Here is a 144,179-nt window from a genome sequence, read left to right as displayed (position 1 = left end):
ATTTCTTATTCAAAATATGGCTTTTCAACAATTCCGTTCACTAATATGTCAGCTTGCACTATGAACTCCGAACCTAATAAACAGCTGCAGCCCATTGCTGTCTGACTGAGAGGCAAGAGTGTTATTAACTGAGACAAACTGACACTCTGCTATAAGAACTGTGACACTGTGAATGTGATACCACTGCAGCTAATGAGAAATAAATGCAATATGGTATGAAATTTCTATTAGCTGTAGATGTTGAGCATAGAAGCAGAGCCAGAATTGGGTATTGTTAACAACAATCATATTCTTTAGCTGGCATTACATGACATATGGCAACATATTGGCAGTACATCAGTGCAATTCACTGATTTATAATACTTCCTAAAATTATGACAATTTCACAGCTACAAATTATTTCCAGCAGCGAATGGGGTACTGTCTATATGTGTTGTTCCTTTTACTTCTCCTAGAACTTTCAATATACCAATTTAATGGAAAAGGCAAAAGGTTCATCATAATTGTTTACAAGATCACAATATTGGTTTGGATGTAGAAGACCCTTTGGGCCATCCGATCACATCGTTCCAGAAGACACACCGTAGCCCCTCAGCTCCTATCTCTGTCTCAGGTGCCAAGCCAGATTGTCAAGAACTTTGGGACCTCCTCCTGATGTGAAAGGTGCTATAAAAATCAATTTTTTATAGCGCCTTTCGCTATAAAATTTGTATTTGTATTGGTGCTACATTAAATGTAAGGACACTTATTATGGAAGCTAGACTTGAGATTTATTATACAATACAAATTTACATATATACACATGTTTATGTACAATGCAATTGACTTTTCTGTTCACGGTTCCTGTGATGATATTCTGACATGGGGGTGAATTTTCCCTGTTTAGCAAGTGTTCCAATGTACTTTCACATTCATCTGTTACCGTAGGTTTCACTATTGTCACTGCATAGCATACACACTGCTGTGATATTGTAAATTGGGAGCAATAAAACATACAAAGAAACAATTTGCACTTCTGAAATTGTGAGCGCTCTTGCGGAAAACAAATTATATAACAGTGTTTGCCAAGCCAAATCAACGAACTGGAGCAAGCTTACAGAAATAACCTTCTTGGTCAATTTAATTTCATGAAAAGTTTAAGTGCATGCAAAGCACAAATCTAAATTCAACCCAGATTTCCCATTGAATTGTCACACTATGGATCAAAGCCTTTGAGGCATATTTTAAAGATTTTTGGTCTTTAATTGGTTGCTTGTGCATAAGTACAATGCAGTTGACGTTTATGTTCAGGGTTCCTGTGATAATATTGTGATATGGGTGAATAGTACTTTGACAAAGTGTTAATAATTATCATTGGTCATACATGCAATTGAGGTAGGTTGATATCCGGTGAAGTGACATTAAAATGCCACACTCAATAGCAACGGCCGGCTTCATTGTTCCAAATGGGAGCGAAATATTCACACCTGAAACTGAAAACAATCTATAAAATGAGAGGCAGCAGAGCTCAGGAAGTGAAAATTCTCTCCGACCAACCTCAGAGACATTTTTGAAGAGGTGAAATCCCAATTTAATTGTAGGAAACCAAACAGTGTTTGGCAAAGTACCACGTGAGAAAGTCCTGTGTATCACATACGAGACATAGGAATTGGATTAGAAACTGGATAAAGGAAAAGAATCAAATGTTGTTGGGGGAGCTAGTTGAACTGGGGATGGTATAAACATCTGTGCTGAGACTCAAACTGTTTCTTGTATACAATGATGGTCTGGATTCAGAATCAGTGAAAAGTAATTGAATTTGCAGATTACACCCAGTTAAGGAAAAGCATTGATCAGAGGAGGCGACTAAGAAATCACAAAGAGAGCTTGATGGGGTATACCTGTATGGTGATCACTGGCAAATGAAGTTCAATACAGATAATGGAAAGCACCATGTATAGGAAATAAAGCATAGGAGATGTGTACTCTATGAGTGAATAGAACTTTCCAAGGGCACGTTGGTTGACTCATCATTTATCATGCCAAAACAAGGCAAACGAGATGCCTGGCTGTATTGCAAAATGAGTCGAGTTCAGATCCCCCAGAAGTCATACTCAAGCCATACTTGGAAACCTGCGTAAATTCTGATCACTACTGCATGATTAGATTGTCAGGCCCTAGCAGAGCAGAGCAACAAATCTGATCCTCAGTCTTTAGATGGATCAGTTATGAGGAATAACCTGAGAGGTTAAAATACACCTGTTATAGTTAACAGCTTTGTCATGGTAAGTATTATTCAGCTTTAAATCGACTCTTTGCTTATTTCATATAGCTACTAGATTTAACCATGAGGTCTTGAAACCAATTAATTTCACATTAAAATTGCCTAGAACATTTGCTAATTGGGTTTTCAGTTAAAATTCTATTCTTGTGCAAAAGTACATAGCGCTGTTCTAATTGAACTTTCATTGTGTCCCTAGCTGTCCCAGTTTGCTTAAGATGGTGTTTGACAAAGTTGAAATAAAATGTTTAAGTGTAACATGGCAATAATAGAAGCACAAGTTAGCTAGAGGTTGATGAAGATAAATGTCATCGGACCAGGTTTAAAACAAGTGTATAGGCAACTTTCTGAAGATCACAAGATTAGAAGGGATGAAGAAGACTCTTCGGCCCATTTGATCCTATCCTTCCAGAATATCTATCCTATCATCTTCCTATCACAGCATCAAACTGTGTTTTTAATGAATCCAGTCTCTTGGTCTCAACTACCCTTCCTAGTGACAACCACACTTCCACAAACTACAGCGTCACAGAGGGATTACAGCCTGCTCAAAGAGATCATCCATTTTTATTAACAAGAGATTGATTGAGATTTTAAATCACACAAAGGCTGGTTTCCTATAGAGACTGCACAGGCTAACCTTGCCAAGCAAATATTGAAAAGTGAATTGTGCCGCTCTGTTGTGCTGAGTTGAACCCAGCAAATAGTGTGCTGCTGCTATCGTAATGTGTGCCAATTATGGTACAATTGTAGTATCCTTGCATAAATAAAGTAAATGTTATGGATGCATTGAAACCCTGCCTTGTCCTTGATACCTCTAAGGTGAACTAAAGTTAAATGGTATCCTTGCCAATGCTGCATTTGTCTCCTGCTGACAAACCGGCTGTAGCTGAGTTCGTTTGGGCAGAATGAGCCTGGAGCATCACAACATAGACATCCACACAAAGCTAAATCGTGATCATATTCTCTTTAGCCACATTAGAGGGATAGGATAAGATGAAATCAAAACTAAAGTCAGCTAATAATAGCAGAGATAAACTAGGATTTAAAAAAAAGTGATATTAAAGACTTTGTAATTTTCATCCATTAATTACTGAATGAATGTTTAGCTTTCCAAAGAAAAACACACACTGGTTGTGTTGTAGCATATTTAATAACATGCCTGGAATTCAATACAAAAAACATCTTGTTATCCAATATGTGGTGAAATGTAACTGCACTCCTCCGTGGTTTAACCAATGTACTCTTAGCAGGATTCGACTGCAATTAAAAACCATGGCAACTGAATTTTAGAGCTGCTCTTTCACACAATCCTGCTTCTTACATTACATTAAAATTAGTCTCTCTCCTACACCTAGTCACTACACTCTACAGTAAACCCTGTTAAGCTCTTTGAGATGTTTTGATGATGTGATAAGGTACTATGAATGAAATGCAAGGATTACAACTGGTCTTATTCATACAGCCAGATACCATTCATCTGAACTGTCCTAATTGACTCCATCAGCACCTCCACACCTCAGGCACTGACAGCATCACCATCCATGGATGCACATGCCACCTCACTGAGCCAGTCCGGAACCTTGGTGTCTTGTTTGACCATCAATTATCCTTTCTACCCCACATCCATGCCATGATCCACTCTGGCTTCCCCCACCTCCGATACATCGCCTGGCTCCACCACTGTCTCACACAGCAGGCTGCCAAGACCATCATATACGTATTCACATCATTCAGGCTCGACTACGCAAATTCCCTGCTTGTCGGCCTCCCCAACTCCTCCCTCCATAGGATGCAGATCATCCAGAACTGGTGTCCTCTCCTGCACCAGGCTCTACAACTCTATCAGCCCCATCCTCATCTGACTCCACTGGCTTCCCATCAGACAGAGCATACAGTTCAAGATCGTGATCCTCACTTTCAAAGCTCTCCATGGCCTTGCTCCTCCCTACCTTTGCGAGCTCCTAAACCTCTACCAACCTGCCCGCCCTCCGCTCAGCAGGTTCTGGCCTGCTTCATATCCCCCGCCTCGCCCACCCCACCATAGGCGGGTGGGCCTTCAGCCACTCTGCCCCCACCCTCTGGAACTCCATCCCACAGTCCCTCCACCTCGCCTCCTCCTGTGCCTCCTTCAGGACCCATCTCAAGACCCTCCTCTTTGATCATGCCTTCGATCAACCTCCTTCGACCCCTGCCCTCCGCCCTCCCTGATCCCAACCCCCAGCTCATTTCTGAAATACTAATTGGCCAGTGTCTTGGGACGTCCTCCCAACATGAAAGATGCTGTACAAATGTAATTTTGTTGTTGTTGTTCTAAAAACCTGCAGATGATATTGTGCTGTTGGCAGACTAACTTGGGCACCTGTACACTGGGTCACCTGGTAGGATATTAGTGGTGGGTGCCCCCACAACGTGGAATCATGGTTCTGCATAACAGGAAGATGGTGGCATTGCTCTCATGTAGTTCAGCTGCTGAGCCAGGTGGGTCTGCAGTATTCCAGGGCACTGCTGATGACAGCACAGCCAGCCTGGTTTATTGGTAGGACCTGGAAGGGCAGACCAGTCATGGGGACAGGGAGTCATCTCTCTCAGATCCTGATAACCCTGCAACCCAAAGCCCTAACGGGCAGGTTGGTCCTAGCTGATCAAGCAACTGGAAAACTTGCCAGGCAGTGCTTTTAATGACGAGCTAGGTGGTTGTAGCTGGTTAGATTCAGCAGTATCCGTACACACTCTATAATCCCTAAACCTTGGCTCCTGCCAACCTGCGCCTAATACTTTCTGGAATTAGGTAAGCAAGATGCATCCCTCCAGGGAGAGAATATGATTCCATTCCAATAAACATCACTGGAATTTTCATGCGTGGGATAGATGGAATTCTCAATTTGGTATGGATAGTCTTTAGCATGGTGACTGGTTTCCACGTTTCTGACCAAAAAAACCCTTTGTGATATCGGAAGAGGTTAGATAATTAATCCAATATTGTAATGTATTAAACGATATTTTTCAGAGTAGAAACTGACACAAAGTCAAATGAAATCTAGGCACCCTGGAAGGGAAAGCTAATTTAATGAGCCAGTTTGGGAATGTGGTATTTAGGTAAATGGATGTGAGCTGCATATTGAGAATTCTGTTACATTTGTTCCCTGCTGTGTGTTGTCACTATGTTTGGAGTGGAGCAATGACAGCCTTCAGATACATAGGCTATAGGGCTGGGGAAATTGGATGGGACAGTGGGTTAGCATGCTAACCTGCTAACATGTGGTCAATTCTCTACAGATTTAGGTTAGCAGAGTGTATCCCTCTGGAGAGACGATGCATTCCATTTGAAATACAGGGAAATTTCCATGTGTAGGTAGGATATATATATATGTGGAATTCTCAATCTGGTTTGAATACTCTTAAGCATGATGATGGGTTTCCATATGTGACACACACCTGGCTGATCAACAGCATTTTTTCCCGGAGCATGCTAATTGAGGTGGCCACCTTTAGCAGAGTTCCTGCAGGTCATGCAGCACCTTGGGAACTCTGTTCCACAAATCAATCCTGCCAGAGTATAAAAAGATAGTGGATGCTGTGATGACATATCTGTTGATGGTCATTTGCTGAAAACTATCTTCCCCCAATGATCTTCAGCACTTTACACGTGAGAGAATTTAGAGATTATCCCTTAAATAAATAATAATAATCCTTGCATTTGATATAGAGCTTTTTCATGTCTTCTAGACGTCTCAAAGCGCTTCACAGAATAGAGTGTAAAGTAAATTGACTGTATATTTGCTGGCGAAACGCGGCAGCCAATTGCTCACAGCACAAACAGTCGTGGATTGAAGTGGCTGTATAAATTAACGTGAATATTTTGGACGGGACTATAGGAGGCCTTTTGGAAAGATCTATTACACAAGTAGAAGTTTGGATAATTATTGGATTATTCAGATACAGAAATAGAAATCACAAAACACAGGTGCTTTTTATCCCATAATAAAAATGTTTCTATTTTTTGTCAAGCAGCCTTTGATGAATGTTTACATATGGCTATATGACGATGAGCTTCAGTGAGCTAAATTACCTTTTTATCTTTGAAGTACCTTGTGTGTTTAGAGTATAATTCAAATTTGGACACTCCATCTAGTGGACAACGGTATTATAAAATAGCCATAAATCAGCACTAATAAGGCAAAAATCTCCAGTTCACTGAATTCCCCAAATATATCCCTCAACTCCTTGTTCCTTGTGATTTTTAATTTTCCATTTAGCTTAACTTGTTAAACTAGTCAACAACAAATTGCATTTATATAGTGTCGTTTACATAGCGTGTCAGTCTGGTAGCACTCTCACTTCTGAGTCAGAACATTGTGGGTTCAAGCCCCACGTCAGGACTTGGAATTTCATTCCAATACAATACAATGTAGTGATGGGATGTGTTGCATTGTCGAAGGTGCTGTCCTTAGGATGAAACATTAAATTGAGGCCTCATCTGCTGTTCAGGTGGGCATTAAAGATTCTGTGGCACTAAAATTGGTCACTCACCCTCCATGGCTGTTTGTGGGACATTGCTGTGCACAACTGGCGGCTGCATTTCACCCACAAAATATCCGCTCAATCCTCTTTAGACTATATCCCGTGAAGCACTAACGGACAATGACAATGTATCAGTATGCTTCACGAAGACACCTGATCAATGATTACTTTAATGAACATTGAGATGTTTCAATATGATACGGCACTGTAAACATTGCATGTTCTTTCTTCTCTCCCACGAGCAGCTTTTTGCTGATTTTCCTCCCACACCATTAGTTTTCCACCCACTCTGTTACATCCTTTAATCTTACACCTGGGACGCAACACACCAATAAAGACTTCAAGTTGAAGATAGAAAAAGAGCTGCCTGTTCCTCTAATTATTGGATCCCTGACAACTGGGACTTTAATTATTAAAGTTGTTCTGTTGCTGGGATAAATGCTAACTGTTGATTTTTACCCTAGCTACAATAAACATATTAAGGATTCGTTGCATTTTGCTATTGAGAAATTACGCATTGTAAAAATTAAGAATTCACTGGCCCAGAGAGCTGTAAAAATAAATTGGGATGTTTAAAAGAGATAGATATGTGCGAAGTAGATATGGGGAAAAAGCATGTAAATAGGATTAAAACATCTATCACGATGTTTTTAAAAAATCAGAACTGGTGTGATGATCTGAATAGTCTTCTACTGTTAACATGTTTGTATTAATGTTAAAATATATTAAAGAGTAATATTAAACAAGAATTTTAATTTCCAGAAAATATTCTCATCCTGTCGCAAAGGGACACAATTTGGTTTAATACCTTCCCCACCAGTAAGGTTGGTTGACCTATTTCGGGAGTTTTCATCACATGACGTGACATAATGGTCAACAACAACTTGCATTTATATAGCGCCCTTCACAGGGGACAACATCTCGGAGTGCTTAACATGATTATATGACATGACGCTTAAACATTATCATATGACATGATGTTTAACATGATCACATGACATGAAGTACGGTATAATAATAATAATAATAATCCTTGCATTTGATATAGCGCTTTTCACGTCAGGAGGACGTCCCAAAGCGCTTCACAGAACACACTGTAAAGTGAATTGACTGTATATTTGTGGGCGAACGCGGCAGCCAATTGCGGACAGCAATGTCCCACAAACAGTCGTGGATTGAAAATGACCAATTTATTATTGTTTTGGGTTTTGGAGGGATTATTATTAGGCGTGTGGAGTAAGGAAACTTGCCCAAGGTTTCGCCCTGCCTTGTATGAGGCAGTGTGGTGAGCAATGGGAAGAGAGATGGAGCAGGAGGTAAAGATGCCATACATAAACCTAAAGATCGCCAGGAGGGAGGGGCAGTCACACCCTCCTCAGCCCCAACCACTATTACCTCCACAACTGCCTTCGTGGCCACTATGTTTTGAAGAGCCCCCACTGCTGAAATCATCCATCTTGATTTTTCCGCCTACCAGCCAGCCTTTGAGCGGACAGTTCCTCCCAGCAAAGAAGTTAGGCGAGTCAACCAATAGTCAGCTTGTGGCTTGTTTTAAACGTATGGTAAGAAGGCATCTCGCAGGAGGTGGGTGAATTTCCAGGATAGACTTTGGAGCTTATAAGTATGTTTATAATGGAAAGCCCCCAAAGATCAGCTATGTTGCTTTACCAGTTGATGTTCTCAACCCTAAGAGAATCTGAGAAAAAAAAGGACAGGCATGTTGGGCCTCATGGTCTTTTGTTATTCTGAAGATTCTTACATTCCTGTTCTTTCAGCTGAGAAATGAATTGTGACCTGGGGGAAGAAAGGCCAGGGAGAGAAAATAAAATGTCAAGAAAAATAGGAGGTATCTAAAATAGGTATCTAAAATAGGAGTCCTTTTAATATTGAAGGTCTATTTTAGAGAGTATTTGACTGAAGCAATCAAAGTTTAGAGTAAGTTAGTGAACGCACATGATATTTTGCTTACAGTTTCATTAATATCTTTTGTATGTATGTTGTGGAATGTTATTTATGAAATGCATTAGTGGGAGAAGACCATTAATTCACCAAGCTTTTATCACATGGGTAGGATGTCCAGTGGGCTGCTGAACCTCTGATTCATTCTATAATATTTAATTGAAAAGTAAACCACAAATTGTATGCCTGAAATCTGTAACTGGCATTGAATTTGCAGGTGCAATATACATTTATACAGATGAATAAATGCCATTCATAAACTGGTACGACCTATATGAAACCCATATGGGTTGACCGATATGAAACCCACCACCTGCTCCCTTGACCCCATTCTTACACCTCTCCTTACCTCCCAGCTCTACCTCCTTGCCCTCACAGACATCATCAATCTCTCCCTGTCGACTGGCACCGTTCCCACCCCGTTAAAAAAGCTGTCATCACTCCTATCAAAAAACCTTCCCTGGACCCATCTTTTTCCTTTCCAAGGTCTTGGAACATGTCATTGCTTCCCAGCTTCACTCTTTCCTCTTCCATCACTCCCTCTATGAATCCCTCCAATCGGGTTTCCATGCTGCCTACAGTCTGTGGGAGAGCCCGGGCAGGCTAAGGAGTTCAAACCCACAGGAGTGAAGACGTTGACGGAAGCTAAAGAATATGGCTTCCATCTTGTCAACATTCAGCTGCAGGAAATTTGCGCTCATCCAGGCCTTGATGTACTGTGGAGTCCTGTAGCTCAGTGATTAGAGCATTCGTCTTGCAAGCGAGACCCCTGGGTTCAATTCCAGGCAGAGCGAAACCTTGGGCAAGTTTCCTTACTCCACATGCCTGATAATAACTGGTAGTTGGAGGCGAAGTAAATTTGAGTGTTATCCAAATGTGGAGTGTGGTTGTCATTGCTGAAAGGGAGCATGTAGATAAGGAAAAGAAGGGGGACAAGGATGAAACCTTGGTGTACCCCAAGATGACCGGGTGGGGGTGGGAGGAAAACCCATTTGCTGAAATGCTTTGTTGGCAGTTTGTTAGGTAGGACTCGAGTATGTTTCCACTAAAGTGGATGAGGGAGTAGAGGTGGTGGAGGAGGATGGCGTCATTGACTGTGCTGAACGCGTGGAGAAGTCCAGGAGAACGAGGAGGCAGAGGGAGTCCTGGTCACAGAGAGAGAGGACATAATTTGTTATTTTGACAAGTGCTGTGCCTGTACTGTGGGCTGGGTGAAAACTGCACTTGAGGGGTTGAAGTAGGGAATGGAGGGATAGGTGTTAGTGCAGTTGATTTGCAATGACACGTTCCAAAACTTTGCCCAGGAAGAGCAGGTTTGAGATGGGTCTGAAGTTTGTGAGGTTGGAGGGATCGAGGGTATGTTTTTTAAGGAGAGGAGTTTTTGACAGCGGTTTTGAGGGGGAGTGGGACAAAGCCTGAGACGAGGGACTGGTTGATTGTTTCAGCCTGCAGTGAGCAGAGGCGGCCCGTCCTACCTTTGCCGGTAGCTGGGTGGGGAGGGGATTGAGGCAGCAGGTGGTGGGCTTGAGAGGGGGTGTGGAGAAACTGCTGGGTAGTGATCAGTCTTGGTCAAAGTGACAAATGATATTTTGTTCATCTGTGATCAGGGCTCCCTCTGTTCCCTCCTCCTCCTTGACCTCTCTGTTGCCTTTGACACTATCCTCCTGCACTGTCTCTCCTCTCACCTCAACCTTTACGGTTCTGTCCTTGACTGCTTCAAATCTTGCCTTTCACAACATCTCCCCATTTCTCCTCTACCCCCTGCATTGTCTCGTGTGCCATTCCTCAGGGCTCTGTTCTTGGTCCCCTCCTCTTCAACTTGTACATGATCCCTCTTGGTGACATCATCGGCAGACATGGGGTCAACTTCCACATATATGCACGTGACACCCAATTCTATCTCACTGCCTCTACCCTTGACTCCAGGACCACCGCTGTCCTGACCAAATGTCTGTCAGGCATCAAGTCCTGGATGAGAGCAAACTTTCTCCCGTTGAATATAATAATAATAATAATAATAATAATCCTTGCATTTGATATAGCGCTTTTCACGTCGGGAGGACGTCCCAAAGCGCTTCACAGAACACACTGTAAAGTGAATTGACTGTATATTTGTGGGCGAACGCGGCAGCCAATTGCGCACAGCAATGTCCCACAAACAGTCGTAGATTGAAAATGATCAATTTAATTATCGTTTTTGGTTTTTTGGAGGGATTATTATTAGGCGTGTGGAGTAAGGAAACTTGCCCAAGGTTTCGCCCCGCCTGGAATTGAACTCAGGTCTCTCACTTGCAAAGCGAGTGCTCTAACCACTGAGCTACAGGAATCCACAACATGACAACAAGGCTCTCCTGACTGGCTCCCATCAGCACCTCCACACCTCAGGCACTGGCAGCATCACCATCCATGGATGCACACTCCACCTCACTGAGCCAGTCGAGGACCATCACATCTTGTTTGACCCTCAACTGTCCTTTCTACCTCACATCTGTGCCATGACCCGCTCTGCCTTCCCCCACCTCTGCAACATCGCCCGGCTCCACCACTGCCTCTTGCCTCTGATTACCAAAACCCTCATCCACGCATTTATCACTTTGAGGTTCAACTGCACCAACTCCCTGCTTGTCTGCCTCCCCAAAATTCCCTCCACAAGCTGCATTTCATTCAGGACTCTGTAGCTAGTGTGCTCTCCCGCACCAGGCTCCGTGACCCTACCAACCCCACCCTCGCCCGGATCCACTGGCTCCCCATTCCCCAGAGGATCGAGTTCAAAATTCTCATTCTCACCATCATGGCCCTCCATGGCCTTGCACCCTCCTACTTCTCTGACCTGCTAACCCCTTATCAACTGTCTGCTCCCTCCGCGCAGCAGCCTCTGTCCTGCTCCATGTCCCCCGCCCAGCCTGTCCTATCTTTGCCGGTCAGGCCTTCAGCCTCTCTGCCCCCCCCCCCCCCCTTTGGAACTCTATCCCACAGTTAGTTTACCTTGTTCCGTCCCTTGCCTCCTTCAAGGCACGTCTCAAGAACCTTCTCTTCAACTCCGACTTTGGCCACCCTCCTACCCTCCCTGCCCTCCAACCCCCTGATCCCAAACCCCTGCTCAGGTCCAAATCCCTGACTGTCCAGCGCCTTGGGACGTCCTCCCGACATTAAAGGTGCTACACAAAATGTAATTTGTTGTTGTTATTATTGTTGTCATGATGCAACATCTTAACAAGGACATGTCATGGTGCACCTACTTCCAGGCAGAAATGGTTGTTCTGTTCAACCTGAGAACTCCCATTCAAAGGGAGAAAATTCATGTGACAGCCAGCACTGGTTCTCAATCCCGTCAATTTGTGGTGGGGAAAAAAGACTCATTAGTGCTTCCAAGTCACTGAGATGTAGATAGATTTGTAGGTACAAAGTCACTGAAATGTGTTGGTTTCTCTATAAATCCTGATCAAATCCAAGTTGGAGTTGAATGATGTACCTTATCAGAATATGACAACTTATTAGAATGGCGACATTAACTCCTTATGCTGACAGGCATAAAACCTTTCATTTCGCGGCTCTCATTTTGAACTTTATTGCTTAAATTATTCACGTAGACTTTTCAATGCAACGGAGCTCAGATTCATTTGGAATAAGCTGCTCCATTGAGATTTCAGAGACTACAATGATAAATTATTCAGACTCAGATGTAGAATAAGTCATTTTAAAAAAATTTGGATCATCATTGTATATATCGATTGTCTGCCAAGTTCAGAGACTGGTTCAAGGCCTGAGCTCCAGTATGAATACTGAGTTGATTCATATATTTTCCACTGAATCCCTTCTGAAAACCTAACGATTGATTCAAGGGCACTTTTGGAGGTTATAGCTGTGCGTATCTTTTCATAGTGGCTATTAAAGTTAAGATCAAAAGAACATTTATTGAATGAGTGTTTTTAAAGAGAGACCGTATCAAATGGTAAAGCGAAAGAGCAGAGAAATGGAACTGACGTGTATAAAATAAGTCCAATGAGGAGATAACGACAGTATGGAGTCAATAAGCCAAATGGCCTCCTTCTGTCCTTTGATTTCCTCGAATCTGTGATTTCCCTCAGTGAAACAAATCTTGAGGTTGCAAAATGCAGAATAAATCAATCTTTTGATATAACATTTATATTTTATATAATATAGATATTGCAGTTGTAGTCCACTTGAGCTTTAACATCTCCAAGGTCTTGTCTTTAGGAACTGTACTGGTTAAATAGAACAACAGGAGACACAGTTGAATACAATCACTTGATTGTTTCACCTCAGGCGCCTAATGGTATCACTATTCATGGATGCACTCTGCACCTCACTGAGCCAGTACAGAATCTTGGTATCTTGTTCAACCCTCAAGTGGCTTTTAAAGTTCACATCTGTGCCATAATCCATTCTGCCTTCCCCCACCTCCACAATATTTCCCATCTCCGCCATTACCTCTCCCCTCGGGCTGCTGAAACCCTCATCCACACTCTCATGTGTCTAGTTTAACTACACTAACTCCCTGTTCACCAGCCTTCCCAACTCTTTCCTCCATAAAGTGTGGATTATTCAGAAATTTTGTATCTCATGTCCTCAGCAGCTTGTGTCTTCTCCTGCACTAAGCTTTGTGAGACAATCACCCCCATCCTTGCCTGGCTTTAATGGCTCCCCAACTCCCAGATGCTCGAGTTCAAGATCCTTATCTTGCTCCTCAGTTTTGCTCCTCCCTACGCCTGTGACCTATTAAAACTTCTCCACTCTGCAGGCATTGGCCTGCTCCACATCCCGCGCCCTGCTTACTCCACTATCCACTGTCGGGCCTCCAGCCTTTCTGCTCACGCTCTCTGAAACTCCATCCCAGAGCCCTTCTACCTCTCCTCCTTCCTTGCCTCCTTCAAGGCCCATCTCAAGACCTTCCTTTTCAACTGTGCCTTGGGTCATCTTCCCTCCTCCTTGCCCTCCACCCGTCTCTGATCCCAACCCACAGATCAGGTACAAACCCTTCATTGTGCAGCATCTTGGGACTTCCTCCCGACATGAAAGGCGCTCTATAAATGCAATTTATTGTTGTTTCCATACAACAAGATCTTCAACAACAACTTGCACTTATATAGCACCCTCCACACAGTGTAGGGTCTCAGAGAGCTTGAAATGGATCAAGTTCTTGGACATGTTCTTGATGGTAAAGCCAAGTTCAAAACATGGTTTGGTTAGCTAAAATGCAAACATTGTAGATAGAATGTGCCAGTTTGTCTCTATATCCCATGGGCTCAGAAGGGCAAATGCAGGATTTGTGTTTCTGATACTGATCCAGTACAACTGTGGACATAGAGTGATGCAGCTTGGCTTTGATGCTTCTCACAGTCGAATAACCTTTCGACACTCACTATTCAAGATCACAAATAATGAATAGTTACCACAGGCTAGGTAGTGGAAGCCTGCCAGGTCTGATGAAACTATGCTTCAGAGCTACCATTTGAAAAATCTATCAACGTATTTTTAGTATTAAGGCGTGCATGCAGTTGGCATAACCAGATGGTTATCATCTGTGTACTAAAACTGTCTTTGTAATGTCCATCTTTTCCACTATATTCTCTGAAGCGCTTTGAGATGTCTAGAAGACTTGAAAAGCGCTGTATCAAATGCAAGGATTATTATTATTATTATTATTATTATTATTATTATTATTATTATTATTATTATTATTATTATTATTATTATTATTATTATTATTATTATTATTATTATTATTATTATATCCCCTTCCAGCCAATGACCAACCTTCTATTTTTGATATATTCTATCTCCAGCTAGTCTCGTGAGGGTAAAATTTATGGTGGTTTCTTAACCCATTCCTTATGTTAATTAGCACAAGAAATGGATTGAGGAATATCTGCAATTATCTTCCTGTTATTGAATCAGCCCCAGTGTTCCACAATGGAAGGTTTGCCTGCAATGTTTGATGTCATGTCAGATAGGAAACCAACTTTATATAGCCAGGTTTTTGGTACTAAATAACTGTTGGGTGGGGTGGGGGGGCGGGGGAAATGGGGAGGGGGCAGCTTATTCCTCCCAGAAACTGCTTATTCCTCCCCATCTGATTTGTGCATAGATTTAAGGTAATCACCAAAAGAATAATGAGAGATTGGAAATTTTTTTTGGTAGAATGTTGTTAGATCCACAAGATTGGTTTCAGACCATCCAATCTCATCCTTCCAGAATACCTATCCTACCGTCCCCATCACAGCAACAAACCTCTTTTTAAATGAATCCAGTGCCCTGGCTTCTATCACCTTTCCTGGCCACCTGTTCCAGTCCTTGGTTACCATCTGAGTAAAGAAAAGCCTTTCTGATATATGTCCTGAAATTGCCCTTTACAACTCTAAACCTATGTCCTCTTGTTTTACTATCTTCCTAGTTCCTAAAGTTTTCCTTTTCAATCCCCTTTAAAATGTTATCCACCCCTATGAGGTCTCCACTGAGTTGTCTTCTCTCAAAACTGAAAAACCTTAGCTTGGTTATAGCTTATTCCTCTACCACTGAGGATCATTGTATGAAATGCTCTTACTGGAACTGTGTTTGAGACTGCATTCATATTAGCTTTTAAGAAGAAAATTAGAGGAATATCTGAAAAGGAGAAACATCAAAGGGTATGGGTGAAAAGGCAAGAAAATAGGACTAAACAGATAGTTCTTTTAGAGTGCCAGAACAGGCATTAGGGGCCAATGGCCTCCTTCTGTGCTGTAAATTTCCATGGTTCAGTGGTGGGTTGATTGAAGCTCATTGCTTTGTTTGTGTGCTGCCGATGCAACAGTGTTTAGTGACATTGCCAAGGGAACAAATGTGGCCTGTAGCTTTTTGAAGGAATTACAATGAACAGTCAGTGCACTCCAATTGTGCAAAGTTCACATCTAATTGTTGCCAGGGACACAGTGGTACAATTAAATGCCAGTGGGGTGCCCCAGGCTAAAAGAGCTTCTAATAGTGGTTGCCTGAGGGTCACAGTCATTTTGAATCACAACAGTGCAGCAGATTCTATAAATGAACTTCTCAAACAATGCAATGTGCAGTTCAGGAAATTATATTTTCATGGTCAATTCATGATGTTCCCTAGTGCCTGAAGTTGCATGACAGGAAGCGTTGAGTAATGGAAACAGAAATGAAAGCTACCAGCGGTTTGTATATAAACCAAAAGTTCAAAGGTACCATGTTCAAGGATGTGTTCAAAAGTACCACTGATCCACATCAGGGATCTGAAATTCCACTTAGATTTAGCTCATAAGACCGTCTTGTTTTAAAATTTAAGATCAGACATTATCTATTTCGAAGCTTGTTTTCCACGGTTCTCAGAAAGAATTGACTAAATTGAAGAATTTTCCATGGTTCGGCACAATCTTAAATTTCTAAGACAAAATAGTCTCACAAAAATAGGGTGGAATTTCAGTCTTTGATACCCACTATTGAAATAGAAGGGGATCGAATATATCATTAATCCTGTTTGTTCCAATTGAGCGCCTTATGTAGATCTGAGATAAATTGCATTTGCCATGTCCTTCACTGTTCCTGTTTGATAAATTCAACCTTTCTCTTTTTTAACCTCATTCAATCAGCATCCTGTGAAGCAACACTCAAATACTGTCTCCAGGATTTAAAACTTACTTCCCAACTTCAAATTCAAGATCCTCGTCCTTACTTTCAAGGCCATCCATGGCCTTGCCCCATCTTACCTCTCTGACCTGCTGACTCCCTACCAACCTGCCCGCTCCCTCCGTTCAGCGGGCTCCAGCCTGCTCCATGTCTTCCGCCCAACTCGCCCTGCTATCGGTGGCCGGGATTTCAGCCTCTCTGCCCCCACACTCTGGAACTCCATTCCACAGTCCCTTTGCTTTGCTTTCTCCCTGCCTCCTTCAAGGCCGGTCTCAAGACCCTCCTCTTCAATCATGCCTTCAGTCGCCCTCCCACCTCTCTGCCTTCCCTCACTCCTACCCCACCCTTCCCCCATGCTTGGGTCCTGACCCCCTGACTGTCCAAATATATTCAATTATTGAAAGCAGTTGGTCATCAAATTGGTTTATTAACCAGTCAGCACTGTGATGTTTTAAATTGCCAAGTTCTTCCCTTCCTTTCCTGAAGAGGGTGACATACTGGGGTAAAGTTCACAGTCCTGTAGCTCAGTGATTAGAGCGCTCACCTCACAAGTGAGAGACCTGGGTTAAGCGTTGTGAGACACTGCCCTGTGTGGAGGGTGCCATATAAGTGCAAGTTGTTGTTGTTCGATACCCAGCAAGTTGAAACATTGTGCAAGTTTCCTTACTCCATGCGCCTCTGTTTACCTAGCAGTAAGTAGGAACCCAGTTATTAGTCGATTGTGGGATGGATTTTCTGGGGGTAATAATTCCTTAAGAAAAATACTAAATTGGTTACTCAATCCATGATTGCTTGTGGACACTGTTGTGTGCAATTAGTTGCAGCATTTCGCCCACAAAATATACAGTTAATTCACTTTACGATATATCCTGTGAAGCGCTTTGAGACGTCTTGGAGATGTGATAAGATGCTATATCAAATGCAAGGATTATTATTATTACATTTACCAGTCGCCTTCTGGTCCCTCACAGTTAACAGTTTTCGACTTTGGAGTCCAGGCAGTGCCTCAACAGACTACTTGACCGTGAATGGCATCACAGCTGAATCCAATTGTGTTCTCATCCAACCCCCACAGATGTATTCATCCACAGGGATCACTGGCACAGGATCGCGAGTAGGGAAAATTTTCCACTTCTGAACCTTATCTGCCACCTAACTGTGTCAAAATATCTGATTACCACCCGCCTTTGTAAAGATGTCAAAATGTGATTAAAACTAGACACACTGTAAGACATGCTGTCAGTGTAAAAGAGTAATGATCTCCTTTAGCATATACCAGACTTCAGGGAACTTAACTCAAGGATAATGCAGATGAACAAGAAGTACAAATTGAAGGCCGTCAAGTACTGAACAGTGCCAACATATTTTTTTCTTCATTTACTTGCATTTGTTAACCGAAAGTTGATTTTTATTTGCCATTCAATCAAAAAGCAACATACAAAATCTTCCATCTTTTTGACCCCACCATCCGATTTTAGGACCTTTTTTTTTATCGTAGCAATCTTACTTTGTAACCTCGCTGGTGTGCTGCACTGTGGCCCTCGAGCCCTTATCCAGTTTCTTTTAAAAAAGAAAGTTTTGTTTTGAAATTTTTGAAATCCTCTTTGATGTGTTTGAACGAATGACTGCCTTGTGGCTGGAAAGGCATCAGTCTCTTGGGATTGAGAATACCAACAGCCATGCCTGAAATCAATATTACATTAGCATTCCCTGTCCCACTGCACTTTTGTTTCCGAAAAAAATGAGTATTTGGGCAGTAAATCATTTTCCTCCCATCTCGAGCAGGATACTTAGTTCAGCAGGGTTCTGATTTTCCCCTATCCCTGTGTACTACTTTCTGTGCTCATAATTCAGGAGAGGAGATCAGGCCGGGCAAGAGAAGGGGAGAACAGAAGAGAGAAGAAAGAAGGGATGGAGACAGGAAGGATAAACTTGAGGAGAGGGAGTAGTTCAAGGAAAGCAGAGTGTGAGCCAGAAGACCAAAAAAAGAAGGGATGAAGGCAAAAGTAACTGAAATAAAGGGGCCAAGAGTTGGGTCACATTGTCTTAAAATGTACAATTGTGCAAGGTGGAAAATTCTTAAAAAATCATTCACTGCCCTTAAGATCTTGGTCATTGCAGGAATTATTTGAGAAGCGCTTTTGAACAATCTCAGTGTGCCGAGGGGCCATATAATTGCAAGCTCTTTCTGACAAACCCGTGATATAATATTCAAATAATTTAAATCGTGCCTTTAGAAAATTATTTTTGATAGATACCTACCAAGTGGTATAACCAAATGGCTTATAACACAAATAGTAACATGCTTTCCTCTCTCCATAGATGCTGCCTGACCTGTTGAGTGTTGCCAGCGACTTCTGTTTTTATTTCAGATTTCCAGCAGCTGCAGTATTTTGCCTTTTGTTTAATCCACTTATGATGTTGCCCATGACTCATTGTGCATGTAACAAGTGAGTTTTCAGACCAGGGTGCTTGCAGCACAGGGTATGAATCATATCCAAGCGATTCTTATTGTGGAGTCCTCTATAAATACAATCTATTGAACAAGAGTTTCATGCACATAATAGTTTGGATATGAAATGCCCTTCCGGGAGTGCTGGTTAAGATAGAATCCATATTAGCTTTCAAGAGGGAATTAGATATGTACCTGAAAAGGAATAAGCTACAGGAGTATGGAGAAAGGCCAAATAAATGGGACTAAAAAGATGTTTAATTTTTTTAATAATTGAAGCAAATTGGATCAGAGACAATTCAGTTCATAATGAAATAGAAAACAAATTGATCTAAATGTTGTGGTTTCTTTTTTCTGGAGAAAAAAATTAACTGTTTGGCATTACAATATAAGGCAAATAATCCTTGTATTTGATATATTGCTTTATCTCTTAGTTGAATTGCTTCACAGGATTTACTGTAATGTGCAGTGATTGTGTATTTATGGACAAACGCAGCCGATAATTTGCAATTTGTCAGTGTTGTCTCTGCCACATCACACCACTTACCATGACATGAAACTTCAACACCACTACTTCAAACAACCACCAACACTAAGACATGGCAATTTATCATGGGAAAGTCTTAATAATCACTCCAAGTAACTGACGTATGTCATATCCTGGGCCAATAGAAAAGTGCCACTGCAATTTTTTTGCGGAATCCGCTACAAAGACCTCCTCTGCTATAAACACTCTCCTACGCTCAGGGCCCTGCGCCTCTGTGCTGCTGCTGGCTATTCACAACACAGCTACTGTGGGTGGAGCAGCTCCAGAGGTGCATGCGCGGTGCAGCATGAGCGGGAAATGGGCTTCGTTCACCCCGAGGCTCCGCTGTTCAGATAGTCTGTGTATCTCTCTCCTCTGTATGTGTATGCATGTGTGTGTGTGTCTCTGTGTCTGTGAGTGTCCCTCTCTTTCTGTGAGTGGTGTGTCTCTGTGCCTGTGAGTATATGTGTCTCTATGTCTGTAACTGTGTGTATCTCTCTCTGTGTCTGTGAGTCTGTGTCTCTCTCGCTGTGTCTGTAACTGTGTTTCTCTCTCTGTGTCTGTGAGTGTGTGTGTCTCTGTGTCTGTAACTGTGTGTATCTCTCTCTGTGTCTGTGAGTCTGTGTGTCTCTGTGTCTGTAACTGTGTGTATCTCTCTGTGTGTCTGTGAGTCTGTGTGTCTCTGTGTCTGCAATTGTGTGTATCTCTCTCTGTGTCTGTGAGTCTGTGTGTCTCTGTGTCTGTAACCGTGGTGTATCTCTCTGTGTGTCTGTGAGTGTGTGTGTCTCTGTGTCTGTGAGTGTGTGTGTCTCTCTCTGAATCTGTGAGTCTGTGTATGAGGGTGGAGTGGCGGCTTTGAGAGGGAGAAGGTGGTGAAATTGGGTGTTTGGCAGATCTCCAGGTGGATCTCCTCGCTTTGCGGGTTGGGAATGGACCATTTGCAGGTGTTCTACCCCCGCCCCACGAGTGGGCCACACAGTTTTTTTTAAAGAAAGCATTCATAATTTTTTCTGCAACAATCTAATATGTGTTCTCAGCTTGGTTAAGCATGATGATGGATTTCTGCATGTGTCAGACACCTGGCTGACCAAAGAAAATATATATTTCTTCATATTTCTATCAATAAAGTGAAAAAACGTAGGCTGGCAATAAAATGTACCTCAATAGCACCAACCAACCCCCTGCAATTTCCCACAAAATTGCCCAAATTTTCGTGCAATGTTTGGGCAAATAGTTCCACAATTTTTGATTGGCCCGATCAAATCAACCTATGGTAGGTCCAGCTGTCCTGTTGGGTTATTGCCTCTGCTTGAGAGCTCACTAAATGCTAGTTTAGCTGTTCACTGAGTGATTGTAAATCCTCTTATTAATAGCTAATAGGGCAAAGATGAGGGAATGAAAGAACGCAAGACCTGAACTCTCTAGCTCAGTGGTTAGAGCACTCGCCTCGCATGAGACCCGGGTTTGATTCCCGGCAGGGCGAAACCTTAGGCAAGATTCATTACTCCACACGCCTGATAATAATCTCTCAAGAAAAAACAATGATAAATCGGTCACTTCAATCCACGACTGTTTGTGGGACACTGCTCTGTGCAATTGGCTGCCGCGTTTCGCTCACAAATATACAGTCAATTCACTTTACAGTGTGTTCTGTGAAGCGCTTTAGGATGTCCTCCCAATGTGAAAAGCGCTATATCAAATGCAAGGATTATTATTATTATTTATCTAGAAGGCGTGAAAAGCGTTATACCAAAGCAAGGATTATTATTTATTATTATAACTCCTGCAGTTGCACTTAAACACTCTTGACCCTTCAGAAGGCATTTCTTTTAAAAACTGGTAGAAATCAACAGTGTGGAATTACACATATTGCAAAGCTGTACTGAAGCTAAGTCAAAGTCCATGTCCCTTGCCACTGTTGGCCAACAAGCATGATGAGGCAGGGGCATGCACTAGGAGTGTGGGTTGGCAGGAGTCTATACTTGTGCAGGCCCACAGAATGTTTTTTAACTTTGCTATTTCAGGCCTGATCTGGCTGGGCATAAATTCCAGATATCTGGCGATGACACTTTACCGTACACTGAAAACACAAAACAACCAATGAATTAGCAGAGAATGTGACTAGATGATGAACTTCCTGGCACTTAGTGAATTACAGTAAAGAGCCCAATGTCTACACTAATTAGGATCAACTCAATTGTAACAGTGAAGACATATGGTCATTACATGGAGTAGAGTACCAACCAAAACCTTCTTCCATCGTGATTTATTCTATAGTCACTATAGTACACACAGACTTAGCCCATTTGTCTCTCTCGATCCTTTTCTCCTAAGTCTCCCATGAAGTGCCACCTCTTTCCTTCCCTTGCACAATGACTCTCCACATCTCTGTGTAGTTTTTTGTTTCTGTCTCTGCTTCTCTTCTCTGACTCTGCTCCTCACTTCCCGCCTGTCTCTCTCTCTCTCTGGCTTTCTGCTCCACACCCCCCGCCCTAACCGCCCTACTATCGGTGGCCGAGCTTTCAGCCTCTCAGTCCCTAGGTTCTGGAACTCCATCCCCCAGTGCCTTCGCCTTGCCTCCTCCCTTTTCTCCTTCAAGGCTGGTCTCAAGACCTTTCTCTTCAATCGTGCCTTCACCTCCCCTCTTGACTCTCTACCCCCTCCTCGCTCCCTCCCTTCCCTCCCCTCACCCTGACCATTCCCCCCCTGCTCGGTTCCCGACCCAACTGTCCAGCGCCTTGGGACGTCCTCCCGACGTGAAAGGCGCTCTATAAATGCAATCTTGTTGTTGTTGTTGTTGTGAATGTTGAGGGACTGGCAGCTGAACGTGAAGCAACAGAAGCAAAGTTAGCATTTTGTTTTGGTCATCTAATAGGAAGATAATGGCAATGGTGTTGTGGGAATTCAGCAGAACAGGACATGAATGTATCTCCCTCTCAAATGCTGCAGTATTGCATCTTCAAACCCAAGTCTTGAAGATGAGCGCCACTTTCTGTAATTGAACATGGACAAGACAGAACCACTCTCCTTGACTCTAATTAATATTTTCTCACCTGTGGTTTTGAATTCCTTAACCTTCCTGCCTATCCCTCAGAGTCACTGAACCTGTACCCAACCTTGGTATCAAATTCAATCTACACTTATCCTTCCCACCTCACACCTAGTCCTTGACCAGGACTGCCTTCCTCTTTGCCCCTATGTTACTTCAAACAGTGATATTATTCACTTTTTTGTCACCTCCCACCTCAATTTTTCCAATGCACTCATCATCATGTTTCCCAACTGCACTATTTACAAGGTCCAAATGATTCAAAACTGTCAACTTGCTTGTATCTGGCTCTGCTCCCCGATCACCCCAGTTTGTGCAAGTTGTTGTTGTTGAAAGTCATGTTTTTGCCATTATTCAGTTTTCTGAACAGATCTGCTGAGCTGTTTAATGTAGACAAGATTCTAACCTCCTTCACAGTTAACATTCCTGTCAAAAAAAAACACTGATCTCTGCTGCCGAGTACACTTGGTCAACACCGCTTCAAGGTCCCAAAACTACTGCTTCAAACCTCTGCTGCAAAACATGTCAAAATTCTGCAGTCTGCGTAGGAGACGTCACATTATATCAGCAAATACCTTACATGTTTGAGCAGTCAAAGTATTCCATATATTTGGGTCAGCAGTACAGTGTGAATCAGCATATTAATAAATAAAGTCATTCAACTGGAAGTTTCAGTCAAGCATGACCAAGGAGCATTTGGAGACAGCAATCTAGTGTACAGTCAAACTGAAACTGAAGCAGACCTAGTGGGGCTCCTAGAGCAGAACAGCCCTTAGACTGACTTTAAGTGACCCTTTGAGTTAATGACTGAATGACAAGACTTTAATGAAAAACAAGTTTGATTCTATCCCCTAAAGTTTTCTGACTATTTGTTATTATAAAGTGCCAGGTTTTAATTTGTTAGAAGTTGAATGACTATAAACTGATTTCTTGTAAATCAAATAAACTCCTGTGTGCAAATATTTGATGATTTTCCCTTGAACCATATGCAATCAAAATGACAAGAACGATCAAGGTGAAGAGCTGACTGAACACAACATTTTACGATTGTTAAAATCTTTATTTCAGTTCCTTGAGAAAGAACATGAGTTACTAAAGATAGTGAGTGCCATAATCCCTGACTGTTCAGCACCTTGGGACGTCCTCCCGACATGAAGGGCGAAATCAAAATGTAATTTTGTGTTGTATTGTATTGTATAATGTGAGTAGATCATGCTTGGAGAGCAAAGAAATAGCCAGGATGCTTTGCTTCTGATCGCAATCTACTGATCCTTGCTCAGTGTCTGACTTTGTACAACATTCTGAGACATTACACGACATGAAGGGTCACTTTGTTGTGTGGACATTGAGTGAAGACAGGAATGGCTAATAATAATAATCCTTGCATGTGATATATGTGGCACCTATAATAGCTAAAAGAACTTTACCTTTACACTAAATGCTCTCAAGGGTAATGATTGTGTATTTGTAGGTCAATTTGCACACATCAGTATCTCACAAACTGCAAAGAACTGAATGACTGATTTATGATCTGGAGGATTGTTGGCTGACAACGCAAAATCAATGTATGCAATATGTTGAAGAGAATTTTTTCCCTTCGGCTTCAGAATTAGATGGTTTTGGAGTGAAATTCCCATGAACTGTTGTAACACACTTCCAGTTACCGTAAAGCATCCCAGTTTGCACAACTTGGATTTCTTATCAAAGTGATAAGTGTTACAAAATGATGCTGAACAGTGGTGTAGCTTAACCCCAACACCTACCCAAAGCTTGAAATGGATGATATGCATTGTTGTTTTTTCGTTGTTGTGGCTATGACACGCACTGAATAATAACAGTTAGAAGTCAGCCATTCGATCCAGTGGACTCTGACATGCCTCACTTTACTATAGCTCTGGAGGATGTTTCTTGCAATATCTAAAATTTGTTTGAATGTTTTTAAACTATTTTTATCCTGGAAGGACCTGCAGAGGCAGATCTGTGCTGTTCCGCTGATGTGGTTACCGCCACTATGTGTGTGCGGGAGTACGGTTGCCATGGTACTGGGGGGGTGGGGGGGGTGCATTGCTGCATGGTATATGCTGTAGTGGAGTGACTCACTGGCTATTAATATATGTCATTATATTACCGCCACACTGAAATGCCCATATATAGAATTCAGATAATTCTAATAAAAATCATAGCGAATGGATGGTACATACTGGAACCAGGGACCGGAACCACAGCACAAAACAGAACACATATTTTCCTGTGACAATCTTTTTATATTGAAGTACATACCCAGTGTGCGGCTCGTGAATCAATTTACAAGTCTCAGGGAACAGTAGTTTATAATAATATTAATTCTTGCATTTCATTTCAGGTGGATATCTCAAAGTGCTGCACAGGATTTACTACAGTACTGTAGTAACTGCGTAATTTGTAGGTGAACACAGCAGACATTTTATGCACAACACCACCCTACAAATAGCCTTGAAGTGAATCTGGGTGATTGTGGCCATGACACCAGGAAAAACTCCCTTCTCTTTTCGAATAGTGCCCATGAAATCTTTAACATTCAACTGAACAGGCACACTGTCCTTGGTTTAAAAATGTATTTGAAGGAAGTTACCTCCAACAATACAGCACACCCCTCAGCACTGTAATGGAGTGTCAGCCTCATCTGCATTTAGGGGCTTGAACCCACAACTTTGGACTCAAAGGCCAAGAATGCTACCAACTAGTTTGGGAAAAAGAATTAGTACTAATGGGTAATCAAGGAAATGTCACCTATGGAAAGTAGCCTGGATTTGATAATACAATTGCTAACTTTTTAGAGATTTGCTCAATTACTTTTGGAGGTTTGAGAAAAGGATAAGTTCATTGCACAGATGTGACAGAGTGCATTGCAACACAGTCTGTTCAAGGTTTATGATCATATATTTCTATTAGTTCCTCCCCCAACCCCTCCAATTTTCCCTGTGGTCTACTGTACCTAGATTTCTGTCCTCTGAACAAATAGGTCCCATGGCATAACAACAGATATAATCCATTAACTGCAGTCAAGGGTTGCTTGCATTGTGTTTCAAAAGTAAAGCGAATATTTCTCGACAACATCATTCATTAAAAATAATGCTGAAAATTTCAGGTTTCCCAAGGGTCATTAGTGGCATCCACAGAGTAAATTGCTGGCAGTTTATGTTGAGTTGCTTGACGGTTGCAATGTCTATTCCTTTTGAACACAATTTTACAAAATGTAAAATTGGATTTAAAATATCATCCTTTGGAATGTGGTACATAATAAAGATCAGCATTTTTTTAAAAAAAGTTGCTAACGCATCTATTTTAAAATTGATCATTCACTTTTTTTGTGTTTGTGGGACATTTCTTGCACAAATTGGGCTGCTACATTCACCTAAAAAAATCAGTCAATACACTTTATGGAACAAGTCTTGAAAAGAGTTTTGAAACATCTCGTCGTTGTGATAAAACCCTACATCAAACGCAAGGATTATTACTATTTTCTCACCAGAGGACCAAAATTCCATCCAGTCTTAGCCTGAAGGAAGGAGGAATCATGGGAAATGGAGGTGAAGACACGAGGAGAAACCTCCTTCCTCTTGTAAAATAGTATCATTGGATCTTCAACAGCTACCTGATGGGATCTCGGTTTAATTTCTCATCCAAAACATGATACTTGAACATACTTAGAATTACATAGACTGTACAGCAGCCAAACAGGTCATTCAGCCTAACTACTCCATGCTGGTGTTTGTACTCCAAACGAGCCTCCAGCCCTCCTAATCCCCTCTCACTGCCCCCTCCCATCCCTCTATTCACTTCTCCTTCATGTGTGTAGTGCTCATGCAGAATGGCAGTGGAGTGCCAACCAAGACTATTAGATCAACTCCAGATCTGGCCTTGAACCCACAACCTTTGACCTAGTAACAGTGTCACTTCTGGATCAGAAGATGGTGAGGAAAGAAACGTCCGTAGAATTTACTCTCAAGCCCCAAATAAACTACCTGATGCTGAGGAGGGGATAGGAGTGCTCCTTATGGGTGAAAGCTTTTTTATTGATGCTATATTGCCTGTGAACTGTTTTTCTTTTTAAAAACTATTTCTATTAACCTAAATAGGCACTTAAATATAAAAGAGAGTCCTGAAAGGTTTAAAAATAACCCCTGTGACAACTCAATTTATTTACATTCTCCCAAACAGAAGTTCTCACCGGAGATGCCACCCACCTGCAGAGATCACAGTTTGACAGCCAACATCCAACCTGTGATCTGCAGGCTCTCTTTGCTCTTGTAACATACATGGAGCTCAATGACAGGAGGCGGGCTGTGAGTAGCAGAGAAATGAAAAAAAGGTTTGATTTTCTTCAGTCGACCTTCATTTTAAATGTCAAAAAATTAAATCAGTTCAATCCCTGATTTATCCACTAATTAACTTTTCAATCTTGGACAGAATTCACTACAATATGCAAAGTAACCTGTACATGCCAGTAAATCCCAGGATAACCTTACATTGTGCTTGAGCTGGCACACTGGGACCATTTCCTTTCTTCCGTTTGTTCCACTTTCTTCTTTTAGCTGTTCAGCTCCTGTGTGCAAGCCAGAGCATATCCCAAATCTAGACAGTGGGGAACTAAATCTGTATCTGCAGCAACTGTTTGTCAGGCTGGCATACTTGGAAGCACTCTTACTTCTAAGCCAGAAGGTTGTGGGTTCAAGCCCCATGGCAGGACTTGCAACGCATATAATATCTAAGCTAAATGCTCCAGTGCAGTGGTTGGGGCGTGCTGCATTGTCAGAGTGCTGTCCTGCCAATGAGACATTAACCCTAGGCCCCTCGGGTGATCTGCCTGTTCAGGTGGAAGTTAAAAGACATTAAAGATCTAGCTTTTTATTATGCAAATATGAAAGTTTAGTTTCAACTCTTCTAGTTATAAAATCTATGTGATAAATAAAGTTTAATTTTTAATATTGTTAATTTGATCATAAAGTTAACCAGAAGTGTTTACTTAAGATTTGAGCTACATTTTAATTTATTCAAGAAGAAACTCATCAGTGGACATTGCAGTTTTGTGAAGAAATGCTGCCTTTCACCACGAGAGGGAGAGCTTCACCTTTCTGCAGTGCATTCTTGGCCAGGTAACAATACCATTGATGGTTTTTTCTTTTATGCAAGATCCTGTGGAAGCTGGGACCACATAATATGAAGCACAACTAAGCTACACTCCTGTCAACTTGCTTAGAATCCAAAAACAAAATGAAAGGCAACCTCAATAGCACAGGAACAGATTCAGTGTATAACATGGTGCAATCCTTGGTGCCATTACGTAGTAATTTTAACCATATGTGCTTGCTTATAATAAATAGGATTTTATCTTTGTGTAACCTTTTCAGCATTGCTTCTCTGGATTTTGTTTCTGTTGAGTATATTTTTCTGTTGAAAATTGGAAGCCATTTAGTGTTGTTCTATGTGTGTATACATCTGGTGTATATGTTTCATGATGTATATTTTGTCCACAAAATATACATACAATAGTGTGGCTCTGTGTGTGTGCATGTGCGTGCATATATTTTGCATTTGTGTCCTTATATTGTTCGTGTGTGTGCTCTGTGGAAGGTGTTAGATCTCAGCTGCTTTGAAACATCTCAAGATGCCGAACTGTTCGATTTATAGAAAAAAAATACCAACTCTGAAGATAAGGCCAGAATAATTTTACATTAGAAGATTGAAAATATTTTGGTTAAAGTTCAGTTACAGTAATCTTTGATCTTGTGGAGCCAAATTAAGCCTGAACCCCGCATTGAATCTATTTGTTTAATTGCAATATAATCTTAAATTAATTTAATTTTCTCTTTGTATTTGTAGTGGTTAATTGTTCTTTCAGAGCACTTATGAGATACATGTGTTTGTATAGAGGCTGCCAGGAGAAGAATGAGCATCTGTTTATTTCTGTTGTTAATGAGTAACAAAATTGTACTCCAACATGTGAAGCAAAACAATTTATCATTCAAGATTATGCTACAAAACTGATCTATCTTCTATCATAAAAGCTTTATTCAAAACCACTGCTAAAGCCTTTTAGCTTCCATGATGCTAAACTTTTTAATAAAGAATAAAATCATTATCACCCACACAAACCGATGCCTGTCTCATTAGGATGAACTCTTTGCAGCAAATAATAATTAAAAGTGAACAGAGACACGTTTCTCATTACAATGCTGCTAGTTGTTTTGCAGCCCCTCTTCTCAGTATGTAATTATTGCCATTGTTTTAAAAGGAGAATGCTCTATGATCTAACACTGAAAGATGCACATTGTTTTGAATAATGGTACATCATAGTAGGCCCTTGGGATTGGTTTATATTCTCGGGATTTGCTGGACAGATTGTTCAGAAGCCCAAATATCTCATGATCGTAGACCATGATCCTAAATTTAAAATGGTGTAATATTTAGGAAAATTCTTAAATTCAATCTTGCAGTAAAACGGCTTGCAAAATTAAGACAGAATTTTCCAAAATTGTGCACAATCTTAATTTTGCAAGCCATAAAATGTTTTATCGCCTGTCAATGGTTAATTGAGAGTCGTGCTGATTTCTAAGGGTAAAGTGGGAGATAGATGAAGTGATAAAGAAGTTATTATAATGGAAAGGAAATGCTAGTAACAGGTCACGAGTTTGCGGGGTTTTTAGTTTTAAGACCCGTGCTTTAAACCATTCAGTAGATTGACATTACAGTAAATTGAGCTAGTTACTGGAAGAAACAGCTTTGATGCTGATGGATATTAATTGAGCTAAATTTCCTCAGGTAAAATGTGTACAGACATCTGTGATTTGCCCTAGTCTATTCATAGTACCATTAATCTGCACTTCACCCCATGATGTGATAGTATCCTCCTGTGGGAGTGGTAAGCAGCATCTCCTGGAGCTAAGCTGGTTCAAGTCATCCCTCTGTGGCAGTTTTAGTAGTCCGGTTCCTGAATCAGTACAGTAAGTGACAGACCACTCAGTCTGGATCATCGGCAGGACTTGGAAGGACAGAACAGTCACTGGGGACAGGTTTCTTCCTACTCGGCTCTATTAACCTTGCAGTAGGAAGCATGGCAAACAGTACTCCCGATGACAAACTATATTACTTTAGCTTGTTAAACTCCAGCAGAACCCCAAGGCACACTCTGGGGACATCCAAGCTTTGGCTCTTGCCACACTGTGCCTAATACTTTCTGGAATTAGGTAATCAGGGGTGCATTCCTATTCCACAAAAAGGGAATTCTCCATGTCCAGGTGATGTGCACATGTGGAACTTTAAGTTTGATATGGATACTCTTAGGTATGGCGATGAGTTTCTGCCTGTGTCAGATACCTGACTATCCAAAAAAAAAGGCTTTGTAATGCACCCACTAAAAAATGCAAAGGGAGAAAGTTCAAACTTTGCATTTAATTAGTTGTACAGTGACTGGAGGCATTCAGTGAATAATGAATGGTGCTTTGGGCATTGGTTCTGGAAAAACTCAAAAATAAGATTGCACAATAAAGATGGAAGCAAATTTATCAACAACACGTATACAATATTAAGATAGATGGAAGTAGCCTCTCAGAAATGGGCAGAGTGTGTCATGTGTAAAGGTCTCTGGGACTGCCTCTACTCTGCAGCCCGAGGAGAGAAGAAAGTTCCTTGTCTGTTGAGATTTCTATTTGGAATCCTGTTCCTCTGACAGTGTGGTGGGGGAGCGGGGAGTGTTTTGCTTTGAGTTCTCACTTTGTGATGGAGTTCAGGCGGTTCATGTGCCTTTGCTTTGTTGGCTCGGATTTGTCCCACATAGTGACTGGATCTGCTTCTTTCAGCTTCCGTTTACACAAAGTTGCAGTGCATACAATGAAAGATTAAAGAATGTTTTCCAAAACTTTTTTAAAATTTGTTCCACGACAGCAACACACCAACCTGAATTGTTTTGAAGTCCAACATTGAATCGCTCCTGCGTGACGTCCTTGTGACAGAAGTGACACAAGTCTCTGCACCTCCTCTTGGCACAGACAAAACAAGTCAGACATGCACTCTTTCAGGAGAACAATTCCTTTTAAGGAGGGGAGCCAGTCCTAAGTTTAGGGAGAAAGCCAGGATATGATAAACAAGAGCCCAGTTACTGGGGGAAATTATGCTGATTTAGAAACTGATGAAAATATAACTCTTTCAAATTGCATAACACCCAAGTGAATAAAAAACATCTGTTCACATTTATCACAAAAAACGTTGAATCTATTACAAATAGTATCTTGCCAATATGGTCTGAAGGTTGCAAGTGGGATCTGTCACTCACAATGCTTTACAGCACTTATCGTTTGTGCTGAACTCAGACGATTTCTCCTGGCAAAGTAGTTGAAGTAGATTAATTTGGCAGTTTATATGTCACTGAGTCAGATTACTCGCTCATACTTGACGTGAGATATCAATCTATGGGCTTGATTTTACTCTCTTCACTTTAATTTATGAGACTTTTATTAAAACTCAAGCATTAGAATCCGTTCTTGCGATGCTCCTAAGTGCTGGGTCCAGATTAGCTTAGTACAAACGCTCATGTTGCATTAAACGATTTAATAAGCACCAGTGTGTAGGCTGCATGTTGCTGTAAAACATGGCACTTCATCCTTTTCCTATCTCTCTACTTACTGGTATATGCATTGTCCTTGACAAAATGCACTGTGCTTTTTCCTCCTTCTGTTTTCCCATTGTAAGCACACACCACCAAGGTCAGTGCATATGATGGCAAGCAGGGTAATCTTCACTGTGTTATAAGTTATAATATATTCCAGGCCAAATAGGACATTGTATCAATTCTATATTGCAAGGAACAATGTTCCTCTGAACAATATGGAAACAGTACAGGTGTGCCAACCTGGCTCAGTGGTAGGACTCTCGCCCCTGAGTCAGAATGTTGTGGGTTCAGCAATGCTACGTTTACGGAGATGATATTACAGCACTACCAAGTGCACAATACAATACAAGTTACATTTTGCCCACAAAATATAGTCAACTCACTTTACAGTATATTCCGTGAAACGCTTTGAGACATCTTGAAGACATGATAAGTTGTTATATCAAATACAAGGATTAATATTATTGCCACATTGCCCATCTCTGACAATGCCTCACTCTACAAGCTGCCGAAATCCTTGTCTATGCCTTGGTCATCTCTCGGCTGGACAACTCAAAACTTCCTCCTTGCCGGTCTCCCCTCCTCCACTATTCACAAAATTCAACTCATCCAAAACTCCACCACCCACATTCTCCCCTGCACTAAACCCTGTACCCCGATTACTCCTGTCGTTGCCAAACTCCACTAGCTCCCTGCCACAGAGCGGATTGACTTCAAGATTGTCGCTCTGGTGTGTAAACCCTCCATTCCTTGGAATCCCCCTATCGCCCTAAACTCCTCTCTCCCCACAGCTGTACCCGCTGCCTCCACTCTATTGGGTCTGGCCTCCTCTGTGTCCCCCGAATCCTCCTCTCTGCCATTGGCGGCCATGCCTTCAGCCACTATGCCCTGAAGCTATGGAACTCCCTCCCTCAATCCTTTTGCCTTGTCCCTTCTTTCCCCATTTTGGAGGATTCTTCTTTTTGAATAGTGCCATGGGATCTTTAACGTTCACTCATTCCCTGGTGTCTGATGTTGGTTAACCATCTAATACCCAATGAAGGCTTCACATGTGCTACTGATGAGTGTACACATAATTCTCTGGTATTTAGTGACAGACATACGGGTTTCCTTGGTATATAGTGATGGGCATGTGTGATTCTCTGGTATATAATGACAGACATGTGTGATGTCTGGTTGTGTAGCTATAATAATAATCCCTCCAAAAAAACAAAAATAATAATAAATTGGTAATTTTCAATTCATGACTGTTTGTGGGACACTGCTGTGCGCAATTGGCTGCCGCTTTTCGCCCACAAATATACAGTCAATTTACTTTATGGCGTATTCTGTGAAGTGCTTTGAGACGTCTAGAAGGCGTGAAAAGTGCTATAGCAAATGCAAGGATTATTATTATTATTATTATTTTCAGGTTGCACCTGAAGACCTTCCTCTTCGACCGCGCCTACAGTCACCTTCCCCCTGTCCTGGCTCGGCCTTGGGCTCCATCATTGTTAAATGCTCTGGGACTCCACCCGGTGTGGATGGTGCTATATGAATGCAAATTGTTGTTGTTGTTGTTGTTGTCAATCACACCTTTCACATCAGAATGACATCTCCAAATGCTTAATAAATTGTTCAGACTGCTAATTATTACAGCACTGCCATGTATACAGTGCTTCTAGTTCTTACTGCTTGTCAGTAATTTTATGTGGAATGACTTTGCTACAGAGGCTGATGAGCGAACAAAGAGCAATATGCTGTTACAGCCAAGGCAGCTGTAAAACTGCTGTGAAACAAGCAGATTAATGAGACATTGGATACAGCTTCATCCTACGGCATTGTGTCAGAGCAATGAGGAATCTGAATAGACCATTGATACAAAGTCAGATGATGAAGAAAGTAATTAAAATGATTGATGGTACCAGCACATAGAAAGGAGAGATTGTCTGATAGTTTTAGGATTTATTCACATGAACACGAAAACAGGAAATGGGCATGTCCTGGGCAGAGGTTTTGCTATCAATGTTGGCTGTCGAGTCAGAGTCACTTTCTAAAGTATACGCAGATTGTTCATTTACTATAAATGCAGGAAAGAGCACCCATAACTGTACATGGACAGGCAGAATTTTTAAAACTGTGAGAATTATCACAAGCAATTGTGAACAAATTTCGGATTGCTATCTTACCCGCTCCTATTACATGTCATTGTTCTAGTTTATTGCCATTTTTGAAATGATTCCCCCTTCACAGCCCACATTGATTCTCTCCCATCATTATTCATTACACAATGAACTATGTAAATAAAATTGTGTAATCCAGTGCCTGAAACTAGCTTCACTGCTACAAGGCCAGGAAGCAGCTAAATTACTGGTTCTGTATAAGAATTATGCCATCGTCCAGCATGCATTTCAGAACCAATTTACAACTGGAATAATGTTTTTGTGCACATTCCTAGAAATGCTTTGCAGGTCATGCTTGTATGCTTGTATCTTGCAAGACAACTTACAGTATACACCCCTCACACTTTTTTTTGCTGTAAAATAATCAACTCAATTTCTTGGTACAATCTGTGAAGGTACGATTTAAAAAAATAAAGTTAATGTTTTGTTAGTGTGTAGCTTGATTTTGTGGTGTTCCAAAGTAAGTGTTTACAGATTAACTTTCACCCCTATAAATATGTATTTATCAATAAAAACCAGTACAAAAAATATTTTAATGGCTCTTAATACATGATTTAAGCCAAAAGGGCAAGAAGCAATCAAACATGTAAAGGAATGTGCATCTGTCCCATCAGAAAAGAAGAGGCTGATTCTAGTGTGTACTAAGCTTTCTCTACAGTTCATCTGCTACACAACAGTACACTATCAAGTGGGAGAACTATTATCCTCAAATGGCAACATAGAGCTCCTCATTCTCACTCCTTCCTCTTGTACCATCCAATCAACGCCTGCTTAAGAACCAGGAACCATGGATAGCATCTCACTCGCATTGCACAGGGTTTTTCTGGTGGCATTCACAGGGGAAAATTATTAATAAAGCATACCTAGGCTCAAAGCAGGTGGAGAAGTTCAGATGATTTATGATGAGATTCAGATGTTCTGAAACAAGAAAATAGAGGAAACAAAAGAAAAGGGAACTGACTCAAAAGTAAAAACAAAATGACATAACCTCAGAAAAGGGAAGGTGGAAAACAGTGCAGATTCTATTCCTGAACATGTGGAACAGACTATCCAGTGAGGTGGTGGGGCTAAATTGCATCAGCAAATTCACGAGAGAATTAGATAGTCATGTGGCAAAGAATATAAACTGAGGAGTATGAGACGTAGAGAAGTGCATGGTTTTTCTTTTTACTTTGGGGCCAGCCAGGTGGACTCCAATGATCTTGTGCATTCCTATGACATGTAATGTGATATTCAGTCTCCATCTAGAAATGGAAAATCACCACACCATCTAACATCCCTTTCCAGAATACACTGACACATCCTTTGTTTCATTAGAGGGAAGGACACTCTGTGGTGTTTGTTATGCGACTGTATGTTTGTTAGCTGATCTGTGGAATGACAATCTTGATTATAAATTGATTGTTTGATCAGTTGAAGGTTGCTTATGCTTGCTAGTCAGTATTGAAATGGCTTGTAGATACTGTAGCCTAATCAGAATCAGCTGAATTGTAGAGTTTATGCCTAAGAGTGACATAAGTTAAGGAATGGTTGGTATAACTTTAGATAAAATGTTATGTGAAAATGAAAGTGCGTGAGCTTTGGAGAGTTAAATTGGTTCAGAAGTAAGAAAAGTGGTTATTACAACTGCAGCTCTCTTGTTAGTTATCAATGTAACGGTCCTGCATTGTTTTAATCCGAATCAACTCATGGGTACAGTACCTAAAGATAGTCCCAGCCTGTTTAAACCACCAACAACAACAAATTACATTTGTAAAGCGCTTTTCACGTCGGGAGAATGTCCCAAGGCACTGGACAGTCAGGATTTGGACCCGAGCAGAGGATTGGGATAGGGAGGGTTAGGGTTACCAGCCTGTAAACCACTATCAAGTGGATCAGGATATGCAGATTCATACCAGTCATCCTGATGTAAAAGAAAATTAGAAAAAAAGGTATCAGTAAGCTATACTTTGTTCAGTCAGATTCTTACATTCTGTATGTTTTGTCTGAGTGGTTAAGAGCGAGTGCATCTGTCTCTTCCCTTGCTCTGTGACTCAAGACACTTGACCTGGACTGTTCCAGCAATTCCAGCAACATCAGAAGAAAGTAAGCGAAGAAAAACGATTACACGGGATATAGCTGAAACACAAATGCTAGAGACAGGACTTTTGGTTCCTTAATTTGATGTCTGCTATTATCAGCGTTCCAGTTCCAGAGACAATGTTCACAAGGGGCTCCAGAGAAATGAGAAGCAAAAGACGGAAGAGATGCTCGTCTCCTGCTAATGAATTTATGAACTTTGATATTGATATGACAGTGACATTGTTATACCTGAGCATAACAGCCAATATTGTCTGTTGTACCATCACTCCTCTCCTTAAAAAACCTACCTTCAATCCCTTCAACCTCACAAACTTCAGACCCATCTCAAACCTGCTCTTCCTGGCCAAATTTTGGGAATGCGTTTGTGCAAATCATCTTCGCTCACACCTCTCCCTCCACTGCTTACTCAAACCCCTCCAGTCCAATACAGAGACAGTGCTCATCAAACTAACAATTACATCTTCTCTCTCTGTGACCAGGGCTCCCTCTGCCTCCTTGTTCTCCTGGACTTCTCCACTGCGTTCGACACAACCGATCACGCCATCCTCCTCCACTGCCTCTACTCCCTCATCCACTTTAGTGGGATCACACTTGCTTGGTTCAAGACCTACTTAACAAATCGCCAACAATACAACTCATCAAATGGTTTTACCTCTCACCCCCACCCGGTCACCTGCACGGTACCCCAAGGCTCCATCCTCGGCCCCAGTCCTTTCCTTATCTTCTTTTTATTTTATCTTATTTTCTTTTCTTTACTGCTCCCTTCACTCAGCTGGCTTCGGCCTGCTCCACGTCCCCCGACCCATCTGCTCCACCATTGGCGGGAAAGCCTTCAGCCACTCGGTGCCCAATCTCTCTCTCTCTCTCTCACTCACTTACTCAACCCCAATCACTCTTCGACCATCGGCCACCCTCCTTCCCCTCCCCTCCCTTCTCTCCCTTTGACCCCAGCTCCGGTCTGAAATGCTGTACACTGTCCAGCGCCTTGGGATGTCCTCCCGACGTGAAAGGCGCTACACAAATGTAATCTTCTTGTTGTTGTTATCTACATGCTCCCTCTTGGTGATGTCATCTGCAAAGATAGGGTCAATTTCCACATGTTTACGGATGACACCTGAACCTACTTCTCCTCCAGCTGTGATTCCCAGTCTACTGATGTCCTGTCAACTTTTTGATAGACATCAAGGCTTGGATGAGTCCAAATTTCCTGCAGCTGAATGTCAGCAAAACGGAAGCCATACTCTTTGGCTCCCATCAACGTCTTCTCTCCTGCGGGTCTGAACTCCACAACATGGCAAAACATTAGGGAAATTTCCTTACTCCACACTCCTCTGTTTACCTAGCAGTAAGTAAGAATCTGGTTGCTAGTCGATTGGCGGGTCTCTTTTGCAGGTGTAATAATTCCTTCAAAAAAAGAATAAAAAAAAGACATGACTATGCGCATTTTACTGCTGCAAATGCCCACAAACTACACAGTCAATTCATTTGACAGCATATTCTGTGAAGCACCTTGAGATGTCTCAAAGACGTGAAAAGCGCTATATCAAATGCAAGGATTATTATTAACCTCCCTGGGCTCTCTCTCAGACTCACTGAATGTGTGTGCAATTTGGCATCAGTTCGATCCCCAGATGTCCTTTCTATCCCACATCCACTCCCAAACCAGGACAACTTTTTTCCGCTTCCGCCACATTACCCACCTCCATCCGTACCTCACAACCAAAGCAGCCAAAGCCCTCGTCCACGCCTTTGTCACTTCCAGGCTGGACTATTTCAATGCCCTCTTCGCTGGTCTCCACAGCTCCACCAAACACAAAATTCAACTTATTCAAAACTCCGCCGCCCAGATACTCAACTCACAAAATTCTGTACCCCCATCACATCAGTCCTTGCCAGGCTCCACTGGCTCCCAATTATCGAACAGATCGATTTCAAGATCCTCTCATTCATTTTCAAATCCCTTCATGCCCTCGCATCTCCCTACCTATCCAACCTGTTTATCCCCCCCTCCACCACCCACTGCTTCAACTCGGCTGGCTCCGGCTTCCTGTTTGTCCACTCCACCACCGGCAATCGTGTCTTCAGCCACCACACCCCGAAACTCTGGAACTCACTCCCTCAATCCCTCCAATTTACCCCCTCCCTTCCCACTTTCAAGACCTGCCTAAAGACCTTCCTTTTTGATCATGCTAATGGTCATCTCCCCCTCCCCCTGGCTCAGTGTCAAACTCCGCCACTGTCAAGCACTCTGGGAAGCTAACCCGAGTGAAGAGTGCTATATAAATGCAAGTTGATGTTGTTATTGTATGTTTAATGAACAAATGTAAATTTATGTTTTCCTGCCTTATCAAGTAAACAAACTTTGAAATATGAAATACAGTGACTCTGTTCACGGGTTCCTCATATAAAATTGTGGCAAACACAATGATCTGGTCTTTTCTGGCCACACCCTTCATCTCAGATTTCAACAGAGTTGTTGACTCCACTATTAACTGTACCTTCGAACCCAACAGTTATGAGTGAGACATTTGCCCATAGTCGAAGTATCATGGGTATTTCCCCACAGGTTAGTACATTTATATCAAAATTAGCAAGCAAGAGTGTCATATTCATGGATGGTCAGTAAATGTGCAGACTTGAGTGGTGTGACGTTAACATGGGAGAATTTTGTTCTCGCTATTGTGTTGAGAAATATTGGGGTGATCATGACATAACATGTTGCAACCCTTTATAGTCCAGAATGCTCAGAAGCTTTTATCACACTCATCAGTTGTAATAGTGCATTGGAGTTTTTGTAAATAGCGATTTAGTTATTTTAATCATGTGAATAGATGTCTGTATCTGTAAATGGCGTGTAGAGGCATATTGGTAATGATCTTTCAAAATAAAATAACAACAACAAAATTACATTTATAGAGTGCCTTTCACGTCGGGAGGACATCCCAAAGTGCTGAACAGTCAGGTGTCAGGGCCCGAGCATGGGTGAGGGGTGGTGTAGGGGTGAGGGAAGGCAGAGAGGTGGGAGGGAGACTAAAGGCACGGTCGAAGAGAAAGATCTTGAGACTGGCCTTGAAGGAGGCAAGGGAGGAAGCGACGCGAAGGGACCATGGGATGGAGTTCCAGAGTGTGGGGGCAAAGAGGCTGAAAGCCCGGCCACCGATGGTAGGGCAGGTCGGGCTGGAGACATGGAGCAGGCCGGAGCCCACTGAACCGAGGGAGCGGGCAGGTTGGTAGGGAGTCAGCAGGTCAGAGAAGTAGGAGGGGGCAAGGCCATGGATGACCTTAAAGGTGAGGACGAGAATCTTGAACTTGATCCTCTGGGAGATGGGGAGCCAGTGGAGTCAGGCGAGGGTGGGAGTGATGGGGTCACGGAGCCTGGTGCGTGAGAGTACACAAGTGTTTTCTCATATTGTGATCATCATGCAATTGAGGACATAGGAAAACAAGAACAGGAGAAGGCCATTCAGCCCAACATGTCTGTTCCACCAGTTTATTAGATCTTGTCAGATTTTTAATCCCAATGCCCTGCCCTTGCACCATACAACAACAACAAATTACATTTGTATAGCGCCTTTCACTCCAGGAACACATCTCAAAGCACTGGACAGTCAAGGATGTGCACATGTCCTTCATACTCCTTAATAACTAGACTTTCCAATTAATCGTCAATCTCGCTTTTAAACATCCTTATTAATTGCCCTCTACCACTTTCATGGGTTGACTATTCCACATCTTCACAACCCTTTAGGCAAAACAATGCTTCCTGACTTCAGTTCTAATTGTTCTGATTTTAAAGCTCTACCCCTGTGTAATGGACCTTATACCAGAGGGAAGAGCTGTCCATTATCTAAACCTGCCAATTCTGTAACCGAACATGCCATTCACCCTGGTAAACTCCTGCTTGTACCATTACCTGGGGAGCTGTGGAGACTGAGCCCAGTTACTACTGAAAACTCACCTGCTGCTTGAAGTGATGATTCAGCTCAATCGCTTCCTCCAGAAAATCAAATTAAAATCAGCACTGAATTGGGGGGAGTGAGAATCAAAGATTCATTAGAGGACTGTTTAGGAGGAGGAATCAGTTAAGGATCAGGACTAAATTAGTGGCATTTTGTAATACGTTTAATGCAATAATTCTGAATGCTGCAAATTTGATTTCCATGAAGAATGGTAAACTACAGGCAGTGGACTTTGTTTTCCAACACAGTTAGCAGGATGCAGACTGGCTTGGTCTGGCAGATGCTTTAAGCAGTTAAGTTTAATTACCAAAATAGTCAGTGCTGTCTCTAGAGATCATTTTTGTTTTCAGAATACATTTTACATTTACTTTATACAGTGCCTTCTAGGTGGGTGAGAGAATATGACTGAAAGCATGGTCAAATAGGTAAGTCTTGAGGCAGGGTTTAACAGTGCACCCCCAGCATTACATTGGGGGTGTCAGCCTAGACTGTGTGAGTTCAAAGGCCTGATGTGGGTTTCAATTTTTCACTTGGAAAACATTGAAAGTGACGAGAAAAGGCACTCTCCCAACACAGAGAGTGGACACATCTGTTACTTCTGCCATCTATGGCGACTGACTATTCAGTAAATAATATGTCACAGAATTAATCTTATTCTGCAATTATGGCTATGGTATTGAATGGAAGCATTTAATTGCCAAGGTCCATTGGTGGAGAGGTCGAAGCCCCATGGAGCATATCATTTCCCTGTTTGTGGTTTATGTACTACAGACAGAAGGTTGGCACTGCATGGCAGGAAATACATGGCATAGTAAATCTCCAACTGTTACATTTCAATCAATCAACGTCCATTTGTCAAACCATCAGCTGAGAGTCAGCAGTTGCAATCTGTAGTATTTGGCCAGCAATTTCTAGCATGAGGACAACAGCAACACATGATTCCATAGTTCAGAATCATAGTGTGTAGCTTGTAGTGAAAGTTATGTCAAGGAGGATCATTACTGGGGTCAAAATTACAGTGGGGTAAAATGTCCACTATTCCTTAAAGCGTTAATTAACTTATTAATTTTGCCGTCACTGGGCAAGTCAATTCCTCACAAGTGTCACCATTTCCTTAAACCTTGAGGCAAGAGCGATTTCATTTTGTGAAACCTTCTGATGGTATTGTTTCCTTCCTGGTTTGGGCCTTGTTTGTATCTGTGGGAACAGAGCTTCACAGAAAAGATGTTTATGGGGGTGACTGAAAGAAGATGGTGGCTTAGATCTGAAACAACCATGAAAGGCATTTGCTCACAAAACACATAGTCAAAGGTAACTTAACAGTATATCTTATGAAGCACTTTGAGACATCTCAATGACATGATAAAGCCTTTATCAATTGCAAAAAGTATTATTATTATTCAATAAACTGAAGTCAGGTGCAAAATTGCAAAAGCGGGCACTTCAAAACTCATTTTAATGCTATTCCTTAATTAGGGAATGGAATGTGTTTAGGAATGCTAGTGACCCATTGACACAATCAGTTCATTATCATTACACAATGCTTAAAACTCATTGCTTTATGAGGAAGAACTCTGATCTGATTGAAATGTATAATAGAAAGAACTACAAACTATTTTAGGTAAGGGGAATTATTTTATTCCAGTCACATGAGTAATTTCAGTCCAAAGATTTAATCACTTTAAGTTATTTACTAATTTTACATTTAATTGATGTCAGAGGAAACAAATCGAACCAATAAGTGAGATCGTTAAGTGACCCCGAGGGCAACCACAAAAGCAGTCACTACGCTTAACAATATTTACTTATGCAGCGATTCGGGAATGTTTTGACAACATAGGCACTATATCAAATGCAAAGATTATTATTCTAACGTATCAGAAGGCACCTGCACTTCCAGACTAAGTTGATTGGGGGAGTGGGATAGTGATGCCTCATATTTATGTTTTCCTCCTTCTTAGACTCTTTCCTCTCTCTTTACTGGCATCACTGTGCCCTTGGTTTACTGAGTTTTTAAACAGCTTTAAAACAACAAATGCAGGAGGAAGCTGATTGACCCTTCATTGCATAATTCGTTTCTGTCTGACTTTGTACCACAGAGCACAATGATGGAGAATGATGCATAGCACATGTGGATGCACAGACCAGGTTTAACATTTCTCCTTGAGCGACTCAGTGGGTGAAACAGAGGACACTGCCTCTTTATTGTAAAGTTATTTTGTTGGATTTTTGACATGGGCAGTTAAAGCTGCAGCTGTTGGTTCCAGCACTGTTTGTGCATGTTAAAGGTGAATTGCTCCCACGAAGGGGAGAATTTGCACACGACGAACAGTTAAAGACATTCAGTTGACATTGCACCATATTGCCTAGTGGGGCTGAGCTTGTGTTGCATTCAATACATTTATAATATGTTTGCTTTTGAAAAAATGTAATTTCAAGTAAAATTTAAGATATTTGTATGGGCATAAACAGTCAATTATATGATGGCTTTGAATCGCCATTCACTTTACCAGGCAATAGAGTCCCTTTGAAGCATTGCACGGAAAATTCATTATCCGCTTTTATTTTTTTTACCAAAACCAGATGTGTTTATTTAGAAAAGCCTTTGCTAGCATTCTGAGATTGACTGACTGTTTGTTTCCAGTCAGTCCCTCCCTTCCCCACATGCCCTTCAGTATCATGCATCATTGTGTGTTCTCTCTTGTCGCCAACACACACTATCTTTTCGACAGCAGAGCACTGTCCAGCTGTATGTGCTCCACTGCAACATCTCCCCATTGCTGCTCTCCCCTGAGCTTCACAGTGTGTCAGAAAGTTCAGAACTGCAAAGAAACCTTAAGTAACACGAGTACACCCTGCTGACATTACCAAGAGGACTGTCACAAACTCGGTGAGTAATTTTAAAAGGACGGTCTGGCTGCATTCAGGATTTCTCGGAGCCAAGGATAGGCTCCAATGTCTCAACTCCAAACTTACCACGTTGCCAACCAAGGTGAGTCCTTGTTGCTGCAGATTCTGCATCGACTGCACTAATGACCTTTCGCAATGCTGCTCTGTTTCTCTTACTAATGGCAGGTTCTAAGCCTTCAACTATATTTCGCGCTCCGAGATGCTTTCCTGTGAGATGAATGTGCAAATAAATGTAAGTTGTTGTTGTTAGTTGTATATAAGATAAGATAAGTTGTATTTAACTTGCAATAAGAGGTATATAATGTCTGGATTTATCAGCTATATCAAACAATATTTACCTTTGGGAAGGATATTTCTGCTCACCAAGGTAAGGGATTGTTAATACTGGAGAAGCGAACTTTTCCATTAGTGGCAGTTTATGTATTTCACACTTGTGTATCCCAGTATCATTTATCGTTTTGGCTGGTAGTGGTGAAGACATGTCTACAATGCATCGATGACCTAGATAGACTTTGGATTACTCCACATCTGCGGGCTTTTCTTGATGTGTCTTCTCAAAGCCAATTCAACCCCGGCGAGTTACTAGTACTCATTTAACCAACCTCAAATTTGTGAGACAACCTCAAAGAGAATACAATATTTTTCTATAACATGTTTCACATTGGGAATGGCAACCCAAAGCACATTCATGTCAGGAAGTAAGACAGATTGAGAATAAAGCCTCTTCTCTGTCCTAGCAAAGTTTCTTAGCCCCAATCCTTAACTGCACCAGTGTGAAACATTTCTCAACAGACATCCTACTGCAATCTGACAGCAGAATTGTCAAGTTTGTGCCAAATTCTAGGTATGTGTGTATTGTACTCAAGCTAACATCAGAGGCCTTGAATGGTTTTAGCTTTAATTTAAGGTTGTGATATATTTTTAAATTCAGCCTCAATTTGGAAGCTGTTTTGTATAGATTTTAAAAAGACCTACAGAAAACCATTTCCAAATTAAGTCTGCAGATAAGAATTTTCCAACATTTTTTACAATGGTCTTAAGGTTAAGACCAGGTGGAGGTTTCGACCTCAGCATTCAGAATGCTCAAACTCAGTTTTGTTGTGCAACATCCAAGGGATCAGTTAATACCAGTTATAGATATGGTTAATGGGCATTGGCAGCTTTGTAACCTGGGATGATTTAGTGTTCCATTCAAAAGACAACAACTCTGACAATGTAGCACACCCCCAGCACTGCTTGGAATATCAGCCTGAACCATATGTTCAAAATCCTAATATGGGGGGGTTCTGATTCAGAGGTTAGAGTGCTACCAACTGAGCCAGGCTGGCACACAATAATTTACCACCTAGATGGCTAATACAAGAACATAAGAAATGCTGGACAAAAAAAGACCAAGGTCCACCTAGTTTGCCTTCCACTTTGCTGGCAGTCGCATGCACATATGTCCCGAGCTACCTATGTACAATATCCCATAATGTTAGTTCCTGAAAGAAAACTAATCTGTGTTTGAAATAATTAACACTTCCTGCTTCAACCATCTCCCTAGGGAGCCTGTTCCACAGGTTCACTATTTGCTCACTGAAATAGTGTTTGCGTAGATTCATTCTGAATTTACTCCCTTCAATCACAGCTGGTTTTACTATTCTGGACAAGTTGAAACAGCCTGTCATGATCTAGATTGTCTAGGCCTTTTAGGATCTTAAAGACAGCAACCAATTCACCTCTCAATCTTCTCTCTTCCAAAATTACCTCAAGACCTATGAACATGGTCATAGGTCTTGGATTTAAGATGAATTGTCAAGGCAAACACATCAGCACTAAATATCGTCTGGAACTTATATTTGTATTGGCTTCAGGTCAAGCAGTCCATATCAACATCAACCCTCATTATAATGTAAATCAGATTGAAAGTTACATTAATGACAGATCAACAAGCACTTTATAAGCTGTTTAATCCAAATTTTAATTAACTGTTATGCATGTAAGAACCTTTGACAGACTGTTTGAATTACTGGTGCTAAACAGGCACCTGGCCAATCTGAATTAATTTACCCATTATTGCTATTCTGGGTTATATCTGAATCAGGGTCTTGACACACTCTAGCAGCAGTTACTGTGGCAGGCTCTCAATTACACCATTTACCCTATCAATTTATGGTGATCTTTCAGATTGCAGTCTGATCACATGCACATTTCTTAATACAACCCCACAAACCTGATACTAAAGTGCAAATTTAAAGATTGAATAATCCAGATTCTGAAAAATACATTAAGTTGTTTAAGTGCATGCTGGATAACAGCCATCGCATGAAGAATATGTTCAAGCAAACACATGTGTTATGATTTCCTTTTAAAATGGAAATGGTGGCATATATTTGAAAGCAAATGTTTGTTATGGGCTGTGGAATTAAAGTCCGTAACCTCACCCATAACCAGGAACTGGATAAATATTTGAGGAAAAGTACTCGAGTGTATCAGGAAAGAGCAAGGCAGAAGGATTGGAGTTGATAACTCCAGTAGGGCTCCTAGAAGAAGTAAGACATGACGGGTCAAGTGGCATGTGTGCTGTATACTTGATTCAAAGCCTGTTCTCCAATTGAAAACAATAGAGGATGGGATCTCTGATGGCATGTCGGTAAAGGCTTGCGTAGCACTAGGCCACTAATTTAATTCCTGATCTGTGCCGAGCTATCTTTGGAATTCAATATAACAGGAGTGACTAAGTAATTACAAGTGATTGTAACTGCTAAATGTTCTACTTCTAAATTCATTACTTTGAATAGGATTTCAAATCACCGTGTGATTTCCACTGCGTAATCTGTACTCAAGCTTTTTGTACTATACTACTATTATAGTACTATTATGCTGCAGTGCTATAATACCAAGATATCTGGACTATATCGTATTGCATGATTTGTGCTGGGTTCCTATTGTACTGGATACTTTGTATGATTTGTATTTTAGTCCTTTTATCTGTGTGATTTGTACGGTAGCCTTTTATACTGTGTGATTTGTACTGTAGCCCTTTATACTGTATGATTTGGACTGTAGTCCTGTTACACTATTTGACTTGTTCTATTAAACTATAGTGCAATTGAGAAATTCCAATTGAAATGACAGTTTAACTTTGAAAAATATTACAGATATCTGTAATATCAGAGTCCCTCTGATTTGTTCCCTCTCTCTCCATGTTCAAGGTCTGTCCCAAAACCCACCTCTTTGCCCATACTATTTGTGATCATCTTTCCCCTCCCCACCTTTGTCGACTTGCACCTCTGCTTGGGTACCCAACTAATCAAGCGCTTTGATTAGTTAATGGAAGTAATTAATTAATTCTTTAATTAGTTAACTAATCAAGCTCCCATCATAAAAGGCACTATATAAATGAAAACCTGATTTTCATGAGTTACCCAGATAGGCGTAAATGCATTGCAGTAAATTCTTATTCTCAGGTTTTCTGTTGTGCATGATGACTTTTCCCAGGCAGGACAATGAATAAAGAACAAACCTGTATTTTTGTGGAACACCCATCACCCCATTCCTTGCCGGGTTCCACTGGCTCTGTTATTACAGAACCAATCAACTTTAAGATCCACACACTCCTTTACAAATCACTTTATGCTCTTGCACCTCCCTACCTCTCCAACCTGCTTACTCCCCACTTCACTACCCACCGCCTCTGCTCGGCTGGCTCCGGCCTCCTGAATGTCCCTCATCCACACCGCTCCATCAACAACGGCCGTGCTTTCAGCCACTACCCCACAGAACAATGGAACTTTCTCTTTTAATCCCACCAACTTGCATCCCCTTTCCCCTTCTTCAGACCACACCTAAAAACCTTCCTCTTCGCCTATGCCCACGGTCATCTCCCCCTTCTCCAGGCTCGGCATCAAGCTCTATCACTGTTAAGCATTCCGAGACACTACCCCACGTGAAGGGTACTATATAAATGCAATTTGTTGTCATTTTTTGAAATATCTCAAAGCACATTACAAGCAGGTGTCATAAGAGTTATTTTTGTAGGCATTACGGTCATAACACCCATAAAATAAATAAAATCCTACACTATTTGAGAGTAGAACCTATTCCTTTCTGTAACCAGTAAGTGATCTCAGCACTCCTGAATAATAATAATAATCCTTGCATTTAATATAGTGCTTTTCACATCTTCTGGATGTCTCGAAGTGCTTCACAGAATACACTGTAAAGTGAATTGACTGTATATTTTGTAGGCGAACCATGCCAGCCAATTGCACACAGCAGTGTTCCACAAACAATCGTGGGTTGAGTGACCAATTTATTATTAATATGTTTTTTGAAGGAATTATTACTCCCGGAAAAGCGATCCGCCAATCGACTAACAACTGAGTTCCTACTTACTGCTAGGTAAACAGAGGTGTGTGGAGTAAGGAAACTTGCCCAACATTTCGCCCTGTCGGGAATCGAACCCAGTCTCTCACTTGTGAGGCGAGTGCTCTAACCACTGAGCTACAGGACTCAATGACTCAATGAAACTAAGATGCAGTAACATTGACTGGTACTATGACTGGGTAAAGCATTGGATCAGACATTTAGTTTACTTCCATTCATACTGCCCCAATTAATGTCTAGTCCTGCGTGACTAGCCTGTTAAGCATTCAATCTCATCCCACAGTGGCTAAGGTTCTCGGTTACCATAACTTTTCATAGCCCACACTACAGGTTTCTCCTTCATGTTCTGTCACTTGCTGAATTACTGACATTTCCCATTTTGCTTCCCAGCTCTGATCTTCCATCCAAACCATTACTGTCTTTGCTTAAAACTTCAATAGTTTTTTTTAATCCTGTACATTCCAATGTTCCTATGTAATCCCTGAATTTGCTCAGAGATTACGTTTTACCTTGGTGAGTCAATTCCAGCTATCACTGCATTGTGCACTGTCCTAGATCCAGTGGATGGTAACTCACACACAATCCGCAAGAGCAAGACTACTCAATTTCAAACAAACCCATTATGAATATTAGATCAACAACAACTTGCATTTATATAGCGCTGTTCACATGGGGTAGTGTCCCAGAGTGCTTGACATTGGCGGAGTCTGACCCCGAGCTGGGGGAGAGGGAGGGGGGAGGTGACCGTAAATACAATCAAAAAGGAAGCTCTTTAGGCGGGATTTGAAAGAGACAATCAGGAGGCCAGAGGTGGCCGAGCGGAGGAGCGGGTGGTGGAGTGGGGAGTAAGCAGATCGGAGAGGTAGGAAGTGCAAGGACATGAAGAGATTTGAAACGAGCGAGAGGATCTTGAAATCGATCCATTCAGTAATTGGGAGACAGTGGAGCCTGGCAAGGATTGTTGGTGTGATGGGGGTACAGAGTTTTGTGGGGGTGAGTATCTGGGTGGCAGAGTTTTGGATTAATTGAATTTTGTGTACGGTGGAGCTGGGGAGACCAGTGAGGGTGGCATTGAAATAGTCTAGCCGGGAATTGACGAAGGCACGGACGAGGGTTTTGGCTTCTTTGGTGGTATTATTGATGGTAGAATTGTAATGTTAGGAATCGGCATCATCATTGCCTATTTTCAGCTTTTGACCTCTCCTTGACTTCCAGATTTCTCCCTTCCTCCGGTCATAACCAGTCCCCACTGAGCTTCACATTCTTTAATTACAGACTCAAGTAGTTCAACTTTAAACTCTGATAGCAGCTGCCGATGTCTCTCGTTTATAGATAGCTTTGTTAAAAAAAGACAAAAGGTTAATGAGTTAAACTGAGTGAGTGAGTCCTCTCAGCCTTTTTGAGGTTGATTAATGAGTGCAATATCTAAATATATCCCAGGGGCGCGGTTAGGAGAATCTCCTTAGGTTATACTTAGCTCCGAGGAGATAGCCTGGCAAAGCCAGAAAACAAATTATTTCAAGGTTTTTCAACCCTAAAAGACAAAGCCCCAAGCAGTTAGGGAGTTCTTGCAGGACAAATAGCCAACAAAAATAACATGTGTTTGGTTAAGGATTGGTAAGATAGAGCGATGCCAGGTAAAGCATCAACAAGAATGTGCCCTTACATATGCCAGTAGTGTCTATCCCTCCCCCTGCATCCTCTATCTGTCTTTAAATCCCACTTTAAAACCTATCTCTTCAACTGTGCCTATGGTCAACTCACAACAACATCAAGAACATTATGTTTTGTGAAGCGCCTTTCACGTTAAGAGGAAGTCCTAAGATGCTGGACAAACAGGGTTATGGACCCGAGCTGAGGGTCGGGGTGGTGGAGGGTGGAGGGACAGCAGGGAGATTGAAAGCACGGTGGAAGAGGAGGGTATTGCGTGTAGCAGGCCGGAGCCCACTGAGCAGAGGAAGCAAACAGGATGGTAGGGGGTCTCAGAGGTAGGGGGGAGCAAGACCTTGAAGGGCTTTGAAGGTGAGGACCAGGATCTTGAACTGTATCCTCTGTGTGATGGGAAGCCAGTGGAGTTGGGCAAGGATGGGGGTGATAGGGTCGCAGAGCCGAGTGTGAGAGAGGACACGAGCTACAGAGTTCTGGATGATCTGCAGCCTGTGGAGGGAGGAGTTGGGGAGGCCGACAAGCAATGAGTTTGCGTAGTCGAGCCTCGATCTAATGAAAGCGTGTATGAGGGTTCGGCGGCCTCCGGTGTGAGACCGTGGCAGAGCTGGGTGACGTTGTGGAGGTGGGGGAAGGCAGATCGGGTCATGGGGCTGATGTGGGTTAGAAAGGATAGTTGAGGGTCAAACAAGACCCCAAGGATCCGGACTGGCTTGGTGAGGTGGAGAGAGCAACCATGGATGGTAATGCTGTCAGTGCCTGAGGTGTGGAGTTGCTGACGGGAGCCAATCAGGAGAGCCTCAGTCGTGTTGACATTCAACTGAAGAAAGTTAGCTCTCATCCAGGACTTGATGTCTGACAGACATTCTGTCAGGACAGCAGTGGTCCTAGAATTGAGGGTGTAGGCAGAGAGTTGGGTGTTATCCGCATACATGCAGAAGTTGACCCCATATCTGCGGATGATGTCACCAAGTGGGAGTACATAGATATTGAAGATAGATATTCAACAACAACTTGCACTTATATAGTGCCCCTCATGCCGGGTAGCATCCCAGAGTGATCCACGGTGACAGAGTACGAATCCAAGCCGGGGGGAGGAGGAGATTACCTTAGACACGTCGAATTGGAAGGTCTTCAGGTGCAACCTGAAAATGGGAAAGGAAGAGGCAAGGTGGAGGGACAGAGGAAGAGTGTTCCAGAGTTTCGGAGCTGAAAACGCAGCCACCAATGAATAGTGGAATGGAGGGTGCGGGTGACATACAGAGCCTGACGACCAGAAGCAGCAGGTTGGGGGTTGGGGGGTAAACAGGTTGGAGAGTAGGGAGTTGCCAGGGCATGAAGGGATTTGAAAATAAGTGTGGAGGATCTTGAAATCAACTGTATGGTAATGGGGAGCCAGTGGAGATTGGCTAGAACTGGTGTGCTGAGGGTCAGAGTTTAGTACGGGTGAGTACTGAACTCACCTGAAATCTCCTACTTAATCCCTTCTCCTCTCCCCTCTCCCAGTTGCTCGGGTCAGACCCAGTTTTTATATATGTTATCCTGTGTGAAGGGCCTTATAAAAATGCAAGTTGTTCTTTTTCATGTCTTGAACTCTTAACGGACATGGCATGGACATTCAGTTGGGAGAAATAAGGGAGAATGAATGAAATTGACCTAAAATTCCGACTAAAGAAACATGTTTTTTAAGAGAAAGAAGGGAGGTATAATAAGAGGAAGCAAGGTAGAGAGATTTTGGAAGTGAACTGCTAAGTGACCGAGAGGGAGAGAATTCTAAGGGGAAGACACCAAAAACAGGCTCACGTCCTTAATAGCTGGCTCTGGCACACGTCTGGGATCAGGGCTCCCACTCCCCTTTCAGCTGAGGAATGGTGCTTAGTGTGAAGGAACCAAAGCAACAGTCCAATATTGCTTGCATGGAGAACATGAGTAATTGTTTTTAGAATAACCTCCTAATAACATTAGCCATTTCTTTCATTTCACTGGACTTTTTAAGCCAAATTTCACAACCTGTGTGGCATGTAATGCGTATTTTATTCAGCAGTACCTCCTCTATATTGTGTGTGTGTGTATATGTGTGCGCGTGTGTATATGTGTGTGTGTATATGTGTGTGTGTGTGTGTATGTGTGTGTCTGTATGTCTGGTGTGTGTGTATATGGAAGATTCGAACAAAGTGTAACCCGAATACTGCATTAAAAATAAGAGGCTTAAAACTACATTTTCACACTGACCCAAATGCAGTACAGTTAAAATAGATTGCTATTTTAGAATTCCGGCCATAGTGCAGAATGATCTATCTGAAAATGGAATGGGCACAGTTACTCCAATTCACATCAGAATGAGCCCAAAACAAAGTTAAATGACCAACTCCAAATATTTCACTAGCATTTTCTCACACTGCTTCTAAATATTTATCTCTATCACCCTCTCTCCCTAATCAGCTCACACGATTTTAGTACTTAACTGCAGCTAAAAAGAATGTGCTCTACCAAACGGACGTTATTTTTCTATTCCTCTCAATTTCCCACCTCCTCGCTCAAAGGTGCTAATGTTAGGGAGACAGCTGCAAAGCATGTTACAAATGAAGTGTCTATATTCAAGTAAAAACTATGAATTCACCAACATTGGCATTGAGAGCAGAATCAGAGAGAGGTCATCTCTGGCACATCTGGGTAATTCTGAATGGTTGCAATACAAATTTTGACTTTGAAACATGGGTTAACCTCCTACTCCACCCCCACCTCAAATAATGGAGCTTGTGACTGGTGAGCAAACAGTACAAAATGTTCACTTGCAGTGTATTTTAAAAGAAAGTGATTGCAGCGAACGTGCCAAAGTGACGATAGAATACTCAGAGAGATTGTGGCTGACAAAGTAATAAACCAATTCCTGTGCTAGCAAGATCAAAAATAAACCATTCTGTTTGTGTCTCGGTGAAAGGACCCCTCCCTTTGTCTGTCTATTATTTTTGACAACGTACTGTCTCTGCACAGTGACTGGGCTGTGTTCACTGAAATTGTATCTGCTGTTTTCAGATGGGTTTTTAGCCTTTTCCCTTAGTAAACATTTTTTTATGGTGAGGTTCTGAAGTTGTTTCACTCCTGGCAGTACAGAGATGTGGATGGGTTAGCTCAATATAATGTATACTTCTGACTCTCCTCACACTCTTGTAAATTGGAGCCCAAAACCCCAAACATCCAATATTGGCATTTATATTTGAAACCATCTTGTATTTAATGTTAACAATTTAATTAGCTTCTGACAATTAAAAATCATGTGAGGTCTCAGTTTGGCTTTAGTTGCTAGCAGTTTCCCCTGTGGGTCATAAAAATATTGATTCAAACCTTATATCAGTTGTGTGACATTGTTAAAGATGTCGTTCTTTGAATGAGACATTAAACCAGGGGGATGGGGACGACAAAAAAAGCATGATTTCAAAAGACTTCCTTCAAATCTACAATTCTCCAGATCAATCAGTCATTCACCTCAAATGTTCAAAAAGGCTTCTGCATTTACTTACAAAACAGACCACACACTTGACGATACTTACTATCAAGTGCTTTGCGATGTTTTGACGGATAAGGTACTATAAAATGCAAGTTCTTTTTTTACACTGTGTTTTGCTAATTGTTCTCTCAAGGTTAAATTGTGGACCCCAAGCTTTATAGTATTGTGCTAGTTTGGGGTGTGGGGTAATTGTTCTCGAGCTGGTAAGAATTCAGTATTTGAAAGGAAACTATACAAACAATGAAAAAGCTGGGAGTGAGCAAGGTCTTCCAAAAATAACTGCACGGACGTTTCTGTCTCAGGGGATTGCAGATAAGACCAGTTCCAAGCTCTGACAGACACAATTGCATATGCCAAGAATTATTTAGGACAAAAAAAAGTCACAATGATGTTTAAAAAGGCATGTTCTAGGCTAGTGATGCTCAAGACTAATTTGTTTGGTGGCCTCAGTGTGCAACCAACTCTTACTGATGGTCGCAGTGCTACTTTTTCAAAAAAAGCTTTCTGATATCTATAAAATGTAAAAATACCACTGTAATTACTCTCACATCCCAGTATCAAAGCAATCTTTTGTTTACCATCTTTGAAAAAACAGGTTTGGCCAATCAGTGGGCAGTGATTGTTATACAGTGCAGGTCATGCAAAGCAATAGCCTGCAAATTAGCTCACGTAATCGTTCTTAACCGCTAAGCCCATTACAACTGTACCGACTGTTGGATAACCCTTTAGGAGGAAATAGACAATTAATAAAGTATAATAATATTAATCCTTGCTCAGTGGTTAGAGCACTCGCTTTGCAAGCGAGAGACCTGAGTTCAATTCCAGGCAAGTTTCCTTACTCCACACGCCTAATAATATTCCCTCTAAAAAAACAAAAAACAATAATAAATTGGTCATTTTCAATCCATGACTGTTTGTGGGACACTGCTGTGCGCATTCACCCACAAATATACAGTCAATTCACTTTACAGTATATTCTGTGAAGCGCTTTGAGACGTCTAGAAGACGTGAAACGCGCTATATCAAATGCAAGGATTATTATTATTATTATTATCGTTGAACAAATGCCTTGTTCATAGGGTATGATAACTATGTACCCTTTCTCAACATATAGAAGAAATGTAAGAAGTTGTTCTGATGAAATCGGCATAGGGAAAACCAGTGAAACCACTGAGATAGGCTTCAATCCTTTACTACATCCTTCCTTACCATCAGTACTGTGCAGACATAGACAACAATGACATTGCTGGGCCACAACTTTAAGCTTTCAATCAAACTTGCTGCACTTTGAGATGATTATTGCAATCTATGTGAATAAAGGCCAGAATTGTCAGTTGAGTTGCGATCAGCTTAGTGACTGCGAGCTTGTGCTATCGCTTTGCATGACAACCACTGTGTGGATGTTCAAGCTGGCCAAGGGCAGCTGCACACCTCATGCTGTGTGTGTGTGTGTGTGTTGGGGGCGGAGGGGGGCTGCTCAAAGTCTAGGACAGCATTTGTCAAATGCAGCCATGGTCCTAGACTATTTGAGTACTGTTCCCCCCACAGTTTGCCTCCCCTCGAACCTTCCTGTCAGATGTATGAGGTACAAATTCTGGATCTAGATTTACTCCATTTATGTAGATTTTATACGGCCTTAATTTTGAAGCGGGTTTTCTGTAAATTCTTTTAAGAACTTCAGAAAACCAACATCAAAATTAGGACTGATTTCAACAATTTGTCAAATTCTGGACACTTGAAAATGCTTCACAGATAGAATAAATCTAGACCCAGGCGGAGTTTCTTCCCATCCATGTCAAATGAACTTAGTTCTTCGTCTGTTATAACGCTTCGGAAAATGGATTTCAAATTTAATAAAGTTATCAAGAATAACGCAGTATGATTTTTTTTACAAATGTTGTGAAGCCGTAAAGTAGAAATGAAATGGATCATTATAGACCTGTTTTAGTCAATGCTGGTGTGTATTAAGAGCTTTCTATGCATTTTGGCTAGTTTTCAAACTAAGCAGCCAAACAGAAATTGGATCCTGTCTCTATACTGCTTTGTTGGGGATAGCTTCAATTGATGTTCAATCATCCCCTTGCCTTCTTCCTATAAAACAAGAGATGCACATTTGCTTTAATCTTTATCGCACACAATTGTTTTTCTGATGGCCTGGCAATGTTTTTAGTACTATCAGACCTGTCACACCCACATACTGGTACATGACAGCAAAGCCTTGTATCAATGCTGGTCCAGCCTGGTTTCTGTCACAAACCAGTGAGTTGTCATTAAGAGTTCTGTCGCTGGGATTTGGGAGCTGTGTACAAAAACAGCAAAGGTTTCTGTCATTGTGAAGCTCACCCTGTGACAGCTACACCAAATTTAAATCATATTATAATTTTTTTTAAAAATTCAGTTTATCCAAAAGTGTTTGAGGTACTTAATGTCAGTGTAGACTGAGGGAATATAGTTCTGAAATAATAAGGTGTGTACTCCTGTTAGTCTGGGATTTTGCACAAACACCTCCTGTGTACAGACAGTGCCAGATCTGTAGCTCTGGTTTGCTAGTCAAATCAACATAGCTCACAGATTGTTTAACTTGTTGTCAAGTCACAGATAGGCATGAGAAACTTCAATGAGCTGGGTGCAATAAAAAGAGATCTATGTATTTTACTTACAGCTCAGCACAAATTCTTTTCAGTGGACCTGCAACTTGAAAGCTTTAAGAGAACTCTTGCGACTAATCTCATTCAACTTGTTACTGTAGTCATAAATTACTATATCTTTTTAAAAATACGGTTAATTATATTATTATATTAAGACAATTTAAAGTAAGGATTTTTTAACATAATTATACTTAGGTCATAACATTTTGGGATTCACTTAATAGAAAACATAGGGCTTTCTTTTTTCAGTGTGTGTGTGTTTTGAAGCAGAGACATTTCAACAGGATGTGGTTTAGCATTGAGCAGCAAGCCTGGCCTACACCAGGTTTCCTGTCAGGCTGTGACTATTAAAGGCTGGAGCCGTTATCTGCCTGCTGTCAGGCCTGGCTAACGGTAAAACTGTCCTAGTGCCTCACTTCCTTGGTTTCTTACAGCATTTCCTGACCACAAATCGATAAACCACTGACATGTTTGGAAGGGGAAAATCTTTTAAGAAAGGACAGGAAGCTGATGTTTAAACTCTCAGTCTCACAAGTCGACAAGAGAGAGAAAACTCTGATCTTTCAACAATTTAAAGCACAATAAACCTCAGCATCTGCATCAAGGGCTTGAATAACCTGTTGTGAAAGATTACCAAGGAATCTATCCTGTCTGTTTTTACTCACGATGCAAAACCACTTTCTGCTACTACATGTCGACTAAAGTCTGTGTCAAGATGTAAGCCTGGACTGCCTGTTGATCAAGTCGAATTCACTGGAATTTTTCACTAATGGTTGCTTTCAAACAGCTCTTTGTGTTGAAGTAAATTGAGGCAAAGGCGACTCAAGACAACTTGCTCACCCATGAAGAACAAGGGAGCAAAACAGAAAACAAAACGCAAGGGTGCAAAGGAAGGTGCCTTTGGCTGTGACCTGACGGAATACTTACAGAACACTGGACAGGATGGTAATGTAGCCTTCTAATACTTCACTTTCTTCTAAAATTTCCTTTTCAAATGTCTGTGAGACGATGCACTTACTTGTGCTTCAACTTCAGGTACAAAACTGTGCTTCAGTGGAATTGTAACCGAATGAGATACCTCACTGTATTTATTTCACATCTGAATCATACCAGGGTGCTTGCACATGCTAATTTTAAAATTGAGTCCAGTTAAATTAATAATTCATGCATTTTACAGTCAGATTTTAATGTAGAAAATATTAAAATTCAAACAAATTTCTCCATGCCTTTGGAGAATATACAATTGGTTGTGCCGCCAGTTGATTTTAAATCATTGCTTCCTCTAATTTTAAACCATCAAATGTCATCATATGGTTCTTTTACCGTTCCATGACCTTGGTCCTATTCTGTCAGCAAAGCCATTTGCACCTTATCCCAACTAAGAGGTTCCACAAAATACAAGCACTAATAAAATGTGAGTGACTAAAATGTTATATTCAAAGTAACCAGGTTCCATGCAACTAAAATACAGTTCTGCCTTGCAATAAGGAAACCAGAACTGCAGGGACCATAGAGTGACTTTGACCAAAACATTTTAACTCTAATCCTGAAATTAGGGTAATCAGCAAGCAGGAGCAATTTGTTAGAAGTACAGGTTTGTGGCGGTGGGGGGAGAAAATCTCTTGAGATATGCTGAAGTCGATGTTACAGGAGCAATGGTAAGAGGTGGGGATAATGGTCAGAAATGCGGTCAGCAAAATGTTTGACTGTCTGTTGGTAAAGGGGAACATTTGTTTCAAGTTAACGTGTTTCTATGCAGCTGGTGACCAGATTTTCTCAGAGACTTAATGATGCAGCAGAGAAGAAACAGGGTGGATGTTGTGGCTGGCATTCTTCACTATTTGCAGGTGAAAGCAAATAAACTGAAGGTATAAGTTACTTTGGACATGGCTGCTGAGTGTATCCCAATGTTTCCTTGGAGACTCCATCATGTTTACCAGGACAAGTTCTAGTCACCATTGAATCAACAATGGCTGTGTATGTGATTAATTGGCCATTGTTCAGATAGAGCTGTTGTTGTTTATCCAAACGGTGAGGAAGGATTAAATCAATCTATCCCATTGCCTGCAGCATCCCTGGGGTTTGCTTGTGTCATGGTCAGCATAAAATTTAATTTCCTATTCATTCAGATGGAAAGTTAAACTCTAGTGTAATGATACATATGTGTGAATTTTGTAGTGGGGCTTTTTCTTATATCATCTCTAGAGCTTCATTAAACAACTGAAAGCCATTGTTAGACTTATAATTACTCAAGACTGGTCTGGGAGGTTGAGTCACCCAACAGACTAGACTATCCTAATCCGAATGGTATTTCTGGTGTTTGGGAGGGGGAGGGAAGCTGAAGGTGGAGTGGAGAAGGCAAGGAACAGGTGGAGGGAGCCAGCAAGAGAGTGAGGCTGGAGAAAATCGCAGGGCTGAGGGATTTGTAGGTGAGGATGAGGATCGTGAGGTGGATTTGCTGGGAGACAAGATGCCACTGGAGCCTGGCAAGGACGGGATTGCTGGATGTGTGAAGCTTGGAGCAGGAAAGAATACAGGCGGCCAAGAGCTTAGATGAGCTGGAGCTTCCGGATGTGGAAGTGGAGAGGCTGGCGAGGAGGGGCGATTGGGAACTTCAGTCAGGAGGTGAAGAGGACAGCACAGCAGTGGGTTTATGACATCACAGCAATGGGTTTTATGCTTTATTTATGCTCCTGGAAATAAAGTGAGTGGATTTCCAGCAGTACAGAGCATTGTGGAGCAGCAACTCTCATTTATACCTACCCCGCATCGCCTTGATTCGATTGTTAAAATAAATCATTCCTATGGGCATTCTGAACACCACTGACTCTTCAATAACATTGTGAATTTTTTTGGCCATTCATGATGTGCATTGATTAAAACAAGCCCCTGGTGGAACATAATGATATGAACAGTGACACTGACCATTGTGCTCTCAACCTGCAATCTGTGCTCATACAGTAACAAGAAGGTTTGCTAGTCTGTGAGGTTGGACTGTTGTCTCGACCATGGTCTTATATTGAATAGTAACTGTGCTCTGTGCAGTCTGCCACTTCCCCGTGGCTTTATTATACAGTGATTAAGCATGGAGCCTGTGTATAGGTAAGAATGTGACTGGCATGGTTTAGTGACTTCTTTCCCATTTATTGCTGCCAACAGATCTTGCAACTACTCACTGATCTGTAAAAAAAATACGTTTTTTAAATTTATTTTTTATACCCACTCTACCTCTGCCTCAGCTTCTGATTACAACAACAATAACAAAATTACATTTGTATTGTGCCTTTCACGTCGGGAGGATGTCCCATGGCACTGTACAATCAGTGTATCAGATTAAGATAATTATTTTAAAATGATTACAACATTTTACAAAGTATAAATTTAGGATGGGAGTTAGTTACGCTTATATTAGGAAATACATTTACTCGGAGGCACACATAGGATGCAATTAAAGTCTAAAAATATCAGTGGGAGTATAGGAGAGGCCAAGAGAGACCACATAGGACTGGTACTGGTCGCTGTGGGAACTATAGTACTCTCCTCTTGAAAGCACTCAGAATATGGAGCTGCCTTACTGCTGTGTTATCTAAAGCTGAGATAGAGAGAAGTTTATCTTAAACCGCGAGTAATAAGTGACAGAATGATATTCATACACATACCTTTTTTATATGTTTATTTTCCACAGTGTACAGTATGTCCAAGTATATCCTACACTATTCTTAAAATGAGTGTGCATAGAATCTGCTGAAGTATTAAATGTATCTTACATTATTTAGAAATGAGAAAGTATAAAATACGATACAAAAATTGTAGTTGAAGAGGTTGATAACTAAACACTAGTTGTGAGAACCCCCCCACCACGTCGCACTCCCCCCCCACACCCCACACCCCCCACACTGCCCTCCTCGTGATCAGCACAATGTTTGTCCTGAAGCTGACACAGAGCTTTCAGCAGTGGCCATTGGGTTTGTCTGCCAAGGAACATATAGTGTGCACGTGGGTAGTGTTCGGAGATGTTATTTTTATGTAAAATATTGCATATTTTCATTTCCAAGTTCTTTCTCTTCAGGACAGTTTAAGTAATGTCAGCAGAGTACACTTTGTTACAGGGCCCTACGTTATATAAAGCTCCTGCACCTTTGACATTCCCAAGTTTCTCTGTGGTGCACTGTTTTGGGAAAATCACGACAGAGCAGATTTCATTTTATCAGCCGATGTGCTTGGTTCCCACGGACTCACTATCGTGAGGGTAGAATTGCTCCTCCCTGATTATCCAGAGGAAAACACACATCTCATATTTCAGTAGAGGACAGCACTGTAGTCTATTTAAGGGTGGTTGACATCACAGATCACAAGATGAAAGTTCTGCAGCTTTACATTCAACCAACTGATGCCCACCCCAACTAAGTGTTGCCTTAAATTCAGCACAAACAATCTGTAGCTCTCATTAATACACACAAGCGTGAGGGACAACGATGTTGTGTTGTATTGTCGTGCTGGGCATGAATAGAATCAGATCACCTACAACATACACAGTCACTATACTTTACAGTAAATCCTACAAAGCACGTTGAGGCACTATAGAAAATCCAAGGATTTTTAATATTATAGAGCGATGAGAAAGGGAGGGTAGAGGGTGAAAGGGCAAGTATCCAAGTGCTAAGGTCAGTAAACAGAGAGCCACAGACTGTCTGTCAGGTCAAATAACACCTGTATGGGGTGTAACACAGCTCGCCTAGATCTCCTCTACCTGCCTCAGGCCAGTTGGAAGAGCCAATGCCAAGGAGACACCTGCATGACCAATGCAGTTATACACACATGAAGAGTGCGCCCTGACCATCTGTTGTTTTACACAGTCTGTACAGAGAAACCTTTATGTGACCAATGTGATAGTTTCACTGAGCTGCAGCAGACTCGAATGGCCTTGATAATCAGACTGCATTTTGCTGCACTTTCTTCTACTTGGGTCCAGTTCAAAACGTTCAAGCTATCTTCAGGTGCTTTGCCCAAGTGCTCATTATTTTTAATTAGCCTTGGCAACAATAACAATAATTTACATCTATGTAGTGTGTTTCATGTTGGATGACATCTCACACAGCTGACTGCCACCCAAGCTGCGGGGACCTGAGCAAGATGCATAGTTAGTACTGTATTTTTCTTGGTATTAAGGTTATATGAGTTGTTTCAGGGGCCAAATGAGCAGTGTTTTGGATCTAACTTAATTGATAATTAGCTAAGCAAAAATAATCAGACTGTAGAGCAGAGAGTGCTGCACCAGTGAGCAGATGGTGACATAATGTAAAGCTTTGTTCCACTCCCATGTTCTGCTGTGAAACCTACCCTAACCAATTTTCAATTTTCAACAATTCAAAATGCTTCCCCCCCACCATGTTTGTTAATCTCTTCAATGCAACAAAGCAATTCATAATAAAACATGCTGCTTGTCTCATCACTTGTCGGTCACCAGCAAGGATAATATAATAATAATTCTTGCAATTGACATTTCACATCAGGCGTCCACCTCACAGTGCTTCACAGGGTTCACTGTACAATATACACTGTTACATTATAAATATACCTTGTTATAAACGAAGTGTGGAATCCATAAAATCCCAACCCACATTATAGCAGGATTATGATCCCGAGCTTGACTGTGCCAGTGTGTAACTCTAGAGTTCCCACTGTAAAAGAAAAGATAATTGACTGGTTGGGTCATCAAGTGTCACTTCCTGTTTTCTACATGGGGACAAAATGGGAAGTACTGTTGGGGACAAAGATCTTATGGCCTAGACGTTGGCCTCATTCTTAATGTGAGGAGATAAAATGGTGACTTTGGGGTGAATAATGGCAATGTCAGTGACCCAGAAATCGGTCATTTAGTGCAAAACGTGATTGAGTCACAGCATGCATGCACAATAAATGGTGCAGATTAAAGTAACTCTTCATGTAAGCACTTCTGCAGTCTGAGATGTTTTCGCTGCCTTACTAAATGCAAGACTTATTATTTATTTCCAGATCATTATTCCTTTTTCAAATGAGTCAATACGCTGAGGTTCCATCTGTTTTTGTGATCTAAGCAGAAATTAGAGATCTGTTGCACCTATTTCAGAGAAGAATAGGGAAGTGCTCTGAGACACTACCATACGTAGAGGGCGCTATACAAGTGCAAGTTGTTGTTTCTCCCAGTTTTCCTGATGAGGGAGCGAGAAGTACACAATATATTCACATGAGGATGTTAATTGGCACTGCATTTCCCGTATGAAAGAAGGAGTGAGAGAAGAGTGGTTATATTGACTTATAATTCCTGGTGAAAGCTCTTTGAGACGCCATCCGGCGTGGAGGGTGCTATGTAAATCCAAGTTGTTGTTGTTGTTGAAAGAAGTTCTTGGTTAGTACTGAGCAATGTATTTTGATGATAACCTGACATCTAAGCTGTTTTGAAATCCGCAATGAGGCCAAATATCAGGCTATCTATTCCATAAAACACACTGAGTAGTTCTTTTATGTGAAAGGTGCTGTACAAAGGTATCACTTATTGAAACAATGCTTACATAGTTTGATTCTTGCACCAAGCAGTCAACTTTATGAAACTTGTGTGAAAAACGTATATTTTTCCTCTTTGACCATTGAGGTCTATGGCAAATCATTTATTTGGTATGCATCAAACCATTATGTTTGATTCCGTGCAGCAACGTAACATTTGTTTCCTCAAATACCATGTTTTTTATGGGTTAGATGTTGATCTCTGACATCTACTTTGGGAAAACAATGGACGGACGGTTGTTGGATTTCTGACAAAAGAGTCTGCCTCATTTCCATGTGTGTGTTTTACCTTTCTTTGTATAACAAACAGAGTTTGGAAATGAGTGGGCAGCCAGCCTCTGCGCCGCCTGTCTTAACTGTAAACACGTCTGTAACCCCCGTCATCAAAAACTTCCTCAGAACTCTTTCCATTTGAATTCACTCTCTGCTTCACTGGTTGGTAAAATATATTTGGCCCAAAGGATTCATTGCATTTTATCATCAACAACAACAGCAAAATTACATTTGTAGAGTGCCTTTCATGTCGGGAGGATGTCCCAAGGTGCTGAACGGTCAGAGATCAGGACCGAGCGTGGCGGGGGCAGGGTTGGGATGAGGGAGGGCAGAGAGGTAGGAGGACGGCTGAAGGTACGATCAAAAAGGAAGGTCGTGAGACATGCCTTGAAGAAGGCAAGGGAGGGAGCAAGACGAAGGGACTGCATCAAACAGTCAGAAAGAGGTTTTTTTCAGAAAGATTTTAAAAAGAGAGGGAGAGAATTGCAGAGAGCAGGGGTATAGAGGCTGAAAGCACATTAAATAGAGAATACTAGGATATTAGAAAGATCTGATGTAACAGTACTGAGGGGGTTGAAAAAAGCACCAGGAAATGGTCACTAACCTTTCCTGTAGTTATTGTAATTGTTTTCCATTCTGTTCTCTGTGAGCTGCTGCTGCTGAGAGGCTGGTGTAGTATAGTAATCACCAAAGCGCATCACATAACCCCCTTCTCCCTCATTGAGAAATGGAGAGCAGCCTGACTCCAGGAAAATTGTCACCTTAGCACTTTTGGGGGCTAAAGCAAGAGTGATATTCCTGAACACATTTGGTTCCTTGAATTCTAGAAAATGCATTGAAAATGTGTTGTTATTAACATAACAGATTTGGGACTGAACCCCCTGACTAACTACCCCCCCCACCCAGCCACACACACAAACACATTTTGTCCTGCAGGCTTTTCAGACCTCAGACCGTGGCCATGATTTTTTATTTATTGAGAAGCCTGAAACTTTCATTCAGAGCGACCGGAGCAGAGGTTTAACTTTTAATACCAATTTTTAAGCCAATATCAGGAGAGGAAGTGTGAATTTGCCATTCTTCCAGATTTTGTGCTTTGCTTTGTGCAAAATGATTGCCACATTTGTCTGCAAATGCAGTTATTACAGTTGACAGCAATTCCATATGAAGTACTTTAGGATGTTTCCACATGATAAGACATTGTATCAAATTCAAGGATTGTTATTATTATAAGTACATATTTCTTGCATTTGGATTGAATCTGTTAGACATGTGCATGATCCATAGAAACCATAGCAATCTACAGAACAGAAGAAGGCCATTTGTCCCATCGTGTCTGTGCTGGCACTTTGAACGAGCAAGACCAGTCCCATTTTCTTGCCATTTTCTATACCACTGAAATTTTAGACCTATACCTCACAACTCCGCAGAATCCACAGAGCCATCAAGGGATCTCCAATCATCTTATCACCAAATTATTGTCATTTCTTTTTAATTAGCAAAAAATAGAATAATATTGGACCATATCCTATAGCTCAGTGGTAAGAGCACTCGCCTTGCAAGCGGCAGACCTGGGTTCGATTCCCGGCAGGGCGAAATGTTGGGCAAGTTTCCTTACTTCACACGTTTACAAGTTTACCTAGCAGTAAATAGGAACCCGGTTGTTCGACAATTGGCGGATTGCTTTTCCAGGAGTAATAATTCCTTCAAAAAAACATAACAATAATAAATTGATCACTCAATCCACACTGTTTGTGGGACATTTCTGTGTGCAATTGGCTGCCATTGTTCGCCCACAAAATATACAGTTAATTCACCTTACAGTATATTCTGTGAAGTGCTTTGAGACTTCTCGAAGACTTGATAAGACGCTATAATTATTATTATATCAAAAGAAAATCATTTTCACCATTTGGTGCAACTTTGTATCAATTTCTCATCTCCACTGGTGTGTTTGATCACTATTGGGCTGGATACAGAAAGCCAGTAAGTCTACTGTTATCTTTGAACCTTCAGCTTGTGAAGGATCCTTCCCATTGTGCAATTGCTTTATCCTCCACCAGCACGTCACAAAACAGTTCAGTCGAGCCTGAAGTGGTTCTAACAAGGAAGTCTTAAGAATGAGCTCAGCATTTTGTGAGTTTTTCTTTGTTAAAAAAATCTCCTATACAAAGTTCAGGCACTGAAGCATTAACTCATAGGTAGACTTGAATGTGCACGTCTAATGTTATTGCAGTCAGGAAGCAGGAGGTTATGCTAAAAAACACACTGATATCAACAGGAAGTAAACTGAGATAAACCACGGGTTAATTCCTAGTTTAAAGGTAAGAATGAGCAAGAGTAGTTTAACGTTAAGAGTGATCCACAGGCTTTTATCTACTTTGTATTTCATTCTTGCGCTTACTAATGATTTGAACCCTCCACATTCAGTGTGAGTCTCCAGTCTCCTTTATCAGAGACCGAGCTGAGCTGGTCCAAATGCAATGTGCGTGTGACCCTTGCGAGCTGTCAGCGGGGGTGCTTCTCCTTGTTTTCCTGGCTTGGATTGCAGCCCGCATCTGCACAGATTACACAGGATACCCCCAGGGCCAAGGATGTGTCACAGTATTTATATTGAATGCTTTATGTCCAATCAAGCCCAGGAGTTGGATAGACCTTGTGCCATATTGGGAGCCATGGGCTAAAAATGTTAATACAACAGTAGTTTTCAGCATGTAAAAGTAATTTCTTGTTAGTTCTTTTAAAATATAATCAGTTTTATTCTAAATAATAGGAAGGTCATTGCGTCTGTTCTTATTCGATCATTAAAAATATTTTTATTCCATTTCCATGCCTTTTTCCTATACCCCTTGGTACTCTGTTTCCTGTGTATTTATTAGCCTCACTTTTAAGCATACCAATTGATGCTGCTTCCACAGCCTTCTGGATCAGTGTAGTTTCAAAATCACCACGGTAGTAGATTGGGTTAAAGGGTCATGTATTTTGAAATAGTCTCTCCGCAGCTGCCCTCGCCAAACTCTTTCATCACCATTTATTAGTTTTTATCTAGATATTTTTAACCTGTGAAACATAATTTTTGGTTTCACATTCCAAGTGGTATTGATTCATGGCATAGCCTCGGGTATGTTAAATGTTCCAAAGACGATTTGCTAATGTTGTCAGTTACTAACTATGTAGTGGCTATTAGCCATCGCTGATACGATACAATACAAAGAACATAAGAAATGCTAGACAAAAAAAGACCAATGATGGACAAAAAATACCAAATTTACATTTATTTAGCACCTTAACACATCGGGAGAATGTCCCAAAGTACTGACTGGGTCGCCTAAGCTGGGTCTGGAAGCCGATGGGGTGAGGAGGTGAAAGATAAGCTAAAGCTCAGTCAAAGAGGTAGGTCTTTGATACTGTGAATGACAGAATGGATCCACATTGCATGCCGGTTATTAACTACACAATGGATAATAGACATCGCGATACATAGTGAGTGAGTGAATAGTGCAATGTTTTGGAGACATCACATTAGCATCAAAATAAAAGTCAGAGCGAAGCTGCTGGTTACCTTTGATTTCCTTCCAGAGGTTTTTGGCTCCTTTCACTGCCTGCCGTCGCCTAGCATTGTTATTGAAGGCCTCCTTACTGCTGTTGAATAGTTGCTGACTATCACTGTCTAGGTTGCCACTAAACTGTGTGGGTATTTGCTGGAAGATTCATGTATACAGAAATCCAATCTGTTTGGGTTTTGATGTCAGGCCAGGAATGGAATGCAGGGCTAGGAATCAGCTTTGCTTGACAGCTTTTAGAATCTCATGTTGTATCCGTTGAAAGCTTATTCTAAAATATTTTCTGGTCGAAGGAGTCACCTAATAGAGCAGGGTGCAAAAATTTATTTAAAAAATATATTCTTAGAACTTCTGCGTGAGATATTCAACAGTGATCACACTTCATGAAAAGTGTGGAAATGGCCTATAATTTTTTTTCTGAGAAAAATGTTGAAGCGATTGTCTTCAAGAAGCTGGGTGGGTGGGAGGCAGTGTGGGGGTGACTGCATGAGGTGGAGGAAGGAGCATTAGAGACTCAATCCTAGTTCTGGTTTCTTAAATGAAGGGCAGAACGTAGGTAGTGAACTATGTAAACCCACTGGGACTCATTCAGCAAAGTACACTGTTGTACTGTTCAAGTTTGTGAATACGGCAATTCAAGTAGTCAGTCTGGAAGAGTCTGCATTTTTCATTCCTCCCTTTTGGGATATGTCCAAAGCTAAGAAAAGCCATGTGCAGACAGTGGTGAGTGTGGATTGAGTCCAAAACTGGGGGACTGAGAAGATCACCGCAATCAGCACTCAAGGGTCACAGACTAATCCACACACACCAGTTTCACCTTCAGTGAGCAGGAATCCATACAGTGAATCTTTGCCTTTCAGTAATGCAATGTGTAGGTCTTGGAAGTGAAGCATGAAACCTTGGATTGAAGTAAGAGAGGGTGCATTGTTAAAAATATAGCTGGGTAAACCACACGACTACAACAGTCTGTCCAGAAACAGTCATTATACTCAACATTTAACCAAGGCAAAACATGTCTGCAGCACACTTTGGTTGAGCTGCAGGAATGGGTGTTGACTTCACACTATTTGTTGCTAATCTGATAGCATATTCCAAACATCTGTTTTAATGAGATACTGCATGACGTGAGCATTTACCGTGGGAAGCAAGCAAAGCAGAATATTCTGAACTGTGCAGGTTACTTCATTGCATTGTGTGGATGAAAACATTTTGGGGTGAGGTGGGTGGGAGGAAGAAAATTTGTGTGGTACGTGTTGTAATAACTAACACCAATGATAATTAAAATTAACGCATCGTGTGCAAGAATTTTACATCCGATACCCTCTCCCCCACAGCAATTCTCATAACCTGCATGTTTTTACAACGCAGTAGTCTCATTATTTCACTTGTAACCCTGCATCTCCTGCATCAAAGAGATTTATTCATGACACTAAGATTCTTATCCTGACCTTCACATTTCTTCAGTCTCACACCTCCAGACTTCTGCAATCTCCTCTACCCTATTCTCTCGCCCTGCGCCCTCTACTCTTTTGACTTCCTCTCTCCCACCATCACTGGCTCAGACCAATCACTATGTCCCCCTTTTTGGAACTCCCTACCTCTTACAAGAGTATGTTTTGAACTTGCCTTTGGCCATCACCAGTAAATTATTCCTGCTTTCCTCCATGTTCAGGAACTCTTACCTCCTCTATCTTTCTGGAGGACTTTGAGATTCATTCTGAGATGGACAAAATCTTGAGGTTATTTTTAAGGTAAATAGAGAAAAGTTATTTTCAGTGTTAGCATGATCAGTAGAGTGAGGAATTAGGATACATAGTTATGATAGACATGACAAGAGCAAAAGGGGAACTTATGAGGAATTTCTTCACCCAGAATAGTTAGGTTGTGAACGCCCTGATGAGCAGGGTGGTGGAGGTGGAGTCAATTGTAGCTTTTAAGAGGAAAGTAGACAGCCATGTGAAAGAGAAGAGCTTGAAGTGGTATAGAGATTGGGCGGGTTGTGGAATTGAAGCAATATCTTTGCTCTTTGAGCTGGTGCAGGTTTGATGGGCTGAATAGCCACCATCTGCGTTACAGATTTCTATGTTTCTAAGTGAAAGCTGCTAAATAGTTCATGTTGACAGGATTCTTTCATATTAAGGACCCTGAGTCACAAATGGGGATTCCTTCCGGTGACTAGGAGTACACTAAGTACACTAGCAGTGGAAACTGCTCCAAGGGAAGATCACGTTAAAGCAGGGTTTGTGCGAGTCTCCGTGACTTTCTTCAGGTTACTGGAAGGTGTCCCCATTTGAAACACAGAGATCTGGCCTTAATGGCAGCATGATGACCCATCCATTTCTTTGCGCAGGAAGTCACCACTTTTCTGCACACATGCAGCGTGACGTCATCGGTCATATGATCAGTGACTTCATGAAGCTGCAGAAAGGCTGACCGTTGATCACTCCCCAGTATAAAGCTGGTTGAGATTTTTTGGACCCCCAACTACCATGTTACAATGGGTTCTACATTATTCATTGTAATAAACAGTCAGGACAGAGGGTGGGAGGAATAAAGGAATACAACTGAAGCCCTGGAGCTAGCACATATCTGTAATGAACTCATTCCACCCAACACTCGATAGATGCCTTTCAAATCCAGACTTTTACCAGCAATTTACAGCGAAACACAGCTGTCACATGAGTCACTAAACCTGCTGGAGACAATTTCTATTTGTATTTTACAACATTCCTCTTTACTTCATTAGAATCCTGGAGGATTTACAGCATGACAGGAGGCCGGCCATTTGGTGATCATCACTACACTGGTGAAATCTCTCCCAATGGAGCTATACACCCCCATCCTATTCCCCTACTCTTTCTCCAGACTCCTTTATATTTTTCTCAAACATTAATGCATTTTCCCCTTTAAGTGTTGTTATAGATTCAACTTCGAGAACCATTTGTGGTGAGGCATTCTGCATTCTAACAACCCGCTGTGAAAAACACTTTCTTCTGACCACCCCCTTTTATATTCTTGTAATCATCCACAGATTATTACCCTCTTGTTATTGACTCGTCAATCAGTGGAAATACAATAGTCTCTCTTTATGTACCGAAACTGTTTTGAATTTGAAAAACCTCTGTAAAATCCCCTCCCCTAATCTCCTCTGCTCCTGTAGGAAAAATCCCAACTTTCAAGAAACAACTCTATGGGAGTTGCCATTGATATATAAGATTGCTGAGTTGTATGTCCTGTTGCAAGGGAAGTCACTTTGGAAAAAAAGAGAGCTGGGAAAAAGATGAAATAAAGCAAATCACTCCAATTTAGTCTCTGGATCCCGGGGTGAGCTCACTGTACTGTACCCTCCCTTCTAGTCTTATTAAATTTATATCTAGTAACATACACACAAACCAGTTTACCGGTTACAACAAAACTGCTGGGTAGCCACCAGAAAAAGTAACTGCAATGTAGATTGTGTTTACTGCAGGTACATCACGTTGACCCGCAAGACCGAGGAGATCTTAGAGCAGAGATAAAGTCTCATGAGTCAATGTGACATACAGCAAGTTCTCTGGAGATACCTGAGTAGAACAACAACAACATCAATAACTTGCAGTTTGACACCAAGCCAAAGGAAATTTGCCTATTGTTTCAGCATGTAGAGGAGTTCAGACCCGCAGTAGAGTCGTCTCAAAGCACTTCACAGAATATACTGTAAAGTGAATTGACTATACTTTGAAAAAGTATATTCAGTAGTTGTTGCTATGAGAATACTTTACATGGGTATGTACAAAGAGTGAGTTAAGATAAGGGATTAGAATAAGGTACCACTTTTGAGGTTCAGTCCACATTCTCTTGTTATTTGTGCCGTCTGTTATAGCTACCCAAATTAAGAGTAATGCCACTGCACAAAAAACAAGACCTGTTTTTCTGTGTTCCAGTAGTAAGAATCCCTGTTATCCACATAATATAGGTCCTGAGATTCCACAGAGTGTAGATTCTCAGTATAGACAGTGTGTCGATCCCCAGTATAGACAGAGTGTTGATTCTCAGTATAGACAGTGTGTAGATCCCCAGTATAGACAGTGTGTGGATCCCCAGTATAGACAGTGTGTCGATCCCTTGTCTAGACAGTGTGTTGATCCCCAGTCTAGACAGTGTGTGGATCCCCAGTATAGACAGTGTGTCGATCCTCAGTATCCATACAGAGAGTTTGGATCTCTAATATACGTAACAATAACAACAAATTGCATTTATATAGCGCCCCTCATGCAGGGTAGCGTCCCAGAGTGCTTGTTGTTGTTATTCATACAGTGTAGATCGCTGGTATCCACAGAGTACAGATTCCTGGTGAGTAGCATTAGGAACAACTGTATACATTTTTCACATTGAAGTCAGCATTGCCTGAAGTGAAAGGGTTAATTCTATTGCGAGAGGTACGGTATACTAGCAGAACATCCACATATTGGGTGTGTTGCTTTTTTTGCTGAAACAAACAACCAGTTTTCACTTCCTGTGACCTCGGCCTTCCTGCTTTCTGTGGAAAGAGACACTTTAGACCCATATTTAGCAAATACACACAGAGCATGGCATGGAGTGGTTGCAAGACTTCCGAGCCCAGCGTCTGCAAAACCACATGTCGAATACAGATATTCTGGCAGATATTCGTATAGATTGCTGGCATCGTATTTAATAAACATATGTTAGGAAACAATTTTTGTCAAGAGATACCCTTTTTTATTTACATCCTGTCTCTTGTAAAATTCATAATTTGAAATACACTAAAACATAGTACCACCTCAACAACAACAACAAAATTACATTTATAGAGCGCCTTTCACGTCAGGAGGACGTCCCAAAGTGCTGAACAGTCAGGGATCGGGACCCAAGCATGGGGGAGGGGTGGTGTAGGGGTGAGGGAAGGCAGAGAGTGGGAGGGCGACCAAAGGCACAATTGAAGAGAAGGGTCTTGAGACCTTAGTGAGAACCTAAAATGTTTCGCAACCTGTAGTTAGTTGTTTGCAATGGCCACAGCCCGATGATCTGAATCATGTTGAAATACACCATCTCTTGTGTGCGAGTTCCTAATGATAAAATGGATGCAGTGATTTTCTGGTTGCTCTCTCTCCACAAACAAAGAAAAAAAGGTTTGCAAAACACTCAGTGTGAAGACTGCTCCTCTCACAGAACCAACATAAGTGGTTCCAGCTAAAGTGATAAGCAGGACATGAGGCGTTTCAATGAATGACCTGTCTTGACACAAGAGCTACAATACTGTAAATGCACGAATATATAGTAAGATGTAATTTGGTTGGTAATCACATCAAACGCCAAGTGCAGAGGTCCTAGACTTCTTTGGCTCAAGAATTGAAATCATCTGCTTGGCTGCATCGTCCACCTCCCGCCCTCCCTAATTTCTCCCTCCTTCCTCTCAATTACAATCACCCGGATGAAGTTCACCACTTGCTACCTTGAGCCCCCTCCCCACCCAGCTGCTGTTCACTCAACTTCCCCTTCTCTCCCCCCTGCTGGCCAACACAGTCAACCAGTCTCTCTCCTCAGGCCATTCCACTCCCACTGAAAACCGCTGTCATCACATCCCTCCTCAAAAAACCCGCTCTCGATCCCTATAATCTTGCACACTACTGTCCCAACACCAACCTATCCTTTCTTTCCAAAGTCCTGGATACATTATTGCAGGTTAACTTTGGTCACTCCCCATTCCCTCCTCGAGCCCCTGCAGTCTGGTTTTCGGCCTGCCCACAGCACAGAGATGGAACTTGTCTAAGTCACAAATTACATTCTCTCTCTGTGACCAGGGCTCCCTCTGCCACCTCGTCCTCCTGTATTTCTCTGCTATGTTTGACACAGTCAACCACGCCATCATCATCCTCCATCAGCTCTCCTCCCTCATCTATCTTAGTGGGATCGCACTCACATGGTTCAAGTTCTACTTAACCAACTGCCTCCATTTCATCACATATAGCAAATAGTTTCTCCTCCCTCATCCCAGGACTCTATCCTTGGCCCTCTTCTTTTCCTTATCTATATGCTCCCTCTGGGCAATGCCATCCACAGACATGGGGTAAACTTCCACATGTATGCGGATGATACACATATCTGCTTTGCCTCCTCCAGTACCAATTGTAATGCCCATCATTCGATGTGTTTCATAGTACAAGAGTAATTTGTTGCTGCTGTTGTTGTACTGGTGCTAGATACACATGCCCAGCTCTTGACGAGGAGCATGGAGGCATTAGTCAATTCATCGCTCATGCTGCTAATTCTTATTTTCTCCAATCCAGCCTTGCTGTTCCTGTAAGTATCAGCACAATTAGCGTCTTCTTCTAAGTAGCACAAAATCAGAGTCTGTCTACTTTTTTGCTCTTTGAAAAAATATGCATTTTGAAAAAAAAAGACTAATTTCCTTCCAACAGTCCTGATTCATTTATTTTGGCAGTGGGTTTGTTTCCTGGGTACTGCTGCAGGCTTCAGCGAGCCCTTTGTAGTACCTGCTGGCTCAGGCACAGAGTGGAGCACACTGGAACTGTCTGCAATTCCGCCACACGTCTCGCCTTCCAATAAGGTCACTCTGCACCATGCCTGGGGCAATAGCATAATAGGATTTTGGTGTTCAGCAAGGAGTTAGCAATTCAGTGGTGGACAAAAACACTGAGATCATAAAGCTTTCTTTGAAGAATATTTAGAACAATTTACATTTATGAAACCTTTTTGTAGAGTGGATGTCTCAAAGCACTTTGTAAAGCCTGAGCTGGGAGGGAGTTGGGGGTTAATATGGCTGAAGGCGCAGTCAAAGAAATAAGTCTTTTGATGGATTTTGAAAGCCAAAAGAGAAGGTGGAGGAATGTTAGAGGATTTACAGAGGGCAGGTTGGTTGGCTGAAAGTTCACCCACTGATAGTGAATCAGAGTGATGGGGGAGGAGAATTACAGAAGATCACAGAGGTACAAAACTATAAGGTCATTTGAACATGAGGTCAAGGATTATAAAGTCAACCCGCTGAGGAGATAGTGGAGCCAGGCAAGGATAGGAATCATTGCGTCATGGAGCATAGTGCGGAAGTAGATATGGGTAGCAGAGTTTGGGATGATCTGGAGTTTGCAGAGGCCAGAGAGCAAAGAATTAGGGAAGTGAAGGCTGGAGGTAACAACAAGGCAGATGAGGATATTGCCAAGCCCAGCATCTGTGAAACCACATGTTGGGGTGTAGAGTACAGCAGATATTCTAGCAGATAAATTTGTGCTCTAAAGTTCAGTTATGGACAAAAGCAGCGAGATCAGCTTCAAAAAGCTCACATTTGAACTTTCTCCCAACGAAGCAAATATAGTTTGTTGTTGTTGTTGAACAATTCTCAGAAACAATTCTCATTTATGAAGCCTTTTACATAGGGTGGATGTTGCAAAGTGTGCAGGAAGGGAAAGGTAGTGACAGAAGTGGGTGATTTTGTATTGATTGAAGAAAGTGGACTTGATCAGAGCCTGGAAATAAGATTTAAAAGAGAGTTGATGGTCAAACAAAACAGCAACATTCCGCATAGGCTTCGTGAGTTAGAGCAGGCAGCCAGGAAAGCAACCATCATCTGAAGTCAGAGGCATTGAAGGGAGCCAAGCAGTAAAGTCTGAGTTTTGTTGAGACCAAGCTAGGGCACATCTTAGTTTTCACTTATTCCTTAGTTAGAGCTTTGAATTAGATTTTTAAAAATTGTTTCCTTTCTTTACTGTAGTTTTATGGTCAGTAAGTTTTTTTATGGTTAGCATGTGATTTGGGCCAATATGTTTTGATGGTTTAGTGGTTTGTGCATACAGCGTTACCACCAACCTTGAGGTCCCACTCTATAGCGCAACCAACCCCAAGTGTCATCAACCTGCATATACCACCATTCGCCTGTACAACCTAAACATAACTAATAAAGTCAAAAGCAAAGGTATAATAGACTTGCCAAGAGTCACACATTAGCAGCTGTAGTTTAGTTTTAAATTTGGAACAATTTGATGTGTGTCCAGTTCATAAATCATGCTCCATTTATATTAGTGGATTGGAAGCTTTGTCTCTGACGCTGGCTTGTACCATTTTCCTCACATTAGCTCTCTCAATTATAATTTTCAAAGGAAATTCAACGGCTTCTGCTTGATATCAAATTTGTGTTCTGGCTGGTTCATTGAATAGAATAAATAAGACATTGAGCTAAAATTGTGCATTTTTCTATTACATTTGCTCTTACTACTTCTAGCTAGAGGGATATATGGAAAATACATCCAGGATCTTGTTCACTCTCCTTGGTGCCATCATGCATTGGTCGTGGATCCTTCAGCAGAGATATCTTGGAGAAGGAAGCTGCTGCTTATCTTCTCTGTCCCTATTAATGTACATTTGAAGTTGGATATCACAAGACTAAAACATAAGACCTCTGGACACATAAAGAGAGAGGTCCGTAGGTTGTTCCAAACTGGCATCTTGAAAGTATAAAGTACCAGAACAAGCATTGACTGTGTAGAGATTCTGTTTGTAATGCTGAGGATTATGTAGTAACTGGCTTACATACAGTTCTCCATTAAATGTTGTTATTGTTTCATGACAGGATGTGAGCTCATAGTCTATGCTGACACTCAAAGGCAGTGCTGCAGTGTTGGTGGTGCTGTTCTTTGGATGAGATGTTATACTGAGTTCCAAATCTGCCTGTTCATATGGATGTTAAAGATCCCATGACAATATTCCCAAAAAACTAGGATTTGTCCCTAGTGTTCAGATAATTGTTGTTCACCTCATAGCTGTTTGTGGGACATTGCTGGCGCCAATGCCTCAGTGTTTGCCAATAAAAAAATCTTGTGAGATGTTTTGACTTGATTAAAAAAAAATGGGTTCTTTCTTTCTGACGATTACCCCAAACAGGATGAAACTATGGAGGTTTCTTCACCTTGGGGAGAAGCTGTGATTAGTTTGTAATGTGTAGCTGAACTTGCACATTATTTTGTGAGGGGAGTTTTAGGAATTCTGCACATGTGTGTTAAAGTTTGAACTGTGGCCTTTTGTTAGTTGCAGCTTATGTGGGAGTTAGTCTGTCTACGCAGCAGAGTTACTGGTAAAGAAATATGTTCTCATCTCCTTGTGGACCACTCTGCCATCCCTTTTCCCCCAAACATTGGGAGATTTATGATTCCCGTTTTCTATTGGCTGATAGAATGAGTGTAATTGTATAGTAAATGATTGCTTTCATTGAATGTGCTGAAGCACAAGGATTGAATAATAAAGGATATATTCTAAGTTCAGACATACCAACATTACTAGGTTAGGCATGGTAAAAGTTAGGATACCTACAATTACCTTATCTGAAAAGTCAAGAAGTTCACAACAGAACTACCCGATCCTCACTGAGGTTAAAGTTTGACCAGATGTGAAACACAGGGTAGCAGAGCTGTGCTCCTGCACATAAGACCACAGTTCTTTACGCCCTACTTACCCCTCAGCAGTAGGGCAACATAACAGTTTAACAGTTCTGCTGCCTCAAACCACTCCACTACATTTGCTTTGTTATTATTATATGCATACATTGTGTGTCAACAACTAAATGCAAGTATTTTGTGGAACTGTCCAGTTGTTTAAAAGTGGAGGCTTCACTAAAATTGCTCACGTTCATTCAAATGTGGAGCCTGGATTGAGGTGCTGGGTCTCAACATGAAGAGATAGCCAAGATAGACACACAATCCTCTCCACACACTGCCCTTACCGTTCCTCCTGGAATGCCTTTACACAATGTAGTATTTATACAGAATGTCTGTTTTACAGCAAAAGGTCAAGGAATTTCAGCCTCACCATTTTTTCATTGAAGCTATTAAATGCAGCTCGCTTTACATTCACTTGCCAGACTTTTCTGGAAAGCCAAAATACAAATGTAACACAGTAGCCATGAGGCCTGGTTCAGAATATAGTAAAACTCTGAATAATGTGACTTGTGCTGGACTAAATATACATACTTAAAGGAATTACTGGTTGTAATTTGTTCCCTAATTTCCACCTTGTTCTTTCCTCATCTCCCAAAGATATCCTTCATACTGGTGTTTGGCTCCAAAATGATTGCACTGCAGAAATGTACAGTACTTCACATGGGGACACAAAATCCTGGAAGAGACTATTATTTGAATGGAAGGAAAATAATATGCTATGGAAAATGAAAAGGACCTGGGGGTCCTGATTGACAATAAATTGAAGGTCTCCCAACAATGCTCTGTGGCAGTGAGTAAAGCAAACCAGATGTTGGGATGTATCAAATGATCAATAGCAAACCGAAATAGTGGAGTAATCCTGCCACTGTATAAATCATTTGTGAGACCATACTTAGAGTACTGAACACAGCTCTGGTCGCTGCAGTACTAAAAGGATATTGGAGAAATCGAGAAGATTCAGAGGAGGGCAACCAGAATGATTGAGGGAACGGAGGGACTGGACTATGAGGAGCAACAAAGTAAATTGGGCATATTCACGCTAGAAAATAGAAGATTGAGAGGCAATATAATTGCTGTCTTTAAGATTCTAAAGGGACTAGACAATACAGATCATGACAGGCTGTTTCAACTTGTCCAAAATAGTAAAATCAGAGGACATAGCCTACAATTGAAGGGGGTTAAATTCAAAACTAATCTACACAAACACTATTTCAATGAGAGAATACTGAACCTGTGGAACAGGCTTGCTAGGGAGACAGTTGAAGCAGGAAGTGTTGATTATTTCAAACACAGATAGTTTTATTTTAGGAAATAACATTATGAGATATAGTACATAGATAGTTCGGGACATATGTGCATTCGACCACCAGGTGGAAGGTAAACTAGATGGCCTTGGTCGTTTTTCGTTGAGCATTTTTTATGTTCTTATAAGCATATCATATTTTGCCCACAAAATATACAGTCAGTTCACTTCACAGTATATTCTGTGAAGTGCTTTGAGACGTCTCAAAGATGTGATAAAACGCTATATCAAATGCAAGGATTATCATTATATTAATATCGGAGTGTATTGCTGCCAATTGTTAGATTTTGCTTTGTAATACATCTGAATGCATACTGTTACGACTCATCAAACTGAAATAGATTTCCTCTATTTCTCTTCGCACAGTTCCTCAAGTCCTAAAAAGCTGTGCTGGATTCATTGAGAAAAATGGGATTGTAGATGGAGTTTACAGACTCTCAGGGATCACATCCAACATCCAAAAGCTGAGGTAAGGCACACCTTCACTCACACGCCACTAAATACATCACCCTATCTTGGGCTCACACAACCCTTTGCTCTTCAAATCTTCAAATATTAAAGTGCTACTGGCTCCAGTAATTGTCTTCTAAACCACTGATAATCCATATTGTTGTCAGATGGGAACAAGGGTCAAGTAAGTTATCAACTTGGCTCAGTTGGTAGCATAGTGGGTCCAAAAATTGTGGGTTCTAGGTCCAATGTAGGACTTGTAGTCTGGGCCGACACTCAAACGGTGAGGGGGTATCACATTTTCTGAGGTGCTGTCCTTCAAATAAAATGTTTAAACAGAAGTCCTGCCCATCAATCAGGGGGATATTAAGGATTTGGGGACACTGTTTGAAAGGAAAAGCGAGTTCTCCTCGTTGGGTCTCCTAAGAGCTGTACCGGCTCTAAGGTAATATGTTTGGCAATGGAATGTTAGAACGAGGCAATGCTCCAGTCTGTTTCCTGATCCAGATGGGTCTGCAGTACCCCAAAGCCCTACTGATGATAGACCAGCCAGGCTGGCTCATCAACAGGACTGGGAAGGGCAGACCAGTCACTGGGGACACAGATTCTTTCCGCTCATCTCTTGCTAACCTTTAAGCCAAAGCCCTAATGGTGATCCTAGCTGGACAAGTGGAAGAAAATTTCAATGGCATGCTATGTGTTTTTAGATAGTTAGACTCCAGCTTTTCCTCTGTCCATACACAGGGATTGTTGTGTTCTGCTCTGTATATAGGAGTGGCATACATTTGTGGAACGCTTAAGTATCTAGGATACTCTTAAGCATGGTGATAGGTTTCTGTCATGTAGCAGACACCCGGCTGACCAAATAAAAAGTGTTGATCTATATGCTGCTGGAGTGGGTGCATGTGTGGTTATTGTTTGCAACACCAGCCTCTCTCTCACAACCAGCTTGTGCTGCACGTAGATCATTCCAATGCCTCGGAGCTTTCTTTTTATCAGTGGACGTACCTACTGTTTTGAAATAGAATAAAACATTCATCAATGAAAATAGAAGGTTCAAAACCAAAACATTAAGCACAGTTTCTCTTTCTGAAATTGCAGCGTGGACTTTCAGGTTTCCAGGGTTCAGAGTTTTATTTTATCTTAGATGGAAATACAACATTCTGCAATTGCACTTTAGCCAGGGCATCAGAAAAAGCTATTATCCATTATTTTGCACTTGCCATTCAATCTGCAGCCTGTCTAATCTCTTCACTGTAAGGTTTGGTAGCCAGCTGTGAACTAACAGAGGTTTGTTGTGTCTGCTCTTGCAGGCAGGAGTTTGGTACAGAGCAATCCCCTGACTTGACCAAAGAAGTGTATCTGCAAGACATTCACTGCGTGGGTTCTCTCTGTAAGCAGTACTTCCGAGAACTTCCAAATCCTCTCCTCACTTATGAACTGTACAAAAAATTCACAGTGAGTACATTACTTTTGTCTCCTCTAGTTTACTGGCACTCTTTCCTTCAGAAGGCAGTTACTGGATATGGTTTGAAAGGTGGTGGTAGGCCTCGGAGAGTCTATTCCAGCGTGAGTTTGACCGTGAGAGGCATCACAGCCAAGTCTAAACCTTCTTTCACTTCCTTGATTTTCTATCCTCCCACTGAAACTTTAAAATTGTTTGCCCAGGGGGACAGTAGGGCTGGATGGTGTTGACAGTTTTAAGAAGACACTAAATACAACAGCAGCAACATCTTGCATTCATATAGCACCCTTTATCCAGGATAGTGTCAGAGCATTGCTCAGTGATGGAGTTGTTTCTACCAAACAAGGGAAAAGGGGGAGGAGGGGGTGACCATAGGCTTAGTCGAAGAGGTAGACTTAAGGTTGGGATTTAAAGATGGGTAAAGAGGGGGTGAGGCAGAGAGATTGAGACAGGGAGTTCCAGAGGTTAGAGACATAGTGGTTGAAGGCACTATGTCACTGATGGTGGCACAGAGAGGTCAGGGACTCACAGCAGCAGGCCTGTGCTAGTTGAACAAAGGGGGCAGGCAGAAGAGTGGGGTACCAGCTGGTCAGAGAGGGAGGGAAATACGTCGAGGCTGTTGTTGGAGATATGACATTATAAGTAATAGGGACCTGTGGTATTACAAAAATGGGACCAGATGGTCTTTACCAATCTTGTATGTTCCTATGCTTCCTCTTTGACAGTCAATCACTCTACCAGAGAATACTATCCCACGTGAAGGATGCTATGTAAATACAAATTGTAATTTGTTGCTGTTGCTGACTGATGCTGAGGTATAGTTTCATCAGCACCAGGTCTTTCCCTAGCCAAGGGCACAAGTGTATTTACACACTCACCTAAGCACACAATCGGCTTTGCCTGAACACAGGTTGACTCATGTATACAAGCATACAAATACATGCACACAGTCTTGAGTGCACATATATAACCATATCCTCATGCTCATGATTACGCATGTTCACAAGATCACACTCACTTATTTACATGCACACACAGACAGACCTTCTAAGAAGTCTGCACTCACAAACGTACATACACAGAAACTAATTTGCATATTTATGGTGCCTGATGTCAAAGCATCTCAAAGTGTTTTAAAGTAACTTACTGAAACTTTAGGGAGAAATGGCAGTCATTTTGCTTATAGGAAGATTCCAAAAACAGCCATGAGGTGAATGACCAATTAATCTGGAGGATTATCTATCATCATCATCATAATAATAATAACAACAATAATAAAGAATAAAAGAAGACACTCTTCTCATTTCTAATGGTGCCTGCGATCTTTAACATCCACTTTAAAAACAGCGAATACAAACCTGGACAGGGAGAAGCTCCTACACAAGTGAGGGCCCAATTTATACTGTTCCTGACCCTATATGGCTTTGAAATCTACTAAACTGTGAGCAGATCAGTGTTCCATATTTTATTTCAAAGTCAGCGAGTGGCCTCAGAAGCCAAATAAGCCTAAGGCCTTCTTAGTTTATTACAGCTGGTTCTGTAATTCCATTGGAATAAAGAATAAAGTTCTGTAGTATGGTAAGATACTATAACATCTGGAGAAAGGTTCAAAAAGTGCTCACATCAGCTATCATGAGTTACATCTAGTAATCTTGTAAATGCAGATGGACAGATTTAAACAGCGCTGATCATCAATATACTGTATTCAATTAGCAAAATATGCAACAGTCCACAATATTGATATGGTTGGTGCTATGAGAAAATTTTAGTTGAGAAATTCCTTGTGCCACAAAAAGTATCAATATTAATGTTGTACTCTTAATAGGAACACTCAACATGTGTTAGAAAGTATATATTAGTTCAAGTCCCAGGCCAAGGATTTGGAGCTCATGGTCTAAGCTGACACTCCACTGCTGTGGAAGTACTGCTCTGTCAGAGCTGCCGTCCTTTAAATGAAACGTTAAACCAAGGCCTTTTGTGCCTGTTCAAGTGGACATCAAAGAACCATTATTCAAGTCACTTTTTGAAATGAATATCTCCTGGTGTCCTGGTCAACAATCCCCCAAATAAAATTTGATCATTCACCTACTGGCTATATGTGGGACATTGCTCGCTGCAAATTGGCTCCTGCTTTCACCTATAAATACATAGTCACTGCACTTTACAGAAAAAAACGTCTGTGAAATACTTTGGGGCTTTATTAAATGCAACGATTATTTTGTTATCATGACTTTATCATTAAAGTCGCTAAATTCAGTCTTAAGCCAAACCTCTCACCTTTCATGTCTTTGAGCAGTTAAGTCATTTACTTCATCTGTAGGAGGCGGTGTCGGCTCAGTCAGAGGAGGAGCAGATTCTCAGAATCCACAATGTCATCAAAGAACTGCCTTCTCCACATTACAGGTAACAGAAGAAGCCAGTGTACGCTTGAAATTCTACTCAGGCTTGGCGTTTTCTCCTAAAGCTTAAGCTTGGCAGAATGTGGATATTTATTCATTTCAGTCCTAGTTTAGAAGCCAGTTTTCCACAGTTTGTAAAATGAACCATCTTCCAAATTAAGACTGTATTTAAGATTGTTCCACTATTTAGCCCAATCTTAAGTTTTAAGATATAATGGTCTTTAAGATAAGTCGAGGCTGAATTTTAAATAGATTGAGATTTCTTTTCCTCCCACTATCTAGTGTTTAATGATGCTGGCAAGTGTACAGAGTCTCTGATTCATTCAAGAATCAGTCTTGAATGAATTTTATGAAAAGTGTTTTCACCGTTGGCTAAACGGTCCCAGGGCCTTGGGATGTCCTCCCAATGTGAAATGCGCTGTACAAATGTAATTTGTTGTTATTTTGTTGTTGAATGTTTTAGGCTCCTGCACTGTGTGAAATCCTGAAAAAAAGCATTATTATTATCCCAATAAAGCATTATTGAAATATTAACCCCAATTTACTGACAATATTTTTTAAAGAAAATAAATACATTTTCAATTATTTAGCCTGTCTGTTGTCCACTTTTTACTTCTATTTTCTCTTCCTTGCCTATTCTTTTCTTGTACAATATTTTTTAATCTTAACTTTTTTGTGCTCTTGATATTTATTATAAATATTTTACCGCACTATTATAGTTTGCCTTCCTTCTCTGTCCATTAGTTATGAAAGATTTGTTTATGAAAAGTGTTTTCACCATTGGCAGATGGTGTTTTTACTACCACTTTTTGCCTAATAGGTAGAAAATTGACAGAACAGCATCCCAGATGTGGCAATGTTACATTCCTGATAGGATTTTTATGTCTAAACTAGGACATGAGAGATAATAAATAATCTCTCATACCCAGATAAAGTGAATTTGTAGTCAAATCCCTGCTCCTCACTCCTTCCATCTCTGCTTTCAAAACTCATCTAAAAACTATTTATTTGGTCTCCCGGCTTGTGTTCCCATGTCATCTCTGTATAGTGTTTTGAGATGTTCTCCTGCATGAGAGGTGCTGTATAAATGCAAATTGTTGTCATCCAAAAAAATCTGAACTTCTTCCATTTGCAGGACCTTGGAATACCTGACAAAACATTTGACACACATTGCTTCCTTCAGCTGTGAGACAAATATGCACTCCAGGAATCTGGCACTTGTCTGGGCTCCCAATTTACTGAGGTAGACATTGGTACATTTGAATTCTAAAGCTAAATCTTAAATTGTATGTGAAAAAAATGCAAGACAAGTAAATGTGTGGGGATGGGAACACGGAAAGATAGCTTACTTGGTGGTGTAATTTTTGAAGTATCTCTTAATGATATTCATCGATAAGGAATTCCTGTTGACGTGCAGGAACTCGTTCGTGGAATAGATTGGGTTACAGTAGAGTTTCTGTGGGTCAGAGTGATGTGCAGAAGGAGCCTCAATTTATGCAACATGGATTCCTCATTAAGAAATACTATAAATTAGACCCCTAACAACTTTTAGGTAATTAAAAAAGATTAAAATGTGGATTATATTAATATAGGAATTTGCAATCATTCTGTGTAATGCCGTCACAATGTATGTACAACATTAATCTCTGTGGATTTTTCTTGCATTGGGTGCAGTTTATCTTGTCTTGCAGTTCATGTTCTTGACAGCATTGCTTCTCTGAAATTGACCCCTGATCTCTTGTGGCATAAGGTCAACATTCTTGCCATTCCAGGAACTAAGAATGGGACATTCCATTATCTTCCATAGTAGAAATTCAGGATTAGTCTGAGTCCAATCTGAAGATTCAATCCCATCCCATCACCTGCAAGAATCTACCTTTGCCAGTAAAAGACAAAGAAGCATCCTCCTTGCCCTCCATCTACTATAACATTGGAGAAAGATTCACATTCTAAAATTGTTTTGTTTCAGATAAGACTTTAAACTACGGTTCTGTCTGCCTGTTTGGGTGGATGTTAAAAATCTCATGGCACTGGCTCGAAAAGAAAAGGAGTTTCCTTAATCTGGATAAATTGGAAATTCACTTAATGTGTGAAAATTAGCTGCAGGTTTTGTCCACAGTCACTAAATAACAATGACCTTCGAGGTGTCTCAACATTATCGACCCTAGATCCAATGCAGGGATTATTGTTATTATTATTATACTTACTCAAAATAACACATACAGGAGATCAAATGAAGCAGACTGTTTTCCTTTTTTCATGAAAAAAACACTGTACTAGTTTTTGAGATCATTTTGATTCCCTATAAATTAAAATGGTATCACTTCCAGGATGCAGACTCTTCTCAACACTTGTTGCAAATAACCCTTGTTTGACCAAATGATTCAAGTCCCATCAATTCCTTAATCCCATTTTAGAATGTGTATTAAAACCTGAACTGATAAATAGACATTAATACAATTAATCCTATATTCCGTGTTTATAGATCAAAGGAAATAGAAGGCTCTGGTTATAATAATGATGCCGCGTTTCTGGAGGTGCGGGTTCAGTCTGTTGTCATTGAGTTCATCCTGAATCATGTCAATCAGCTGTTCAACAACAATGCAAACCAGCCTGGCCAAGAGAATGAAGGTGAGACTTAAACAGCAATAACTGGAAACTCAGATTTATTATTTTCTTACCATTTCAGAGTATTCCCACAAAACAATAATAATCCTTGCATTTGATCGCTTTACAATGTATCCTGCTGTCCTCCCAACATGAAAGACTAAATACTTACCGACTGTAAGAAATTCATTTTCAATTTATGTGAATTTGGCAAATTCTTAAAACTATCTTAATTTTGAAGACAGTTTTTGTAGTTCTTAAAACAAATATTTTGAAATCTTTCCACTCCTGGGTGAAACTTTGGCAAGTTTCATTACTCCACGTATCTCTGTTTACCTAGCAGTAAGTAGGAACACGGTTGTTAGTCAATTGGCGGATTGCTTTTCTGGGGGAAATAATCCTTTTGAAAGAAAAACAATTATTTGGTTACTTAATCCACGACTGTTTGTGGGACACTGTTGTGCGCAATTGGCTGCCACGTTTCACCCACAAAACATACAGTCAATTCACTTTTCAGTATATTCTGTGAAGCGCTTTGAGACATCTAGAAGACATGATAAGGCGCTATATCAAATGCAAGAATTATTATTATATATTAAACAATGGTAATACAAAAACATGGCTCAAAAGCCCTGGATGCCAGTTTCTTAGATTCGCACTCTAGCAGGGATCATTTTTGAGCATTCAGAATGGCTTTTCTTCAAGTTATTGAGGGGATACTGGTTGATTGGCTTATAACTCTATATGAGTTAGACCTGTTCTTTTGCTTGAGTTGGGCCTGAAGATTTCAGTGAGGCCTTTATTGAGGTTTAGAGAGCTAAGAACAGCTGTATGGGTACTGGTCTAGCTCAGACTGAGTGATTCCTGTTATTTCCTGAGTAAGATCAGAAAGCTGTTTGTCAGAGCTCATAAATGATCCTGCGAAGCACAAATTCAACATAGCTGTGGTTATCTCACCCAGGTTTCGGAGAACCCTTTATTCAAATCACATCTCAACATTGTTCCTTGAATAAGGAACAGGCTGTGTTTAGGAATACCTGTCTTGTGAAGTGCATTGCCCTAATCACTGTGATTTATCTCAACAGCGCACAATTCTATTTCAAAATGTAAATCGCTTCCTCTTGTATCACCGTCCATGAAACTCCTAACGTTAGAGGAGGCCCAAGCCAGGTCTCTCAGCCCAAACCATCCAGCTCGACTTGAAAAGTGGCACTGTGCTCCCATGGACACTGGACCTGCTGCTGGGACAATTTATCACACAGTCATTGATCTGCCAGATCCCAGGTAAGATTTGCACAGAACGTTTCCTTTGTCATTATACACAATAAGATCACATATGCTGATCATTGACTGAATTTAAGAATATTTTACAATTCTTTGCAATCTTCAATTTTTAAGACAAAATTGTCTTGCGGGCTAAGATTAGGTGAAATTTTGGACCAGAGAGAGAAAAGCTTCCATCACTCCGGATCCAATTCAAAGCTATTTCCCACAGGTTGAAGGATAGTGTTTATTGCAATACTCAGTAATGTTTGTTCAATGCATGCGCTTCAATTGATTTGTAAGGAATTCTATCTTGTTTTCCAGAAGAAAACTTTCTGCAAAAGCAAAGAAATGGAAATCCATCTTTAACCTAGGTCGCTCGGGGGCTGATTCTAAGGGCAAACTGAGCAGGAACAGCAGTGTATTCATAAGAGGCCGTAAGCTCTCTGGTAAGAACATTGACATCCAACGACAGAGCCACTCATGATCATACAGGCATCAGTATTTCAGGATCAATTTAATTAAATATTCAATAACTGTCACATCGAATGTGGCGAAGATGACCCCATTCTCAATGGCAATGTCTATGTTAAGCCAAATTGAAGGTTTTATGACATGTGTATTAGGTCATATCCAAAACAAAAAAATTAAAGAATAACACTGAACAAATGCAGCTGCTAACTTTGGGACTGATCAGATGGAGCAGAATGGTCTTTTGCAATTGTGTATGCTCCTAAGTTCCTATGAGGAACTTTCAAGCTGTCCAGCAAGCTTTCCCGCTGCTTGTCCAGCTCGGACCACAATTCATTAGGGCTTTGGCTTGCAGGGTTAACAGGAGCTGAGTGGGATGCCTCCCTGCCCCCAGTGACTGATCTGCCCTTCCAGTTCCTGCCGATGAGCCAGGCTGCCTGTGCTGTCATCAGCAGTGTCCTTGAATACTGCGGACCCACCCGGCTCAGGAACCAGACTACAGAGACCCTCACAGAGGGCTGGCTCAAGTCCATCATTCCATTGCCAGGCATGTTACCTTGAAGTCAGTTCAGCTCCAAGGAGACCCCACTTACATCCCCCCCCAAGGAGGATAGTGACTAGTTGGTCATTCAACATCCAACAAGCGTGGGTTTGAGCCCTCACTAGGTGGATGGTATGTACAAGGAATTCCCTGCGAGCTTCCTGGAAAGCAATGCATCTCAGCACGAAATGTGTGAGAGCATTTGCCACCATCTTCCTGTCTGCAGTTTGGGCACACATCCCTTCCCATTGAGAGATGGTTCCACCTATTGGAGGTGCGGAGTTTAAGCAGCAGTTGCTTATCTCTCTGCAAGCCAATTAATGTGGATTCGAGGCACTGGATGTACGAATGTGTGTTCACAAACTCGGACTCCAGGTAATGCCTTCCAGCATCGTTGCCCCAAGCCTCACTGTTTCTCATCAGCTATTTGGTAGGCATCTGCCTTTGGCATGGTAGGGAACTTTCAAGTTGATCAAAACAAAGCCACATCCCCTTGGGACTGAACTGGCTCTACAAGTTCTCAAACCTGTAAACCAAAGCCACAAAGGGCATCGCCATCCTAGATAAGCAATATGCTGCTCGTGGTTATCGTTTCATCATTGACATCTCAGGTTGGAGTCATTTCAAAAGTATGTTTACGAGTGACTCAGTCTGTTTCATCACTGGTGTTGTCAGTCATTTCTTGAGTAGCACACATCTACTTGGGGAAGATAATGATTAGTCTGTTATGGTGTGATATTGTGGCTAATTTGCCACAGTTCCGTGTAAAATTGAATGACATCACCCTGACCATAGCTTCTCGTATTTTCTACCGTGTAACTTGTAACCTGCTGTGGTAAACTTATGATGCGTCAATAGAGTATAGCACATTTCTGTCCTCATTCAGTGTGTTAGAAAGACTCCACAAAACAGCAAAAAACAGGAGATTTCTCTCAACCAAAATTACTTAACTTCAAGAATTCAAATTCCTATACATGATATGTGTTTCCCGAAATAACAAATAGCAGGGAATGAATTAAAGGTTACAGCCTAATAGTGAGGTCAAATGGTGTTCACACACTTGTTGGCTTTCATCTCAGTGCGTGTCATTCAAACCCTTTGATTAGTTTGCAGTTCTGTGTTTTTCTCTCTCAGGTGTCTGGTTTTCTGTGCGTACTTATCACTCACAAGTGTTTCCTTTCTTTATGTTCAAACAGAAAAGGCCAGCATCCGACCAGCTAAAAGCATGGATTCCCTTTGTTCTTTGCCTGCAGAAGGTATGAGACATTGTATCTTGCACAAGTTCACCCTCTGTTGTTGAGTGGCTTTTCAGAAGCTGATTGTGAGGGGAAGTAGAGGGTGTCCTGGGTTAGATTCAGCAGTACTCACTGTGCCATTGCACCAGCTCAATTCAGCCCAGCTCCACATTCGGAAAGCTGCAATGAAGACTTGGAATTCACTACGAGAACATTCCAAAGCAGATTAATTCATTCATCTCTCATAGCTACCACTGGGTAATTACTGGCTATGGAGCCTATTTCAGAGAGGGTCATCACCCTTTGAGCAGTCACCTACAACAAATTAACATTGTTTGGTTTTGTTCCACTCACTTCTGCATATTTTTGCTTAAATCAGATGATGTTATTGTCACGTAGCAGTTGTGAGCCTGACAGTGTGAGGAGACTGAATTAACAATGGCAATGACATAATCATTACGATTATAGAGCTTTGGTGTCTGCTCTGTATGTAAACCCAACTCTGCTCATAGGCTCATCAGCTGTTCCAAGCCAGCATCTCCCATGATGTCATTGACCCTTGCAGTTCAAACAAAAATATTTTCAAAAAGGGTAAACTACGATAAACAAGACAAGATAAAAGGATGATAGGCTCCCCGGTGCTCAGTGGGGAAACACATACGGTCTTACATTGAATCATACAGACCAGGAGGTTCAATTCTGGGATGCTGCTTAGTGAGCTAAGCTGAATTGAGGCAGGATGAGGCATTAAAAGTGATCACTGAAAGTGATAATTATCATTCATTTTTTATCCTCAATTCTGTAAAGAAAATTGCAATTTTCATCCTTCTGTCTCTGGGAATTCCTTTGTGGTGTCTGTAAGGTCAGGAACTGTTACACTTTCATTAACTTCAATGACATACAGTGCTCAGGAATCTGTTTGGAATGAGTGTAAAAATTAAAATTAGAGCTTCCTCAGACAAAATTGGAAAAATGCAAATTCCTTCTCTTCTTCCCTATTATCTCAGCCTCCTACAGTCACAAAGGCCATTTTGAGAGTAGGGTGAAAGTTTGCATTGTTTTGGGGCTGTTTTTGCATTTGATATATTGCCTTATAATATTGTTGAGAGATCTCAAAGCACTTCACAGAATAACTTGTAAAGTGAATTGACTATTTTGTGGGTAAAATGTGGCATCGAATTTGCACACAGCAATGTCCCACAAACAGCTATGGAATGAGTGATCAATTTTATTGGCCAGGATTTGCTTTGGGATCTTTAACATCCACCTGAAAAGGTAGATGGGACCTCGGTTTAACGTCTCATTTGAAGGACGACACCTCTGACAATGCAATACCCCTTCCCCCCAGCGCTGCATTGGAGACTCATCTTAGATGGGGTGACCATATCTGATTTGCAGGGACAGTCCCTGGATGAGGTATTATGCCCCTGACCAAACTTCCCCTGTCTTGAGTTCGGCAACAATAAAATTCTAAAACAGATACACTCATCAGCGAAATACAGTGTAGCCATTAATTATTGTTAACACTGTGTGCTGTAGATTCTGTGTAAACCTATATGTAAACCTGTCTATTATTCCTCACAATCTTTTAATATTTTTTCTCTGTAGACGATAAACACGCAGCCACTTTGGGAGGAGGCCTCTCGCCTGCTATGAAGTCGCACACAATTGGCTCAGGAGGTTCTTATCTAGGCAGGAGACACAGTGACTGGGATCAGGAGGATATTCTTGGTGCTATTGGAGGCTGTGCCAGTAACGCCAGTAAAGAAACAGTGGCTAAAGAGATGCTGCCACTCAAGCCACAGCCAGAGCCGCTTAAAGTTATTCGTGGAGATGCCCTCAACAAGTCAGAACCCACCTCGCCAAAGACTAGACGCTTGTTTTATTCAACAAATCTCAATGAAGCTTCAATGAAATCCAATTTCCCAGGGAACCTGTTCCCCCTTGAAGCATCCCCAAGACATCACAGGAAACCAATAGCTGTGAATATATCAGAGCCCTTTTCTGTTTCTGTCCCATTGCATATCTCAGGAATTATCAGCCCAGGCACCACACCATGCAAGGAACCACAGAAAAATGGACCAGATTTGAGCAACTCGTCTCCACAGGACAATAGCAGCACAGTCTCCCAATATGAAAGCAACAATCTGCCCCCAGCCAAGCATGAGAAAGTAACAAGAGAACCTCTTAACCAGCCGTTTCCCAATCCCTTTTCCAGCAGGGCTGAAATGAAAGGTATGTACTTTGTATGAAAGAAAGAACTTGACTGAAAGACGGTACTTCCCACAATGCTGCTCTCTGCAGTAATGCACAACAATATCAACCTAAGATATTAACCTATGTTCCAACATAGGGCTTGAACCCACAGACCTGACTAGAGGCAAGAGTGCTTTGAACTGAGCCAAATTAATATATCGCTTGTTATTAACTAAGAAACTGATACTTTTCTTATCTGGACAGGCTTTACTGTTATCATGTGGAATGCTGATAAGATAATAATAGAGATCTTGTAACCACTCTTGTGGGAAAGTGTTTGTGTAAAATAATACATCATGCTGATTTTTATTTTACTTTTCATTCCTGCACAAGCTAAAGTCCATCCTGAAACTTTATTGTAGAAATGCCAAATATCAAACCCGGGCCTTTGCTGGATTAACTGATCTCAGTGGGGTGCTATAATTGGCCTTGGTGCCCCTGAGCTAAGGAAGGGAAAAGTCTGTTCCAAATCACTACCCAAATAGTTTTGTTGTATGATGTGCTCACATTGGGTGAGGACAGGATCATGGTCAGCTTTGATGCCCTCACAGGCACATAGCATGCTAATGCTTACTGTCTGGGATCACACCATCAAGAATAGCCACTTGTACGGGACATCAGAAGGCAGCTCCTGCTTGTGCACTAGAGAGGGTCATTTGCAATACGCGATGTGACAATTATCACCAGTGATAAATATCACAGCAAATCCCCCCTCCCCCCCCATGAAAGCAGCATATTTCAGTGCTTTCACATGAAGAAAACAGGCCAAATGGCCTCCCACTGTGTCCTTAATATCTATGCTTTTATGGTAAGAAGTGAAGGGGGAGAATTGAAGAGGAATAACAGTTGTGTTACTTCAGAATCACATATTGGTTCAAGTTGGCCAAAAGATGTCATCTTTTTATTTCAAGTGCACTATCAGAGGATTTCAGTGCAGTATTTCTGATTTATTCGGAACATCATGGGACAGGGGAAGAAACAAATCTATTTATTAAAATATATTTAATAAAAATATTTGTCCATTTCTTTGCTGCTTAGATAATCAGAACATAGAGAAAAGAGAGTTACGTGAATCCCAGACGATTGCTATTTCCTCCAAGTCTTTCAATCTGCCAATGCCTTTCCCTAATGTCACAATCCAACCTTCTGAGCGACTGCAGTCAGCAAGCTCTTCATCTACAGACAGCAGCTCAAATCTCCCAGACAGAGAAAAGCAAGAGGAGAGCCATGCACTGCCAAGCCCACTTACAGAGAGTCCGTGTGAGAACTGTAACCATAAGACAGTCTCTGAAGGCAGCAAAACAGACCAAACAGCAACAAAACAGGACCAAGAGGTGAGTTTCGTCATTCAAGAGTCAAATTAAAATGAAATAGATTGCTATCGTCTAGTCTCACACTTGTTGGAGCTACAAGGATTTCTGGCACCTGTAAAACTGTAAAACAGTGTGAGTCAATGCCTTTAACAGGGGAGAAAAAGAGAAAAATACAGCAGCCATCATAAAAATTGATTAGATCACATGGAAACTCCCAACAGACAAGCTAATTGTGATCTTCTCAAAAGCGAGTGTGAAGTTTGCCACATCACTGCATTGCCTTCCTCTCCCAACCCCCCATCCACTATTCATTTCACTGCTTGTACTTCTTTTCACAGTGACAGTGGATTTGAAATGTATCATCTTGGATACTAAATTGACCATGTAGTTTGATATTCTCCTGGATGAAGGTCCCTGCTGAGGTTGAACCTTCAATGGTGTGTCTGCAAACCACAGTCATGCCCTGCTGGTCAGAGAATGCTGGTAACAGCAATGGCTTTGTCTAGTACTTTTCTTTACTATTTCATTCTGAAGAAACACAGTGCACAGAGGGGCTCGCTTGTAAAAATTGTATCTCCCTATTTGGCAAAATTGTTTCTAAAAAAAACCACATCAAAGGAGCTCCAGCTTCAAGAAATGTGGAGAGGCGAGAGTAATAGTTCAGCTGCTCCAGTAAACAGTTTATCCAACATGGCAGCTGACGCCCAGTTCTCCAGACTCTCATCGATTAGGATGAACACCTGCAATGGGATCGAGGTAGGCCTCAAAGAACAGAATTCAGGTCACACCCAGTGACGGAATTCAGGTTATACCCCAGTCAGACAGTGATGAGATTTGGTCAGACTCAGTCAGGCCCCAGTGGTTAGATTTAGTTTTTAAATTAGGTTGGCATCAAACCATGAAGTTTGTGAAAGGCATTTTTTGTTATCTGAAGGAGGTGTTTAAGCTGATAGAAGGCATGTAGAGCTATATAAAATGATATTAGGTTTGCTTTACTTGAGTACACATATAATCACAACAAGTGTGTTTACACACAAAATTTCAATTGTTCTGCCGTCACCTCTGCCAGACTTGCTATCAACAAACAACAGAGACCATGATCTATCTTGTGATCTTCTATGTCTATACAACTCAACCGCTAATGGAATAAACTTACTGATCCATAAGATCATTTATAAAACTATGCTTAATCTAAAAAAGTTAGTTTGCTACAAATGTTTGTGCTGTAGAGCAACTCCTTGTTCGCAAATGATACACAAGTGCCCTCTGGTGGAAGCAAGGAATAATAACCCTTTGGATCTTGGAGTTTAGAACATAAAAAGCTATTTGGCTGTAAAACAAATATCAAATAGTATTCAAAGGGAAATGGATAATATTTTAAGAGGAAGAATTAATAGATTAATATCTGGGCTTAAGGGGTAAACTATTAAGGGGTAAACTCTGGGTAAATTTGAGTTATATTTATTACAGTTGATCTGATTGTGGTGTTTAAAATAAGGAAGCAAATTGACAAGCTAGATACAACAATATAATACAAAGTGACATTTATGTAACGCCTTTCGGGTCAAGAGGATGTCCTAAGTGCTGGTGGATGACTCTTTCCGCTGGTGCAAAACAAAAGGCATAACCTTAAAATTAGAGTTAGTACTGTTGACTTTGAAAGTGTAGAATGCACTGACCCAGAAGATCAAACAGATAAACGGAATAAAATACTTGCCCTGATCCAATAAACTGCAGAATATGTTAGATGGGCTGAATGGCTTCTTCATGTTCCTAAATTCCTAAAAATATGAAAGGGTACAAGGAAAGAGAAGAAAGTTAATATTAGAGTAATTTATTCTTGAAGATGAGGTAGTACCAGCCTTAGGGTGAAATGGGCCAAATGTGCAGTAAAGTCTTTCATTCTATAACAACTAAGCTATTGCCATTAACTGCTACCCTGTGTGAGGGGTGCTATATAAATGCAAGCTGTTGTTGTTGCTTGGATGTAACTGTAAGTTCATATCTAGTCCTCTTTTCTGAATTATAGACAAAAGTAATTCTCCCTTTGCTATCTGAGTTAGAATAGTCAATGAAGTGTACAAACAAATGAAGTAACTTACATTCAATGAGCACAATTAAACTGAAAACACGTTAAGGTCACTTTAACATCAAGAATTACAGATCAACCTTTACATATACTTAAGGCTAAATGTACTACTGCAGTACTTTTTAATACCAATGAGCATTTGCACAATTATTGATTTGATAGTCACGTATTAACAATGAAATATACTTGATATGCTTTGTCATTCTTTATGGTGTCTTTGTGCCTGTTTTGCAGGTCAACGAATCCTCTGCTAAAGCGTTTATGGAGCAGCTTTGGCCAGATATCAAAGAAGAGCTCAAGATTACAGAACCTGAGACTGTCACCATTGCCAGTGTTCAAGAAAAAGGGGAAAAAAGTTTGCTTCCGTCTTATGACAAAAACGAAATAAAAGAAAAATCCTTACCTCATGCTTCACCAGACCTACCTTGTACTGAACCTCAGAAAAAACACAGTTCTAACCAGTTCTTACAAAGTCCGTGCCTGTCTGCAATGACTGAAACTAACAAAGACACATGCCCAACCTGTACACATCACATACTTTTAACTGAAGAAAGCAATGTATCGGATCAAACCTTGTCTCAACCTCAGCACAGTCAACCCATGAGAGTCTTGCTGGACATTTCATCAGAGACAGAACAGGCTCAGTCTACAGCAGATAAAAATATTTTAATAGAGAACCCATCAATCATGTATGCAAAACCATCTACAGCTAATTCCATCTCAAATGATTCTGAGTGCAATCTAGGTCAACCTACTGATAGTGGGTTGATTGAGAGAGATCAAAGGCCCGCTCCTTTTCATGAAGTTCAGACCTCAGAACTTCGGATCAGGGATGGTATTTCCAAAAATACTGAACTGAGCCCTAAATCAAACGTTAATCTTTCAGGAATGTACGCAGGAGATGTCTTCTATATTCAAACAAAACCTGCTACGGTTAATCTGCTGAACATTAAAAAGAATCAAAAGGAGCAGTTGCCAGATAGACCATCAAACCTCAAATCCCTCGCATCTCAGACAGATAGTATTGAGCTCCTCACCCCTGAGCACTGGATAGACAATGACACATTCCAGAAGTCCAGCTCTCATTCCTCCCAGCGGACTAAAGATGAGGAAGAATGTTTGACAGAAGTGCCAGAAAAAGTGTATGGTTTCTCACAGATAGTTACTAATATTTCCCAGGAAAAAGATTGGCCTGATCCTCCTCCACAAATATTGTTCTTTGATGATTGTACAGATAAAATTCTCCCCGAGGATTCTTACAGTAGCTCATACCAGTCAGTTAATGAAGATATTGGTTGGAGTGAACAGTGTCCAGAGGTGCCATCTAGAGTTTTCAAATCTGAGCCTTCAAGGAGTACTTGTCCTGTAATTAAACTTGTAACATTTCCAAATGAAGCGGAAGAAGCTACAAGTAGTGAGCTAAATGTTCCACTAAATAAGCACAATTCAGTGTCATCTAAAGAATCACAGAGTATGAATACTGGAAGCACAGGGGCAGCAACATGCTTAGTTAGTGTGGGCACTGAACTCATAGTGAAGAACTCTGATGGAATCAAAGAATACTGCCTAAAATGTGAAGATAAGCCCTTATCTCTTCATTCAGATCCCACAAAGACAGACAAACATCCTGTGCCTCATGGAGGTTTTGTCCAGTCAATCCCCATTGGTGTGACAGCTGTTCGAACCACCTACATGATAAGGACATGTCAAGTGAAGGCTGTGCCAGTCATTCCTCCAAAAGTACAATTTACCCAGGTCCCCCAACCTTTACAGAAGAAGTACGCAGCAGCCCCTTTCCTTCCTCTTGATAAAGTATTGACAGCATTGCAACCTAGCATAGTGTATGAGTCAACTTGTCCTGAGAGCAAAAATGGACCGGAAACATGTCATCCAAGTTTGCCAATAACTGAAACTAAAGAAGGGAAGGAAAATGACCTGCCAATTTCAACAAAATCCAAAGTGTCTGGACATCAAACCCACATTGTTCCACCTGACCCCACTGTCTCGCAGTCCAAAACCACCCAGGAAGCTCCAGTTGTAAGAAGAGCCTGCAAGACAAATGGAGAAGATGTAATGGGCAGTCCAACATCTTCAAAAGCAGAAAGATCTCCAGCCCTGCAAAAACACGCTTTTTTGCGGCACACACAGCACAGGACAAGGCCGGGCAGGCCACAGAGCCTCATCCTGTTCAGCTCGCCATGGCCTAATATGGAGCGTACTTCTTCAGTGGAGTCCAACAAGGTGCTTCTTAGCCCCATAAGATCTAGCACTGATCAATTACACCAATTGGGACTTGACTGCTCCACTTCTGGTGGCTGCTCTAATGAACTCAATGAAAATCAGAAGGCGCCAGAGGGTGTTACTCTTCGAAGTAAAATGAGCATCCCTAAAAATGGTCAGAGATTGGAGACTTCAACAAGTTGCTTCTATCAACCTCAGAGAAGGTCCATGATATTTGAAAACAGAGGTGGTAGGCAAATCGAATGATTAAGTTACATATCTGTCAACCTAAGGTTGGCTGGACAAGATTTATTTCTGCAAAATCTTTTTCACCCCCCCAACAATCCATAAGTATCCTTTCAGCCACTTCTCAAACGGTCACAAAACACTGATAAACATTTAAATTGTGTAGCAGAAAGAGCACAAAATAGAAGATATGGCATAGTTGGCCTTTGTGCAGGTTATGAAATAATGTCATTCGGACAACCAGTATAGAGTGTGGGAAGATCACACATGGCAGCCATTCAGTGAACGAAAACTGCATATCTTTAATTTTAACATGGATCACATCAAACAAAATATATCCATGTATATATCTTAAGTGAAGAATTATATGTATAAAAAAACCTGGTGAACATTTTGCTTTTTTAAAAAAACATATTTTTAAGTGTCTTATTATGTGCAATGAATACAAGTCAGATCTGGTTACTGCAAGGCTGTACAGCACTCTGTTCTAATACTGATAGTTTAGCTTTCCCACTACAAGAGAGTGGATGCTCTTTTCCCAATAACTTCAAGGTGTATAATACTGTAATATTTATTACACCTTTTAAACTCTTAAGTCAACAATATGATAACAGCTACCAGTATGTGCATTATTGGTGATTATTGTACTTAGCGATTATTTTTTCACCAGTGATGGATGTCCTGCTGTTTGATTACTTGATATACTCTATATTATTTGATATAGATCGTGAATTCAAATGATTATATTTTCCAAATGCAATTAGGATCCCATCCCACTTCCTAACAAAATTACAAAAGAACTGAATTATGTCATTGGCTAAAGCAGATAACCTACAATACATGGGCTGCTGTATTATTTATCTGGAGACAACTATCACAAAGGATAAAGATTCCATCAACGTTCCCATCATTGCTTTATTTCTCAATTTCAAATGTTTATGTATCTCTATAATTTTTGCTACATTGTCAAATATTAAATGTAAGCAATTGCCAAAAAAACAAAGAGAATTAAAAGATTTGAAAAACAATACACATGTGGCTTCCCAATTATTTTAGGATTTATTTTAGAGTGTGAATTACTTTAAGAGCCTTCTTCATTTCATAGGGAATCACCAGTTTTACTTCTACCTTTTAAAAAGATGTGTCTGAAGCACATGATCCCTTTGAGTTGTGTTCAGAAATACACAACCAGCAAACTAGCCTTGGGCAAATGTATATTGTGTACCTGCATGAGACGGGTATAAATTGGTACCAGCCTTCAACATGTATGCGTTGTGTGTTGTAATAGGTTTTCAGCCTATCTGGCCCTACCATTTGAAACTTCATTTCACAGTCCCTCCACCTCGCCCCCTCGCTTCCTTCAAGGCCCATCTCTTGAACCTCCTCTTCAACCGCGCCTTTGTTTTTTTTAACAAAAAGCTGCACAGCCTCCTGTACATGTGCAGTATCCACTGTTGTTTGCTGACAAAATAGGGCATAGTAACATCTTCGTGCATCCTACAGGCTGTAGTATCCAGGAATTCTCAGCACTTGTGGTCCTGCATCAAATATTAGGCCAAAGTCATCTCTTATCAGTAACTTTCTCCTTTAGGATAAGTATGACCATCAAAGTTGGTAGCAGAAATACAAGTCCATTGTAAATTTTGACAGTATGTTAATTTTGGTGACTTTGAAAAGGAATTAAAATGTTGCAAATTCTTATGATGGACTAATAGAATTATTGTTGATCACAATGTATGTCTATGCCTCTCTGACTTTCACTTTTACTTTATAATGTTTCCCATAAATTCCCCGAAGCTTTACCAACGGATGGCTTAAGGTCTTTCAGACTTGGGAAACACAAGCTCTGCTGTAATATTTCAACCGCACCAGCCTTCTGCAAGGCTATTGTGACTGATCGACTTGTCATGGGCAACTCGTCTGAAGGAAATCTACCTACCATCTTTTTGTAAACTTATTGGACTCGAACGCAGAAGAAGGAAGATGTACAAAGAGTTCCGATGTAATTACTTTGCATAGGGAGTGGTGAATCTGTGGAACAAACTACCCAGAGTCAGGCAGATTGTGTCAGCAAATTCAAGAGAGAATTCAATTAGATTTGGCGATGAATTCAATTGAAAGATATGAAAAAGAAAGAACTTGTATCTTTTACCAGTTTATCAAATTGAAACATCTCAAAGCACTCCAGTTACTGTCAAGTGAAATAACTATTTTTGTAGGCAAATGCGGCAGCCATTTGAATAAATTACCCAATTGATCTGGAAGCCACCATATGGAGAAAAATTTCTCTCTCTTTTAATACTTTCATTGCATCTTTAACGTCCACCTGAACAGGCAGATGTGAGCCTGTTTTAAAGTTTCTTCTAAAAGATGTTAACTCTGACAATGCAGTGCTCCTCTTGCATTTTACTAGACTATTAACTATTATTTGTTTATAATAATAATCCTTGCATTTGATATCGAGCCTTATCACATCTTCTAGACGTTTCAAAGTGCTTCAGAGAATATACTGTAAAGTGAATTGACTGTATATTTTGTGGATGAAACGGGGCAGGCAATTGCACACAGAAGTGTCCCACAAACAGTTGTAGATTGAGTGACCAAATTATTATTATTATAATTTTAAAAACTTTTTTTAAAGGGATTATTACCCCCGGAAAAGCGATCCACCAATCATCAAACAACAAGTTTCCTACTTACTGCTAGGTGAACAAAGGCATGTGGAGTAAGGAAACTTGCACAACGTTTCACCCACAACAAAACAAAGTCAAACTCAAGCCAGTATCCTGCTAACAACCAACTTGTAGTGCGGTCAGCTTTAGGACCAACCAACTGTGACAGGATGGGGCGGAGTGGGGGGTGAGGAAGGAGAGGGGGATGACACTCACAGAGCGATCAAAGTGAAAAGCCGTATTGTTTTAATATTCACACAACGTTTCTGGAATATGCAGGATCAACCTGCCGTGTCATTGAGCTGTGTTTTTAACAACAGAACTGCAAATGATAAGATCAAGGTGTGGCAGAGAAGCCTGCATAGCAGGAGACGTGCAAGGTGATGCATCAAATGCAACGATTATCATTAGTCAAATTGCCTCACCCTTCACCAGTGTTTGGACCAACCCAATGCTCGTCACTGGACGAACACTAACTCAACATTGAAGTATTTTCATCATCTTTAATGATGTTGATAATAGTCTCGCAATAATTTTTCCTTACACAACAACAACAACAAAATTACATTTATAGAGCGCCCTTCACGTCGGGAGGACGTCCCAAAACGCTGAACAATTCGGTGCCAGGGCCCGTGCATGCGGGAGGGGGGGTGGTGTAGGGGTGAGGGAAAGCAGAGAGGTGGGAGGGAGACCAAAGGCACGGTCGAAGAGAAGGGTCTTGAGACCGGCCTTGAAGGAGGCAAGGGAGGAAGCGAGGCGAAGGGACCGTGGGATGGAGTTTCAGAATGTGGGGGCAGAGAGGCTGAAAGCCCGGCCACCGATGGTAGGGCGGGTCGGGCGGGAGACATGGAGTAGGCCGGAACCTGCTGAACGGAGGGAGCGGGCAGGTTGGTAGGGAGTCAGCAGAGCAGTAGGAAGGGGCAAGGGCCATGGATGGTCTTGAAAGTGAGGATGAGGATCTTGAACTTGAACCTCTGGGGGATGGGGAGCCAGTGGAGTCGGGCGAGGGTGGGAGTGATGGGGTCACGGAGCCTGGCGCGTGAGAGTACACGAGCTGCAGATTTTTGGATGATCTGCTGCTTGTGAAGGTAAGAGTTGGGAAGGCCGATGAGGAGGGAGTTCCCGTAATCGAGCCTTGAGGTGACGAATGCATGGGTGAGGTTTCGGCAGCCTGAGGGGTGAGGCAGTGGCGGAGTCTGGCAATATTGCCAGAAGTAATGGATGAAAATTGCAAGGTGTGTTGTGATAAGAATTCTTATCACAACACACCTGCAATTTTTATCCATTTTTGTGTTTATAAGAATTCTTATCATAACACATAATGTTTCAATGTCTTTACATAACCAGACACCTTTTGCTGATCCTGTCAGACCAGTCGAGCAACATTTTGTGCCGGGTAGTGTTGGCTGAAACCATCCACACCCAGAGCTAGATGAGTATGTCAGCCAGATTTTTTCTGTGAACTCTTGTATAATGTTAAGCTGAAAAGGTTTAGGAAAAACGCCCCACCTGTAGTATTCACTGTTCATGTCTCATTGTTTCAAGGTGTTATTTGATCTGGAGATTGTTTTTATCATTGTTTATTGTAGCAAAAGAAATCAGCTTTAGTTTTCTATCCCCTAATTTGTAACTAGGCACATAATTTGAGGAGTCCTGTAGCTTAGTGGTTAGAGCGCTTGCCTCACAAGCGAGAAAACCTAGGTTTGATTTCTAGCAGGGCAAAATATTGGGCAAGTTTCCTTACTCCACACACTTCTGTGTACTTAGCAGTAAGTAGGATCCCGGTTGGTAGTCGATTGGTGGATCACTTTTCCGGGGGTAATAATTTCTTCAAAATAAATAAAAATAATTTGGTCACTCAATCCATGATTGTTTATAGGACACTGCTGTACGCAATTGGCTGCCGCATTTTGCTCACAAAATATAAAGTAAATTCACTTTACAGTATATTCTGTGAAGTGCTTTGAGATGTTTTGAAGTTGTGATAAAATGCTATATAAAATGTAAGGATTATTATTGTTATAACTACATAATGGGTCCAAGGGCCCCTCCAAGTACTTTACTCGAGTGATGATTCATCTGCAAATGTAGACAGTGATTGTCAACTGGGTGATCTATTGTGGCCAATTGCAGCAACAACACCAACTTGGATTTATAAGGGGTCACACCTCAGAGCACTGTCCAAAGAAGGTGCTGGATACGGAGCAGCCTTAGCTGGTAATTCAACACGCCTACAGCTTATACATGGGACCACATCATGTGCTGAATTTTCTCACTGAGCCATTAATAATAATAATCCTTGCCTTTGATATAGCTCCTTATCATGGCGTTGAGACATCTCTAAGTGCTTCACAGAATTTCATCACAAAGTATAGCGGTTGTATACTTGTAGGCAAACACAGTAGTCAATTTGTACCCAACAATGCTTCACAAACAGCTATGAAGTAAGTGATCAATTTTATCTGGGGGATTGTTGGTCAGAACACCAGGAAAAACCTTCTCCCGTCCAATAGTGGTTTCAGTTTAACAGTTCATCTGCAAGTCGTACAACGTTTCTCATCCCTTTTGTGTAACATTCAAAGTTTAATAAAGCTAAGTGTACTAGGTGGCCTCTGTTTTCAGTTCTATCCCTGTCAGTGCAAATCCACACTCTTGTGGAACATCTCTACTTAGAGCAACAGCTATTCTCACTTGATTTACTGCTCATGCAATTAAGATGCTTTCCTCAGTGTCTTATCGCATTACCAGGCCACTGAGACAAGTAACTACCTGTTTTGTGTATGTCCCTACCTCCCTCTTTAAGAATTTAACAAACTTGAAAACACGACTGGGAAGATACAATGGACTTTGATTAGCCCTAGACAATCCTATGTCTACTAACTATAATCGATAATAAAACAAACACAACATTGGAAATAAATAACCCTCAATACTAAAACTGTGTAAAAAAAACTAGCAGGACTTAACTAATGTTAGTAAATTAAAAAGCAATCTGGATTTGGAGGTCGTCCCTCTCAATGCATGCACCTAGATAGTGACCAAAACCTAGCGACCACGAGTCAAGACAGCCCTCCTCCTTTTAAGTGAGTTTGGCTTATCCCCTTAAACAATGTATCAGGTGTATTTACTTTCTTTATCATAAACAACTCAAATCCTTTGCACTTGAAATGGTATCTGTCTCAGCAAAGACTCGGCTTAGGCATAATAGATAAATCCACCTGATCTTAATTTGTAAAACCTTTTCGCATTAAAATTGAAACATGCGCAAAATTGTGAAAAATTCTTAAATTCAATCTTGATTTGAAAGACAGTTTCTGAAGTTCTGCAAGAGAACTGGTTTCTAAATTAAGACTGAAATAAATGAATGTATTCCAGTCAAATTACTTCTTAAAAAAAAATGGTCTTACAGGCTAAGATTATGTGGGATTTCAGGTCAGCCTTGCCTCCAGCGTGGGCGGAGCCAATGTTTGGGCAGAAGAGAGGCGATAGGATTCCACATAATCCTTGCCAAAGTCCTAGAACGCATTGTTGCTAATCAACTCCGCGCACACCTCTCCTCCCATTCCCTCTTCAAACCCCTCCAGTCCGACTTCCCTCCTGCCCACAGTTCAGAGGCTGCGCTTGTGAAAGTTTCAAAAAACATTCTCCCTCTGCCTCCTTGTCCTCTTGGACCTCTCTGCCGCTTTCGACACAGTCGATCCCGCTATCCTCCTCCACCACCTTTCCTCCATCATCCACCTCAGTGGGACCGCACTCGCCTGGTTCGAGTCCTATTTCACAAACTGCCAGCAGTACGGGTTTTCCTCCCGCTCTCACCCAGTTACCTTTGGCTCTCGTCATACTCTTTGGCTCTCGTCAACGTCTAAAATCATTCGTTTCTCACCTCCTCCACCTATCCGACCTCCCACAAAAACTCTCCAAACCCAAATGCAACCAAGGCATCAAGTTCGACACCTAATTATCCTTCCTCTCCCACATCTGGTCCCTCACCAGCACCGCTTTCTTCCACCTCCGACGCATCACCCATCTCTGCCAAAACCTTTTGTCACCTCTCGGCTGGACTATTCAAATGCCCTCCTCGCCGGTCTCTCTTCACTATCATTCATAAAATCCAGGTCATCCAGAACTCTGCCACCTGCCTTTTTACCCGCAGCAAACTCCAATCCCCGATTACCCCAGTCCTTACCAGACTGCACTGGCTGCCTGTCCCAGAGATGATCGACTTCAAGATCCTCACTCTTGTCTTCAAATCCCTCCACTCCTCTGCACCCCCTACCTCTCTGACCTCCTCACAACAGTGCCCATTGGCTTCGCTCCACCGGGTCTGGCCTCCTCCTTGTCCCCCGAATCCTCCGCTTCACCATCGGCGGCCACGCCTTCAGTCACTATGCCCCGAGGCTCTGGAACTCCGTTCCTCACTCCCTTCGCCTCACCCCCTCTCTTCCTATTTTCAGGTCTCGGCTGAAGACCTTTCTTTAGGACTGCGCCTTTGGTCACCTTCCTCCTCCTCCCTCTGGCTCGGCTCCAGGATCCGTTATTGTGAAAACCTCTGAGACACCGTCCGGCGTGGAAGGCGCTATATAAATCCAAGTTGTTGTTGTTTTTGATAGATCTTGGAGCGCAACAACCCTTTTCGGATCTCAACTCACAGTAAGGTTCTCCCAGTTGTAGCACTGGGAATTCAGCCATTTTACATTACCAGTTGCTTCAAGATACAGGTTTGTCTCAGGAGCCAAACTTATAATGTAAAAGAGACATTTCATGGGTTCAAATTTAGTTAGTGGGTGAGCGGGGGTTGGGACTGGAGCAGCTACTAGAACGAGCTACACAAGCCAATATTATCTCTCAAGCTGCACCCTTGACAGTGGAAAACAGTTTTGAATGCATTTACAGTCACTCAAGCCAACTCTTCACTACAATGAAAATAGGCACACCCAGTTAATCGTGTTAAAGGAACAGATATCACCCAGAGGCAGCACTAAGAAATGTCGCATTCAATCAAGTCAGATCATGGTTTCTTGAAATAACATGTTTAGAATTATACATTAGAAACATTCATCTGCATAATTTTTATGACACTAGACATTAAATCCAAGTCATGTATACGGTCTGCGCAATGCTCCATTGAAACAGAGGCTACCTTCAGCAATAAATAGGCAGCCAGCCAAGGAACCAGTCATGCTGGTATTTTCCAAACTTAGGAGTGCCTGTGAGACTCACCTAAAATGTTTATTGACTCTATGTTGTACCTGATGGAATACAAAACAGTAGGACCATAACATTGAATATGACTTACACAAAGTCAAGAGTTGCAGGCAAATAGTACAAATCATAAAAAATCCGATTTAATGAATAATCTACATTGTGCATGAGTAATTTAATGCAGCCAGTAAGTGCACATGCAATAATTCGTAACTGCAGCTGGTAAATGAGCTTGCGATGACGGGTCGAGACAACATTTCCCACAATTCAGTGAGTCTTGACCAGGACTGGGGAAATGGAGCTATGGAATTCAATGCCGGTGAGAATGCAGGCTGCGGAGTTTTCAATGAGTTAAATTTTGTGAATATGGAGCAGGGGAGACTGGTGAGGAGGAAGTTTAAGTACTCGAAGCAGGAGGTGACGAAGGCATGGATGAGAGTTTTGGCAACATTTGGAGTGAGGTACATCCATGGGCAATGTGGTGGAGGTGCAAGTCAGGGACCGGATGTGGGGTACAAAGGAAAACTGGGGATTGAACCTGACAGCTTAATTGCACACAGGGTTCATTAAGTCTTAGATAATAATAATAATAATAATAATAATAATAATCCTTGCATTTGATATAGCGCTTTTCACGTCAGGAGGACGTCCCAAAGCGCTTCACAGAACACACTGTAAAGTGAATTGACTGCATATTTGTGGGCGAACGCGGCAGCCAATTGCGCACAGCAATGTCCCACAAACAGTCGTAGATTGAAAATGACCAATTTTTTTTTTATTATTGTTTTTGATTTTGGAGGGATTATTATTAGGCATGTGGAGTAAGGAAACTTGCCCAAGGTTTCGCCCTGCCTGGAATTGAACTCAGGTCTCTCGCTTGCAAAGCGAGTGCTCTAACCACTGAGCTACAGGACTCCGGGGGAGCTAGATGGGGGAGGGGGAGGGGGAGGAGATCAGACCTCGGGGAAAGATGTGGGAGGAGATCAGACCTCGGGGGGTGGGGTGGGTGGGGAGATGCGGGAGGCGGTCAGACCTCGCGGGGGAGATGGGGAAAGGGGTCAGACCTCAGGGGGGAGGATGGGGAAGGGGGAGTAGATCAGATCTCGGGGCGGGAAGATGGGGGAGGGGGAGTAGATCAGATCTCGGGGGGGGGGGCAGATAGGGGAGGGGGAGGAGGTCAGACCTTGGGGAGAAATGGGGAAGGAGGTCAGACCTTGGGGAGAGATGGGGGAGGAGGTCAGACCTTGGGGAGAGATGGGGGAGGGGGAGGAGGTCAGACCTCGGGGAATGATCGGGGAGGGGGAGGACTAATGAAAACCATCATGTTTATGAGTCAAGTCCAGCTACCAACTTATGTTTGCCAGTTCAGGGTAGTATCCCAGAGTGCTTGGCAGTTACCAATTTAAAAAATTTTAATTTATTATTACTCACTTATTCAAAGAGAATACAAGCAGTAAGACCCCTACTTTAACTCCCCTCCTTGGAAGCTGATAAGTTGGTTGAGACAATTCATAACTGTGGGCTTTGTCTCTCACTAATTGGGGGAAATTCCAGAGACTAAATTTGCTCTATGTAGAGCATCCACAATTTGGCAAATTTTAATACAGCCTCAATTGTAAAGCTTGTTTTATCTTTGTGTTTTTTTAAAAAAATGTAAAAGGATTACAGAAAACCAACTACTGGTTTGAGACTGAATTCAGCAATTTGCCAAAGAAAAACTTCACCAAGCACCGGCTTCCAGGGACATCCTTCTAGGAACAATCACCATTTTCATGGAGAGGTTTGAAGCTCAGACTATTTCAATCTCCCACCCAGGCAAAACACTAGGCATCAGCCTTTTTCAGCAATAAATCAAGATTTGAATACTTTATTCATAAAATGAAGTTTCCAGTACAACAGGCTTAAACTACACTAAGACCCTTCACACTTACAATGTACATTATATATTACATGTCTTGTACTCAAGTGATTAACTTACGGTGCATAAGAATGATACTGAACAGTCTCAAGCAACCTGAATTCTTCATGCATGTTTCCACAAAAAACATCAACAATCCTCATGCCACACTAAATACTACAATCAGATAAGAATGCAGGTCAACAAGAATATTACACAAAACATCAATTCTGTCATTGATCATTTTATTTAAAATACAGTATCATCATGATTTAAAGATCCTTAAGGTATCAATTCAGATATTTATAACTGTATCCTTTTTCTCTTTAGTAACTTATTTTAGCTTCAAGACCAGATAAAGGAAACAAATCCATAAAGAAGACCTATGCTTTACATTATGGAATCAGTCTCCGGTCCTTACCCCTCCACCTGTCCTCGAAACCACAATTTTTAAATCGCTTGGAATGGGGAGGGGAAGATCAGGAAAAAGAATAGAAGGGTGATCTAGAAAGCTATAAGTTTTATTTTCCCAAATAAGCTACACAACAAGGAATCTGGTTATATTGCAATGTATTTAACAAAATCCTTCGATGCCAAGTTTGAGATGCAACTAGCTAGAGTGGTGGAAGAATGGGTCCTTTCTTCCAGCATCTTTTCAAAGACAATTTAACATTTGTCACAACTATCTTGAATTTCCTACAGATTTTAGAGCATTTCTAGACTCTCACTGTAACTATCCATTGTCAAGTGAAAGGGGTGGGAGGGTCGGAGAATCTTGATTTCTGAATGGCAACTGCAGTCTCAAACTAATGATTAAACCAATATTTTTTAAAACAATGAATAATTAAGATGATCCTTGTTAAAAGGCTATTATCATGGTTTTAGAATGGACACAAGTTTTGAAAACAAGTACAATTTCAACCATAGTTCAACCATTTATAAAAAGAGACAGTAAATACAACCATCTCTTTAAGCCAACAAATGAAGACATATCAGGCCAATTTAAAAACAAATACAATTTCCAATACTTCACAGGTTCAGGCAGAATTATGCTGTCCTCAGTATTGCCACACATGAAGGTTGTTGTAATCAGATTTTATACAAGCTCATATAGGAAGCTAACAGGGCTTAAATATCCAGAATGGCATAGTAGTACATTGTTCCAACAAGGACAAAGAACTGAAAAAGAAAAGGAAAAACAGTCAATAAACCAGCGCACATTTTTCTCACATTTCATTAAATACATGTTTTACTACAAAAAAAGCTCTGGCCTTCAAACATTCACTTAGGTAAAAGGCATCTCCCTAATTGTATCTGGGTCATAATTATTTGAAGATGAAATGACCCATTGCTTACGTTCTGAAACCATTTTATTTTAAACCTGCAGTCATCTCACTGGTTCCAGCATTGCGGTGTGTACTGAATTAGGCAATAGCAGCAAGGGTAGCAATTGAATTTCAATTGACCTCAGTGCCCCTCGGTTAGGAAAGGGAAATGATGGCTAAGGTTTCTATTCCCAATCACAATCCAAGAACCTTTCTCTGAAGTAAATAAAGTCCGAGTCCCTGCGAGTTGTGTGATCTACTTGGTTACCTCAGGAGTATTCTCATCCTTAAAGTATCTGGTTAGAAATTAATGCACATCAATGCCCCACAGTCACAGTTCATATATGATTGCTCATTTGGGTATAGCATCATAGGATGACCAGCAACTGCAGAATTAGAATCTAATAGAAGGGACAAAACTTCAGGAGAGGATAAACAAAATGACCAGTATTTAACAAAAGGACTTTGTGCTGGTATAATGCATTAAATATTAGTAACGTTTATACTCAATATTGAAATTAAAGAAAACACTTACAGTCCAGCAAAGGATAGCAAATCCAAACCACGCTACACCCCAAGTATGTCTGTTCAGTGGACCAACAATTGATTCAAAGCAACCCTGTGACAAAGAAAAAAGAAACTCATTAGAGAAATGCTGAAAGTCATGCTTCCTAACTTAATTTTCAGCAACAGATTAACATACAACTAGAAATAATGAATACTATAGTTCTGATGAAATCCAAATGAAAGTCAATGTATATTATATATATTTGTGGAATCCTGTAGCTCAGTGGTTAGAGCACTCGCTTTGCAAGCGAGAGACCTGAGTTCAATTCCAGGCAGGGCAAAACCTTGGGCAAGTTTCCTTACTCCACATGCCTAATAATAATCCATCCAAAACCAATAATAAATTGGGCATTTTCAATCTACGACTGTTTGTGGGACATTGCTGTGCGCAATTGGCTGTTGCGTTCGCCCACAAATATGCAGTCAATTCACTTTACAGTGTGTTCTGTGAAGCGCTTTGGGACGTCCTCCCGACGTGAAAAGCGCTATATCAAATGCAAGGATTATTATTATTATTATAAGCTAACTTCTGCAATGGAGCCATTTACTATTACTTATGCTCTGGAGAGAAATGATTCAGATTCAATTCAGCAACAAGTTGTAAGATTGTAATAGAAAGATATTCACATTACCTGGGTATAAACAAAGCCATTAACACCAAGTTTGCAGGCATCCACATTCTCTATCTGGGCAACCGAATTGGTTGTACAACATTGCCGTGGCCAGGGGAAGTCCGCATCCAAATGAGATTCTCTGAATGCAGAATTGAAATTAATCCAATCCTGGGGTCCATTTATACCGCAGCACTCATTCTAGAACAAAGAAAACAAGTTACTTCATTTAAACACATACATAGGGAGATATACAGTATCTTCTGCAGATTACATTCAGTATGACTAGGACACACAAAAAAACGATTCCACAGCTGAGATGTGGGTGTCTTGATCTTTAACACTAATAATACTAATCCTTGCATTTGCTTTATGTCGATGAGTGCTTCACAGAATATGAAAGTGGATTGATGGTATTTTGTGGGCAAAATGCAGCAGTCAATTACACATGACAGTGTCCCACAAACTGTTGTGGATCGATTGACCAAATCATTATTTTTTAAAAAAAAATTTAAGAGATCATTACTCTGAAAGCGATCTGCCAATCATCTAACAACTGGGTTCCTACTCACTGCTTGATAAAGAGGCGTGTGGAGTAAGGAAACTTGCCTAAGGTTTCGCCCGAGCTGGAAATCGGATCCAGGTCCTCTTACTTGAGAGGCGAGTGCTCTAACCACCATTCCTCTAGACTGTACAAATCAACATCCTCTATTATCCCATAGTTTCAGGGCCGAAGAAATGAAACTATGTAGTCACTTTGGTACCTTACAGTAGATAGATTTGCAAAAGGTTGCAGTTTCAAATCTTGGTGTGCAGGGAAACATTGGTGATGACGATTTGGATTTGGCTCTATGTATTTTGTGGCCCAATAACCTATTTGCTTGCTTCAACTGATATCCTGTCATAATTCAAAGTATTATTGCGTCCGAGTCAGAAGATTGTGGTCTCAAGCTCCATGATGTAGCATTGAACCTTCGTAGTCTAGGCTGGCCCTGCAGTGCACTGCTAGAGGCTGGTGAACTATTGGAACTGTCGTCCTTCAATGAGACATTAAAACCAAGGCTCACATTTGCCTGCTTAGGTGGATGTTAAAGATCCAATGGCACTATTCGAAGAGTGAAGGGAGTTTCTCCTAATGTTGAGGCCAACAATACCCCTAACAAAGTCAGAGATTCACATCATGGATGTGTGTGAGCCATTGCTGCAAACAAATAAACTATCCACAAAACACAAAGTCATTATATTTTACAGATTATCTTGTGAAGCAGTTTGAGAATGTGTGATGAGTGCTGTGCTATATGTAAGGAATATTATATAAGAAAACATGGCGTCAAATTCCTCCATTCAAATCTACACATTTTAAATGGATTAGTCATGAACAAGAGATACATTATTTCTGTTCACATTTAGGGGAAATTATCCTAGGTAGAAATCATCAACTTCTACATTTCTGGAGATAATTGCAGTGTTTTATGATGTGTTTGAGGTTTTAATTCAGTTGGTATCTTATGATGCAACTTATTAGCATCAAATCCAGAATATAAATATCAAATGTGGGTCAAAGATTCCTAATGGCAATTTTTTAAAACAAAAAATAAGCAAGAAAAGCAGCCATTCAACATTCCGATGTAGGGAAGATGGCATTTTGTATCTCAGCAATTCTTTATGGATAGCTCAGAACTTATAGTTTTATAAGTACATTCCACATGACAACTCTGTCCTTAAATATTGTAAATTGCTAAATAATGTAACTGCAACGCCTGACCACTTTTCACCGAATTACTTACCTCCGGCATGATACGTTTCCAGGCTGTAGTCAAGCCTACATAGTTTTGGAATTGTTCATCATTCTGCCAGTTTCTGTTTTCATACAACGTGAGCATTTGTTTGAGGAAGAAGTTTGGAACAAACTGCAAACAAAGTTTGGAACAATTTAATTGATTTTTCTCTTGTACACTTTCAAATAAAAGTTGCTGACTGAAAAATTTTCTGGTGGACGCGACCACGAAAACAAGAAAGAGAAAAATTGGGGGGAGTAATGTAAACTGATTTCTAGCACAACTGATTCAAACTAAACAAAACACAAAATACTGCAGATGCTGGAAATCCGAAACAAAAACAGAAGTTGCTGGGAACACTCAGCAGGTCAGGCAGTATCTATGGAGAAAGGAAAGTGAGTCAACCTTTCGGGTCCATGACCCTTCATCAGAACCCAATCTGATGATGGGTCGTGGACCCGAAATGTTGACTCACTTTCCTTTCTCCATAGATGCTGCCTGACCTGCTGAGTACTCCCAGCAACTTCTGATTCAAACTAAAAATTGTTGCCAATGCCAGCTTTATTTGCACTGGTTTTGAAAGATGGACAGTTTATTCAAATTAAAGATGCTGCAAATGCATTTGATCCTGTGTCTCTTGATTCACAGCTTATATTTTCACACAACCTAGTTTTTTACTTGTTCATTCCATTAAAGGGCAAGTTTGAATTTATTTTCCACTAATTTTGTGAAAAAACTTCCAAGCCCAAATATAGCAAAGTTAAATGGACTATAAACAATACCAGTTACACGATATCTAAAGTAATTGGATTGGAGTTATTAGATCAGTAACCAAGTGTAGTGAATAACAGGAGGACAGAAATTTGAGCATTTTCACTCGAAGAAAAAAGAAGGAAAATTAGAAAATTCTCCAAACCAAGGCTTTGTTTATACCCAGGTAGTGTGAATGATTTTTCTATTACAAAAAATAGAAAAATTCTTCAAAGCAAAATGTTGTACCACAAATAGTAAGAGTTCATAAATGTGATTTAAGCAGGAATTGGAGAAAATAGATTAACTTGAAAGAGGAGGGGAAATGGGATTTAAAATTGGTAGCTCCAGTGAAAGAGCTAGATCTGGTACAGACATGATTGGCTAACCAACACAGACATAATTGCCTGAAGACCTCAGTTTATGGTGTAAACATTATATAATTCTATGGAGCACTGGTTAAACATTAACATCAATCATTTGATGTCAAGAATGTGTCCATAGATGAAGCGCCAAAGTTCATATTGCACTACATCACGAAGATTCTACATAATATAGAATCGGGCAAGGAGAAGCCAGGATTAGATTTAAAAAATATAGGAAGTAGGAAGGTTGAGGATGTTATTGCTATTTTGAAGGTGATTGACGCAGTAGTGCAAAAATGAGTAAGATGGAAAGGTTGCAAAGGCTTGAGAGAAAATAGAGAGAGTGAAAGAGGATTTAAGTTGTCACACTACAAGTCTTTTTGTATATCACTCAAGAGTTCAACTACAGTGATGGAAGAACTTCCAGACACTGGAACAATATTCAACTCTTAGATACACTTCCTTGGATCAATGGAAAAGATGTAAAAACACCATTTAGAGACTAGAATATGAATAGCAAAGAGAGGAGGTATCAAAGGTGGCAATTGTTGGTTAGACTTGCAAGGCAACCAAAGACATTGTCAGAAAAATTGAAACAAGGATTAATTCCCCCCCACCAATTAAAGGGTTATGTGTTGCTTTAGAGACAAAACTACAATTTCCTCAAGTTTTGCTCTAAACATATTCCCTATTGTAGAAAGAAGCTACTTACAAAATCTCGGTGTGTTGCAGCTGTGATACAGGATGCTACTTCGAAAATGAAGACAATAATCATCAAAATTAAATACTGAAAAATAAAGCAAAACTACTGTAAGAATGGCAATCACAAAAAACCTCAAAATATCCACATAAAACATGATCTTCCCCAAGATTTAATACAGAAACTTATAGATTTATAAAAGACCACTGAAATCTATCTGATAGTCCCGAAAAAGAAACCTAACCCACCCTACTTTCTACAACTGTTCAATTGAATTCCTCATTTTACCATGTGGTAATGGGTCATGACTACATTTACTGTGAGTCAATGCAGCCAGCAGGGAAATACGCATTCGGCGATGGCATTTCCCTCAATTCAATGCAGCCATTAATTGCGTGAGTAATGGAGGATAGAGGAGCGGGTTACAAGTTCGGAGATGAATACAACTAGGACAAAGAATTCTAAGCAGTTTTGATAGGAAATTGAATGAGACTTGGGCACATGTATGACTTAGGATTCATAATGATAAGATTTATGCAAGTTTTACGGTAACTCCCCCTTGAATTTGCTGATATCAAAATCAAGTCCTCAATTTAATAGCATTGAATTTACAATAATGAGATCATTGAGTAACAAACCAGAGCCTACTATTTACATAGAATAATCTAGGTGAAGGGACCTCTTTTTAGCCAGACGATTTTCCTCTCAAAATAAGTGTAAAATTACAAGTCTGTCCCAAAGGCTTTAGCGAATAGCTTTATTGTGAGAGAATTGAATCCATCTTTGGAAGCTGGATCTATCCCAAGATAGCACAACATAAATAGTCAAAGATTTACAGTCACATTCTACTGTTGCATGGCAATAAATTTACCCTCTCAATTTAAAAAAACACAGCTTAAGCTCCATTATGTTCATAAATTGGATCTCAGCAATAGAAATAGGGCTGTTATAATAATACTTGCATTTGATATAGTGCCCCATCACGTCATTAAGACATCTCAAAGTGCTTCACAGAAGATACTGTAAAGTGAATTAAGATTAAGCTACACTAAGTCTAGATGTAACTCTTTTGAAGAGCCTGTGTAGGCACAATGGCTGAAAGACCTCCTTCCGGGGCGATACATTTTCTTTATTCTATGTGTGAATTTGCATTCTACGTGCAAACAGTAGATTGCAGGTAATGCTGCCCTCAAAGGCAATGTAGTTTTCAACCTTTTCTAGAAAAGGGGTAAAGGGAGAAACAGAGGACAATATTTCCTACCAAATGGGACAAAATTAGTTTACTGAACACACAAAAAAAAATCACAAGTACAACTCACTACACATCAAGATGAGCCAAGTTTAATATTTACCAATTACACTATCATAGCATTCAACAGCACCAATCTTCAGGCTCGAAGTCAAGTCAAATGGTTTTGTTCATGTCGTCATTCATCACTGAAAGCATTCAATTTACAGAAACAATGGAGCTCATAATAATGAATGTTCTATGAATTATTTCTAATGCAAGTTGTATTTCTAATCAGCAGAATCTAAAACTTACTGCAAGTAGAAGACCTCTGAATGATTTCATGACTCCAACTATACCAACTATAGCCAGTATAAAGAAAGAGAAGCCAGTAAAGAGCCCAATCCAAGCAGCAGCAAATATATCATCATTGTGAGCAGCTGAAAGGAGAGGCCAAAGGCCATGCTGATCTGAAACGTGGTAGATGCATTCAGCGGTCAATGCCAGGCCACACAACTGTGAACAGAAAAGAAAACATTAGTGAACTGCAGACCTTTATATTTTAAAAAATATATATCTGTGCTTCACTTGGAAAATAAGTAATTTAGCAATGTAAATAACAATGCTGTTTAAAATGCAATCAGTTTGTCTTCTGGTCAGAAGTGACCAGAATATTAGTCGCATCTATAAATTGTAAATAATCCTGGTGAAAATGCAAAATTATCTATGAGATCAAGGTTGGGAAAACAGGTTTGTAGAAGCACACTGTTCTCACATGAACTCACTAGGCTACCTAATTGGGATTTTTTCCAGCCTATTTAATTTCACTGTACTCACACTCAGAAGTTTACACGCAAAATTAAATGAACTGCAATAAATAAATAAAAATCATACCTTTAAAATAATGAACAGACAAGTGCCATTCTTGGTTTAGCAAACCAAAGGGCTGTGAACCATGTATCCTTCACAATGTCATATATGCCAGAATACAATCACTTTCAAATCTGGAACTACTGACGTTAAAGTGAAAATGCCACTTATGGTAGAGTCAGGCCAGCTCTGGATGGGGTGGTAAACATCAGTAATGCACGTTACCTCGGTTAGCTTACAACAGTGCCACCATCAACAGTGCTGCTAGCCATTGCAAAAAATGTACGTTAGATCCAGTAATAGATAGCAAAAAATTTGAGAGGTATTGTTTTTGTATATGATGTCATTAGTGCTCTCACGCTTTGCCATTGGGTTATGAATGTGCTTCTAGCACAAGGAAAGGCAGTCAACAGGAGATGTACATTTTTGATTATCCTTTTGCAATAAAAATTGCCTTGTCTGAACTAGAAATCACTAAATGATATTCTAAGACTTCTCATTATTGACATTTATAGGAGCTGGTTACCATCTTCACAATTTTATTATAAATAACTTCCTTTGCCTTACTTTTGTGGGAAGTATACAATCCAATAACACAAAACCAAAATATTTGGATTTAAACTCTTACCATCATCTGACTGGCTTACTATATTTTAATCCTAAATTGCGGAGAGACACCCTGACCGGCCCAGAGAGACACCCTGACTATCTGAGTTAGTGCACACTCCAATTCCTGCAGTTTTGAGTGGAACTGGTCAAGTTTTTCCCAAGAGAGAATCAGAAACACATTTTCTTATATTAAACCTTGGTTAGTTTTAACTTCTAAAGCATTCATTATTCAAAAACTCAATAGAAAATGCACATGGAGATAGTTTAGAAAAGATCCAAACATTATTAACCTACGATTTAAGTCTCCTCTCTGTTTACATTGCACAACAGAATGGTTAGGTAAAGATGAATCTCATCACTCCCCATTCCAGAAATTGTTAGTTGTTTGAATCACCCCCTTTAGAAAACCAAATCTGAATATCTAAGCCACGTCATACTGCCACATGTGGCAGGAAGCTCCACACCCAATCATTTCCTAAGTGCTTAAAATTAATTGGGCATTTAAGATCTCCAAAATTGATTGTCTTGTCACAAATACATCAGGTTAAAGGTTGCCTGAGGACGACAAAGACAGAGAAACAATCCTTCCATCATGAATATCCACCATAAACTGTTGTATCCCTTCATTTTCTTACAAGATTAGTTGGGATAAAGAAGGCCCTTTGGCCCATCAGATCCCATTCTTCCAAAATACCCAACTTATTCCCTATCACAGCATCAAGCTGCTTTTTAAATGAGTCCAGTAACCTGGGCATTGACCCTTCCTTGGCAACCTGTTCCAGTTACAACTGGAATCATATACCAGCTACTATAGGAAAGGAAAACAACAAAGAAACCAGATCTCAATAGCAAGATCCTCACAATTGTACTAACTGTCCACACTCACTTATGAAAACAAAAATCACTTGAGTGATATACTGAAAGACGCTCACACCTAGGGAACATGATCGCAGCATACCTACCTTGTCTACCTACAAGATTTGTTTTGTTCAGTCAAGTGTTTGACATGTGGAAACCCATCATCATGGTGAAGAGTATTCAAACCAAAGAGTTCTGTACATCCTACCTATTCATGGAATTCCCTTATATTGGAATGGAAAGCGGTTATTAGGCACAGGCTGTCAAGTGCCAATTTTCGGGCACTACAAAGTATGCATTAGGGTACAGACATAGTCTAACCAGCTAAAACCATCTAACTTGCCAATGAAAGCATTGTCTGTCAAGCTTTCCAGGTAGGATCACCCTACCCATTTAGGCTTTGGTTTACAACAATAACTTGCACTTATATAGCGCCTTCCACGCAGGTAGCATCTCAGAGTGTTTAACAGTGGTGGAGCCTGACTGTGGGGGTGAGGTGGGGAGGTGGCCGTAAGCGCAGTCAAACAGGAAAATCTTCAGGCGGGACTTGAAAGAGGGGGAAAGGGAACAAGGCAGAAGGATTGAGGGAGAGTTTCCAGAGTTTTGGGGCGTAGTGGCTGAAAGCGTGACCTCCAATGGTGGAGCAAGGGATGCGAGGTATGAGCAGGACGCCAGCCAAGCGGAGGCTGCGGGTGGTGGATTAGGGAGTGAGGAGGTCGGAGAGGTAGGGAGGTGCCCAGGAGTGAATGGATTTGAAAACAAGAGTGAGGATCCTGAAGTCGATCCACTCATGATGTGGAGCCAGTGGAGCCTGGCCAGAACTGAGGAGATGTGGGTACAGAGTTTGCTTCGGGTCAATATGCGGGCAGCGAGTTTTGAATGAGCTGGATGTTGTGAATGGTGGAGCTGGCGGAGACCAGCGAGAAGTGTGTTGGAGTAATCCAAGCGGGAGGTCACAAAAGTATGCATGAGGGTTTCGGCTGCATTTGGGGTAAGGCACAATCGGAGGCGGGCAATGTGGCAGAGGAGGAAGAAAGCAGTCCTGGTCAGGGAACAGATGTGGAGGAGGAAGGGCAATTGGGGGTCGAACCAGATGCCTAGGTTGCAAACTGGTTCTGTGAGTCTGAGGGAGACGCCAGGGAGATTGAGGAGTTCAGATCCGCAGGAGTGAAGATGCTGACGGGAGCTAAAGAGTATGGCTGCCATCTTGTCCATATTCAGCTGCAGGAAGTTTACACTTATAGATTCATAGATTCATGAATTCATAGAATGTTACGGCACAGAAGGAGGCCATTCGACCCATCGAGTCTGTGCCGGCTCTTTGACAGAGCAAGTCACTTTCACTAACCCCAATCACCAGCTTTCTCCCCATAACCCGGCAAACCCGTCTTCCCCAGATACCTATCCAGTTCTCTCTTAAAAGCTGTTATCGAATCAGACTTCACTACCCTTTCAGGCAGATGCCTTTGGTCGCCCTTCCACCTCTCTGCCTTCCTTCATCCCTACACCACCCTTCCCCTATGCTCAGGTCCCGACCCCTGACTGTTCAGCGCTTTGGGAAGTCCTCTTGATGTACATAAATGTAATTTTGTTGTTGTTTAGGTGGAGATTGAAATCACCCATTATGAGGAGGTGTTCAGTGCAGAGGGACAGGGATGAGAGGAGGTTTACAGGATTAACAGGAGCTGAACAGGAAGAATCCCTAGCCAGTGACTTCTTGTCCCCCGAGTCCTGCCAATGAGCTGTGCTGGCTGTGCTATTCCACGTGTGCAATTCTCTGGAGTATTGCGGACCTGCCTAGCTCAGGAATCAGACCACCAAAACCACCTGACATTGATTCTAACATTCTATTGCCAAGCTGCCACCTTGGAGCCAGTTCAGCTCCAGGGGGACCCTGCTTCCCCTCCCATGCCCCAAAAAGAGGATAGTCATACCTTCAAGACAGAAAAAAATACACAAAACAAAATCTATTTTTTTTAAGTCCAAATTAAATCAGCTAACACCAATTTTCTGATGCTGAGGTCATGAAAGGTGGACTAGAAAACAAACTTCAAACATTACATTGAAGTTCAATCACAAAAGAAGGCTAGAGTAACATGGCATTTTAGGACAATGTGATAGCTGTTAAAAAGATAGCAAAGGGATCACTGGTCTCTGCTGTTAAAATAATCTCAGACCGGCCTGACACTAGAGGCACCACAAATAGACAGTGGGGGTNGGGGAGGGAGAATGAAGAATAACCAGATGGACAAGGTACAGGAGGACCACACCCATGGAACCCAAGTAGNAAAAAAATCATGCATCTCCAGATCCACCCGAACAGGCAAACAGGATCTCAGTTTAATGTCTCATTTGAAGGAGAGCACCTCCAGCAATCCAGAACAATCCCACTGGAGTGCCAGCTAGAACTGTATGAATTCCAAGTCCTAATTTGGGGCTTGAACCCACCTTCTGTCTTGGAGGTGAGAATGCTACGAATGAGCCAGGCTGACACACACCCATCAATGAATTTTTGTACAATTCAAATTACTCACCACATTCTGTAAATGTTATACAATGCTTACCATTATTACTACATTTCCAAATATCAGAAGCCCTTGAACAACCTTCACTCCTTTTGCCATTTTTCCTCAGAGATCACCTAATGTGGGAAAACAAAAGTCACACTGATATCATTACCTTGCTTTAAGTGAGTCACCATAAATGTCAGAAACATTTATTCAAGTCTGTGAATCTTATATTCTACATGGGAATCTTACACTTTGGTGGGGTTTGGAATTCTTTCTGTCACAACATATAGTATAGGGTTAAAATAAAGCAGAACTGATCTTATCGATAACAGGAAACATTGGAATAAACAGAGCTATTATAAACACCCCACCTAAATCATTTACTTAGGTTGTCTTTCAAATGCTAATTAACTGTTCAAGATTTTCTGTTTTTACAGTACGGAGTGACCTTTAAAGGCGAAAAAGGTATATTTGGTACAGTTCAAAAGGTGGCAAAAAGGAGAGGCATCTAATAAACTAGAAAAGCTCTTTGTGTGGTTAACATACACATTTCGTACAACTTACAATAGTATGAAACTATTGTAAGTTGTACAAAAGCTGAAAGCAATGAAAATAGTATATCACATCAATGGTACTACAAATATTTCAACAGTTCCCATCAAATTTAAACCCAAAACATCAACGAATTACATTTATGCATTTATGTTGGAGACCTGTAAGCTCAGTGGTTATAGCACTCGACTTGCAAGCGAGACACCTGGATTCAATTCCAGGCAGAGGGCGAAACCTTGGGCAAGTTTCCTGACTCCACACGCCTAATAATAATCCCTCCAAACAAAACAATGATAAATTGGTCTTTTTCAATCCAAGATTGTTTGTGGGACACTGCTGTGCGCAATTGGCTGCCACATTTCACCCACAAATACAGTCAATTCAAATTTGCAGCATATTCTGTGAAGCGCTTTGAGAAGATGTGAAAAGCGCTATATCAAATGCAAGGTTTATTATTATTATATAGCACCTTCCATACTAGGAGGTCATCCCAAGGCGTCATGACACTTTACAGTATATTCTGTGAAGCACATTGAGATGTCTTGGCGACGTGATAAGGCACTATATCAAATGCAAGGATTGTTATTATTATTATACCAGAGTTGGAGGTTAGATTCAGGAGAGGTAAATCAGCCTACTTAATACAAGAGGGATCCCAAATGCTTCTAAGCATATGTGGGGGTGGGTTGGGTTAGGCTGTAGTTGAAAAACCAGTTTAACAACATTCTTTAAATTCAACCCCCAACACTTGCAAAATAAATGGCCATTTCAGGCAGTAAAGTAGGTAAATTACAGCCAGATCTCAAACAAGTGCCCGGCACTAGCTGATACTTTCATTTAAACTCTATTGCCTCTTGCCTGCACGACTGACAGGCGATACCAGGCTCCAGAGTCGTTGTCTCTAGGATCTGGTCCAAAGGATCAATGTGAAACAAACAATATTGGGTTAGAATTACAGCCCACTCGCCACTTCCACTACACCTCCAACAACTCTCAAAAACGTCTTTCAAACAGAATGATTTACGGTTTATAAGGGAAAAAAGCTGATATTGCACATGGCGTTATAATAATAACAATCCTTGCATTTGATATAGCACTTTTCACGTCTTCTAGACGTCTCACAGCGCTTCACAGAATATACTGTAAAGTGAATTGACTGTATATTTGTGGGCGAATATATACCACAACTACCTTCACAATTCATCACCTGCAATTTAGCATTTACATTAACTCGAAATAAACTAGTTTCTTACAGCGATGTCTTTAAATGCCATCTGACCTGGCTGGCTTCGCCTGGGGTTATTTAAACCTAAACTCCCTCGAGCTTCAACCAGAACAGAAATTAAGTTTATAGGCAGATGAGAAACGAAATAAAAGTCTAAGCAGAATAAACTAATTGGTAGGAATAGATAAGCGACCGTCAGAGTCAGTCAGTGTCAGGTTTTACCTAAAGCAGAGCTGAAGCTGAAGCACAATTGCTCCTTCTGCTGCGAGAGAGAGAGAGAGAGAGAGAGATCGGCACCTGTGTGGCTGTAGCTGTTCTCTCTGCTGTTTGCTGAACGTCCCAGTGTGGCTGTGGCTCTGGCTGTCTGTGGCTCTGGCTGTCTGTGGCTCTGGCTCTGGCTGTCTGTGGCTGTGGCTCTGTCTGTCTGTGTATCTGTGGCTCCGCTTCGGGCTTCAGTGAAGCTCAGGACTGAAAGGCAACTATTAAAGCTCAGTGACGTGAGCACCAGGTAAGTGATGAGCAGCCACTGCCCAGAGCCCCCGCCCTAACTCTTTGGACGAGGTGTTGTCTGTTTGGGCAGAACAGGTTGATGGGTCTGTGCCCTTTTAATTTATATTTAATTAAACTAGNTTTTTTTCCTCCGGTAATAGAAATCGGATCTCCGAGGCAGTGATATCTCACCAACTTGCCAGTTTTGTGTGTGGTTTCCAGTTTGTTCAGGGCAGTAACTCCAGATGGAGTACAATTCCATGTTACAGGTCACCCAGTACCTTCACCCAAGTGATCATCCGTCATATATGTACCTGTGAGCTTCAACAAACTTTCATGTAAATGGTCTCCAACCACTTCACAGTTTGAGATAAATTTGGATTTAAATAATAATAATCATTGTTATTATTATTAGGATTTGAGTGTTGGTATGTAGAAAATGCAGCAACTTATCCAGTACTAGAAATGCCCCACAATGAGTTAAATAAGTAGCTGGTTATTTGGAAATGAAATTGGATGACTGAGGGGTATAAGATAGCACAATGGCTCCCCTACCTTTTAAAAAAGTGTCTATACCAAAATAAGTTGAAAAGGAATGATGATCCAGTGNAAAAAAATTGCATTTAATACAAAAGGCAAAATGCTGCAGATGCTGGAAATCTCAAATAAAAACAGAAGATGGAGGAAAGTGAGTTAATGTTCTGACGAAACGTCGTCGACTTGAAATGTTAATTCACTTTCTTCTCTCCAGTAGATGCTGCTTAACTTCTGTTTTTATTACATTGAATATGTCTGCTTATCATGCCAATGCATCTCAAACATCTAAAATGTTACAATGGCAACTGGGTCACCAATGCCATTTGATATTGCGATTTGACACCGCAGTGACCATTCAATGGATGAGGTCTTTGACCCATTCAATGGATGAGGGTTTCTGTAGTTTACACAAACTTATCTGTCTCTGCTCTAGGAGTTCCTGGGTAAAGAACACAACCACTTTGCTGTTACATGTATACACCACTTCATAGCTACTCCTCTGCATGAAGTTGGGTAATAATAATAATAATCCTTGCATTTGATATAGCGCTTTTCACGTTGGAAGGACGTCCCAAAGCGCTTCACAGAACACACTGTAAAGTGAATTGACTGTATATTTGTGGGCGAACGTGGCAGCCAATTGCGCACAGCAATGTCCCACAGACAGTCGTAAATTGAAAATGACCAATTTATTATTGTTTTGGTTTTGGAGGGATTATTATTAGGTTCTGTGTGGAGTAAGGAAACTTGCCCAAGGTTTCGCCCTGCCTGGAATTGAACTCAGGTCTCTCACTTGCAAAGCGAGTGCTCTAACCACTGAGCTACAGGATTCCACAACAAAATGTACTGAAAAATATAATTACTAATTATTAATTGTATATGGGGAATTATTCAGGAAAAACTTCTTCATATATATCAATGTAACAGCAAACTGGTGGGGTTCTCTACCACGGAAAGCCCTCAGCAATACCTATACTGATAACTGTAGCAAATATCTCAGGATCCCAGGCATCAATCCATCCTATGATGTGGCCATTAACATTTCTGTATCAGCATATACTGATGTGGAGTCTGCCTTTGCAGTGCCCTACTCTTGCATCCTAAACCAGTACCTACATTAGAGTCTAGCCACATGAAGATGTAATGTTAATATATATGAAGAAGTTTTTCCTGAATAATTCCCCATATACAATTAATAATTAGTAATTATATTTTTCAGTAAATTTTGAGGTATCCTCCTGGACTGAAAGGTTCTATATCAAGTACAAAGATTATTAATAGCTACAAGAATTAGCACTCCCACTATTAAACAAAAAAGGCCACATAAGGATGACACATAATATATTCATGCAACCACTGAAGTATGACACCAAAACATAATAATTACACCAGTCATGCTATGTCCTTTTGACTTGGGTGTATGCAACTTAAAGGAATTTGGGAGGTGGGGCAATTGCATAGCAACTATACAAATAATAAGATCCTTGAAGACTGTAATGCATGGGTAATACATGTATAGTACTTTATAGCATTGTATTTGGTAAAATAGGTTTGCCCAATGTGAGAAAATCGGGAGTGCTGGTATGACGGTGGATAAAAAAGGCAGAGGTTGTTGCGTTGAAAGATGCAGTTTACATAAATAATATAGCAATATATTATTTACACTATTTCCATCAACTGAATTACAAAAAAAAGGATAAAAATAAACTAATAATGGATTTGATTGTGTTTGAAATACCGCGCTTTATCACGTTATTGAAACATCTCAAAGCACTTCATAGGATTTTAGTGTAAAGTGTTGTGTATTTATAACAAGTTATATTTATATAGAGCCCTTTATGTGGGGCAGTGTCCCAGAGCGCTTGACAGTGGCAGAGTCTGACCCTGAGCCAGGGGAAGAAGGAGAGGGAGGTGACTGTAACCACGATGAAGAAGGTGGGATTTGAAAGTGGGGAGGGAGGGGGCAAGACAGAGGGATTGAGGGAGAGAATTCCAGAGTTTCAGGGCATAGTAGCTGAAGGCATGGCCACCAATGGTGGAGCAGAGGGGACTAGGAATAAACAGGAGGCTGGAGCTGGTCGAGCGGAGGTAGTGGGTGGTGGAGTGGGGGATAAACAGATCGGATAGTTAAGGAGGTGCAAGGGCATGAAGGAATTTGAAAGCTAGTGAGAGAATCGTGAAATCAAAACTAGCAAAACAAATAGCCTGAATGACTAAAATGATCTGGAGGATTTGTGGCCAGGACACCAATAATAATAATAATAACAATAATCCTTGCATTTTGATATAGCGCTTTTCACGTCTTCTCGATGTCTCAAAGCGCTTCACAGAATATGCTGTAAAGTGAATTGACTGTATATTTGTGGACGATACTTGGCTGCCAATTGTGCACAGCAGTGTCCCACAAACAGTCGTGGATTGAAAATGACCAATTTATTATTGTTTTGTTTTGGAGGGATTATTATTAGGCGTGTGGAGTAAAGAAACTTGCCCAAGGTTTCGCCCTGCCTGGAATTGAACCCAGGTATCTCGCTTGCAAGGCGAGTGCTCTAACCACTGAGCTACAGGACTCCACCAAGAGAAACTCCCTTCTCTTTTCAACTACACTGTAGTGCAAATGGGATCATTAATATCCATCTGAATAGGTGTTTGGATTAGCAACTCATCCAAACAACAGCATTTTTGGCATCACAAAGCACTTTCCACACTGCATTGGAGTGTCAGTTGGACCTAGACTATGATTTTGCTGCATTTTGTAGGTTACGTGGTTGTAGAAACCCATCACCATGGTTAAGAGTATCCAAAACACGCAAAGTGTTCCCTATATGTATTCCACTGTGTCTGTAATGGAGCCTGTCCAGAGGGCCACACCCTGCTTGCCTAATGCTTAAAAGTATTAGGTACAGATTGTTGAGATTCAAGGCTTGGGGACGAGTTATCCAGCTAAAACCGTTGTTTGTCAATTACAAACCATGAATGAGAATCCTTCCTGCCGCTGGTTCAGCAAGGACTACCCCACCTGCCTCCAAGTGCTGCTAATGAGCAAGGCTGACTGGTCTGTCACAACAGTGCCTTGCGGTTCTGCGAATATGCCTGGCTCATGGCCTGGACTACCCAGATAGACGCACAGGGTTTCTAGGAGTTGCTGTCAAGCATTAAGATTGCTTTTATAGGCAAGCACAGCAGCCATTTGTGCCAGCAACGTTCCGTGCACATGTGGGATGTTGAGTGACCAATTAATCTGGAGGTTATTTAAGGCCCCCTTCACGAATTCCTTTATCTTTTCTAATAGTGAGATTTTTAATTGCCCCCAGAGTGGGCAGATGAGGTAGCATCACTTTAAGAATGAAAACAATTAAGAAAGAGCCAATGAAATAAAGACAGGAAGTACAAAAGGACACTTGGATTGGAACAAGTTGGTATGGATATTAGTGGATTGGAGTGTTTGAGTACAGAATAAAGAAAGTTATGGTCATACTCATACTTTGGATTGTGTATTATTACATGGTGTCAGAAATGTGACTATTGACTGATTACAAATTTAGTACTAGAAAACAAGGGACCATGGAACCACTCACCCAATCTTTTGTGGTATTAAGATCATTAAGCAAGACATGTATCTATGGAGCACTCAGAGAAGAAATGATTAAGGATAATAATAATTCTTGCATTTTGATATAACGCGTATCACGTCTTCGAGCCGTCTCAACGTGCTTCACAGAATATACTGTAAAGTGAATTGACTGTATATTTTGGGGCGAAAAGGATCAGATAGTGGATTGGGATCAGAGACAACACAATTAGCTTTTAAAACTGGAAGGTTCGACTTTGTAGACAGCATAACAGATAATAAATGTGGAAGAAATGACCAAAATGCACAATGAGGAAAAATGTAGAACAAGAAATGGCAATAGATGAAGTGAGTTAGAGGAGTATGAATGATTCAAATGAGGAGTACAGCAGGTATACAGGCCTAGATGGAGGCCAAATTCAAAGGAGACATGTGAGAAATGTGGACTAGAACACTCTTTCCAATGATGACCCAAGGATGGGAAGGAATGTTATATTTGGAATAGAAATGGGCATGACACAGGAAATGTAAAAATAAGCAACAAAAGCCTGACAGGAAGGAGGGATGTAGAACAATAGAGAGGTCTCAGGTGAGAATAATTCTAGGAAGAGGCAATACAGAAGGACAAGCAAACATCGGGGATCCAGGAGAGTACAAGTGCAATCGAGGCAAGGTGAATCACTGGGCAGCTCGGATGTGGAATCCACTATCTGTGATGAGGAAGAAAAATACAATATTGATGCAATGAACCTCCTAGAGAAATTGGATATAGAAGAAAGAGAAATAATGAATGGTATTTCTATGGTGCAAGACGGGGGGGAAAAGGCATATGATGTAAATTGGCCACAGGAGCACAAGCAAGTGTGATGTCATGAGAGGAGGCTGGGAGAACCAGGGAGAGAGATGAAAATGGGAAAAGGCAAATTAATAGCATATAACAATGCTGAAATTGAGACAGTAGGAAGAGTAGAGATAGAAACAAAGTACAGTAAAACTCACAAGTCCTATCAGTTGAGATCATACATTTAACATGACTTATGCAAAGAATGAGTTATGGCAAACTTACATAAGTTGTATCATATATGATTTATGTAAAGTTATGTATAAGTCAGATTTTATATTACTAACACAACTAATACATACGTATTGTACTGACTGGTGAGATTAAGGCAAGGTATCTGTACCTTGTTTAACCTATACATATTAAAGCTATGGTAGCCCATTCTTTCTATATGCAATAGTGTACCTTATATGCAGAAAACATGTACTATGCAATGAATGGCACGATCAAACAGGTTTCAAAACAGAACTGTTTTAATAGAATACAAACTCTTACAAAGAACTATTAACACTGCAACAATGTGCTTAACACTGTTTGGTAGATATTATTGTCGGAGAATGCCATCTGGAGATATTCCAGAAGAAATGAGCATACTGGAAAGGTTACCAGGCATAAATTACATAGATAATGTATTAATATTTAGAAGGACAAGAGAGGAGTATGACAAATGTCTGGAAAAAGTACAAAGGAAGTGCTTAGATGAAAATGTAAAACTAAACAGAGAAGTGCAAAATAGGAGTAACAGAGATCAAATACCTAGGATATGCAATTAAATGTAATAGCTTATTTGCATCACAAGCATTATCGAAGATTCAAAATAAATACGCACAGATAGAAAATGTGTTAACAATAACAAAATTACATTTATAGAGCGCCTTTCATGTCGGGAGGACTTCCCAAAGTGCTGAACAGTCAGGTGTCAGGGCCCGAGGATGGGGGAGGGGTGGTGTAGGGGTGGGGGAAGGCAGACAGGTAGGAGGGCGACCAAAGGCACAATCGAAGAGGAGGGTCTTGAGACCGGCCTTGAAGGAGGCACAGGGAGGAAGCGAGGCGAAGGGACTGTGGGATGGAGTTCCAGAGTGTGGGGGCAGAGAGGCTGAAAGCCCGGCCACTGATGGTAGGGTGGGTCGGGCGGGAGACATGGAGCAGGCTGGAGCCCGCTGAACGGAGGGAGCGGGCAGGTTGGTAGGAAGTCAGCAGATCAGAGAGGTAGGAGGGGGCAAGGGCCATGGATGGCCTTGAAAATGAGGACGACGATCTTGAATTCAATCTGACGTTGAGATGGAGAAAGTTGGCCCTCGTCCAGGACTCGATGTCGGACAGGCAGTGGGTCAGGACGCCAGTAGTCCTGAAGCTCAGGGTGGAGGCAGACGGGTACAGTTGGGTGTCATCCGCATACATGTGGAAATTTACCCCATGTCTGTGGATGATGTCACCAAGGGGGAGTATGTAGAGGTGAAGAGGAGGGGACTGAGGACAGAGCCCTGAGGAACACCACACGAGACAGTGCAGGGGCTGGAGGAGAAGCCGTTTGCCGCGACTAAGTGGAGGCGGTATGAAAGCTAGGACCTGAACCAATCAACAACAACAACAACAAGATTACATTTGCTGTGGCCAGCACGGAAATCCAATTGGAGGGAGTGGGAGGAGAGGAAAGAGCGAAGCTGGGAGGCAATGGCTCTCTCAAGGACCTTGGATAGGAAGTGGAGATTTGAGATGGGCCGGTCGCTAGAGAGCTGTGATGGGTCAAGAGAAGGTTTCTTCAAGGTGGGGGCTGTTTTGAGGGGGGAAGGAACAGTGCCAGATGACAGGGAGAGTTTAATAATGTCGGCGAGTAGTGGGGCAAGGAGGTGGAGCTGGGATTTAAGGAGAGGGATGGGGATGGGAGCAGGTGATGGGCTTCATGAAGGATGCAAGTGATTCAAACAATATGTATTTGGAAAGAAGATAACAGCGGAGAATGATCAAGCCCTTAGAAGCAATTTTTATTAAAAAAAAGGACTGAACGAAATGCCTCAGAGACAACAAATGCATATACAACACAAAAAATATGAGCTGGAATTCAAATAGAAACCAAAAGAAACAAACACTTTATGTAACGGATGGAGTGAGGGTTAAGAAGGAAATGAAGAAGAAAAACGACGATAAAAATAAATGGAGTATAATGTGTGGGATACAACAAAAGCAACAAAATAAGAAAAAGAAATAAAGGAAGCCACCAGAAGAGATGGAAGTGCTGCCATTTCATGCCTGAAAACAAGAAGGGTGCTACAGAGGTATTTAGACCATATTGGAACAAAGACACAAATTATATCAACAAAAAGGAATAATATCAGGGAGATAATAATACTACCAAAGGAATTGAGAATGAAATTTTTGATGAACATTCATGAGGGACATTGGGAAATGGAAAGAGCCAAGCAAAGAGCAAGAGAGGTATGTTTTGGCCTGGCATCAACAAACAAAAGTAAAAATGGATTTGTTCTATTACAAACAAATGGACTATCTCTTAATAATAGGCTATATGCTGCATTATCTTGAAAATGCAGAATTACATGATGTGACTGCGGAAACAATAATAAAATTAAGGAGATTTTTTTGCGAGTCATGGAATATCAGAAATAAGTGCCAATGGACTACAATTTGTGAGTGACATATAAAAATTCAGAAAGAGCTTGGGGCACAGGACAGCATCCCTGAAATATCAACAGGGCAACATGGTGGAGAGAACAATTAAGAAAACGTGGGGAAAAAAAACAGAAAACCCCAAAGACAAAAACCCAGCAATTCTAGTGTACAGAACATGTCATTAGGAAACAAGTACTCCCCAGCACAAATACTAACGTCATAAACATTTCTGAACCAATCAATATACAAAGCTAAAGGCTAAAACTACAACTGCAATCATAATAATAATCCTTGCATTGGATATAGTGCCTTACCACATCTTCGAGACGTCTCAAAGCACTTCACAGAATATACTGTAAAGTGAATAGACTGAATGTATTTTGTGGGCAAAACGCGGCAGCCAATTGCGCACAGCAGTGTCCCACAAAGAGTCGTGGATTGAAGTGACATTTTCTTAATTTATTATCAGTAGTTTTTTTTGAAGGAATTATTACCCCTGGAAAAGCAATCTGCCAATCGACTAACAACCAGGTTCCTACATACTGTTAGGTAAACATAGACATGTGGAATAACTTGCCCAATATGTCGCCCTGCTGGGAATCAAACCCAGGTCCCTCACTTGCGAGATGAGCGCTCTAACCACTGAGCTACAGGACTCCATGAAGGGGGAACAGAAATGAAAGACAAAAAGAAGAAAGAAAAGTGTTTTGAACCAAACAACGAATATATGGTTCAGAAAAAAGGAAGGTTAAGAAATAAGGATGGACAAGAGGGAAGATATTGAAAACCGATAAACACCCAATATCCTATTGGTTAGAAGACAATAAAAGAAACCAATACAGAAGAATATCAAGGGATAAAAGGAGTAATGGATGACACGAAAAAATTAAGAAAAATCTAACTTAAGAGAAAAGCAAAAATAGGAGACCAAATGAAAGGCAGAGAACACGCACTGGAACAGAACATCCGGAAGAGAGATTTGACAACTACCAAGGTTAATTGGTAATTCGACCCCCAGCTGTCCTTCCTCCCCCACATTTAATCACTGACCAAGACCGCTTTCTTCCAACTCCGCCACATTCCCCGCCTCCGATCGTACCTTACCCCAAATGCAGCCGAAAACCTCGCCAGTCTCCCCAGCTATACCATTCACAAGATCCAGCTCATTCAAAACTCTGCCGCCCGCATACTGACCTGGACCAAACTCTGTACTCACATCTCCCCAGTTATGGCCAGGATCCACTGCCTCCACATCACCGAACGGATCGATTTCAAGATCCTCACACTCGTGTTCAAATCCATTCACTCCCGGGTTCCTCCCTACATCTCTGACCTCCTCATTACCCAATCCACCACCCGACGCCTCCGCTCGACTGGCACCGGCCACTTGCTCGTCCCTCACATACCCCGCCCCACCATCGGAGGTCGTGCTTTCAGCCACTACACCCCAAAACTCTGGAACACTCTCCCTCAATCCCTCCGCCTTGCCCTCTCTATCTCCTCTTTCAAGTCCCGCCTGAAAACTTTCCTTTTCGACTGTGCTTACGGCCCCCTCCCCACCCGGCTCGGAGTCAGTCTCCACCACTGTTAAACGCTCTGAGACGCTACCCTGGTGGAGGGTGCTATATAAGTGCAAATTGTTGTTGTAAAAGGACACACTGGGAGTGGAACAAATGGTGTGGCTGTGGTAAGTGGATTGGAATGCTTTGAGTAGAGAATAATGAACCGTACAATCATACCCATACTTTAGATTGCATATTATTGCAGATGGGACCTAGGTTTAACATCTCTTCCCAATAGTCTTCTGTACTATGGGCCGTGGCACTTAGGTTTTTCCAAAATGTTGCCTTTTTAAAAAAAATACTCAGTTGCTGAAATATCTAAGTGGTTATGAAAATAACTTTAAAAAGCTTGCTGTGTAAAATCTTTTAAATTTAATTTTTGCTTGTTAAATACAAAAGGTTATATGGAAGTCATTACTTGTTACAATCATAGTAATAATCCTTGCATTTGATATAGTGCTTTTTTACGTCTTCTAGACGTCTCAAAGCGCTTTACGGAATAGACTGTAAAGTGAATTGACTATATTTGTGGGTGAAACGCAGCAGCCAATTGCGTACAACAGTGTCCCACAAACAGTCATGGATTGAAGTGACCAATTTTATTGNTTTTTTTGAAGCATTATTATCAGGCGTATGAAGTAAGGAAACTTGCCCAACGTTTCGCCCTGCCGGGATTCGAACCCAGGTCTCACTTGCGAAGCGAGTGCTCTAACCACTGAGCTACAGGATTCCACGCATCATATGTGCCATTATTAAACTACTTTTGTCAACCAAATTTCAATCCTATTTGCATACAGTCCAAATATCAGGCCAGAGGCAAAGAGTAATTCAGTTACTTCAAGTAGTTTCAGGTTTGTAGTCTTTGACATTCCACCCTATGTCCAACAACTTTTACTATGTCTTCAGACAGCTATTTTGCGAAACTTCAATTACAAGGAAAATAATGTTCTTCACTCCATGTTTGTACGCCTCAGTCAGTCTGCTGGCTGATTGACTGAGAAATACATTGAAAGGAAATACCGGTCATGTATGGAATGCTATAGAGTAAACAAGCTAAAAGGCAGAAAAATCCACCAATTGCAAACATAAACACACCTTCCCAAAAATATTCTTTCAGAAAATATTTTAAATATTTAGCGCCTTAGGAAGTCCCCCGACGTGAAACGCGCTATACAAATGTAATCTTGTTGTTGATGTTGTAAACACTACACCAGCCTGAACAACCAAAGTCAATTTTTTTTTGGCGTTTTCCAGATTGCAGTCATTCCGAGTANTTTTTTTGCTGTGAAATCATTTATTATCCAGCCACTGAATTTAGAGTAATCATTATTCGCTGTGTTTTCTCTTCACACATTACATTGCTCATGATATTAAAAGAAGCAAGAGAAAATGATTAAAAATCGGACCACTAATCAGTTCTCAATACTCTTTTCAATGTTGAGAGTTTCCAATACAAGCTCTTCGCCAGCAGCACAGACATTGTCACGTAACGCAATCATCAACTGCACCTGTTATAAAAGAGAAATGTCAAAAAAGTGAGGTTTATCTGACCTTATTATGCATAATTCACTTTACAATCTATTCTGTGAAGCGCTTTGAGACGTCAAAAAGACATGAAAAGCACTATATCAAAATGCAAGGAATATTATTATTATAACCTTTCTGTTCGCCAACAAAATATAGTAATACATTTTACAATAAATTCCCTGAAGCATTTTGAGACGTACTCCTTATGTGAAAAAGTGTAATCCTATTTCAGGGAATCCTATTATAATGTAGTGGTCTGTGTCCATATATCAGAGCCCTGTGTTAAAATGAAGAAAAAATGACTGACTTCCAAGTCACCATTGGTACCATTTTTTGCATGCAAGCACACTATATGCAAGAAGTGCCATAACCTCCTGTACACTACATACCTGCATTATGCGTGTGTAAAAAGGCCTGTGGGCTGCAAGTTGGCCATTCCTGATCTAAGGTATTAACAGCTGCTTTATTCCTCCTACCAAAGTGAATCAATTCACCTTTCTCTACATTGAAAATCATGGGCAAGGACTTAAACTTAGTCAAAATTGTTCAGATTTATGGATCAAAACTCAAATGAAACTAAACTCAAAAGCAGCAATCATAAGGTATGTGGAATGAAGCCAGTCTTTTCTTTTATCATAGTTCTAATAATAATTACCCTTAATAATAATCCTCACATCACATCAGGAAGCTGTCTCAAAGTGTTTCATAAAATATAGTATAAAATGTAGTGACTGTGTTTGGCTCTGTTTCTGAAATGAAAGGATTGAAATTAGTATGATCAGTCCTTTTTACTCCCCCAAATTCCCCCTTCTACTGAATAGGCCCTCCTGATTGGCCTGCACCAGCGCCTCTGCACCTCAGGCTCTGGGAGCATCAACCTCCATGGTTGCACACTTCAACTCACCGCCAGTCAGGAACCGAGGTGTCTTGTTCGACCCTCAACTGTCTTCTTCCCCACATCTAAGCCATGACCCGCTCTGCCTTCCCTCACCTCGTAACATTGCCCGACTCCCCCACTACCTCACCCCTCAGGCCACTGAAACTCTTGTTCATGCCTTCATCACCTCCAGGCTCGACTATTCAAACGCCCTTCTTGTCGGCCTTCCCAACTCCTCCCTCCACAGGCTGCAGATAATCCAGAACTCTGCAGCCCGTGTCCTCTCCCGCACCAAACTCCGTGACCCCATCTCCCCCATTCTCGCCCGACTCCATTGGCTCCCTATACTTCAGAGGATCCAGTTCAAGATCCCGATCCTCACCTACAAAGCCCTCCATGGCCTCGCCCCACCCTACGTCTGGGACCTCCTAACCCCCTACCAACCCGCCCGCTCCCTCCACTCAGCCGGCTCCGGCCTGCTCCACGTCCCCCGACCCACACGCCTCACCAATGGCAGGAGAGCCTTCAGCCACTCTGCCCCCAACCTCTGAAATTCCATCCCCCAATCACTCTGTCTCACCCCCTCCTTAGCCTCCTTCAAGTCCCGCCTCAAGACCCTCCTCTTCGACCATGCCATCGGCTACCCCCCTTCCCCTCCCTTCTCCCCCACTGACTCCAGCTTGGGTCTGAAATGCTGTATGCTGCCCAGTGCCTTGGGACGTCCTCCTGACGTGAAAGGCGCTATACAAATGTAATCTTCTTGTTGTATGTTGATCAGGATTGAATCCACATAGTTTTTCTCTATACAAACCTATAATTCCGCGACCGCCTCATCCTACCATACTTCTATGACCTCCCATAAGCCTTCTATTCCCTTCGCTCAGCAAACGCTGCCTGCTCCATTGTTCTCTACCTTATCAACCTCACCATAAGTGAATGAGCCATTCATCCATTCTGTCCCCAACATGCAGTCCCTCCAACTCCCTCCCTCCCCATGTTCAAAGCACTCCTCTAATGTAGCTTTTTGACCGCACTTTCAGTCATCTTTCCCCTCCCCACCCTTTCCCACTTCTACCTCAGGTGCCCAACCAGCATTCTGATTTACTTTGAGACATCCTCCCGAAGTGAAAGATGCTATGTAAATTCTATTGTATTGCAATTGTTGTATTTATCCATTGCACTCTCAAGGAGCCACTAAAAATACTTAAACAAAACATAATTATTAATAATTTGTTAATATAGCTACCTGATTTAACATGAACTGAAGAGGATCATTCGGTCTTTCAAACACCAGACCTTCGGTTATTTTCTGTCAAATAAAAGGGTTTTTAATTTTTTTTAAACTAAAACATCTGGTGAATAGTCTTTTCTATTTAACTGTTTGTAGTATTTCCATTATTAAATTGCATTATATATTTTAGAAAATGTGCTGATCTCAGACAGATACAAAAAGACTGAGATCAGGGAATTATATTTCTTTATATATCAATTGATATTCTTCCAATGCATATCACTTATTTGCTTGCCCACGTAGGTTACCAAGAAGTTCTTATTTACGTGCCGTGATATTTCACCTTTACTTTTTGTTATTATTTAGGAAGCATTAATACACTGCGGTTCTTCTATTTGTTTCTTTATTAACCAAATTCAATATCAATGTGACTTTTTTTTATAAACACAAACATTCTCCTGACTGCCTATGACTACATTCTGCAAAATTAAGTGTTGTTCACAGGTTTTCAACAAGCCTCCCTCCTATACAGCACCTTATCAAATACTTTCAAAAGTCATAACAGCAACTATCCAGAAAACCGAGTCAGAGATGGAGAGGTAGAGTTGGATACCATTGGGTCAAGAACATATCACTCTTGCACTCCAGAAGAATAGACCGATATGACTAGAACATAAGCGAATAAAAAAAAGTCGAAAAGAGACAGTTTAGACTGTCAAAGCTTGTTACAAAACATAATTAATTTGTGACAGAATTATTCCCAAGCAAATTCATAAACCTTCTGTGTGAAATATCCATTCCAGTGGGCTTTTAAATAATTCCCAGTTGTTTTTATGGACATCTTAGATGTGTAAATATTATCAATGTTATATCCTTGGGAGATTATAAAATCTTGGATATCTTTGCTGTTGTGCATAATGAAGACAGGGAAAATGCACCAGTAAAGTGCAAAGAATTTAACTAAATTCTCACTTTCCATGCAGAACCATGCAACAATAAACAGGTATCAACAACAACAAGATTACATTTGTATAGCGCCTTTCACGTTGGGAGGACGTCCCAAGGTGCTGGACAGAGTACAGCATTTCGGGGCATCGGGGTGGCCGATGGCATGGTCGAAGAGGAGGGTTTTGAGGCGGGACTTGAAGGAGGCTAAGGAGAAGGCGAGGCGGAGTGATTGGAGGATGGAATTCCAGAGGTTGGGGGCAGAATGGCTGAAGGCTCTCCCGTCAATGGTGGGGCGGGTGGGTCAGGGGGACGTGGAGCAGGCCAGAGCCGGCTGAGCGGAGGGAATGGGCAGTTTTGGTAGGGGGTTAGGAGATAGGTGGGGCGAGGCCTTGTAGGGCTTTGTATGTAAGGACCAGGATCTGGAACTGGACCCTCTGAAGGATAGGGAGCCAATGGAGTCGGGGGAGATGGGGTCACGGAGTTTGGTGCGGGAGAGGACATGGGTTGTAGAATTCTGGATTATCTGCAGCCTGTGGAGGAGGAGTTGGGAAGGCCAATCAGTGAGAGAAAAGTGAATTACAGCCAACATACTACTGACGAAAGGTCATTGCCCTGAAATATTAACTCACTTTCCTCTCTCCATAGATGCTGCCTGACCTGCTAAGTGTTCCCGATGACTTTTGTTTTTATTATAGCCTACATTACTGATGCAGTATGTCTAACCTCTGCTGATCAGTAACCTCACCTGTCTATTGAACATCACACTCACCTGAAATACTTGTAGAATATTATGTTTCTCCATGTAATTCACAGATCGATTATATGGGTCTTCATAAACATTTTTGAATATGTTTTCAGCATTTGAAAGTGCTATTGCCATGTTGATATTATTATCAATTAAATTATTAACTGACATTTTTATTCCAGACGGAAAATCATCAGGAAATTGACTAAATATGGCATCAACGTTCGAAGGTAAATTCTGTTCAATTGTCCACTCAATGCTTGGTAATGCATCATCTTCAAGGGCAGGCTCAGCTACATCTGCAATGCCAAGTGCAGCTGGGTACTCAGTGCCAGGTTCATCAATGTTAAATTCAGCTGCAATCTGCATGTCAAGTTCAGGTTCCACCACCAGATCAGGTTCAGCTGCAGTCTCAATGAGTTCAGCTGCAATCTGCATGTCAAGTTCAGCTTCAGCCACCAGATCAGGTTCAGCTTCAGTCTCAATGAGATCGGCTGCAATCTGCATGTCAAGTTCAGCTTCAGCCACCAGATCAGGTTCAGCTGCAGTCTCAATGAGTTCAGCTGCAATCTGCATATCAAGTTCAGTTTCAGCCACCAGATCAGGTTCAGCTGCAGTCTCCATACCAGGTTCAGGAGACCCCATGCCAGGTTCAGCTGCTGTCTCCAACTGTGGTTCAGATGGAGCTTCCATGCCAGGTTCAACAGCAGTCTCCATGCCAGGTTCAGATGGAGCCTCCATGCCAGGTTCAGCAGCAGTCTCCATGCGAGGTTCAGCTGCAGTCTCCATGCCAGGGTCAGCCGCAGTCTCCATGCCAGGTTCAGCTACAGCCTGATCTGCCGAATCTTCTGCATTTTGCTGCTAAAATAAATGTAAAAAGTGTATTCTTAATAAATCAGTTACAAGGTATTAAGAAAGAAGACAATATATTGCATAATTTGTCCTTCTATTCCAAGGCCAAGGATGATCTCAAGATACTCTTTCTCTTTTCCATTACTAATCACCTCCTCCCCATAACTCCCCTTCCCCTTCTCCCCCGCCCTGCAAGCTTCCGCTGCCTATATAGATGGACATGAGGATCCCATAGCATTACCTGAAAAGTGAAAGGAATTTCCCCGTTTCCTGGCTAACAATGCAGCAAATAAGATTGGTCATTCACTTTGTTGCTTGTTTCCCCACACGGCCCACCCCACCATCAACGGTTGGGCCTCTCTACCCCCACCCTTTGGAACTCCATCCCACAGTCCCTTCGTCTCCCTCGCCTTCAAGGCCCATCTCAAGACTCTCCTCTCCAACTGCCCGTTTGGCTACCCTCCTACCCCTGCCCTTCCTGAACTCCATCCCTCCTGATCCCAGCTTGGGTGTAAATCCCTGACTGTCTAGCGCCTTGGGACATCCTCCCGATGTGAAAGGCACTTCACAAATGTAATTTGTTGTTATTGATTGTAGGATGTTGCTGTGAGTAAATTGCCTGCCTCATTGACATGCAAAAGGTTACTGCACTTCACTGTAGAATCCTGCAAAAGCGCTGTTTGGCATCTCAGCGACGTGATGAGGCTCCAAGTCAAATGCAAGGAATAATTTTGTTATAACCCTCAGAAAAGATAGCCGGGCCTCCTGAGCCCCACATATCCGCATAACTCAATGGTCACCAAGCGGCCAGGTGGGTGGGCAGACGGTCAGATCCAGGTGGGCAGGGCAGGGCCAGCAGGCAGGGCAGGGTCAGCGGGCAGGGCAGGGTCAGCGGGCAGGGCAGGGTCAGCGGGCAGGGCAGGGTCAGCGGGCAGGGCAGGGTCAGCGGGCAGGGCAGGGTCAGCAGGGCAGGGCAGGGTCAGCGGGCAGGGCAGGGTCAGCGGGCAGGGCAGGGCAGGGCCAGCGGGCAGGGCAGGGTCAGCGGGCAGGGCAGGGTCAGCAGGGCAGGGCAGGGTCAGCGGGCAGGGTCAGCGGGCAGGGCAGGGCCAGCAGGCAGGGCAGGGCCAGCGGGCAGGGCAGGGTCAGCGGGCAGGGCAGGGCCAGCGGGCAAGGCAGGGTCAGCGGGCAGGGCAGGGTCAGCGGGCAGGGCAGGGTCAGCGGGCAGGGCAGGGTCAGCGGGCAGGGCAGGGTCAGCGGGCAGGGCAGGGTCAGCGGGCAGGGCAGGGTCAGCGGGCAGGGCAGGGTCAGCGGGCAGGGCAGGGTCAGCGGGCAGGGTCAGCGGGCAGGGCAGGGCCAGCAGGCAGGGCAGGGCCAGCAGGCAGGGCAGGGTCAGCGGGCAGGGCAGGACCAGCAGGCAGGGCAGGGTCAGCAGGGCAGGGCCAGCAGGCAGGGAGGGAGGGAGGGACGGGAGGGGCAGTGCTGTGCATCTTGGCATCTCCTGGTTGTCAAGGCGCCGGCGGGCCCCAAACGGGCGGCTCCTCCGACTCAGCCTCCAAAAAGCTCACCACCTCGCTCATTGTGGCGGCTTCTTCTCCCACTTCGTCCGCCATGACTTTTGAACCAGCTCCAGGTGGGTTTAACCCTCATGTGCGCTCCTCTCGGCCCGGCCCTCGCGTCTGCGCAGTCCCGCCGCTTCCCGTTTCCATGGCGCCCGTGACGTCACACTCAACGCAGCCGCGGGCGGGGGGGAGGGTCACACGGTCACGTGGGAGCTGTCAATCACACACAGATACTGGGACCTGCAAATGCCAGGACACTGGCAACAGCATTTGCACAAAATAATATTGCAACATCTGGAGAGTGGACTCACCAGCCAGGGAGTGGGAATTTACCACCTAAGGAGTGGAAACAACAACTAATTGCATTGGTGTCTTATAGACCTGTAGCTCAGTCCTAGAGCACTCGCCTCGCACGCGAGTCCTGTAGCTCAGTGGATAGAGCGCTCACCTTGCAACCAAGAAACCTGGGTTTGACTCCCTTGCAGGACGAAACCTTCTGCAAGTTTCCTGACCCCACAGGCCTGATAATAATCCCTCAAGAAAAAACAATAATAAAATTGGTCATGTCAATCCAAGACAGTTTGTGGGACATTGCTGTGCTGCCGCGTTTCGCCCACAAATATACAGTCAATTCACTCACTCAAATATATTCTGTGAAGCTCTTTGAGACGTCTAGAAGATGTGAAAAGCACTATATCAAATGCAAGGATTATTATTATAGACCTGGGTTTGATTCCCGGGCAGGCCAAAATGTTGGGCAATTTTCCTTACTCTACATGCCCATGTTTACCCAGCAGTAAGTAGGAACCCTAGTTGATTGGCAGATCACTTTTCCAGGGGTAATAATAATAATAATCCTTGCATTTATATAGCACTTTTCACGTCGGGAGGATGTCCCAAAGCGCTTCACAGAACACACTGTAAAGTGAATTGACTGTATATTTGTGGGCGAACGCGACCGCCAATTGCGCACAGCAACGTCCCACAAACAGTAGATTGAATATAACCAATTTATTATTGTTTTTTGTTTTGGAGGGATTATTATTAGGTGTGTGGAGTAAGGAAACTTGCCCAAGGTTTCGCCCTGCCTGGAATTGAACTCAGGTCTCTCGCTTGCAAAACGAGTGCTCTAACCACTGAGCTACAGGACTCTGAATTTATTAATAATTCCTTCAATAAATAAAATAATAAATTGGCTCATTCAATCCATAACTGTTTGTGGGACATTGCTGTGTGCAATTGGCTGCCCCATTTTGCCCACAAAATATACAGTCAATTCACTTTACTGTGGAACTCGCAGTAGTTTGGCTTGGAGACTCTTAAGCATGCTGCTGGGCTTCCATGTGCAGAAGATATTTCTTCAGCAAAGAAAAACAGAATGATTGAACTATGTGAAGTGATGGAATGTGAAGTCATTACCACCAACATTGTAAGGATTCTCTTCATTTGAATGAGACATTAAACCGAGCTCCTGTCTGGCTGTTCAGATGGATGTTAAAGATGGCACTATTTGAAAAGCGAAGGGAGTTTCTCAGTTTCCTGGTCAACAATCTCCTGAATAAAATTGGTCACTGCTTCATGATTGTTTATAGAATATTGCTGTGTGCAACTGGCTGCCCCATTTACCTACAAATACAGGAAACTCCCGGGAAGCACTTTGAGAGGTCTCGAGAATGTGATAAGATGTTATGTCAAATGCAAGGAATTTTATTATTCCTACAGCAAAGGCAAAACTACCATTGTTTTTGTTCCAGATTGTGACTTCCCAGGTCTTTATTAAAGGCACAACATCCCTAATCGTCATTCAGCAAAAAGACCTTATTGGCTACAAAAATGGCCCACAACAAAAAGACAGTTCTGTCTGATGTATCCTATTTCTCTTACTTGCTAAGCAGGGTTTGGATGCGTTATTAATGATCAAGGTAAAATAAATGTTGTCATTAATCTCTGATGCTTCAAAGATTAAAAGGTGTAATTACATTGGGAACTGAACAAAGGATATAATCCCACAACATACTGTATCAGGGCTACTCAGTAACTCAATCCTTCCACTTCACCCAACAATAAATGAAAAACACCCATAAAATCTGCAGTTTATTGAAATTGAAGTACAAGAAACACTGTTACTACAATATTTTGTTTCTACAAAACGACTATATTTTCATTCAAACTGAATTATCTAATAGCACCAGAATCCGCTCAGTTCTCTGTAGATGTTTCACTCTGCTAATTTAAAATGATAGCTCAGTGAGATCTTGCAGATTCACAATCTTCCCATTCCATGTAGCCTCCTTCATAATGACGAGCACTAGGCACAAAATATGGACAATGTATCAATGCAAATTGATCAGTTGCTTTGGATAAGCTGCACGGCAAAAATAATGTACGTTCAATGTATTGCACAGCATTTATTAGTTGACTGAATTTTAAATAAATCATAAAGGCCGACAAGCAGGGAGTTGGCGTAGTCAAGCCTAAATTTAATAAATGTCTCATAAGACATTCCACACATTTTTATTTCCAGGAGGCATCAGAAGCAAAAACCCAAGTTAATATCCATCTGTGGTTCAAACTGCTCAGCTTCATCTGAGATCAATTAAAACATCCCAAGCTAATGATAGAACCTAGGGCTCTCCAAAAAACTTAGGGCTCTCCAAAACTCATCCGCTGTTTTTCTCTCCTTTCTATTTCTCTTTCCAGAAATTGCACTGGTCTGGAATCAAGCCTTGTATAGACATCTACATACTTAAACAGACATCTACAAACATACGCAAGAAAAAGAAAACTGAAATGCAGAAAATCCACAGCAGCTCAAATCAACATTTTAAAGAAAAAAATAGGGGTTAGCATTTCAGATCTGATCCTTCCCTGGGAGATTATTGATTATTAACAGTTTTTCTCTTTTAAATGCAGATTGACCTGATGTGGATTTCCAACATTCTTCACACTATGTTCACCCATTCAATGTGAAGGAACAATTTCATACATTCTTTCAGACCAGAAAATCCAGGAGCTCTCCCTATGATTCAGCCTCAGGTGGGATGTGGTAAAAGCCTTCAGAGCAGTAATGTTTCGAGAATGATTCACAGACTGGGATGAGTAAACTGATTTTAGTCACAGCATTTTCTAGGTTACATGGACCTTAGTGGATTGCAGTACATGTGATATTTTTAACTCTACAGTATTAGTAGAAATGCTCATCTCTCCAGTGGTTTGGGGGTATGTATGTCCAATTGTTCACATACTAGAATCATGTGATGCATTGCTCATTTTTACAAGGAGGCAAACTGCATGAAAGGGTTTATCCTACGAACCTTGATCAATCTTTAGACTCATTTCTGCCTCTACAGAGTTTAATGTGACAATAGGTAACTTTCCTCCAGAGGGCAGAAAAACAGCTCAGTAGCAACTCATTACTATCACCAATGATTACGTGTCCCCCATCTCAGGATAAATTAATAATTCTTACATTTGGTATAGCACCTTTCATGTCCAGAGGCAGTCCAAAATCACTTCACAAAATATACTGTAAAGTGGAATGACTTTATTTTGTGGGCAGATTCATCAGCTAAATTGCGCACAGCAATGTCCTAAAAACAGTCATGAAGTGAATGATCAATTTTTATTGGGGGATTGTTAGCCAAGGCAACAAGAGAAACTCCCTCCTTTTTTAAAATAGCGCTATGGGATCTTTAATATCCACTTCTAAAAGTAGAAGGTGCCCGAGTTTAACATCTCATCTGTTGCACTTTCCCATCGATTGGAAAATTATTCACAGATTTTCTGATGCCATTCACTTGAGCCTCTGCTCCTTATGTGTTGTATGGATATTAGCTCCTTGATTTAGAGGAGGGAAAACACATTTTTTTGTAGTTCAGCCTGGCTCAGTTAGTAGCAGTCTTGCCCCAGCCAAAATGATATGGGTTCATACCCCATGTCAGGACTTTGAACTCACATAGTCAAGTTGGCACTCACTCAAATGCAGACCTGGGACAAGCTGTATTGTTGGAGGTCCGTCGTTCAGATGAGTTGTTAACTAAGTTCCCATCTACCTGTTCAGGTGGATGTTAAACTTCCCATGGCACTACTTGAAAAGAGAGAAGGGCATTTCTCCTGGTGTCCTAGCCAAAAATACCCCAAATAAAAATTGGTTATTCACTTCATACTGTGTTCACCTACAAACTGCAGAGCCACTACACTTTACAGTAAATCACGCGAAGCAGTTTGATAATCCTCCCAACAGGAAAGGCACTATATCAAATAGAAAAATTATTATTAGTAAGCAGTATACCTACTGTAAATAGTCGAGTATCTTAGCTGTTTTTAAAGCAGTGGCACTTCTTTTGCCCGATCGACAGTAGAATACAATTTTAGTATCCCATTTCTGTGGCTTATTTGACTTGTACTTCTTCTTAAATATCTCATCGTCCATCAACAGAGAAGTTTTGAGCTGGTTCACTACATGAAAAAGACAAGATGACTGGGTTAGGCAGCTGCACAATTACTAAACCTTTAAAGTAAAACTTATTTTAATTTTGAAAATGTTATCCATTATTTAAAAACAGTGATATTAATAGATGACAGAATTCTTCTTACAGGGAATGTTGATAGATGTGGGAATCTTCCCCAGCATAACCTCCTCTGGCTCCCGAACATCGTAAAGCCGGATATTACCATTTGCGACCATCTTCCTCAGTTCCTCATATGAAACCACATCAGCTTGAAAATAAATGGCAAAAAGGTAAGAAGAAAGAAGACTACTGTCCAGCATCTTGTATAAGTAGACTTAGGCACTCTGCTAAAAGATTTAATCAATGAGCTCCATGATGGTTTAGTAAGGTTAGTAGCTAAGCCATATAGACCACCAAGATCTCATGTTTGATCCTGAATCTGTGCTGTTTTGATCTCAGGTAAGGTGGTTACAACTGAACTATCTTAACTTGGACTCTGGATTACAAGGCGATATCAACCAGAGTTCCTGATCACTCTTCAGTAACGCCTTCTGAAAGCACACCTGAATAAGCTTCAGATGGGGACAGAATTGATTTCAACTAAGGCAATAATAATACTTGCATTTGGTATAACCACTTATCACTTTACAGTATATCCTGCAAAGAGTTTTGAGCATCTCAAAGTATATATTTCACAGTATATATTGTAAAGTGCAGTGACTGTGTGTTTTGTACACAAACGTAGTGGTTAATTTGCAAACAGCAATGTCCCAAAAACAGTCATGGAGTGAGTGACAACTTTATTTGTGACATTGTTGGCCAGGAGAAATTCCCTTCTCTTTTTGAATAGTGCCATGGGATCTTTAACATCCATCTGAACAAGCAAACAAGGCTTCAGTTTAACATCTCATCCAAAAGACAGCACCTCAGACAATGCAGCATTCTGTCATTACTGCATTGGATCTTCGACCTCGGCTTCAATGGGTTCCAAGTTGTGATGAGGGCATTAAACCCACAAACTTCTGACTCAGAGGTGAAAGTGCTGCCAACTGAACCAGGCTGACACATAAATCTCCATGGTGGGTTGAATAGCTTGATAATTCAGTCGAGGTAGCCATCTGAATTATAGCAGCAAGGGTGAATTATTGGGATATTCAAGTGTACTCTATTTGAAGGAAAAATGCCTCCAAAAGCAGAAAGAGGTGGAGAAATTGGTAACAAAAATAAAGCCAAATTTGTTTAATGGAAATGCCATCTTTATTTAATTGAGCATAGAAAGTACAAGGAGCAAAAGGCTGAAGTCAGAGATCTCGAGTAAACTCGGTCTGCAATAATGGTTACTTGGACAAGACACTGGTTTAACTAAGTTCATTTGGAACACTAGTTTCATCGGGAATAAGCAATCTTCATGTCTGTGACTCGCCTTCCTTCATTGCATGCAATACTGAATGTATTCCTTCGATAACTCTGCCAACAAGGGTCAACAAAAATTGAAAAGGACATAAACTACTTTGCGGCAATGGAGACTGAATCCTGGATGAGAGCTAATTTTCTTCAGTTGAACGTGAACAAAACCGAGGCTCTCCTAATTGTCTCCCGTCAGCGAGTCCTCACCTCAGGCGCTGACAGCATCACCATCCATGGTTGCACCCTCCACCTTGCTAAGCCAGTCCAGAAACTTGGCATTTTGTTTGACCCTCAACTATCCTTTCTACCCCACATCTGCATCATGACCCACTCTGCTTTCCCCGACCTCCGCAACATTGCCTGGCTCCGCCACTGTGTCAGCACTGTCTCACACCGCAGGCTGCCAAAACCCACATGCATGCTTTCATTACATCGAGGCTTGACTATGCAAACTCATTACTTGTCGGCTTCCCCAATTCCTCTTTCCATAGGCTGCAGATCATCCAGAACTCTGGAGCCGCATCTTCTCCTGCACCAGGCTCTGTGACCCTGTCATTCCCATCCTCGCCCAACTCCACTGGCTTCCCATCACACAGAGGATACAGTTCAAGATCCCGGTCCTCACCTTCAAAGTCCTCCATGGTCTTGCTCCCTCTACTACTGTGACCCTCTAAACCCCTACCATCCTGCTCGCTCCCTCCGCTCAGCGGGCTCCGGCCTGCTTCAAGTCCTCCACCTCGCTCGCCCCACTATTGGTGGGCAGGCCTCCGTCCCGCAGTACCCCCGCCTCACCACCTCCCTTGCCTCCTTCAAGACCCATCTCAAGACCCTCCTCTTCGACTGTGTTTTCGATCTCCCTGGCATCCCCCCCTGCCCTCCACCTTCCCCAATCCCGATTCCCAGCTCGGGTCCAAAACTCGGTCTGTCCAGCGCCTTGGGATATCCTCCCGACGTGAAAGGCGCTATACAAATGTAATTTTGTTGTTGTTGAATCAGTTGTGACTGCTGCTGCCATTCAAGTTGGCTAGCCACACAAATCTCGTTACTCCAACACCCTTCACTCTATTCCACAAAGAGCTACACTGTGCAGTGTGAATGCCGGAAGTGTAAAGCTCAAAACAACATTTCAAAGAGATGGTAGATTAAACAACTTTGTTTTCTTTGTCTCGTCTGCTTCGACATCCTGTGACTAATTGTTCCAGTTCCACAAAGTTCAGCATTTCCCCTCTACCCAACCCACCTCTATCAGATGTTAAGTTAATTACTTTGTCTCCCCAGCACTGTCTGCTTATTCCAAATTTAATATAATAGAATACTTGCATTTGATATAACGCCTTATCACATCGTCGAGATGTCTCAAAGCACTTCACAGAATATACTGTGAAGTGAATTGACTATATTTTCTGAACGAAATGTGGCACTCTAGGCTCTGAGTCAGAAGGTTGTGAGTTAAATCCCCAAGTTGGGACTTGGAATCACATTGTCTAACATGACTAAACAATGCAGTGCTGAGACTGGGGGTTGCATTGCTGATGATGTGGTCCTTCGGATGAGACGTTAAACTGAGGCACCACCTGCCTATTCACAACAACAACAAAATTACATTTGTATAGCATCTTTCAAGTTGAGAGGACGTCCCAAGGCGCTGGACAATCAGTGTTTTGAACCGGAGCTGGAGGTTGGGATCGGGGAGTGTGAGAGGCAGGGGGGAAAGGAGGGTGTGGGGCACGGGGGAAGGGAGGGTGCCAAAGAGGAGGGTCTTGAGAGAGGCAAGGAAGGGGATGTGGCAGAGGAACTGCAGGATGGAATTCCACAGGGTGGGAGTAGAGTGGCTGAAGGCCCGCCTGCCAATAGTGGGGTGGGTGAGGCCGGGGATGTGAATCAGGCCGGAACCCAGTGAGCAGAGGGTGCGTGTGGGCAGGTAGGTAGGGGGTTAGGAGGTCACAGAGCAAGGCCATGGAGGACTTTGAACTTGAGGACCAGGATCGTGAACTGTATCCTCTGTGTATGGGAAGCCAGTGGAGTCGGACGAAGGTCAGGGTGATAAGAGTCACAGAGCCTGGTGCGGGAGAGGACACGGGCTGCAGAGTTCTGGATGATCTGCAGCCTATTGAGGGAGGAGTTGGGGAGGCCAACAAGCAGGGAGTTTGTGTAGTCGAGCCTGGATGTTATGAATGCACATATGAGGGTCTCGGCAGTCTGCTGTGTGAGTCAGTGGCGGAGCTGAACGATGTTGTGGAGATGGGTAAAGGCAATCAATCCGCTTTTCAGTATATTCTGTTAAAGCTTCGGAACATCTCGACAATGGGATGTCCTCCCGACGTGAAAGGTGCTCTATAAATGTAATTTTGTTGTTGATGACATGATAAGGCACGCTATATCAAATGCAAGGATTATTACACCATTTTATGCACCTCTAATCAGACGTTGGATGTTAGGCATAGCAGATGGGGCTACATATGAAACAGTTTAAAGTGTTAGTTTTCCAGCAAGCTGAGTTTCTTGGTGTTTGGTTTACTTTAAGTGGCAGAATTCCAGCTAAACACATTGTCTACACAGTAGCACTCGCGACACACACAATGCCTGGTTCTGGCCGCAGGGATTTTTCTAGAAATGGTCAGACAGGTCAAGAACTCTGAACCTTCATTTCTGGCCTGTTCTCGGTGGACTAACCCAGAGCTCCCGACCCTTTGGACTTTAATACTGGGTTCATATTAGTGCAATTACCTGATACTTTGTGCAGCTCTGGCTGACCTTTTCTTTTGAAAGCAAGCTACAATACAATACAACAGGCAGTGATTGTGAGTGTGTATGTGAAGGGGAGAGAATGCAGAAGGGAGAAGTCCCCCCTTCCCCCCCACAATCCAAGTTTAGTCAAATCCCCAAGAAAAAAGTGCTTTCCCTGGCATCAAGGACCCTCACACATCACTACACAAACTCTGGCCCCTCAAACCACAAAAAGTAGTGCAGGTACCAGTTCCTTTCTTCGTTCTTAACAACATCATGATCATCGTCACATTATCAATCTGCTGCACAGATATCTACAACTCAAGCGCAACTACACTTGATCTTGCTCAAAAGGCCAACACTATCCACCGAGCAGACAATGAAGTTTTTCCAAGAGCTCAATACATCTGGACCAGTGACAACCTTGCTTCCTTAACTGTGTCATAACAGGCAAGTAGTCAG

The 144,179-nt window shown here is 41.6% G+C and overlaps 4 protein-coding genes across 7 annotated transcripts in view; 1 reads left to right on the top strand and 3 right to left on the bottom strand.

Moving 5' to 3' along the window:
- Positions 1 to 54,723: 54,723 nt before the first annotated feature.
- Positions 54,724 to 95,164, top strand: arhgap31 (Rho GTPase activating protein 31). Of its 2 annotated transcripts, none has more exons than XM_007901036.2 (12): positions 54,724 to 55,311; positions 75,858 to 75,960; positions 77,255 to 77,399; positions 79,727 to 79,809; positions 80,941 to 81,048; positions 82,291 to 82,436; positions 83,498 to 83,696; positions 84,003 to 84,124; positions 85,884 to 85,943; positions 87,531 to 88,157; positions 89,217 to 89,512; positions 91,815 to 95,164. In XM_007901036.2, the coding sequence occupies exons 1-12, from the start codon at positions 55,209 to 55,211 to the stop codon at positions 94,065 to 94,067; spliced, it is 4,245 nt and encodes a 1,414-aa protein (XP_007899227.1). In that variant the 5' UTR covers positions 54,724 to 55,208; the 3' UTR covers positions 94,068 to 95,164. The 2 variants fall into 2 exon arrangements, with proteins under 2 accessions (XP_007899227.1, XP_007899219.1); XM_007901028.2 differs by having other exon boundaries at positions 84,000 to 84,124.
- An 8,885-nt stretch (positions 95,165 to 104,049) lies between these two features.
- On the bottom strand, positions 104,050 to 118,235 carry upk1a (uroplakin 1a). Its single transcript, NM_001292572.1, is given in 8 exon segments — positions 104,050 to 104,996; positions 105,678 to 105,761; positions 106,342 to 106,521; positions 108,108 to 108,230; positions 109,926 to 110,000; positions 111,457 to 111,657; positions 116,043 to 116,119; positions 118,063 to 118,235. Coding segments are annotated over 7 exon segments (774 nt in total). The 5' UTR covers positions 116,103 to 116,119; positions 118,063 to 118,235; the 3' UTR covers positions 104,050 to 104,945.
- Positions 118,236 to 128,547: 10,312 nt separating this feature from the next.
- On the bottom strand, positions 128,548 to 135,268 carry tex55 (testis expressed 55). Of its 3 annotated transcripts, none has more exons than XM_007900979.2 (4): positions 135,139 to 135,268; positions 132,746 to 133,582; positions 131,044 to 131,106; positions 128,548 to 128,901 (listed from the first exon to the last, which is right to left on the bottom strand). In XM_007900979.2, exons 1-4 carry the CDS (start codon positions 135,181 to 135,183, stop codon positions 128,806 to 128,808), a joined length of 1,041 nt encoding a protein of 346 aa, XP_007899170.1. In that variant the 5' UTR covers positions 135,184 to 135,268; the 3' UTR covers positions 128,548 to 128,805. The 3 variants fall into 3 exon arrangements, with proteins under 3 accessions (XP_007899170.1, XP_007899171.1, XP_007899172.1); XM_007900980.2 differs by having other exon boundaries at positions 135,142 to 135,268; XM_007900981.2 differs by lacking the exon at positions 131,044 to 131,106.
- A 1,945-nt stretch (positions 135,269 to 137,213) lies between these two features.
- Positions 137,214 to 144,179, bottom strand: part of si:ch211-161h7.8 (thiosulfate:glutathione sulfurtransferase) — an 8,659-nt gene continuing 1,693 nt past the window's right edge. The window contains exons 2-4 of the mRNA XM_007900992.2: positions 139,729 to 139,851; positions 139,428 to 139,590; positions 137,214 to 137,440 (exon numbers count right to left, since the gene is read on the bottom strand). Of these exons, the coding sequence (XP_007899183.1) occupies positions 137,377 to 137,440; positions 139,428 to 139,590; positions 139,729 to 139,851 (350 nt within the window). The 3' untranslated portion in view covers positions 137,214 to 137,376. The remainder of the gene's footprint in view (positions 137,441 to 139,427; positions 139,591 to 139,728; positions 139,852 to 144,179) is intronic.

Source organism: Callorhinchus milii, unplaced genomic scaffold (assembly GCF_018977255.1).
Source record: "Callorhinchus milii isolate IMCB2004 unplaced genomic scaffold, IMCB_Cmil_1.0 Scaffold4, whole genome shotgun sequence".
Classification (NCBI taxonomy): Eukaryota; Metazoa; Chordata; class Chondrichthyes; order Chimaeriformes; family Callorhinchidae; genus Callorhinchus; species Callorhinchus milii.
This window is presented reverse-complemented; position numbering and strand designations above follow the sequence as displayed.

What these genes read in the sequence shown, in the direction of transcription:
- arhgap31 (XM_007901028.2), top strand. Translation starts at nt 55,209, where the DNA reads ATGAAGAACAAGGGAGCAAAACAGAAAACAAAACGCAAGGGTGCAAAG. An exon ending in TGGGCTCCCAATTTACTGAG is followed by an intron (nt 81,049 to 82,290) that starts GTAGACATTGGT and finishes CCGTGTTTATAG; the next exon opens with ATCAAAGGAAATAGAAGGCT. An exon ending in CAACAAAACAGGACCAAGAG is followed by an intron (nt 89,513 to 91,814) that starts GTGAGTTTCGTC and finishes CCTGTTTTGCAG; the next exon opens with GTCAACGAATCCTCTGCTAA.
- tex55 (XM_007900979.2), bottom strand. Translation starts at nt 135,183, where the DNA reads ATGGCGGACGAAGTGGGAGAAGAAGCCGCCACAATGAGCGAGGTG. An exon ending in CCGCCACAATGAGCGAGGTG is followed by an intron (nt 133,583 to 135,138) that starts GTGAGCTTTTTG and finishes CATTTATTTTAG; the next exon opens with CAGCAAAATGCAGAAGATTC. An exon ending in TTCAGTTCATGTTAAATCAG is followed by an intron (nt 128,902 to 131,043) that starts GTAGCTATATTA and finishes CTTTTATAACAG; the next exon opens with GTGCAGTTGATGATTGCGTT.